We start from the raw sequence: 144,179 nt of genomic DNA, 5'->3' as shown, positions 1-144,179 counted from the left end.
GGGCCCTAAAATGCTAAAGTTCAAACAAAGGTTTGTATTCACCCCATCTCTGAATTTGTAAATGCAAGACTGAAACTCTTGTTTTTGTAAAACAGCACAGCAAAAAATTGTAAACTATCACATGTCCCCTAGGCAAAGCCCTTGTCTGAGTTCCACAGGACCTTTCCCATGGTGACCCAGGAATGACAGCAGAGGGGAGGCTGGCTTTATTTCCATCTTGTGGGGACCTCAGGAAAAAAACCACAAACATATCACTTGACACAGCAAGAGCCTCTTGCCTTTTCGTCACTGGCACCTTTTTAGACAAACCGGTCCCAAATATGGCACTCAATGTGAACTTGTTTTCACTAGTTTTTTTTAATTAAGCAGCACTCCAAAAACTAATTAACACATCATTTTAAAAATAACTTGTCAGAACATTTCACACTTATGCATTGAAAAAAAATTGGGTCAGAAGAAGCTTGGACTTCAGTACAGCATAGCAGACACCCTTAACTCTTGTGTCCGACAAGGCCTTCAGCAGGGATGCTTGAAAGGTCTTGTACCAGAGTCAGAAGCCTTAGGCACTGCCACTCCTGTGGAACCCTGTGATGGGGGCAGGGTCTTCTTTGTGAGGAGGCCAAGATGCCTGTGACAGGCAAAGAAGATTACGGTTTCAGGTTGCTGCAGACCACAGGCCATAAAGGCAAGAGGTAATAAAACAATAGCTATGCTCCCTCAAGTCTCTAATCTCTCCCTTAAACAAGAAAACTCAAGTCTTTTTTCCAAAGGAAGAGTAGTAGAAATTGCATGGAAGCTATGTGAACCCATGGCTTTCCCACAGTTTCTGCTGCCAGTTATGCTTCCAGTTCTGTTTCCTTCAGCTTCTCTCTGTCCCATCAGGAGGCCTTGGTCAAGGCTGAACCATTTCTCTGCTTGCATACATGGCACATGCTGAATGCTCATTATAGCAGAGTAGCCTTTTGGTTGGTCCAGGACCCATTGCCTTGTTTATGCCAACACGATATAGTTTCATGGCCTACCTTCTGTTCCTTTGAAAACAGCTGGTTCCCCTCTATTTCTCAGGTTCAGTCTGCCTGGCTCATTCACACAACTTGTGTATTCATATAGAACAGGGGTGGCCTAACTTGCTTAGCATAAGAGCTACATAGAAGACACACCAGATGTTTGCGAGCCATAAGACATGAACATCAGATATTTGAGAGCTGAAAGGGAGGGAGGGAGGGAGGAAGGAAAACAAATAAATGGGAGGTAGAGAGATGGAAAGAAAGCAACTTTAAATGTCTTCTCCAAGCCAGCTGACAGGGGTGGTGGGGGCTTTAAGAGCCGCATGTTATGTGTGAAAGAGCCACAAGTGGCTCCTGAGCCACAGTTTGGCCACCCTGATATATAGGAAACATTAATGGACACTGGGTTAAGGTAGTTAACAGTTTCTGTGATTGTGGTTGCGATTTGTTCAGTTACCATAATTAAAGTGATATTACCATCATGCCAGTGCATGTCAAAGCTAGCATAGTTTAGTAGCTGGAATATTGAACTAGTATCTGGGAGAACCATGTTCAGACCCACAGTTTGGCATAGGAGCTTGGTAACCTTAGGCCAGCTACATTCATGCTCAGTCTAATCTATCACAGAGGACAATGTAAGCATGAATGTGTTTAGGATGGGGAAACAGGGATGTAAATATCTAAATAAATATATTCTAGTTCTCTTTAGATCTTGTTTACCTGTGTGCAGGTAAATGGCAGAGTGAGCCAACTCTGATGTTCATTTTAGTGGTTATGCATTGCTTGCTCCATCATTTTTGTTGATTTTAGGTCTTCTGGCTGAAGCAGCCATTATAGAAAGAGGACTTTGTGAAGCCAACTAAAACCAGAGCTTAACATTCTATCTGGTAACCATCATCCATTCTGGCAAAGGCCATCTGACCTTGGTCTCACCTCCTAACTGACCCTGTGGAAGTTTCAAGAATAGCATGGGTATAATGTATAGAACAGGGAAAAAACCCCGCCAATCGTCCAAAGAGGTCATTTTTCATCCAAGCAAGAAGAGAAAATCATCCAGCCAATAAAGAAGCCAATGACTTTTGGCATCCAGGTGTTTTATGGTGACACTTTTAATAAAGACACAGTGGCAGAGTCTGGCTCTAAAATAAGCCAGGAGGAGGCTGCGAGTAGCAGAAACCAGTGGCCACTTTTGAATAAACTCCTAGTGAGTGAGAAGGACTTTCTATGGCCAGGAAAGCAAAAAGAGTTTGTTCCAAAACCATGTCCCATTCTTTTCTCTCAGCACATCCATCAGGGGTCATGGAGCTTTTAAGGAAGATCCACAAGAAACAAAAATGAGGGAAGAGGGTGGGACTTTGGGTAGAAAGGTGGGATGGACGGAGGGTGGGGGAGGTTTCCAGCATGAACTTGCTGACACCTGTCCTGGTTCTCCCTTTTAGACTTTCTCTTTTGATCTCAAGTCTTCCTGTGCTTGCTGTTAAGGCCCTGGAGGACTTTATCTCTCTGTGGCTGTTGACATATCAAGGGAGATCTCTAGTTCATGGGCAACTGTGTTCCCCGCCTCAAATCTACCTCAGCTCAGACCTTGTGCCCCCCTTCCACCTTCACACATACACACTGTGCTGTGATTCTGTTTTGCTTCCGTATCAGGGGATGCATTGTCAAAGCCAGCTGCTGCCTAGGGCTTCATTAGCCAGTCTCCATGGCAACATATCTACGGCTTAACTCTGAGAGACCCTCGTCTCTCTGTGGCTAGGAGTCAGCTGCCTGACTCTGGCCCATTCAGAATGACTGGGAGACTCCATGTCCTTTAAGGTCTAAGCTTAGTTACAAAGCATGTGCTCAAGGTTAATGAATCTGTTAAAGTTAGCACATCTGTTACCATACAATCCAGACTGGGGAGTAGAAACCTGGCTTTGCCTGTCTACATACACCAAAGAGCAGGGGGAAAGGCAATTCTCCCTGGTATGCCTCCAAACTCCCCCAGTTGTAACTTTGGCGGGGTGATCAAAGGACATTAGGTGATCTCACGCCAGCGTCTTTGAGAACCACACTTCTCAAGAGCCCTTTCAAAGGCTCTGTGATGTGCCGGCCTGCAATGGAAGAACCATTTCATGCCTCCCCATCATATCTTGGTTTTGTAGTTCTTAACAGCATATAATCGTATGTTCAGCTCCTCTCCTCTAGGACTGCTTTATAAACAAATAGTGAAATATTTAATGTTCAGTTTTGCAGTTAGCACTGCTACTGTAGATTTAAGTAGCTGCCAGACAGTAAATGGCCCATGGGGTGGTCTGTAGAGAAGGAGGGGGCCTTCCTGCTCACACTTTTTACCTCCTGCAGTCTCTCCTTCTTTCAACTCTTGTTGGGCACTATCCCGCTGCTGGTCTCACTGACTTCAATTGGATTGGATTGATAGGAATCCATTTTGAACAGTAAATGGATTTAATTTATTCTAAATTTACTGCCAAACAAGTTCATACCAAGCTACTACAGGAACAATCCATCTTAATACTGGGTAGAACAGTGATCTTCAGTCACGTTCTGTCTTCACCTGTGGTAAAACCTCTTTTGCAGGGGGGGGGGGTTGGTGACAGAGTGACCAACAATGCAGTGCCTCCACCTGAGCTGCCTCTCCTGGAGACCTCCTCTCTTTCCCTGTCGCTGAGGTGCCTCCAGCCTATCCTTGAAAGTGAGGAGGGCCAATTGAGTTGTCTGCTTTTACAATCTTACAGTTATGGGCTTTGAAAGCATCAATTTTAAAATAGTTTCATGTGCACTCGAAGAATATCAAGCAAAGGTTCAAAGGAGCTGTCTTCTGTTTGGAATGAAACACATTCAAATGGCTGGATATTCAGAATTCAGTCCAAACCCTCTGTCTTGTCTCCAGAAGTCAGTGGTAACTGACGCAGAATGTTTAAGAAGATATCTATACTTTGAGTGATGTTGAATGATATGTGATAAATGTTTCTTTCAGTAGAGTTCCCTGGAAATCTCATGTTGTCATTTAGGAAATGTATACTGATATTCACCATGCATTAGCTGAATGCACTGAACGCATAAAGCTGCCTTATACTGAGTCAGCCCACTGCTCTATCGAGGTCAGTATTGTCTATTCTGATTGACATATACTGTCCAGGATACCAGAGGTCTTTCACTTCATCTACTACTTGACTGCTTTAACTGGAGGTGCCCAGGACTGAAACTGCAAAGCACTGAGCAGAATAGGATCCTCTCTGCATTCCCAGCCAGACTCTGTCTTCACCAGGAGGAAAATGTTCTTGGAGATTCTATAGCACAGTGTGCAACAGTGTCATGGTTGTCCCTGAGTACTAGAGATTGGAAGTTGGACTGAATTCTGAATATTTTGTCTTGAGAAGGATTTTCAGATCAGCCACTGCCCCTCCCCATATTGCTTCAGGCAATCCTTCAAAAGCTTTCTGGATCTTGAAAAAGGGCCAAGGTCCTCTTTTTGTTTCCTTTTTCTCTAAGTCAAACATACCAAGTAACACCTTTTCACATGTTGCCTGTGTGATGCATTCCAAATGCTTTATCATCTGTTGTCCTCTCTGGTTTTTTTCTTGAAATCTCAAGATGAATCTCTCTCATTTGGGACTCTGGTGTCTGTTTGAAGTCAAGGTCTGCTCTCCCCCCACCCCCACCCCCGAAATGACCCCCCCCCCGTGAAATGGCTAATCAGAAAGTACATTAAAGAGTGGCATGGAGAAAGAAGGAGAGCCCCCAAGAACAGGTGCTCATCAGACACCCAGGGAATCCTCTGATAACATATCACTGCATAATGGTATTTAGCATCCTGGAGAGGCAAAAGATGCAAGAAATCAGAGGAAGCTACAGCTGCCGTGGAGGGTCCCTCTGGGGTTTTCAGGATATGTCTGACTGAAGTGAAAATCAATGTGAGATTGGCATTAACACTTTCAGAGGCAGATAGACAGAACAGAGCCCTTTCTGCTCAAACCAGCTTTTCTCTGCCCAGCAGGCAGCATCATGGGATTGCCAAGTAAGGGTTTATTAGAACAGAGGTTAAACACATGCATAAGTGTTAACAAGAAGCATTTTTTAACTAAGGGTATGTGCAGCTCCCTCCATTTTCATATGAAAATTGGTATTGTGCATAACATGAATGAGCATCTTATGCTTATATTGTAAAAAGGAAAAAGTTGGAGGAAGGAATTATACAACCAGCTCTAATGTTCTGTCTTGCCTACAAGTCCAGCAGTAGCTTTGGATGCTCTTTCCTTATAGGACCCAGTGGATCTTGCAAAGGGACAATTTAAAATAGTAAAGAAAGAAGAAAGAAGCTGAATCAGCATTCCATTCCTGGAGGTTTTAGTGATCTCGCCACCTGTCAAAAGAACCCTGAGGACAGACTGTGGATCAATGCTTACTGCATTTATCTATATCTATGTATGCATGTGAGAGATAAAGAGTGGAGCAATGTTAGACAACTCCAGGATAGCTAACAGTGCCAAGCTAAAAAGTAAATAGATTCTGCTTCTGCACTATTCAGCACCTCCAAGAATGAGGCTAATGGTATTTCCCTAAAACGAAGAGTGGTTTGGTTGGTGAAAATTCCCACTCAGAACAGAGATACACCTTGGCTCCTCTTTCAGGCATCTTTCCATAGCACTGGACAAACAAACGTAGAGGGAGGAATTCAGAACATGCATTGCTGTCCATTTTGCATGGCATGCAGAAACTCTCCTAGGCTGTCCTGAACTTTCATGTGTGGGAAGGAGGATTTGGCTTTAAGTATATGGATCTCTTTCAGATCCAGTATAATGGAAGCAATTGTTCCCCAAGGGTGCGAAGGAACTCTCTGACTACTGGCTTGCCTTCTTTAGATCCAAACTATCAATGGTGCTCCATTAGTTGTTCTCCTTTTGCTTTCAGCCCTGAGGGCAGCTGGGCAAATGGCTTCAGAAGGACGCAAAAGCAGTGCTTTTCTCTCCACTGCAGGAGGAGAATAGGCTGTGGTTCTCTGGATTCTGCTGCTCTCTGCTGGCTAAGGTGGATCCTGCAAAGACACAATTAATAATTGCAAAGAGAGGAAATGAGTTGTTACTTGGGGGAATCATTTATCCCAGTGGGGAAGAGATTGTAGCCAAACTATCCGGACATAGCCTTAAATGCAAGAAGCCTCAGCCCAGCCTTACAAGCTAGCATCTTGGCAAATTTGGGTTTACACTTCTGTGCAAATATGGTGTAATGACAGTGTGGTGCTGTGATTAGACTAAAATCTGGAAGATCCGAGTGCAAATCCCTGGTCGGCCAAGGAAGCTTACTGGGTGATCTTGGGCCAGCCACATACTTTCAGCCACACCTATCTCACAGGGTTGCTGTAAGGATTAAAATGGGGAGAAAAGCAGTGTGTAAATGAAGTGAAGAGATAAATAAGCATGTGCACAAAGTGAGGGTTGTATGAAACCATAGCGCTGTGCAATCCATATCATGATTTCCACAAAGAGAGAAAGACAGCAAGAATACTTATCAGCAAAACACAGAGAACTGGTGAATCAGTCTGACTTTAGTACGTGAACTTGTGCCCGCGCCCCCGCCCAATCCAACTGCATTCTATGCCAGGTAAGAAGCCTCAGATAGCAGAGTTCTCCCTTTTGTGCACATCCAAATATCCCAAGAGATAGACCTGGCAACACTTTTCACTCTTGGCTTCAAAGCTCACAACCCTCAAGCCATTCCTCAGTTCCTGGGTCCTCCACTGCTTATACTGCTCCTTTCCTTCAGCTTTCCTGTCTCTGGACTTTCACTTTCCTGCCTTCTGTTCATGGCCAAGCTTTTCCGGCTCTGAACCTTGCTCATGCAGCTCCTCTTTCCACAGGGAACTGTGCAAGGCTTGAACTCCAGCCTAGCTGGCAACAGTTCCTTCTACCAGAAGCAGGACAGAGAACATCTGTCTGCTACTAAACAGTAGAAATGTTCAGGACATTAACTCAGCCATTCAGTGTTGGAGACTTAATTGTCACAAATGCAAGAAAATATAGAGAAACTGAATGAACAAGCCAAGCCACACACAACAAGGAAAGACCCCCCATAAAATCCCTGCCTGGGGCCCTTCCCCAGCTAGATGTAGGAGAAGAACAACCCTCTCACCAAGGCCTTGGTGTGTGGATTGGATGACCGAGATGGGTTATGGAACTAGCAGCTAGAGAGAAGAAGAAAGATATTGAATTTATATCCCACCCTATACTCTGAATCTCAGTCTCTTTTACCTCCCCCCCCCCAAAAGATAGCTTGTGAGGTAGGTGGGGCTAAGAGAGCTTTTACAGCAGCTGCCCTTTCAAGGACAACTTCTATGAGAGCTATGGCTGACCCAAGGCCATTCCAGCAGCTGCAAGTGGAGGAATGGGGAATCAAACCCAGTTCTCCCATATAAGAGTCTGTGCACTTAACCACTACACCAAACTGGCTCTCAGAAAGTTCAGGAGAGGCTAAAAGAGAATGAGAGAAAGAGACAGATAAGATAAGATAAGATAACCTTCATGGTTGCCTGAATGGCCAGTCTGCTGTGGAGATAATGGTGTGAGAAAATGCTACTCCCAGAGACCAGAGAGATGAAGAAGGAAGTGGTGGGTGGCATGGGGAGCACAAGTACTTCTCTAGGGTTTCCCAATTGCCAGGGCAACTTGGACCTCCATCCTTTCCCTTTCATTCTCCTTCTTAGCAATGACAGTGATGAGGGTGGCTGAGACCGAATTCACTGGGCGTGTCTCCCGCATGACATGGCTTTGTTCTTTCCTCCCCTCTCACAATGTAGCTGTGTCCATGAGCAATTGAGCGCTCAGTAAAAAGTGAACACTTTTCCCACAGGGGTTCAGGGATATTGCTCCTGATTTGAAATTATATTCCAATTAGAGCAATGGAGAATTTGCCTATATTTTAAAAAGTAGCATCCAATAATAAATCTAGAGATCCCTTTTACAACTCAATAATAGCAACATGACCCTCTCACTTCCCAAGTTCTGTTGTCTGTTTTTTGTCCCCAACAGTCTGGGTTCAGCATTTGCAATGTATAGAATTCAGTTCATGGGACTGAGTACTCATGATAAAATTCAGTTCCCAAACTAAGCCTGACTTGTAAGAGTTGCCTCCAAAATGAATAAATTGCCTTGGAAGTTTTACTCTGAAGAAAAGATAAAGAGTCCAAATGGCATGCGTTTTTTCAAAGTCAAGATTCATTCGTTTAGTGTAATGATTGTATTTTTAGTGCTGGTCAAATGCTGCAGGGAATGTGGTCAGCTTCAATGGTGAACGGATGTATCAATACAAACAAATCAATTTGGTTCTACTTGCAAGCCCTGCGGGTTTTGCTCTAAGTCAAGACAGCCAGCTTGATACTCTTGATACAGTTGAATCAGTCAATTCTAGTGATGGCCAAATTTCCCCATCTCAGTTCTCAAGATGCTTGATTATTGCAGGCATTAATGAAGCACCCTCAGAAAAACTTCCCATCCGATCCTAAAATAGTTTTTTTGGGGGGGTAGAGGGAGGTTTGCACATTTGCAGTTCTTTTCCAGCAAGTGGAAGGGGGAGTCAATTGTGCTGTTTCTCCAAAAGAGTGTAACAGTAAACAAAGTCTGAGATTTTAAAATTCTCCAGGGAGTGCTTGATTTATGTTTTGTGCAGTTCATCACACATGATTGGCTGTGATCTGGTTGGTATGCATTTTTTAAAAAATCATTTGCTTTGTTTAGCTCTTTGTAAGAAAAGTTTGGGGGATCCCCCTGCAATAGTTCTACTAACAATCACCCCCTTCCTGAAGTCTGAAGACATTGCATTAACACATTGGCAAGTTCTGCCATTAGGGAGTAGGTGAGCATTTCTGACTTGGAAACTGCTGGGCCAGAGACCTCTAGGGCTGAGAGATTGTTCTGTATATTACACACATTGTTCCCGTTCAATTCCCAAGTTAATTTCATCAATCAGCAAACATGCACCAATTTGCCAACACAGCAGCTGCCTTTTTGAGTGCAGTCTCGTCTGAGGAATTCATACCATGCAGGCACAAAAAGGGAGCATATGCTCTAGGGATGCACAAATGTGCCCTTTTGCGGTTCTTTTTATTTATGTATGCTGTCATCATGAGCCTTTTTGTTTCAGTCATTTCTGCTGCTGGTGTTTCCAATTAATTTGTTTTGTTTTGTGGAATTTTTACTCCATTTAAAAACTAGATGCCATTTTCTCACCAATTATGCACCACTACTAAGGAAGGAAGGAAGGAAGGAAGGAAGGAAGGAAGGAAGGAAGGAAGGAAGGAAAAGCAACCATTTCATTTTATGTATTTAAAACTTTTCTATCCTGCATTATTGCCTTGGACTCAAGGAAATAATTTTAATAGTAATTGTACAATCAAATCTTGTTAGTGTATTAAACAAGACAATTGCAGTTTCATCCATAATGGGGACAAACCATTTCAGAAGATAAGATATTTCTAACTGAAACAGAATGTTCTTAAAATCTGGTAACATCTGTAATATGCTCAATTGAAAAACTCTCATCGGAAGAAATTTTGAGTTCTCCCCAAAACACTGCAGGGCATCGGGAGCTTGGTAAGTTTGAGTTCAGTTCTGCAATTATCAAACAACATTGCTAATCAATTGCAATTTGTGCAAGTCATGGAATCATGCCCATCAGAGAGCCTAACCTTACCTTTCTGCATCTTTCACATCAGGTTGCTTGAGTGATGCATGAGTAAGTCTACCATCTACCTTCTAAGCTCTGCCTCTGTTGTCAGACTACCCCTTTTCTGTCTCAGCTTGGTGTTGGCATGGCTACAGCAGGCCTACTGTGATGCAGCTTTGGTCAGTAAACTTAGATATCCACCATTACAGCAAGCCAGTTTCCCAACTGAGGTTGCTGAGGAGTTCTTTCACAGGGTCTTGTGACATCCTGGTCCCTAATTTTTGCAGTGAATGGATTTAACAAGGTAGGAAGTCAGTGCTCTTGTTCATTGGCTACTATGTGACTCCTGGCATCCTTGCCCCAGTTGCCCCCCACACCTAGCAAGATGTTAATAGCTCAGCTGTTTGCTTTACACTATTTTTGCAATTTGACACTTAGCTTTACTGTTAGGCGGCAATGCAGGGTGCACACATGAATACTTGCACAAGCTGCCTTCTACCTAGTCAGACCATTGTTCTATCCAGGTCAGTGCTGTTTGCTCCAGCTGGCAGTGGTTCTCCAGCATCCCAGGTGGAGATCTTTCACATCATTTACAACTCAGTCCTTTCTTTTAATTGGAGATGCCTGGGGCCTTCTGCATGCAAAGCAGATAGTTTGTTCTTGAGCCATGACTCACCTCTGCAAGAACACAAATGGAACAAGGGCAACCTTATAGGCCAGGATAAGGGATTGCTCCATATACAGTTGCTCTGCCAATATCCATCCCTTACAGCAGTGAGATTTGTCCTCAGGCAAGCAGCTCTTCTCTCTTACAATGTGGCATAGCCATGGTAAGGTGGTCAGGGGTTCCTTATTCCCAGTCCCTTATTCATTCCTTATTCGTGACTTATTCATGAATTCGACCAAATGCACTGAGGACAATTATAAAGCTCTGAACCCCAAAATAGGGTCTGGACAAGCATGTAGCATACACCCTAACAGTCAAGGGATTCTCTCCTTCTAGGGGACATGTGCTGGTTTCTGGTCCAAAGAGCGGTTCTCATGCCAGTTGCTCCAAAGCAGGGTGCCCCCAGGACACTCACACAGGCAAACACTGAGGCCAGGCTGTACCCCTCCGAAATATGTGGACCACCCCAAATGACACATCCCCATGCTCTGGAGACTGTCCTCTGCAAGAGGACATGCAGTGGTGCCTGGTCCAAACACTGGTTCTGGTGTAGGGTTGCCAGGTCCAATTCAAGAAATATCTGAGGACTTGGGGGTGAAGTCAGAAGACTTTGGGGGGTGGAGCCAGGAGACATTGGGGAGGAGCCAGGAGCAAAGCTGTGACAAGCATAATTGAACTCCAAAGGGAGTTCTGGCCATCACATTAAAGGCACCACACACCTTTTAAATGCCTTCCCCCCATTGGAAATAATGAAGGATAGTGGCACCTTCTTTTAGGGTTCATAGAATTGGATCCCCTGGTCCAATCTTTTTGAAACTTAGAGGGTGTTTTGAGGAGATGCACTGGATGCTGTGTTGCAACTTTGATACCTCTGCCTCAAAAATCAGCCCCTCCCAGATACTCTTGGATCAATTCTCCATTATACCTATTGGAATCAGTCTCCATAGGGAATAATGGACTGCCCAGCAGATATCCCCCCCACCCTGTTTTCTGATGACCCTGAAGTGGGGGGAGGGCCTCCAAACTGGGGGATCCCCTGCCCCTACCTGTGGATTGGCAACCCTATTCTGGTGCCACAGGCTTCCATTTTGAGTACCGCCAAGAGGCCTGTATTCCAAAGGAGATTTGAATAAAGAGCTGGTTTGACTTTTTGCCCTCTGTACCCCAAAATAAGATCGGGACCACAATATATAATATAGCCCTACATTCAGGGGACTCTCTCATTCTAGCGGACATGTGTTGGTTCCCGGTCCAGAGCACCACTGCATGTCTTCTTGCAGGGGACAGTCTCCAGAGGATAGGAATGTGTCATTTGGGGTGGTCCACATATTTTGGGGGGTACAGCCTGGCCCCAGTGTCTGCCTGTGTGAGTGTTCTAGGAGCACCCATCTTTGGAACTGTTGGCACAAGAACCAAACTTTGGGCTAGGAACCAGCACATGCCCTTTAGAAGGGGAGAGTCCCTGAAATTGGGGGTGTATGATATATGGTGATCCAGACCTTATTTTGGGGTTCAGAACCTTATAACTCTCCTCAGTATTTTTGGTTGAATTCATAAATGTCACAAATAAGGAATGAATAAGGAACCAACTTCAGCCTCCTGGGGGTCAGCCAGAGAAGCACCATCCTCACCCTCCCCCCGCCCCCACCGCTCTGCCACATTAAAAGTTACTGCTGATATTATAAATTGTGTTCTCTCTCAATTGTGCAGCTAAGAGCCACTCATATAATAAATTTTTTTAAAATGCTGGGGAGGGAATTGTGAGTGTTTTGCTCATGGGGCAGATGGCCTGTCTGGTAAACCCTTCTGGGGATCCTGCCATGCAGGGCTTTTTTGGTATAAAAAGCCCAACAGGAACTCATTTGCATATTAGGACCCCCTGGTATGCCAAGCCAGCCAGAACAGCGTTCCTGCTCAAAAAAGCCCTGCTGTCATGTATCTTGCTTAGGCCCCCAAACGCAGGTAAGACCTTTGCTACAAACATTTTCATCACAGGTATGACCTGTAGAGCACTCATTTGGGAATCAGCAGTGCTGCAGTAGAGGAGGGGGGAGATGTAGGAGCTGAGATCTCTCCCCATTGATTTCATTCTGTCTTGGGAGAACCAGACCCAACCATCTTCTCCTACAGACTGGCATCCCAGCCTAGGATTTGCTGCAAAGGCTAGTCGGTGAGTGTGCCAACTTTGAGCTGGTAGCTGAAGATCCCCCCACTATTTCAACTGATCTCCAGGTGACAGAGATCGGTTCACCTGGAGAAAATGGCCATTTTGGAAGGTGGATTCTATGGCATTATGCCCCAAACCAGCCCTCCTCAGGCTCCACCCTGCAAAATCTCCAGGTATTTCCCAACCTGGAGCTGGCAACCCTAGCAGAACTACAAAGCAGTACTTCAGCAAGCTATAGAGAATTGTAGGCATTGCTGGGAAAGGGATCCTGTGGAATGCTAAGGTCCTTTTAGAAATCTGGCCCTGGCCACTCCTTCTCCTTCATGGTAATATAATTATGGCTCACTCAGGGTTTTGTTTTCCTTTGGCCCTCTAAGCAGCAGGAGGGACAGGCAGGGCAAATGCTATGCATGGCTACCACATGCTGATGTGTCAGGCTTCTGCTCACAACCTGGAAGACAAGAGGGAGGCATTTGACTGTTGGGCAAATGCCCAGGTCTCTGTCCTTCCACATGGTCATCTTGGTACTTTTGGAGCCACAGTTTCCAGATGTCTTTCCACTTTCTGCTCATAGCAATGCCATCCTCCAGATGGGACTTGGGCATCCCCAGAATTAAAGCTCATATCCAGACTACAGTGGTCCATTCTCCTGGATAAAATGGATTTTTTGGAGGGTGGTGTCTTATGTCATTGTACATCACTGAGGTCCCTGTCCTTCCCAAGTGCCATCTCCCAACCCCCTAGGACAGGGGTGGTCAAACTACAGCTCAGGAGCCACATGTATGGCTCTCAAAGCCCCCACCACCTCATCGGCTGGCTTAGAGAAGGCATTTGTCTCTTTAAATCACTTCTCCAAGTCAAGCCAGCCAGTGGCTTGGAGGATGCATTTAAAGTTGCTTTCTTTCCACTTCTCCTCCCAAAATCTATCTTCCTTCCTTCCTTCCTTCCTTCCTTCCTTCCTTCCTTCCTTCCTTCCTTCCTTCCTTCCTTCCTTCCTTCCTTCCTTCCTTCCTTCCTTCCCTTGCAGCTCTCAAACATCTGACATTCATGTTTTGTGGCTCTCAAACATCTGACTTTTCTCTATGTGGCTCTTATATTAAGCAAGATTGGCCACCCTTGCTCTAGGACTTTCCCAACCTGGGCTGTGGGAGCTGCATTGGCTGCCAGTTATTTACCGAGTTCGTTACAAGGTGCTGGTTATTACCTTTAAAGCCCTATATGGCCGAGGACCTGTTTACCTTAGGGACCGCCTCTCTCCATATGTTCCCCAGAGAGCACTGCGATCCAGCTCACAAAACCTTCTGGAAGTACCTGGGCCAAAGGAGGCCAAACTAAAAATAACCAGAGAACAGGCCTTCTCTATAAAAGCACCCCAATGGTGGAACCAGCTGCCGGAAGAGGTGCGGGCCCTACGGGACATTAGCCAATTCCGTAGGGCGTGCAAAACCGCCCTCTTCTGGCTAGCCTTCCAAGATGGAACCTGAAATAAACACCATGCCATCACTAACATCAATAATTGAGATAGCAATAAGATGAGATTATTTTAGATTGATTTTAGACTTTTATATTATGTAAACTTAATGGTAAATTTTAAATGGTATAGAAATGTATAATTGTTTTATTGTTCAACATGGCTTTTGCCACACCCTGTAAGCCGCCCTGAGCCTGCCCCGGCGGGGAGGGCGGGGTATAAATAAAATTTTATTATTATTATTATTATTATTAACCTGGAGCTGTTGGTGGCCAGGGGATACTGGCAGCCCTACCTGCTCATCAGCTCACTAGTCCCTTGCCTCTCTCACCTTTCACCTCTCCCTCATATCCTGCCATTGGCTGCCATTCCATGAAGCCAGTTGAGAAGGAGACCTATTCCTCTGTGCTTGGCGGACAATTACCTCTTAGTTCAGCTCAGCAAAGTGGTGCACAAGCACATTGCTGAAGGCTGGTCTGCTCTCTCTGGGTGTAATTTAGAAAAGCCGAGGAAGCTGAAACCTCAGTAAAAGTGCTCCTGTCAGCAGAAATGGCTGTCAGGTGAACATGAGCTGGTTCTGTACCTCATCAGTCATGAGAGGAGGGTGCAGGAGACCAGGCTACATCTCTCACTGCTTAATTGCGACAGTTAATCATAATTTCATTAACATGGAGCGTTACTACCCACACTCCCTCTCCTCTTTCTTGCTCCCTGGAGTTGATTCTTATGCTGTACACGAGAAGGGCTTTTTTTCTGGCATCATTCATCAGGATGGCGTCATCTTGAACCCCTGCCAAGAGCACCACCCTGGCCCTTCCCTTTGCCCACATGAAAGAAAAAAACTCTGGCATCAGAATAAAATTCTTCTGTCCTATGAAAACTCTGGCATCAGAATAAAATTCTTCTGTCCTATGAATTTTTCCTTGACATGTGCACAGCATAGAATCATGCCTGGGACACAGAGCCAGTTTGGTATAGTGGTTAAGTGCGAGAACTCTTAACTGGGAGAACCAGTTTTGATTCCCTACTCCTCTTGCAGCTGCTGGAATGGTCGGGTCAGCCATAGCTCTCACAGAGCTGTCCTCACTCAGCCCCACCTACCTCACAGGGTGTCTGTTGTTGGGGTGGGAGGAGGAAGGTAAAGGAGACTGTGACCCCTCTGAGACTCTGAGATTCAGAATACAGGGTGGGTATAAATCCAGTATCATCATCATCTTCTTCTTCTTCTTCATCATCATCTCCTCCTCCTCCTCTCTGTATCCAGAGGTCCTTCCTAATTCTTAATCCTAAATATAAAGCAGGAAATAAAACTGTATCTCTCCATCTAGGTTGGTTTGTCTGCCCAAGCCCAATGGGCACACTCTTTCACACAGTTCTCATCTCCTTTGGCTCTAGTTAAGGGTTGCCCTGATATCTGCAGGCTCTGTGTGTCTCTTCCTTCCTGGTGCTCCACTTTCTTTTCAGTTAACTTTTTCTGCCTGGAAGTAAGCACAGTTGCTCAGGGTATGATGCAATTCCAAGAAAATATGCTCAGGACTGCATTCGTCTTCTGGAAGGGGGGTGGGAACAGCATCATATCCTCCAGCTCTCCAGATCTCAGATCGCTTATCTGTGGTGTTCATTTTTAATGTATCTTGGCAAGTTTGCTGTAAAGTTGGAGCCTGAAATTGTGGGCTAGCAAAGACTCCTTAGTGAACATAGCTCAGCGTAGGTGAGCTGCAGGAGTTCTGAAGAGCTGCTGCTTGAAAAACACATGGCATGCAGCTTCAAAGCAACACCCAGCGGCTTCAAAGAAGGACCACAGACTGTCAGTGCGACTAAAATTGAGAAGGTCTCAGGAGAGGTGGTGTATAAATTTTCTCAATAAATAAAGAAATAAATGTCATGCTAGCAATGCTCTGTGTGATGTCCGGAAGATTAAAAACAGTGATGTCTCTGCCTCACTAGTTTCAAGTGTGTTTAAGGAATAAAGCAGGGAAGCACCTATATTAGCAATGAGCAGTGTGGCTGCATTGGGCATTATACAGGAATACAGCAAGCTGCCTTATACTGAATATAAGGTCCATCAAGGTCTGACTGGCAGCATTTTCTCAAGGTCTCAACTAAAAGTTGTTCACATCAACTGATCCTTTTAAGTGGAGATGCCAGGGACTGAACCCAGGACTTTCTGCATGCCAAGCGGATGCTCTACCACTGAGCCATGCTTGGCATTGGGCAAGGTCAAGAGGCCCAAGGGATACAGCTTACTCTGGCTCAAGGTCAGGTTTCTCCATTCTCATTGAACTTCTGGGCATAACTTTAGGATTTTTGAGAAAGGGGAGTGCTATGGGAGGTTGAGGCTGATTACAAAATGGTTGTCCTAGAAGCCAATGCCATTCACAAGATGTTGAGAGGCTGCAAGCAATGGATCCTCCTATAATAAAGGCAACTGTTTCTGAATGGGCGCTCTATGCAGGCACAAAAAGTGATGCCTCCTGGGCTCTTCTGAAGTACCCCCAGTGGAGTAACAGAAAGGCGGGGCTGGCCATTTGCTTTGGGGGAGAAGGAAGTATGAGAAGGTGGGTGCCATGGTGCTCACAAGTGCCATTTTGGGGAGCACTAGTCTAGGTGGTGGTGGCAAGCTTCTTCTTGACGCCCATCTACTATTATGCCACCAGGAAGGATAAGGGAGCCCCCTATATCAGTTCCCTAATTTAAAACTGCTTCAGCTCTCCACCTGCAACAATGGTCCATCTAACAGAGACCCAAGCCCAGGCAACAGACAATGCAACAAACACAGATGCCAGCTCTGTCCATTCATGAAGTTCTTTTATGGTGGTAGAAAGTTCCATCAAGCTGACTTATGGCAACCCTATAGGGTTCTGAAGGCAAGAGATGTTCAGAGGTAGTTTGCCATTGCCTGCCTCCACATCATGACGCTTCCAAGATATGACAAGATTAGGCTAGCATGGGCTATCTGGGTCAGGGAGTCCTCTTATAGATCCCACAAATGTTAGCCAAACTCATTTGCTCATCCCCCAGCATGACCTACACAATAATTTTCCAACAATTGTCTTCTGCTGTCTACACAAGACAAACCGTTCAGTTTTTATGCAAAAGACAGAGCGGATAAACATAAAAAACAGCAACATTCAGAAAACAGCAGGAGAACATTTCAGTCTTCTGGGACACTCTGCTCTTCAACAAAGCACCACTCTCCAACAAAAGCACTTCAAAGGGAGACTCCAGCATGAAATTGCCAAAATAGAATTTATCAGGGAGTTTGTATTGGTCTAGGTTTAACCTGAGATGAAAGTTCTCTCTCCCCCATAATTATCAATTACTACTCTATTGTTATGCTTATCTTGTATACTTTCACATTCTGCATAGGAATGTCACAGTGGGCATTTTGATCATCATGGGCATTTCACCCTGATACTCCCTCCCATATTACCCATGTTATAGGCCCACACATCTGCCACCCGACAAAACAAGATTCTGGTCCAAGAAAGCTTTTTCCACAATCAATCCATTAGTCTATAAAGCACCAGAAACTTTGCTCTGGGATGATCAAGATGCATTTAAAAAACCTGGCAACTTCTGCTGCTCACTTAGGTGGGCCTGCAATGTGTGTGGTGCTTGTATGGTCCAACCGCTCCCAGTTTTAAGTTTGTTAAACTACAATCTGTACAATGCCTACTTTTTAAACTGGTTTAATTGTTTTTAATTATGTTGATATTTATTTCTAATAGTCTTAGTTTTTATAAATTATTGCTGTGACCCACTCTGAGCCCGCCTGAGGGAATCTAAGGAAATCAATCTATAAATCTAAGGAAATCAATCAATCAATCAATATTTGGGCAGTACCACCATCCTTCCCTCCCATCTCCTGTGACCACCAGAGGAGCTTCACAGTCATAGGGAATGCAGGGAGGGAGAGGAGGGCTAGCTCCAACCTTCCCATGTCCTCTTTGCTTAGGGGGTTGATTTGCACTAATAGAAGGTCTCAGGGGTTGTTTTGTAGCAAAATAGGTGGTGGATAACTCATTAGCATATGCCCTCCCAGCCAAAAGCAACCCGATGCAAGAGAGCAGAGCCCTGGGCAAGCGAGGCCAGCTAGAGATCCAACCAGCCCAAGCAGGCCAGCAAGCCACCTGCCACCCAAAATCACATAAGAAGTGGAGAAAGGGTGGTATGGGCTTCTGCAGGGGTTAATGAGGGCTGCTGGGAGTGTGGCAAAGCCCCTGATGGCTGGCTGGCTACCCGCTCTCCTAATCCAGGGGTTGTTATGCAGCTGCACCTACTATTCAGTGGACAAAGTCGGTGGGGAGGAAGAGGGGAACCGTCAGAAAGGTTCAGGAGTCGCGCTCCTGTGAGCTCCTACTGAATCTGAGGCCTGGAAGGTCTACTGATTTAGGTGCTTGCACACGTGTATTTGTTTAAAACAGTTGTATCTTGCCTTATCTCTTTTGACTCAAGGAGCAATAGCTGCAAGGATGTAAGAACAACTAAAGTGTCTAGAAATTTTTTTAAAAAAAATGCAAATACACAGTTAAAAATGCAGCCAAATCTGCCAGAACAGTCTACTCACCATCAAATACTGTCTGCTTATAGAACTATCTTACAAACCTTCCCGAAGGTAGAGAGTGGAGGCACTCTTATGGTAGACCTGTCAGTCTAGGGTTGCCAGATCTGGGTTGGAAAATTCCTGGAGATCTGGGGATGGAAAGTGGTGGAGTGGAGTTTGGAGAGCTCAGGAAGGATATGGTGCCATTGAGTGCACTCTCTGAAGCTGACATTTTCTCCATGGAAACTGGTCTCTGTAGTATAGAACTCCAAGTACCACCTGGATTCTGGCAACCCTTTCTCAACAGAAAAGTCTGTGACCTCATTGTTGCCATAAAGGCAATCATAGAAGAGAGCACCCAAGGAGAAGGCTATCAAGAATGTAACTGCCATATAGGAGTATACTGGTACATATGGTCTGAAAATTATGATTAGGGCCATTATTGGTGCACTATTATTTTTGATGTCTATCATCTGGATATCTTTAGCAATAGACCTTCACTAAAGGCATTTGGTCCACCCCTGCCACCTGAAAATACCCCCAAGAGATACCTGTTCAGAGAAATCTGATGCCTTGAACTTTTTGACAAGGATACATTGACTTACAGAGTAAGATCACAAAGATTTTTTTTGTCCTGGTTGTTACTAATTTGCGGTTTTCAAAGAAAACTTGCCTCACAACATTAGGCTACGACTATATATTTTTTCCCATTGGGTAGTTAACCGATTTGCTTCTCATTCATTTTCCTGATCCTGAGTGGTTAATTTCTAAAAGATGCTGGGCCTCAGACAGTCTGCTGAAACACACACCAATACATGCTCTGCTCTATTATAACAGATTTTTTTAAAATGATATAAAACTGAAAATGATATAAAGCTTTCCAGATCAAAAAGGGCTGGCTGTGGCTATTAAATGTGAGGCACTCTGCACAGACTCAGGGGCATTTTCATCTTCCTTATTAGTTTACTCATCTGTGTGTGAGTCTCTAAGCCTGAGCTCTCACAATTATCTTCCTTCTCCGTTTAAAAAAAATTGCAGAAGTTCATTTACATTGGAAAAAAGCATTATTTGACAAATAGACCTTTTCCAGATCAGACACCAGTTCTGTTGCCCTGCTTGGGTTGCCAAAAAGAATCCCTATATATTCCTGTAAGCCTACTGTCTACTTTAGAACAGGAGCAAGCAAAGGGTGGAAAGTCCTGGGAGGTGCAGTGAAGGAAGCAGATGGCCCAGCCTTTAGAGCCTCTCTCATTCTGTACCTGCTTGCATCTTGGGGAGTGTGCAGTGATTCTCGGGACCAAAGCAGAGGTGGAGTTGTGTAAGTTAAGTAACCTCAGTTTGCTAAAGTCCCAGGGTTTGGGGCAATGATAAAGGGGCCTCTGAAACTTGATACAGTTTAGGGCCTCAGCATGTCTTAATCTGCCCCCACCTCAAGGGAAGGCTCTTTACTCCCTGACTTTAGTTCTCAAGGCTTAAATGAGGCCATAAAGCCCACAGTTTTAGAAGGAATAGCATCTCTGTCACTCACAAAGGCCCAGTCTTTGCTCAACGTGCCATCACCTCTCTCCACAGAGTTCACATGTTTTCACTAAGCAAAGCGCAAATGTGCTAATGGAAATGCATTGCTCCTGGGCAGAGGGATGGTGTGATATGGCACTCAGTGTGGGACTGAGACCCAAAGAATATATTTATGTCCACATCAAGAAAAAGTGCTGGGTTAAATATAGGCAAGGCTTTGGCTGGCTCTGGTGAGCAGAGCTAATAGCCCTTCTTTTTTTCTCAGATATTTATATTTTATTATTAACTGACAAGTAACCAACAATAATGAATACAGACAAACAGATAAACAGATATGGTAAAACTCTCTGTAAACCTTTTTATATACAATCTCACAATCTTAAGTAAATATAAACCTCGATATCAGAAAATAAATTGCTACCTCTCAGCGTATATATATCATCTCCTATTTCGGCAACCTTCATTTATCTCTCTCAGTTTTAACAACTCAACCCTTTGTTAACCACTCATAAAATAAATTCCAATTTTCATCAACATACTTCTTAGGTTTAGTTCTTAACATATTAGAAAGTTTATCCATTTCAGCAGTATCTATTATTTTTACAATTAATTCATCCATTGTTGGCATTTCATTTCTTTTCCAATACTGCACTAACAAAATCCTCGCAGCTGTATTGACATGGACTATCAGGTGCTGCTCAACTTTCCCCATTTTATCCAGCAACAAATTTAAAAGGAATAATTCTGGCTTGAAAGAAATAACAGTTTTTAACATTTTTTGGAGTGTTTCATGGACTTTCGTCCAAAATTCCTTGACTCTTTTACAAGACCACCATACATGGAAAAACATTCCCACATTATTCTTGCACTTCCAACATTTATTAGATAGGCCTGGAAACATCTTTACTAATTTTGCTGGAGTCATATACCATCTATATATCATTTTGTAAATATTTTCTTTAAAAAATATTGATTTAATAATCTTTATATTTGTTTGCCAAATCTGAGACCACTGATCCAGTTGTATTGCATGCTCTATATTTCTGGCCCATTTGATCATTACATCTTTAACTACCTCATCCTGCATTTCTATCTGGAGGAGAAAACTGTACAGTTTACTGATCTGTTTTACATCAGTCTTTAGAAAGAACTTATCAAACACAGTTTTTTTCAGATGAAAGCCCTTCTCCTTATCTTTATTATGTCTAGACTTTAGTTAGGCCATTCGCCACCAATCTAGAATAATGTTCTGGTCTGCTAATTGAGTACGTGTTCTGATATTTCCATCTTTGTCCAACAGGGCTTCATATGTTATCTCATGTATTGACAGATGGGGCTGTATGGATGCCTCTAATGGGGCGACCCAGTTCGGAGTCTTATCATACAAAGATCTTATTTTTTCCACATAACAATTAATGACTTTCTTATTAAATGATTCTTAAAGTATTTGTGGCCATCTGTTCCATACCATATAAATGCATGCCAACCGATTCTTAGATCATGACCTTCAATCGTTAATATTCTTTTATTGTCTAATTTAGCCCACTCTTTCAACTACACAAGTATATTCGCTTTATAGTAAAGTTCCCAATTAGGTAATGATAGTCCTCCTCTATCTCTAGAGTCTTGCATGAGTTTACATTTTATTCTTGCTTGCTTTCCTTGCCACACAAAAGCACTAGTTATTTTATTCAATGACTGAAAGAAGGTCTTATTCAACTGTATTGGGATAGTTTGGAATAAAAACATTATTTTAGGGCGAATAGTCATTTTCAGGGCTGCAATTCTACCCATGAAAGACAAGTGACAATTTGCTCATATCTTGCCCTATTTCTTTTAATAACTTTGAATAATTATCCTCAAATATTGTACTACATCTGTTAGTGAGGTATATTCCCAAATATCTCTTTTTTAACAACTTGAAAAACAGATATTCATTGCAATTATTTTATTTTAGGGAGAATAGTCATTTTTCAGGGCTGCAATTCTACCCATGAAAGACAATTGACGATTTGCTCATATCTTGCCCTATTTCTTTTAATAACTTTGAATAATTATCCTCAAATATTGTACTACATCTGTTAGTGAGATATATTCCCAAATATCTCTTTTTTAACAACTTGAAAAACCGATATTCGTTGCAATTCTATAGACTCAGTTTTTTGAATATTTTTGACCAATATCTTTGTCTTTTCAAAGTTTACTTTCACGCTACCAAATTTCTCTAGTTCCTCTTTTAAGATAATAATAAACTTCGTGGGGTCCTCTAAAATAAATACTTGGTCATCTGCAAATGCTTGCAACTTATATTCCTCCCCCTTTATTCTTAGGCTCCTAATTTCTTTATTATTCCGAATTGCTATATTTAATACTTCCAAATACAGAATAAAAAGCAAAGGAGACAACAGACAGCCTTGTCTAGTACCTTTCCAAAGATCGATATTCTCTGTCAATACACCATTCACTATTATCTTGGCCTTCTGCTTGGAATATATAGTCTCCATTATTTTTTCAAACTTATCTCTGAATTTCATCCGCTTCACCAGCTCTAAGAGAAACTGCCAATTTACATTGTCAAATGTTTTTTCAGCATTGAGAAAAACTAGGGCCATCTTAACTTCGATATGTTGTTCATAATATTCCAATATATTCATGACCATCCTTATGTTATTTCTAATCTGCCTCTTTGGCAAAAAAACACCTTGATCCTGATGTATAATTTGAGCTAAAATTTTCTTTAGTCTTGCAGATAATATCATTGCAAAGATCTTATAGTCAGTATTCAATAATGAGATCGGACAATAACTTTTAGCTTCCTTTGGGTCGGCATCTGTTTTTGGTATCAAGGTTATGTTTGCTTTTTTCCTTGTCTCAGGTATTTTGGTGTTGTCCCATATATATTCTCTCAATCTTTTGAAAGGCAATAATATACAATCTTCAAATGTGATGTAAAATTCTAACGGAATACCATCAGGATCAGGTGTTTTCCCTTTCTTCATGGTGGAAAGAGCTTCTTTAATCTCAAACATTGTTTTTGGATTATTCATCGTCTCTCTCTGCTCTGCACTTATAAATGGAAGCTCTTGAGCTTGTAAGTATTCAGTTTGATCCGCCACTTGTATCTCCATCTTCCCATATAATTCCTTATAGAAGTCTTTGATTATTTCAGTAATCTCCCCATTTTTAAATTTCTCTTCACCCTTCTTGTCTCTTAATGAGAATATTTGATTTTTCCCTCTCTCTTTCCTCAGTTTATATGCTAACCATCGTCCAGGCTTGTTTGCATGTTCAAAAAAGTTTTGTCTTGCATATTTAGTTTTTCTTGCCATCTCATCTAAATATAAAAGATTCATCTGGTGTTGTAGTAACTGTATCTCCTTCTTCAATGACTTGATATTAGGGTTCTTCTTAAGAGTATCCTCTTTAACTTTAAGATTTGCCAGTAATTCTTCATGTCTTTTCCTCTTAAGTTTCTTCTGCCAAGCATTGAATTGAATCACCAAACCTCTAAAATAAGCTTTACTGGTGTCTCAAATAATGCTTGGTGATGACTCTTCTATGGTATTAACTTTGAAGAAGAATGCCATTTCTTTTTCTACTTCAGAGACAAATTGTTCATTGTGCAATAATGAAGTATTTAGCCTCCATCTTGAGTTTCTTGGTTCATCTTTCCAGGTCAATAACATAAGGCTATCGTCCGCAAAAGTTCTTGCCAATATTTTAACATCTAATAAATCTCTCATCACCCCAAGGTTGTCCAGGCCATATCAATTTGGTACCAGGATTCATGCCTTTCTGAGAAAAAGGTAAAATCTTTCGCAGAGGGGTTGCGGGTTCTCCAGGTATCTATCATCTTATATTCGTCCACCATTCTCATAAAACCTTTTGGTAATAATTGGCCTTTTGTCTTCATTTGTCTACTAGATTTCCTGTCTTTCTGGTTATCAAATACTGCATTAAGGTCCCCAATTACACAGATGTTTTCGTAATCATACAGCTGCAGAGTTTGTTGTAATTTATTGTAAAAAGGTTCCTGATTTTCATTTGGTGCATATACATTTACAATTAGTATTTTTTGCTCATTTCTTTGTATTTCAAATAAAGACCTCGCATCTTCTGCCACATGAACACATCTTGATTTATATCTTTCACTTATATACATAGCCACCCCCTTTTTTTCTTTTTAGAATCCAGGGCCATGTATAGCTTTCCAAGCTTTTTAATTTTCTAAAAGATGTTTATCTTTTTCTCTAATATGGACTTCCTAGAAACATACAATATCAGCTTTCATCTTTGATATTTGCAAGAACGTTTTCCTTCTTTTCTGCGGTATATTGAGCCCATTAATGTTCACCGAAAGTAATTTCAACTGGCTACTATCCATTATGTTTGGTGTTCTTTACTACTCTCTTTATACTGCTTCTTCTTTTGCAATCTTGTCTCCATAGGACTCTCTGCAGAAAGGAAGAGCTAACAGCCCTTCAATTCCCAGTGAAGCCAGTGTTTTCTCCACCATGCTCAATGTTTGCATGTGTTCCTGGGTTCAATTAAAGTGAACCAAATGCCTTTGTTGTCTATATTCCCATGGTAAATGTCACTCACAACATGATGTCTCACATTTGTGCTTTTCCAGTTTCCACTCTGGATTTTTTAAACTAGAAGCTGACTAGCCCATTTTCTGCACAGCGATGACTGTTAGAGAAAACAAGGATCCTGCAGAAGGCAGAGAAGCAATTGTGTGATGGAAACATCTGAGAGAGAAATCCACATGGGTGTCATCCAACAATATAGTCCTCAAGCTGAATCCTGCACATATGGAGCCAAATCATGGTCATCTTATATCCACAGAGCATGAGTCCTGCAGAGAAAGGACCAGTAAGTGACTCATGCAAGAACTTGGAGGCCCAGGGATGAAAACAATCCATTTGCAGCAGGAAACTAGCCATTAAGAATAAAAACCATAGAACAGCCCACCCCCAGCACACAGACATTGCAAGGAGCACCTGGTTTTAAACCACTTTTAAACCAGTAAAAGATTCTAACAATTGGGACACTGCTAAAGTTCTCAAAATGTGTATTTTAGATTGAGCAAGATGAAAGCTGTGAACAATCTGGAAATCTTAGCCCTACCCCAAAGTCCACCCATGGATTGTCTAAATTCTCAGGCAATTGTGCAGATTGATTTTTCCCACCTGCCTTATGAAGCTGCCTAAGATTACATCAGACTCTTAGTTTATCGAGATCGAACACTGTCTGCTTGGGCTGGCAGAAGCCCTCCAGAGTTTCAGGTAGATGTCTTTCATGTCATCTACTACATGGTTCTTTTAACTGTGTAGATCCTTGGGATTGAACTTGGGACCTTATGCATGTAAGTCAGATACTTTACCACTGAGCTTTGGTTGTGCATTTTCACAGGGCTTTTTTTGTAGAAAAAGCCCAGCAGGAACTCATTTGTATATTAGGCCACACCCCCTGATGTCACCATTGTTTTGCAGGAACTCATTTTCATATTAGGCCAAACCCCCTGACTCCAAGCCAGCTGGAACTGTGTTCCTGTGCGTTCCTGCTCAAAAAAACCCCCTGCATGTTCATTTCACTGACACTCAGCTGCTTGCAACCTTCTTCAGAATCATTTTTGATTCTTTAGGCTGTTTTTAAACCCCCCTCCCATTCTTTTGGTCAATATAAAATGTCATGTTTTTCTGTCCACATGAAGTCCAACCACTTTAGATAGTGTGATGAGATTTGTCATTGGTAATACCGCTATAGCCAAATTTTACACTTAAGTTCTGTCAGCCACAACCACATTGTTCCTTCCCTTGGCGAATTTACTGGAGGATGGAAGAAATCTCTTTTGGATCATTTTATTCATTTTATTTCCATTTTTAAAAAATTCTTATGTAGCTGTTTTCCCCAATCTAACTGGGCTGACATTCTAAAAGATTCCAAACAGATTAGAGAATGGGTCCCATTTTATTGGCCAATACATTTTTTTCTTGGCTGAGCAGGCACAAGGAGGCATAAGAACATTGGTCCATGAGTTTCTCTACTTTTGAAGGTTCTTCAAGTCATGTGTGTGTGTAATATAATTTATTTTTAAACAAAAATGAATCGTGCTGGTGACCCATTGCACCCTACTTACTTCTTTGTTCTTTTCAGTATTTTGCCCCATACCCTTCCAGGATGGAAACATATATGAAGCTGCCTTATACTGAATCATATCCTTGGCCCATCAAAGTCAGTATTGTCTACTCAGACAATGCTCCTTCCAACAATAGAATTTAATGTACAGGCTCATCCATATGAGGTCACCATATTAGATCACTCAATCGTCAGTTTTTAAAAATAAAAGATGCTGAGTTATCTTCTAAATGTTTATGTTTATCGTCAATGGGACAGTGTTCAAGGGGTTCCTACTTATTTATTTGTTTGTTTGTTTATTTAGTTTTATATCCCACCTCCTCCTCCACGAGCAGGCTCAGAGTGGGTCACAACAAAGAAGTAAAACAATAAAACAGTCCAACATAATCCCAATACAGTCACTGAATTTAAGCTCTTTGCATTGTTCTTCAATAAATTTTCAATCCTTTAGACCAGGAATGGCCAAACTTGCTTAATGTAAGAGCCACACAGAATAAACATCAGATGTTTGAGAGCTGCAGGACATTAGATGTTTGAGAGCTGCAGGATGTCAGATGTTTGAGAGCCACAGGATGTGAATGTCAGATGTTTGAGGGCAGGCGGGTGGGCGGGAGGGAAGGAAGGAAGGAAGGAAGGAAGGAAGGAAGGAAGGAAAGAAGGAAAGAAGGAAAGAAGGAAAGAAGGAAGGAAAGAAAATGGGGGAGAGATTGGAGGTGGAAATAAAGCAACTTTAGTTTTAAATGCATTCTCCAAGCCTCTGGCTTGCTTGGCTTGGAGAAGTGATTTAAAGAGAGAAATGCCTTCTTTGAGCTGGCTGCCAGGGTGGCGGAGCTTCAAGAGCCACATAATATGTGTAAAAAAGCCACATGTTTGGCCACCCCTGCTTTAGATCAATTAATTTGTTAATGATGGCTGTCACAAAAAATCCCTGACACTGGGTTTATATTGCCTGAGGGTTCAAGGCTGGCATATTGACAGATGGAACCAGGTTACCACTTATGGTGCGAGGTGATAGCATAGATGATGTAATATGCCACTACAGGCAGACTGGAGCAGGGGAGGCCAACAGAAGTTAGACACCCACCACCTCAACCAAAGGCCTGGCAGAACACCTCCATTTTATAGGCCCTGTGGATAAGTCCCGCAGAGCCCTGATCTCGAGAGGGAGCATGTTCTACAAGGCTGGAGCCAGTGCTGAGAAGGCTCTGACCCTGGTTGAGGCTAAACTGGTGTTTTTGTGGCTGGGAATTACCAGGAGATGTTGCTGAGATTAGCACAGAGCTCTGCACATGCAGGGGACATATTGAGAGAGGTGATCCTGCAGATATGTTGGCTGGTTTTCTGCTACAACTGTCCTGGGCCTCCAGGCTCTTGCATGAGTCACTTAGTGATCTTCTGCTTCTGCCTGCACACTGTTTCGCAAAGCAGACATGCTATCTGCTACTGCAGAGGGGAGGAGCCTGAACTTCTTCTCTGTCCCTCCTCCAGTCTGTAGTCCTGCCAGCCTGCCTGCCAGTAGGTACAAGCAGTGGATTTCTCTTTTTCTTTCCTTGCCTAATGTAATAAGGTACCTCCTCAAAGGAAACCATTGTTAGTTCTTTTGAGACTTAAAGAACAAAACAGATGAGCAAATGAAGAAGCTGTATGGTGAGCTTACCCTGAAAAATGAACAGACATTCATATAAAAGGGGCAGTTAATTAAAATGTGGCAAAGCAGAAATGGAAAAGATTTCATGAATGGAACAGGCTCTGAAAAGACACATCTGTTTTTACTTAGCTTAGCATTTAGGACATGATTATCCTGCTCTTGTTCACATTATTATTTACTTTGTAATTTTATTTCCTTCATTGCTTGACATATCATCTCTGGTACTAGGGTTGCTAGGTCTGGGTTGGAAAATACCTGGAGACTTTGGGTGTGGTGTGGAGCCAGGAGAGAGAGGAGTTTGGGGAGGCAAGGGACCTCAGCATGGTACAATGCCATAGAGTCCACCCTTCAAGGCAGCCATTTTCTCCAGGGGAGCTGATCTCTGCTAGCTGGGGATCAGTTGTAAAAGAGGGAGATCTCCAGGCCCCACCTGGAGGCTGGCACTTTTTATCTGGTACTTTTTTTGCACAATCTTTCATTTTATAATCCTAGTCCTATTGCATTGTTTATTAGAGGTCTTGTGTTATATAATTGAATTGGTTTATGCCATGTAATCTACCTTGAGTCTCAGTGAGAAATTCAGGCTGAAAATGATGTAAGTAAACAAATAAAAATCCTGCCTTTCCTCCCAGAAGCTCAAGTTGGGATGCGTGTTTCTCCTCCCCTTTTCCTCCATTTCACCATTGCAACAGCTCTGTTGGGTGCAGGACTTTTCATGTAGATAAAGCCCAGAAGGAACTCATTTGCATATTAGGCCACACTTCATAAGGCCAAGCCAGTTGGAACTGTGTTTCTACTAAAAAAAAAAAAGCCCTGGTTGGGTGGATCAGGCTGAGGGAATGACTGGCCTAGGGTTACTCAGTGAGCTTTCAGGCAAGCAGGGAGTTTGAAGCTGGCTCTGCCTGGGCCCAATCGTCCATCTCCAGTGAGCGCCCCACTTGTTTGAAGGGAATTAGTTAAAAATTGTGAATTACTGAAAATACAAATAAGAATGAATATATTTTGCTGACGTTAATATTCTAGAATGTCCAATAATCAGGACACATTTTTTCTCCCTCCCCACTTTGTAGTAACAAAGGGTGCATTTTGATATTTACATATAGAAAAGCTAAATGAATTTTTTTTAAAAAACTTTGCCAGTCATTGCAACAATAGAATCTGAAGATGATCAGAGTCACTATCGCAGCAGGGGAAATACTGAGAAACACACCCAGAAGAGCTGGAGGCAGGGAAATATCTTGCCATCCTGTGGAGGGTCAGAGGAACCCCACTGCATTACTTTCAAGAAGCTTATGCGATGCCTTGTGAAACTCTCTGTGCAATTCTATGCAGAATTACTTCAGTCTAAACCCACTGAAATCAGAGGCTAAGACCAGCACAATTCTGCATCAGATTGCTCTGTCGGTGCAGCAGAGCTTTAAAACAAGAGCCACCCTTAGGTGATTCTTGGTGGTAGAGATGGAAACATTCTCTGGGATTCTGCGGCTGCACCTGGGAAGACTGGAAATCACAGTGATGCTGCAGCCTTATTTTGGCCTTACTGCAGGTTTCTGTCAGCAGCAAGTCTCTCTTTAACTGTCAGCTTTCCCAGTTCACCACTATCACGACTTGTTGCCCTTCTTTCAAGATCATCACACAGAAATACTCCATGATTATGAAAGAGAGGTGAGAGAAGGATACCACCAGAAAGGCCAGTCTTCAGCCTCATCCCACCCCCACCAGTGAATGTTTGAAGTAATTCTTTCTCTCACTGCAGGCTGTGATACTCAAGGTATTTCCATATGAGGGTAGGGACTCTCTCTGAGCCAAGCATTTTCTTTTCACTGTATCGTTGGTCTTTGCAATGGGACTTTAAGGCTAGTTGCAGAATGGTGGGTAAAAAGACCGCTTTGACTTAAGGTTAATAGAAGAGCTTGTGTACTGAGGTTTTAAACTGAATTTTTAAACTGGATTTGAATCCAGTTGCAGCCTTATGAAAAGAATTCCATACTAGCAGCATCCTTATAAACCATTTCACATCTTCTGGAGAACTTTTCTTGCTGGGTACAACTGGAGGCAACAGAAAAGTTCCCACTCACTATTGTCTACCCTAAACTACAAAGTGGGAAGGTAATTTACAGGCCTGATGAGGCAGGCATGTATGAAAGTCCCAGGAAAGTCTCTTTCCCCGTATGATTGTGTCAGGCAGTGGCTTGTCAGAACCCTTGTGTGACTTCAAGTTCTGAAATTAACTGCGTGTTCTGGTGGGGAAGATAATCTCCCTCTCATGGCTGTCTGCCTCTTCTTTACCCTACAACATTCACATTGCTCTCTCGATTGCCTTCCCAAAACTCTCCCTTTTCCTCACACATTACACACACGCACACCCCATCACATAGACATGACATCTTCAGATGATTTTCTGTCTTCACAGAGTAGGGAAGGAGCTGCCTGTACTGCATCAGTAGCCCCAGTCAGTTGCTAAGCAACACAGCATCAAATGGAGTTCACCCAAATATAAGGAGGAAATCTCCCTGTTTCTTTTTCAGACTGGACACTCCCACATTCTGAGCGTGACACTCCGCCTCTCTCCAGCAAGGTGGTAGGTTGTAGACAAGCCCTGTGCTGGGTGCTGCTTTTGACCTCAGTGCTGTGGCAGGGCAGCTTTGTACAGAGCCCCAAAACTTGAGCTACCCTACCCCCTGAGGTGGAAAGGACCGACAGGACACCAAGAACTGCTGCTCCCTCCCTTTGAATTCTGGCTACAAGAAAACCAAAAGTCTGGTGTTCAGCTTGACATCTTTGAGGGTTATCTGGCAGATATTATGCTTAGATTTTAACATGACCCCCACCTCCCCACCAAGCCTGTAAACAGAGGAAATGGCTGGTTTCAACTCTGCACCACTATTAGGATGGCCAAAAAGGGAACTGCAGCTTCCTGCCCAAAAGGATCAGGCTACTGGAGGATCCCATGAGGTCCACTTGAGCTTCTTGCAAGTCCTTACTCTGGTCCTTCATCACTCAGTTGTAGGCTGAACTGCTCACGGTTTCTTGGAAGCCCTGCCTGAATCATGGTCGTTCTTTTGCCAGTTTGCATACTTGCTTGTTTCCATGGCCACCAGTCCTCACAGTGCAGCCACTGGCCAGTTTAAAAGCAGCAGTTTGTCCTGCAGTCCTGCCTGCATCCATTTATTTAGGGAAAAAGTGTATGTTGCTATGTCCAAAATTCCAAGTGGCTTACAATCAAGGGTATCCGCAAAGAAGTATAATGCATATAATGAGCTTTTAAAAATTCAGATGTTCAGATGTTCAGTAAGGGGCAATCAAGCCTAATAAATTAGTCTTAGAAAGGACAGTTTTACAGACAGAAAGCTAGCAACAAAAATGCCCCTTTCACATTGTTTGGAATCCCAGTTCTGAACTGGGATTGCCACCAGGAAGTCCTGTGTCCTTGCATTGGATATCCTGACTTCACAGAGACTTGAAGACTTGATCTAAGTTGGCCTGTGGGTTCCTACTGGGAAAGGCAGTCTGTTAGAATCATTATCTGACCAATGGAAAGAGCTTCAACAAAAACTGTATCTAGTCCATAAGGACTGAGAAATGCAGTTTCTTAGGGTTGCCAGCTCTGGGTGGGGAAATACCTGGAGATTTGGGGGGGAGGGGTACAGCTTGGGGAAGGCAGGGTTTGAGGAGAGGAGGGACTTCAGCAGAGTACAATGCCATAGAGTCTACCTTCCAAAGCAGCCATTTTCTCCAGGTGAACTGATCTCTGTTGTCTGGAGTTCAGTTGTAATAACAGGAGATCTCCAGGCCCCACCTGCAGGCTGGCAACTAAATCAGAGGTCATATTAGGGCAGGAGTTATGCCTGTTGCCAGTTTATTTCACAGTTGCTTGTAAAAAAACCTGAGTTAATGAAGCTAAGCCTTTGTTGTCTTTGTATAGCCTTTTAAAGGAAAGGAAAAGAAGGAAAGGTCCCCTGTGCAAGCACCAGTTGTTTCCGACTCTGGGGTGATGTTGCTTTCACAACATTTTCATGGCAGACTTTTTACGGGGTGGTTTGCCATTGCCTTCCCCAGTCATCTACATTTCCCCCCCAGCAAGCTATTAAAACATGGTGTCAAAAGTGCAGGAATGGGATGAGAGCCAGGAACCACCATTTCCACAAAGAGGGTGTGATCACATGAGAGATTGGGTCTGACCTAGCCACAATGTTTACAAAAGTCCAGCAACTCAGTTAAGTCCTTAAATCTTTTTTGAAATAGGTGCAAGTTCCAACTTCCAAGCTCCCAAACAGGAAGCAGTAGTTAAGACTGCCTTCAGCATGCTAGGAGGAGCAGACCTCAGCCGGTCAAGGACAATTTTTAGATGTGCAGAGTATTTCCAGTGAAATTTCATAAGAGCTAAATGAGGTATCCAGAAAATTCAGAACCTGTTTTTGCTCATCAGGCTTTCTCTAAGCTCCAATTATGACAAGGCACTTCAAAAATGATCCACAACTTCAGCTTTCTACAGTTCCAGACAGATTGCCAACTTTCAGACTTTCAAACAGGTTACCATCTGGGGCTTGGGCAGCTGGCTTCAGGTGGGATCACACTGGGATTCTGGCACAGCAGTATCCTGGCTTTGAATAAGCTGGTGCTCTTTGATGAGTGCCATGGCAATCACACAACCCCCACCCTGCTGCTGAGAGAGGCAGGGGCCACACACTTGCAAGAGGAGCATCCAGATTGTTCCTGCATGTGTGGGGCACATGCATCATATGCCCCAGCCATTTAGACAGCCAGGAAACATGCCTTGCATGCGCTTTAGAGATTTAATCTGGTCCCAGCCTGTCCTAAAATGAGATAAGGATGGGCGAGACTCTGGGGGCAGATGTGCATGTGCGATCACACATATTAAACCCAGAAGGGAGGTGTGGCTAGGTCAGGCCAAATCTCTCGTGTGTGATCACACCCTCTTAGTGGAAATGGTGGTTCCCGCTCACCTCACTTCTGCATTTTTGACACCATGTTTTAATAGGCCATACAAAGACCACCACAGGTGTTATCCTCCTAACAATAGGTATATTAGGAAAAGAGAGTGACTGGCAGAGGATTGCCTAACGAGAGATGATTTGAACCCAGGTCTTCTCTGTCTAACTTTCTAGCCATTAAAACACACATCCTTTCCCTTTCTCCATTTCTGTGAACCAATGTGCAGCTGCCACCTTCAATTTCAGATGGGAAAACCTGCTGACTTGGTGACAATGCAATCAGCTTCCTGTATCAGTTGCAGTCCCTGGAGTAGATGAGATCCAATCTGCATTCCTTTGGTTTCTACAAGGGGTGGGAAGGCACCATTCCAGGCAAGGCAATTACTTTCATTAATGACAAAAAAAATCCCTTTCCTTCCTTCCATTCTTGCTGGAAAATGCATTTAATGGGTAAATCTTTTTCACTTGAGTAGAAACAGGCAGGTTCTTAAACCACACAGGCATTCCGACACAAAGGGCTTCTAGAGGTTCTAGACCCCAAACTATGTATCAGTAACAAAAGAAGGGTTATGCAAAGGGACTTGCTGTGCTCCTTCACTTCTGCCTCTGTTCATGCCATGTACTTTGAATAGGGAGACATCTTTGACTTCTTGCAGATCACGGGATGAGACATAATTTTGAGAATGAGCTGTGAACTCCTACCAAATAGTGATCAAATTATTTGTTTGTTTGTTTATTGCATTTTGTTCTTTCATTCTTACAATTTTAGAAAGGGCAGAATAATCAGGAACTGGAGCAACAACTTGACTGTCATGGTCAGGAATGTTTAACTGCTCAGGGAACTAAATAATTTTCATTGTGGAAATAAACAATTGTCCGTTGGTAGCAGGGCTTTTTTTTTGGTAGAAAAAGTCCAGCAGGAACCTATTTGTGTATTAGGCCACATTCCCTGACATCACCATTGTTCCACACAGGGCTTTTTGTAATCTTGGGCCAGTCATACATTCTCAGCCTAACCTACCTCACAGGATTGTTGTAAGCATAAAATGGAAGAGAAAGGGATGGTGTAAGCTGCATTGTGTCCCCATCAGGTAGAAAGTCAGGGTACAAGTGAAGTAAGTAAAGAAATAAACCATTTAATCCAAAAGATTTGTGTGGGTATAACTGGCAGCTATCCAGTTATGCTATGTTCCACTCAGCCTTAAAAAAAAAAAATCAAAACCCTCTTCAGGTTTTTCTTAGTGTGATGGGGAAAAATCCACTCTGAATACAATCAAAAGAGACTAGCCAGCAGCATCCCTATCCCTTTCTGTAGCTTTTAGAAACAATCAGTTTCCTCTTACTCACTATATTTGTATACCATAAGAAAAGTTTTAAATCATGACCCTCTGCAACCACTCTAGGACTTCCGTTTCTCCTAGACTCTATGTTATACCATACCGCCCACTCACCCTGGTTATCATGTCTTCCAGGAGAACAGACCTCTGTAGTCTGGAGATCAGTTGTAATTCTGGGGGGACTCCAGGCCTCCCCTTGAGATTAGTAACCCCTATATGCAATTGAAAGGATGTGGCGGCTGCTTTTGTCAAGTTGTACACAATATTGTGAATGTTGCTGCTCTGTCTGCTTTCAAGTGGGAAAGGTGGGTAGGGGTATATTTGTGGTGCATTCACAGTGCCTGTAATATGTGGTTGGGACCAACAACAGGCTCAGGAAATGTCCTTTAAAAGGGAGACATTTTTCAAAAATAAAGTATTTAGATGTGTACAGGAACCCTGTCTTATAACCTTCACCAGGTCTTCTGGGCTGGTGGAGTTTGTAGGCTGAAGTCCAGTTATGCATAGACTGCATGTGCTGCTTGGTGACTCATGGTCAGGCACATGGAAATGGCCTTAGAAAACTTAGGACTCATTGGCTTGATTTGCAAAGAAAGTTGGAGGTAGTTAGTATTTGTTTATGCCTTGTATACTATTGGTTCTAAATAAAAGATCCTCCTCTGAATTGCTGTTAGGTTTTATATTTTCAAAGGGAAAAATAGCCAATGCCTGTTTGCAGGGAACATTTTGTAGAAAAATAGGTGGTGGAGCTCATCCAGGGATTGTTATGCAGCTGCACATACTATTCAATGGACAAAGAAGTGGAACTCTCAGAAGGTGGAGGTGGAACTCTCAGAAAGGTTCAGGAGGTGCACTCCTATGAGCTCCCACTGAATCTGAGGCCTGCCTGTTTGTTTATTTCAATGACCCTCAGTGCAACCTGAAATCTGTTTTGCACTTAGAATGGCCCAACATAATTAAGTCTGAATGACTCCTCTGGTGCACCATCTTCAGACTAATACAAGCTGCAATCTGTGGGGCTTCTCCATCGTGCCTGAAACATTTTTCTTCTGTTCCTTGTTAACAGAACATAGGGTCTGAAAAAGCATTCTGGAGAACTCAAACATTTTCTTGCAACTTTGTGACATTTTAATTAGTCTAAAGAAAAGTTATTTGGGTTTTTTTCTCTCCAAGTGGACCAACATGGCTGCTTGCCATTTTGTGTTGTTGTGGTTTATGTTACTGCTACACTGAAGCTGATACTACTACTACTTACTGCATTTTTATTTTAAAGAGTTCATATTGATATGCAAGCCAACCCCATCTTTATTTCCCTCCACCTCACCTCCCAGTATTGTCTGGAATCTGGAATATAGTTATAGTCAAATATTGTGGGGTAGGGTGCATTTTCAACCAAAACTGGGGAGACAGGAGCCCCAGTGGCTACCATAAATGTAAGATGACTCCTTTCAAGATAACCATAAATGTAAGATGACTCCTTTCAAAATGTTGCACACATTATTATTGGACACAACAGTTTTATGCGAATATAAGACAACCCTTTGTTTTTTGGGATGTTGTATCTGTGAAAAGACTGTCTTGTATTTGAGTAATACTGTACTTTTTCAGATGACTAAGAGAAGCACCCTCTTGCTGAGACCACCATATCCATGTAAGAAATCAGAAACTGGGGGTCATTGATAGAAGGTGTGCTAGATTGGATACTTATATCTCAGACTCAGTTTGTGCTGCCACTAAACTATGACTTCTTGCATACTCTTTCCTTGACTGATTTTGCTAGGGTGGGGCAGAATGAGCTCTCACATCACAATCGCTGCACCAGCCACTCAGGCCTGCTGATGTGTTGCTGGTGTCAGGTTCGCCTCCTGCCTGCTGGGTCCTGGCAGAAGACATGGGTCACATGAACACACAATACAAACTGGAGGGCACCCACCAATGGCCACCCAAACTTTGGCTTTGTCCCGACAAAAGTCCACCTGAGAGGGGCCAGATTCAGAAACACTGTGGATGACTGATTCATCGAGCAAGGATTCGTACAAATCAGGTTTAGCCACTTGCGGTGTGTGTGCACGTGCGTGTGTGTTACGTTTTTAAAAATGGACCTCAAGATGAGCTCTTCTGAAAGGGGGAATTCTTCTTCCAGCCAGAAGCTCAGTGATGATGTCTGATCTTTGCACAAAGAACTTCCGCCCAGCTGTTTCAGGTGTGGGCTTTGCAACAAATGTAAAGATGACCATGGAGTAGTGCTGTTTTTGCCTACCATTCTCCAAAAATCCATGCAGCCCTAGCCCCCTCTTCCATTTAGTCTCATGGCAGATCTGTGAGGGAGGCCAGGCCGTGACTAGCCCATGGTCACCAAGTGAGCTCATGACTATAGATTTGAATGCAGGTCTCCCAGTCCAAAACTATTTTCCCTACTTGGGACTGTCTCCACTCCCGGTTCAGCAGATGAGCTGCAGGCTGTTTGGGGCAACTTGGCACCAAAGAGGCCAGACTAACTAGCAAGAAAGCAACATTCCCCTGGCCTCAAGCCCTGATTGTCCCCAGGAACCACACAGCACAGTTAGCCACGGCCTGGCAGAGCAGCCCACATTTCGACTCCTAGGTGCCTTATCTTCTTTCCGGGGGGGGGGGGGTGGATTCTGTTTTTCCAGGCCTTGTGCTCTCCCACCCCCCCAGCCACAGACACGCCAGGAGCTGCCCCCTCTGCTGCGCCCCTGGATGGAAGCGCAGCAGCTTCTCTTTCCGGCTCCCGCTGGGCTCGCCATGGCCAAGCTGCTGACCAAGGATGCTCCGCTTTCGAATCCCGCAAACGGTGGGCATCGCCTTTGCTGCTCGCCCCGTCAGACCCCGGAGCACACCAGCAAGGGTTAATGTTCTCAGATGTGACGTCAGAATGTCATTGATTTGCCCTGAGATTTTTTTTTGGGGGGGGGGGGTGTTACATTTGCCCCATCTCCTCTCAAACTCCTCCCTCCCTCTTGAGACTTTTTGGGGAGTGGGGGGGGGGTGAATGGTCCCAAGCCGTCTCCCTGCATGCTCGGAGTGGGGGTGGTGGGGTGGGGGGGGTGCCGCTGCTCCTGCGAGTCAGGAGTCTCTCCGCCGCTCGCCCCTGGCCGGCTCTTTCCCCCAGCGCCCCCCCTCCACCACACCACCACACACACACTCTCCCACCTCCCCGATCCCCTCCCAAAGCCGAAGCAAACAGGTCTCCGAGCATCCCAGACCCAGGGCTAAAAATAGGGCAGGGGGACCCAAGCAGCAGGCAGAGGGGGGCGGGTGGAGGCCGGGAGTCCACCTCGCATCGCTGGAGAACTCTTCGCCCGGCCTCCCTCGCCGCCTCCTCCTCCTCCTCCTCCTCCTCTCCCACCACACACATCGACTCTCCTCCTCCTCCTCTCGGAAGGTGGCTGCTGGCAGGCGCGAGGCGGCACCACATCTGCAGGGCTGGATGGCAGACTAGCCGGGGGGGGGGCAGCGCCAGCGAGCCAAGTGGCGGGTCGAGGGGGGGGACGCCGGCCGGGGGTCCTTTCCCCTTCCTTTTCTTTTCTCCTTCCCTCCCCCTCCTCGCCCCCCACCACCAGAGCGGCTCGCACGTTTGACTGAGTCCATTTGCGGGCGTTTGTTCCTCCCCCCTCCCCCCCCCCCGCCGCCCGGGATTTTCTCCATTGGCAGAGGATGCCTCGCTGAGGAGGAGATGCTGGACGCCAGAAGAAGGCGGCTCTGCCAGAAGCACTGAGCAGCGCGGGGACCAAACGCCAACACCCCCCCCCCCCCATTTTTATATATCCAAAAGGCGTTTCGTGTGATTTTTTCTTCAGCCCAGCCAACCAAGGACATTGTTCATTGCTCCTTTCTCCCTCCGGAGCGGGGGATTTCCAGAAGCACCAGCCTCCCCTCCTCCCCTCCCCACCAGACCTTCCTTCTCCCCTTCATGGTGTTGGTGGAAATGTGGAGATTTCAGGCAGACAGACTGAGTGGATTCATCTCTGCTTTAGCAGCCCTTTGTCTCGCCTGCTGTGCCCAAAGGTAAGCTGGATCCGTTTCCAGGGTACTATCGGGGTGGCCGAGGTGGTGTTGGCGCCCGGGCATTGCTGTTTGTAGGGGGAGTGAGGCTAGCTTTAGGGGTAGTCGGTGTGTGGAGGGGGGGGGGTGTTGAATGTGCCTCTCTCAGGGCATCTGCCATGGATTAAGTGGCCAATGAGATCTGTTTGTACAAGGAGGTGGTGGGGACAGGAGCCCTGCTTCCCCAGGTGACCACCACATGGATCCCACCACACACCATTGCCTATCCAGCCAGGCGGTGCATGTATGGTCACATCACAAACACCACACAGTCCATGTTTCTGGGTTGGGGTAGTGAATATGTGCATGTAAATGGCATCACGGAGGCACCCGGGACATTTGCATAGCCAGACACAGATAGTGTCTCCATACTCGTGTGACCTGCGCATGCTGAGGAAGAGGTGCAGAACCTCCATCTCAGCATCCATCTACTGCCAGCACACACATTTTTGTGGACAGGGTGCAGAGCTTGCCTTGCCACGAGCCCCCCTTGTGCTTCCGTAGGCAGTGCTCACTGGCCCAAGAAGGTTTGCCTCTCTCTGTGATTCAGACATTCAGTGAGGTTGTGTTATTCCTACCGGTGTGTCCCTGATCAAATGTACAGAAGTGCCTGGCACAGATCCATAGACAGGAGGATAGCCCGGGGACAAGGGGTCCAGGTCCTGTGAACAGACCATTTCTGCACCCTGCAAGCAACTTAAACCCTTCGGGTGCTTTGGTCTTGCCAAGGATATCGTTCTTCTGCCCCAGGTGGGGTGTGGCGGTGAGCCAGGTATAGTTTGGTTGTACAAACAGATCCTATTTGTGACCTCTGGCTTAGCAGTTATGACTCCCTCCTATAAAATGAAGGCAGTCATTCCTCCAGGCTATCCTGAAATCCAATAAGCATAAAGCAGAGTTCTTGCAAAGAGTTCTTGCCCTATATAAGATCCCAGGCAAACTCATCAAAATATAGACATTTTGCCATTTGAGGGGAGTGTTCATCAAATCCGTTTTAGACCAGACTCGAGACCATTCAGTCTGTCTCAAATATGAATCAGGCCCTTCAAGTCTTGCAGGCCCTGGTGCATGCTAATGCCATCATCTCACAGCTGGGCCTGGGGCCTGATCTCAGCCCAGCTTACTTTCCTGCATATCCAGCTGATATCTGGAAATTAATCTTCTCCAGATTAACTGAGGACTAGATTTTGCAGGAGAGGATAATCATCCAAAGCTACCTACTGTGGTTTTAGGGTAGAATAATATGCCTACCTATATGAAAAAGAGATCTCTGCAACATGAGAGCTTGCTATAGACATAGTTGTCTCTCTGAGATAACCATCTAAATCAGTGTTATAGCCTTCATGCAAGAATTAGTTGTACTGGCTCAAGGCAAAGAGGGGTATAAATCTACCTGTACCTTGATAAACTCTGTTAAGACAAGCATGGATTGTGAGAAGATGGAAGGAAGGAAGGAGACCTGCTCCATGGAGACACATCAGCAGCAGGCACTTTAAGCTGCTTTTCAATGTACCTAGAACAGGTGCCAACACTCTCCCCCCCACACACACCTCTTGGCTTACTCTGATGTATCAGATAAAAGATGCCCGCATCAACAATCTATGTGCTTATTCTCTGAGATTCTAACTTATGTCCTTCAGTTTGCATCCTCACACACCTGCAGCACAGAGACTCAGCCTGAAGAGTAGCAATCACCTGCTCCCACTGGTGCTGCACAGGATGCTTGGTTTGAGCTTTCCGCAAATGGGACTGCTCTGCAGTTCCCAGATCTTAGCCAGGGCATTGTGGCCCATGAAGCCAAGTTTTGGCCAGGGAGCGGCTGGTCATGGTGGGGAGACGGAATTCTTGGGCCAGTTGGCTGAGAGGTCAGGCACTCAGATGGCCCCCAATCCCACTGACTCCCCAAAAAGATCAGGCTGAGTTGTACCCGTGCCAAGCGAAGCCTCCTCTGAATCTCATCTAGCTTATTTGCACCCACAGTCACAGAGGTGCATGGTGCCATTCCCACAGTATTAGCTCCGTCGGTATGAGTCAGAGAGTTAGGTGAGAGGACTGAATTGCCTTTTCTCTGTCCATTAATGATCAGCATAGGCCCTGGTGCTGCCTGGATGGACAAAGACTAGGCAGCACCAAAAGGTGCCCGGAGAAAAAGCAAACACCTGTAGGCTACCAAAGATGTCTTAGCCGTTGGGCTTAGCAAGAACTTTGCTCAGTGGCGTGGCATCCCTATGCAACCTCCTTTCACAGAGCAAGGCTAGAGAAGCCATGTACAGTCCATTTGCCTTTCTGAGCTCCCTCCTCCTCTTTCACTACCATGTTTCGCTTGCTTGCCTTCCCCCATCCCCTGCAAGGAGTGCTTATACAGTCATACACCCCCTCCATGCACACAAACACTGACACACACTTCGTGGTGGAAAGCAAAACCATCAGCTTCTAGGTGGAAATGAGCAGGCTTAGGCAGAGATGGCATCCTCTGCCACATGGATGCAAAGATGGAGTCTTGCCTCTCAAGTCTGCAGGGGCAGTTGCTCTCCAGAGCAAAGAACATCCATGTTCAAGGGTTTGAGAACCCTCTTCTGTGACTTGAAGTGGGAGGGGGAGAGAGATAGAAAATGTATCTGTTTGCAGAGAGGCGCAAGCAACCTGGGAATGTTTGGAGTGTAAAAGGGAGGGGGGTGTGGACTGGCAGAGGAAGGAGACTTGTGAACTGAATGCGGACGCTGTGCGTGTGATAGATCAGGCAGAGGCTGTTAACAGGGTGGCGGGTGTGTGCAAGAGGAGAAAGGATAGCGATGAGGGTTTGATTTGGGAGAAGACACAGGCACAACATTGGGCATCAAGTGTGTGTAACAAAGGCATACTAGGGACCGCTCACAATGTGCAGAAGAAGGATAAGGTTTGCAGAAGCCAAACAATGCCAACAGGCCCTTTGAGCTAGCAGTGGGGCTAGAGAAACTGGCCCTGCATGGGGAAGATGATGGAAACCATGGGTCAAGGAAGGCTTCCTTGAGCTCTTCCTTCCAACTGTGCTAGGGTGCTACCCGTGCTGCTCAACATGTTTCCAAGTGGAAGGAATATTAGGAGAAAAACTCAGGGTTGCCAAAAGAATCTGTGTGTGAGTGAGTTCATTTGTATGCATAGTAGGAGGAGAGACCTGTGTTTGTGGGAGAGACAGCAGGAGTGGACGTGGATCCGAGGTTGCCTCCCCCAGTTCCCAGCCTCCTTGCAGCAGCCCCCGGCATTCTTTCACTTCACTTCTGAGAAGGACCCAAAGCACCTTACAACACCAGGCTTCTTCATTTCTATCCTTAGAACATTTTTTCCTCACAACAATCCTGTGAGGTAGGTTAGGCTGGGAGAGAGCAATTGGCCCAAGGTCACCCAGCAAACTTCCATGGTGGAGTAGAGATTGGAAACTGGGCCTTCTAGATCCTGGCCCGACTCAAAGCACTACACCACCTCGGTTCCACAGACACTATGCCATACTGACCATGGCAGATCAGGCTCCCTCCGGGCCAAATCCAATACAGACAGAAGCACTTTGGCTTGTTGTCATGCATCAGATCCTGTCCTTTCTGAGGTGCCCAGCAGGAAATGTACTCGCGGTGGGCTGATGGGCACCATGCCACATGCTGCTTCTGTTGGGGGCAGTGATGGTAATGAGGCCTTGTTACTCTTCTGTCTTTCAGCCCATCCACTGGGAATATTTCGGTGGTGAAAGGGATTGTGGACAAACTGCTGAAAGGGTACGATGTCCGCCTCCGGCCTGACTTTGGAGGTAGGCTTGTTGCTTTTTTTTGTCATTGGCAGGGGAACCACTGAGGATTGTTTGCCTTCCATTTTTCAAATCAGCCTGCAACTCTGCATTCACTTTCCTGCTTTTTCTTTCCTTTGTCCTTCTCTCTCTCTCTCCTTTACTGCGCCTTCTGGTTGGGAAACCTTGCCTTGTCTTTTCCTGTACTCTCCCCCTCATCTCTCTCTCCCCATTTCCTCTGCTTGGCTCTGACATACAATCCAGCAGCCAGATGAACGATGCCAGGTCAAATTCAGCATCCTTCCTAGTCTACTCAGGGCTGAGATGTTGGGGGGGAGGGGAGCAGCCATTGTCTGTCTGTGGCTGGCGTTTCTGGAGCCGTTGCAATGGTCACGTTTCTTGGAGACACATCTGAGCTCTGTTCTCCTCCTTTCAAAATGCTGGACCCCACCTGGCCCACAAGCATCTCTCCCCCTCTGTTGCGGTTGGCATGTCAGTTTGCTTGGCAGTGTGTTGGGCCCATCCATGTCTCCTGGCCGAGCAACGAGTATACATGGAGCTCTCACTTGCATTGTTGCTCTCAAGTGCTACTAATACAGGATGAAATATTCATTCAGGAGAAGTCAAGAGCTTGCCTGAGATGGTGGAGTCTGCTCAGCTCAAAAAGGGGGAACCCACAAGCACCAGAAACAGTCCCAGTAGGATGTTAGTTAATGCTGGTTTTGGCTTTTGATGGCAAAACGGGTTGTTGTTGCTGCTTGATACTGTTGCCCTTTAGCACACATGTTTCAATGGTGAGCGTATATTCATAAATCTGTAATCTGTCTTGTATGTATCTTGTGCTTCCTCTTACGTTTTTACTTTGTGGGATAGCCACGATACCCCACTTTTTGGAAGGGGATGTTCTCATTGGCAATCTGAGGATTCCCGACTGCCTCTTCCTGCCTTTGAACTCAGTTTAGCGTATTCATTTATGGAGCAGCAAAGCATTACAAGCCCCCAGAAAGACTTTGGCAGGGCCCTCCTTTGCCAAGTCCTCAAGAGCTCAGAAGCCAGAGGTCAACAGCATGGCAGTAATTGGAAGTTCTGCCATTTAACACATTGCTCCTGCCCTGTGCAACCTTATCAACAGTGCTTTGGAGAAGTCAATGTAGAAGTAGACAGCTCTGGGGTTGTGAGAAGGCTGCATAATGTGTGTGTGTGTGGGGGGGGGTGTTGAGTAGAGACTGGTGTGGGGAAAAGTCAAGGTAGACAATTCAGAGTGGTGCAATTTTTGAATGAAATCCAGTAGGAGCCAGCGATAAAGCTTCTTTGAGCACAGTGTTGCCAGGTCTATTCGTTTGATTTAAATATTTATATCCTGCCTTTCCACTGTAACCCCCAGGGCATTTGCCAATCATTAAATAAAATACAACCAACACAACATTAGATTAAAACACAGCAAATCAACAGAAACCAGTGTTGTTAAACCCCAGCAGCAGTAAAACATATGAAACTAGAAAGATAATGATCCCCCAAACCAAAGAACAAGAGTCTTTTCCCTGGCATTCACTGGTGCCATACATATCTCTAAGGAGGCTGTTCCATAAATGGGCCCAATCCCTGATTGCTGTTTACCTGACCACTGAAGGCAGGATGGTCTTAAACAAAATGATAAAGAAGGAAGTCTTTCCAATACTTTGTCTCCCAGACCACTGAGAGCCTAGGAAGTCAAAACCAGCACTGTCAATTGTGCCTAAAAAGAAAATGCTAGCCAATGAACATGTTTTAACACCAGGGAGGTATGAGATTGTTAATCAAGATTTGCCAATCAAGTGGGTGTGTTCTGCAACAACTGAAATTTTCCCGTTGTCTTCAAAAGCATACCCACATAGACTGCACTGAAGTAATCTAGCCTGCATGTTGTTAGACCATGGATAACTGCCTATCAAGGGAGGAGGGCGGGTCAGCTGGTACATCAGCCTGCCCTGGTGGAAAGTGCTTAATGCCAGATATCACCTGGGTATTGAATATAAGGGCCAGATCTAGTAGCACCCCCCAGATGAAAAATTTGATCTTTGCGTGGGAGAAATGCAACCACATACAAAATAAATAACTATGGTTAGGGGGTTTTGGGGTGTGTGTGTTAGTTTGGATTGAGCTTTCTTTCATGAGCCTTCAGACAGTGCATTAGTGATTCCAGACATCAGCATTCTGAGGATGCTTCACTCCCAATCACTCCTAGCAGTTTCATGTATAGCTGGCAAGGGGGAGTGGCCATCATTATTCAAAAGCATCAGTCCCAAAGAAGAGAGCGAAAATCCCTAGCCCTCCTTCTGCAACCTATCTGATAGAGGAGGAAGGACCACCAGAGTACAGCATCTCCCACCTCTAGCCAAGAAAGAAGGATCCCTCAATTAATGGTACTGAATGGTTCTATTTCTGGGAATGCACAGTTTGCACATGTGGCCCAGTACCTATTGAGTCATTGCCACCCCTCCATTTTGCAGGTGAAGTTGTAATGGCAAGCTATGTGGGTGAAGTGGCTTCCTATGCATTGATGTTGAAATGCAAGAGGGACTGTTTGCCTTGGGGGGGGGGGGGGGCTAAAATGCTGCATCTTGCACGGGGTGTCACAGTGCTTGCCAGGGTGTATGAACTGAGCCAAACAGACCATCCCAAGTCACACACATGGATCCAGTCACACTTTACAAATTTAAAACTGCTGAGGTGAGGCTGAACCAGCAGAGCACAACACACCAAGGATCTTTGGGCAAGAGCCTTAGGAAAGTTCCATAGTGATGCCTACTGTCCCTGTGACCAATGGCCCTTGATAGGGACTTGATCTGCCAACAGCTGCAAAACCTCCCCTGTGCCTTTCCTTTATGCCAAGTTGGACCACAGTTTAGGGAACACTGCAAAGAACTGGTCTATCGAACCTGCAAGGTCTTGGTCCCCTTTACAAGACTGTGTGAGGCAGCTCAAAATGTGACAAAAGTGTATTGCCTAGTAAGAGCAAAGGAACAGAGGACAGGGTTAGGTAAAGGCTGAGTGTATGAAGCCTGGGATGTCCATAGGAGCCTGGAGCGAATGGGGCAAAAGAGGAGCATCTGTAGCAGATCAATGAATGGCTTCCCCAAGCACAGCTCAGTGTTGCAGCCTTAAGGACAACAAAAGGAAGGAATGACTTGCTCATGATATTTGGCAGGCCTCTGTAACCTCACCTCCTTCCTCTTCCAACACATCCTCGGCTCTTTTAGGTTCCCTAAATTTGCTATCCTGCCCATCTAGGTTTGTGGGGGGAAGGGAGGAGAAGAGGAAAGAGAGAACTCCAGCTAATTCCAAAAGGAGGGCAGGCCTGTTGGGGATTGCAGTTCACTTTTTAATTTGGAGATGCTTTGTTAGCTTCGGGCAGAGCTAAGTGGCAGAGAAGCACCAGCCATTTCCCTGGAAGCCCTTAAGATGATGAGTGGGCTGGATCTCAGGGTCACCTGGCAGACCCCAAGTAGCATCCTCCCCACCCACAATTTGTCCAGGATTAAAAAGCCCTATTCCTTCCTTCCATCTCCTCACATGATCCCTCTTCCTTTGTAAATAAGAACAGTTAAACAATGAGATAAGGGAGAAGTCTCCAAAGCATCTTCTGAACAGAAAGCAGAGCTGTTCATCCGATGGGCCTCTATGTGAAAAGTATGAATAGGGCAGAGAGAGAAATGCCCTGTGCCATGTCCTCTTCCTCTCTGGCAGCTGATTCAGATATTCTGTGGGAGTGAGTTCCCCTGCTGTATGCAGCAGCACATCAGATAAGGTCTTGCTCCCTCAGGTTTTCAGTGCAGACTTGCCAACATCAAGGTGGGGCCTGGAGATCGCCTGGGATTACAGCTAATCTCCAGATGACAGAGATTGGTTGCCCTGGAGAAAAAGGCTGCTTTGGAGGGTGGACCTGCTGAGGTCCCGCCCCTCTCAAACTCCAACCTCCCAGGCTCCCTCCCCAAATCTCCAGGGATTTCCCAATTCAGAATTGGCAACCCTATGCTGATGTAACTGCTGCAGGGTTGTCCAGGTAATCCAAGCATGCAAGGGGGATCCTGTTGAATTTAGAGCATGTTCTCCATAAGGAGGAATTGTGGACTTTGAAAATAACAATGCTTTTTAAAGCTGCCTGCGATTTGCTCTGTTTGCCGGCATGTTATAGCGGCAGGAGATCTAGTTTAGAATCCCCCCCTCCACCATAGATGCTCACTGGGTGGCTTTGGGCCAGTCACTCCTTCTCAGCATAATTGACCTCATAAGGTTGTTGTTGTGACTAGCAAAAACAAAAGGAAGGGAGAGCCATGTTGTAAGCCCTCTTGGGTTTCCACTGGGATGAAAAGTACGGTATAGAGAAATACAGTGAGGAAAGATACAGGTGCTGATGAAGGTATCTTTATGTTTGCCCCAAGAGGGAATGGGACAGGGAGTCTTAAACTCACTGTCTTCTTGTGCCATGATCCCTGTTCAACTTCGGACAATGGGCACCTGATTTTTAGAGAAAAAAAATTACTGGGAATGCCATTTATGAACTCCTAGCATATTGTCTGTTTGAGCTCCCATGAAATGAATACCTCTCTATGTATCAAGCCCTTGCATTCATCACAAGTAGGGAAGAGTCCCTCTCTGACACGAACCTCTTATCTGTCTCTCAATGGCAAAGCAGTAATCATGTCATGATTATGTGGCATAAGCCAAAGGCTGTGTGTGTGTCTCAAGAGCTCTGTGTGTGTGTGTGTGTGTGTGTGTGAGAGAGAGAGAGAGAGAGAGAGAGAGAGTTTGGGAGGATGTCTTTAGGGTTGTTAACTCTGGGTTGGGAAATTCCTGGAGATTTGGGTGGGGGCTGGGGAGAGATGGGCTTGGGGAGAGATGGGACCATACCATAGAGGGACAAAGCCATAGAGTCCGCCCTCCAAAGCAGCCAGGGGATCCAGTTGTAGAACTCCAGGCCTCACCTGGAAGTTGGCAACCCTAGTTCTCAAACATTATATATTGCTTTTCCAAGCATGGCTCTTTCATTTACCCAGTAGTAACTAGGGAAGATGGAGTATTAGAAAAAGATGACACTGTAAATGGAAGGTGGTACCCATTCTGCCTTCCTTTTCATTCTCACATTGACAGCAGGTGTTTCTGAGCCAACTGACTCTCTATAGCAGGGGTGGCCAAACTGTGGCTTGGGAGCCACATGTGCCTCTTTCACATACATTGTGTGGCTCTCGAAGCCCCCCCCCCCCATCGACTGGCTTGAAGACGGCATTTGTCTCCTGAAATCACTTCTCCAAGCCAAGCCAGCTGGCAGCTTGGAGAACACATTTAAAGTTAAAGTTGCTTTCTTTCTACCTCTCTCTCCCCCAATCTATTTTCCTTCCTTCCTTTCTTTGATGTTCATGTCTTACAGCTCTCAAAAATCCAGCATCTATTCTGTGTGGCTCTTGTGTTAAGCAAGTTTGGCCACCCCTGCTCTATAGCATCTATATAAGCACTCCTGAGGGTGCGGGGAATCTAGAGGCAAGCCAGGCTCTAACCCAAGAAGGGAACTGGACAGATATACTTGGCCTGAAGCTCTTTTGCCCATTCTGACCCAGCTTCTGTTTTTCCTCGACTAAACAGGCAGATAGTCTTGCAAAAGAAGAAGGGACAGAGAAGCCCCAATCCCTGGAGCTTTCAGATATCAGGCCAGAAAGATAGGAATAGGCTCAGCATCTGGACTTTGTATGAGGTAGAGATGCCAGCCTCTAGGTTGGACCTGGGGAGCCCCTGGAATTACAGCTCATCTCCAGACTACAGAGATCCCTTCCTCTGAATAAGACTGACACTTTGGAGGGTGGCCTCTATGGCATTGTACCCCACTAAGGTCCTTGTCCTCTCCAGTCTCCATTCCCAAATTTCCAGGAATTTCCCAACCTGGATCTGGCAACCCTCCCCTATCCCCCCCCTCCGCCAGTAGCCAGGGGGACCCAGCAACCCTAGCATGAGGATCTGGTTGATATAGCACCTTCCTCCACCATGTAAATAATGGAGAGCATACCTACATCATGTATGAAACAGGCTTTATGTGAATAGAAGAGTAGTAAATGCATTTGCAAAGCTGAATGATCCCTACAGAGGGGAACTTGGTATTTTCATATTCATGTACATATTCATTTAGCCAGGGTATATGCCGCCTCTCCAGAGAACCTGCCTGAGGCAGCTGACAGGATACAATGATAAAACAGCATAAAATTCATTAAAATTAACAAACTATTAAAGCCTTAGCAGCTAAAATCCCCAACCAGAGCATAAAACCACCATAAAAAATTATCAATCTAAAATGGTTCTCATAAAATAGACCTTATGCTACAAGCAGACTATAAAAACATTTTTAAATTTTAAAAAAACAGGGTACAAAGTAACATTTTGGCCTGGCATCTGAAAGAGAGAGTGTGTGTGTGCGTTGGTGCCAAGCAAGCCTCAAGGGGAGGGCATTCCACAAGCAAGGTGCCATCACTGACAAAGCCCTGGATCTGGTAGTCTCATTTCTACTGGTGGCAGAAGGATCTTAATTTCCAGGTGTGCAATGAGGCAGCATGGGAATCAACATCTTTTTAAAAATATTAGAAAGAAGAGGCACAACAGCTTTTGTTGAATGCAAAGGCAAGACCAGAGGTTGTGAAATCTCCTTCCTTAGAGGCTGCCAAGAAAAAAACCCAGAGATTTCAGACAGGCATGTTGGAAGAAGAAATGTTCTTCCCTCAGGGCAGGGGGAGTTTGGCCCCCAGCACTAGGATTGCTAACTGGGAAATTCCTGGAGATTTAAGTGTTGAACCTTGGAGGGGAGGTATCTGAGGGGGGTATAATGCCATAGAGCCCACCCTTCAAAGTGGTCATTTTATCTAAAGGAAATTATTGTTGTCTGGAGATCAGTCATAATTCTGGGAGTTCTCTAGGCCCCACCTGGATGTTGGCAACCCTGCATGATGGCTTTAGTTTATTTTTGTTCTTGGGGAAAGTAGGGGAATCATTACTGAAATAGAAACTGGCTTATCCCACAGCCACAGGGTGGGTGTGGAGAACAGATGCTAACTGAGAAGGCTCCCAGTGATGCCACCACTCCAGTCAACAAGCATTTGGGAAATCTTGAGACCTTTTGGTGTGAGTTAAAGACTGGAATAGGGAGAGGCATAGAGGGAAAGCAAAAGATTTCCTCAGCGACATACTGAACCTGCCATACATTGCCTCAAGTATCTTCCACCCCTGCTTAAAATTCACTGTTTTTTGTAACAATTCCAGCCCTTCTAAGCAAATTAATCATGGGACAAAACATAACAGGAGCTGCAGTTAACTCTTTGAAAAGTCAGAGAGCTCCTTTCAAATACTTTTCTCTCACAGAATCCTCCAGCTTCTGGGCAACCTGAGAATATATTGCTGTCCTGGACTTCATCAAATTTGTCTGGTACCCTACCCTTTAAAACATATACCTCCTTAGGCTACTGGGCATCCTGCAACCATTCAGAATTAAGAATTTCATGGCAGCTCCATAGGCTGTGAGCTTTGGATAGCAACCCTGTAATTCTGTCAGCAAGGAGATTGCTCTTTGGAATAGAACTGCTTATATATAAATGGATGACCTGATCCTGCCTTCTTGCAGAAATTTGGCTAAATGGCTGAGGTTCTAGATTCTAAATCTTTTTACTTGGAAGTAAAATGAGGGGTGTGATAATTCGACAGAATCCTCCTCTGTCTGAACTGGTGATCATCTGCTCCTATATTTACCAGTTTTACTTCTTCCTGATTTTGTATCCTGTGATGGAGAGAGGTAGGAGCTCACAGGAGTGGAACTCCAGAACCTCTAAATTTTATTGTACTCTTTCTTTCTTAACCCCACTCCCCAATACTTGCTTCTGAGCTCCATTGTTCAAATCCCCTGTGAGAATTTTGCTGAACTCTAAGATTTGACAAACTTTCTAATATTTTCCCCCCACAAAAAATTGGGAAATAACCAAAACATAAAGCAGACAGATGTAAATCATCATGCCACTGTGACCACATAGGAGAAAGTAATTTAAAAAGTATAATGGGAGTAAGGTTTTATTATGACAATTATAATTCAAGAAGCATTTTAAGGTAAATGCTGAGCTGATATAATTTAGTACACCTTCTGGTGGTGTCAGGGTCTGTGGCATATGCAAATGAGTTGTGCTAATGAGCTCTGGCACCTCTTTTTCTACAGAATGACCCCTGGAGAGAGCTGTGGCACTGGTGATGTCAGGCCTTTTTGAGTGGTGGAAGGGGGGCTCTGAGAATCTCCTCTACCATTCTATGGAACGAGGGGCTTGACAGGATAGTTTTCTCTAGCTGGGGGTCAATGAGAGGAGTACGTTGGTTCTAAATTTACAAAGAATAGTGCATTATGAAGCCCCTCCAACTTCCCAGCTTAATGACTGAAAATAAATCTGAAACCCAGCCATGACAACACGTGCTAACGCAGAACTATAAACAAATGCCAACTGCAACGTGTGATTTCTTCATTAAAATTTCAAAAAGGAGAGGAAATACCTCCTTGTGGTTCCTCTGATAAATATGATGTGTCAACAATTTTTGTTTTGTTTTGGTTTTGGTGGATGTGTTTACAAATGCTTCCATGATTTTTTTGATGCTGCCTCGAAGTGGAAATGAAAAGAAGCACATGCATCAGCCCATTAAATGAATTGGACTCAGTATATTTTATTGAGCTCAACCAGGTGACTTCAGAAATCACAAATTTGGATGGGATAGCCAAGGATGCTGCAGTGCAGGCCTCTTTTTAAAAAAGATACTGTGCAGATCCTCTGCTTTGTTGGCCACAAAATCCTGCTGGCATAACACTTTGGGAGCCTGTTCCATCAACTGGCTGGCTAAGGTAGGGTCTGGGGTCTCAGAAATGAAGTCATTGGATCCACTGTAAATACAAAGAAGGGTACAGAGATAATGATAAGGAGAGAGGAGGTAGTCATAACAACCTTCAGAACATTTCTGTTGCACCAAACGGGTATCTCTCATGACTGAGTTGGACTTTTCTTTTCATTGGGTAAGGAAGGAAACAATGTTCCCCTCTGCCACATCCAGCATTCAACACAGTGCAAAGGTTGTTTATTTTTTAATTTTTATTTTCTTCAAATAATTTTTATTTCCCCCAAGGGGGCCCAAAGCAGCTGACGTAATTTTTCTCTTATACATTGTATTGTCTCCGTGAGGTAGGTTAGACAATGGGTGCATTCATACTACACTAAATAATGCCTTTTGCAACTGGATTTTTACTGTGTAAGAATAGCAAAAATGCAGTTGCAAAAGGCATTGTTTACTGTAGTGTGACTGGACCAAGACTTCTATGGCACAGCAGAATTTTCAGCTTGGGTCTCGCAGATTCTAGCTTGACATTTGTACTATGACACACAATGGCTCTGTCTAAGTCCTGAAGAAAAGCAAGTGAAGATTCAAATCAGGGAGTTATGCCCCCCCCATCAAAATTAGACAGAACCAAACCTGAACAGAAGGATAGCAAAAACCTCATGGTTGCCTTGAACCTGAACTGGAACTGAGCCCTTAAACACAAATCCATACCAATAGTTGGTACAAAATAAGAACCTCATGAGGTTCTTTTGATTAGACAAGCCCCATCTTTTCAACCTGACAGAGACCGGTGAAAAATATTACGTTTTCCAGAGGAAAAGAGGAGACAATCCAGGAGTGTGGGGAGGGTTTAGTTCTTGGATTGGTAAATTATTTTGTTTCCTTCATTACTTTGACCTCAAGTGCAAACAGCTTTTCTCAGCTAAAGACGAAATAAAATCTAATTTAATTAAACTGTCGGCTAGTGGGACATTTCCATAAACTTGGATTTGAACTTATGTCTGGAATGGTTTTCAGTCAGAACCATATGACTAGTTCAGATTATATGTCAAATCTTCTTTGAGTGTTCAGAGTTCCAGGAAGTGAGTTATTTGTTCGGAGAAAGGGCCACAAAAGTGTTGGCCCCTAACTGAATCCTTTGATCAATGCATCTCTTCTTGAAAGTGAAAATAAAAAGTCTTGCCTCACTAGAGAAAACCAAAGTGTGCAAAGTTCAGCCATTTGTTTCCACCAACAACTGTAAACCAAGGCTGGAGGCACTTACATGGAGGCACCATTGAACTATCATTGCTAACAACTATTGTTAAAACTAAACTCCTTGAACTTGTCTAATCCTCTTAAAAAGCAACTCTGCTAATGGCTATCGCCCCATATCTTAGGGTTCCATAAGCAAATGTATGAAGAAGCATTATCTTTTATCCACCCGGAGCCCCCCCACTAATCAGCTTCAGGGGGATCTCAGCTCCTAGTACTGGGAGAAAGGAATGCCTTTATCTGTGCTGCAGAGATGCATAGTTTTTAGAAATTTCTATTTCTTTCTCCCTCTCTAGCCATCTTTTCTTCTAAACTAAAAAAACCTGAAACATATTAGACTTTTCTTGTAGGAAAGTGCTCTAAGCCTTTGATCCCATTAAACAAAGTGGGACTTACTTCTGAGTAAATACTCTTAGGTTCCATCTATATGATGCCCTTCTGTCATTTTTTAGCAGCAGTATATCCTTCTGGAAATGGGATAGCTAGAATTGTATTTGATATTTTAAGTGTGGCTGTATTTATGTAATGGCATTCATGCTGGATTTTTTTTCCAGTGCTAGGAGAGATGAAAAAGAAAAATACCTGAAACGAGCTCAAATTATATTTTCTATTCCTGCAATGCCAGTTGATGTAGAATGAATTTCTGTCCCTACATATTATCTCCGTCCACTCAGTTGTCAGATATGATTGACATCATTCTGGATGATTTGGCATGAGTGCATTCAAATGGCATGTTTTTTTTAAAAAGTCTTAAATATTCATTTTATAGGAGCTACACTGCAGCTGTAATGAGTTTCGTATTAATAATTCCATATAAAATGCATCGGAACCAGTTCAAAGCTGTTGAATCAGCGACCAAACCATTATTTCAAAGTTAATGTCTGAACCAGAACTGAACTGGAGAATGTTTTAAAAATGCTAATGAAGAAGCAGGAAAGCGGCTGAAATTTGTAATAATTTGACTCTGCTTCAAAGGCTGTCAGGCAGGTGACTCCAGCCTGATCAATTTGCTGTAAAGACCACAGACCCACCTACTTGGATTGTGGTTTGTCAGGAAGAAGGGAAAATGCTCTTGCTCAGTCAGGTTTATTTCCCCGGCTAACTCAAGGGTCAGAGAGGGTAATGACACCACAAACCACATTCAGATCTCCAACCTAAGATTCTGACTTGCTGTCATGAACTTACTGGGTGGTCTTAGGCAAGGTTCTTACTCCCAGCTCCCTTTCCCCACTACCAAATGGGGTTTAATAATGTACACTTGTCTTCCAGGAATGGGAGGGAAAGTAGAATGATACAGCCTGATCTTCTTAGATCTCAGAAGCAAAGCATGATCGGTACTTGGAAGGGAGGCCACCAAAGAGGACTCTGCAGAGCAAGGCAATGGCAAACCACTTCTTCTTTTCAACTGCCTTGAAAGCCCCTTGCTGGGGTTGCCATAAGTTAGCTGCAACTTGATGACATTCCACACACACACACACCTGCACGCATGCACACACACATGTTCCAGGGTTATTGTAAAGACTGTAACAAGACAATATTTGCTCAGCACTTTGAACATGGGCAAGTGCTATACAAATGCTAACAATGAATATTAGTATTTAATGGCATATCATAGCCTGAATTACTTTTGCAGACATGTCTTAATCTGGTGCGGTTTGAAGGGTTTTTGTAGTTGTTTTAATTTGATGGTTTGCGTTTGATTGCATGAATTTGGGCTGTTTGTGTGATTTGTTTACATATGGATGAAATTAAATATATTTTTTTAAAAATGTTGTTGCTTTGAGTATTTGCTCAGAATAAAAGCTAATGCCTGTACATGAATAAATAAGTGAATGCAATTTTACATGATGCTCAGCAACAGGGTATATTTTGGACAATAGTGGGGCTTTTTTACCTCCAGGTGTTTTTTGCATTTCATTACAGGATGGATTTTTGCTTCTGCTCTGATTGCTATATGTGGGGATTGAGAAAGGATTTCCTCAGAAAGCCATAGCTTGGGTTGCCAGGTAACCTTGGCCACTGGTTTGTGTGTATGGTTGCCAATTCCAGGTTGGAAAATTCCTGGAAATTTGGGAATGAAGCTTGGGGAGGACAGGGATCTCAGCAGGGTAGATGCCAAAGGGTTCACCCTCCACATCCATTTCCTCCAAAGGAACTGATCTCTGTAGTTTGGATATAAACTGTGACCAGTTTCACACTAGGGCTTGTTCTGAGTGGAGAGCCCTTTTGATCCTGGTGCTTTGCTCCATTTTTGCACAGGTTGCCCCAGAGCTGCGAGTTGGTGCACCATTCTCTCGTGGCAAGCAGAAACCGCTTGGAAGAGGATCCTGCTTGCTGCTGAAGAGCACTGCACCAACTTGCAGCTCCAAGGCAACTTGTGTGAAAACGGAGAGAAACCCTGGGAGCAAAAGGGCTCTCCACCCGGAACAAACCTCATGCAAAATTGGTCTGTAATTTTGGGGAATCCCCAGTACCCACCTGGAGGCTGGCATCCCTGATAAGCTAGAAGCTCTCTTGCCTTCCCTTGCAGTGCATAGTTTGGATGCCTGAACTGGCCCTAACTAGGTTGTTAGGAGGTATACTAGTAGGAGGGCAGAAGACTCATGGCTTGAGTGCTGGTGAATTTGTAAGCCCCTAAACTGAGTATTTGGTTGTAGCGATTGTTGTTGTTGTTGTTTCCAGATTCAATCAGTAAATAGATTAAAATCATGCAATGTTTTAAGATAGGTTGACAGTGGTTGCATGAATAAATACATTACTTGTGACAAGAGTTCATGAGAGTAGTCCAGGAAGTTTGCCAGCATGGTAGCCCTTGGCTACACTAGACCCTTTCCCTGCCTCCTCTATCCTAGCTGACAGCACCTCCATATTAGCAAGGCTTGCTTTCTCATAATGAGGACTAGAAACATGTCTCTTTTAAAAACATGTTTTCTGCTTATTAATACATTCAAGGTTGTTATATCTATTGCTAGAGTCCTTCACACTCGTTATCTCAGTAATCTCTACAACTGCCTGCAAAGTTGTCCATTATTATAATCCCTTCATGACTTGCCTAAAGCCCTTGACTGAGACTTTGTGGCTGGATAAGACTTAAAACTGGGATTCCTAATTGCAGCAAGTCTCATTCTTAAACTCTGTGGCTCATTTGTGAATTAAGTTTCTACATGGTAGCAATTGCAGATTGAATCTTGACTTCTGAAATCTGGGACTGAGTTATAGATCTAGGACCACCTTTCCCCATTCTGTGATAGAAAGAGCAACTTTCTGCCCACCAGCTACCACCATGAGAGAGCAGAGGCCCTCTTCCTCCAGGTGGTGATAATAATAACAATGACATTTATACAATTATGCCTAGCCCTTCATTTCTTTTTCATTAATTCCTTTTTCATTGGTTTCGTATGAAACACATTTCTGGCTGTATCTTCCTTGTTTTCAGTCCAATTCTGATTTTTATAAAAGTGGTTGTAATCCTCACACAGGCAGTCAGGCTTTCCATGTCTCTGACATACAGAAGAGAGAATATCAGTTGTATGTATTACTTGTAGTGTGGGTAAAAAGCAGACATTTGGAAACCTATAGAAGGCAGGCAGCCTTGAAAGTGGATACTTTGGTAACCCAAAAAAGGCAGGCAGGTATTGATGGGGAAGAGAGTGTGATCTGCCACTCAAAAAGGGAAGTGGCATAGCAGAGCGCCAGCAGTGTGAGAGCAACCCCATTGAATAGAGTGGGAGCAGGGTCTTGAGTTTACTTCATTAGGATTGCTTTCTAAATCCTATTTTGGTGTCAGGCAGAACTTTTAATCATTGTTCAGACATTAGGCATGAGTGCTGAGTGGGAAACACTAATTGGAATAGTAGTGTCTGGTAGAAATCACTTAAAACGCGTGTGTGGCCCAATGAGTGACACACGCAGAAGCAGGCAAACTGACTATTCATGTTTGTACACTCAGTATGAGTAACACACAAGAATTCCGTATTTGTATGTGCTGCAAATAATCACTGGAATGCACAACACTAATAGGAATGTGTACTCAGACATGAACGGAAAATCTGAACGGAAGTCTTTAATATATTTAATGTATCTAATGAGACTGATGCAATTAACAACAATCAGCAATTTACCCTGAGAAATATCTGTTATTCTAGAGATCCTCTCCTTTACACAGAAGCAAAGGCAACAAGAGGGATAGCAGCAGATGACCTAAGTGTCAGGAGCATCTTCAAACAGGTGTTCCTACCACAGATGATCTTCCCAACTGATGTTTCTGTATGCCTCATTTCCACTCCAATCATTGAATTGGCTTTCTGACTTTTGGAGGGCCCTGCTCCTTTCCCAGCATGCACATATTGAGTACTGTGATGGCTTGTAAACCATTTGGGCTAGAACCATTTTTTTCTGATTCTACTGTGGCCTTGGATGAATACAATTCCTGCTTGTAAGTTCCAAATGTCTTTGCATTTGAATTGTTGTCACGGAAGACAGTGTAGCATTGTTTTTCAGCAAATATATTAAGAGCGCTTTGCATACTTTGGGGGGCAGGAAGTTAAAAGCCACATAGAAGCCGTTGGAAACATTTTACTGACTAACAATACTATATAAGCAGAAATGGGCCTCATTTGTTTTCTGTTCCTTTAATCCCTATCAAAGAGTTTGAATGAAATTTCATCCAGCCTAGGTTATTATAAATGTGAAACCAGAGAGCTCACGGGTATGAGTAAGGTATATAGGAGAACACTCCATGAGATCTTTAACTAATATATATTGAAAACATTATTTTAAACAATATTTTAAATCACAATATTTCCACATTAATTTGAAATTATTTCACAGTCCATTTTACAACATAAAATGTTTTTCTTCATTTGTAAGACTTCCTGAAGTCCAATTCTAAATGGCAGCTCTCTCCCCTCACCAAACTCAAATTTCCCCAGTTTCTGCCCCAAAATCTCCAAGAGTTTCCCAACTGAGAATTAGCAACCCTATTCCATAGGCAAGTAACTGGGGGGACCATTGCTTATAAAAGAACAAAAAAGCTTCCTTCCCCACCACCACCTAATGATAACTAGTGGAGAAACTGAGGAAAGAAAGCCTTATTAGGAAAAACCTCTTCTGTTGCAAGATCTGCTTTAGTCTGCTGATTGGAATGGTTCCCTGTCAGTTTCACTATCTCCTGACTCTCCCCCCACCCATCTCTTTGAGTCTGAATATCTGAACTCTCTACAAAACTAATATCCCTGTCAGTTACCTTGCATTTTTTTTTTGTTATAATGTCAATAACAAATAGGATTTTGGTTCCCCCCCCATTCATTAATACATATCCTTAATTTGAAATGCCTTGCAATTGTCCCTGCACCCCTCCCTCCAATGAAGCTTGAGGAATTGCAGACCCTCTTTGGCCAGGCATCCCAAAAGTTAGGGAGCTGCTGTGGGAAAGGTCCCTCCTATTCCTGCAGGTTTACACACTAGTCTAAGTAGAAAGGAATTTAATGGGTCTTTGCTGGTCAGCTGTTGCAAGGAAAATTGGAAGGAAGCTCTTTTGATTTTTTTACTGGGAGGGAGAAGGAATGATTAGGGGACAGTACTGAGCCCACTGGCTGTGATGAAGCTTACTCAGCACTCTCTCTTTGGCTTTAGAAAAGAAATTAGCCCCCCAGTAATGTCCTTGCTATCTAAAATACCTGCCCATTTTGCTTATTTCTTACTTAGTGCTTACAGCAGAGGCATGACTAGATCACAGGCCTGATCAGGCCTCAGATTCAGCGGGAGCTCACAGGAGCACAGTTCCTGAACCTTTCTGAGAGTTCCACCTCCTCCTTCCCACCATGTCCATTGAATAGTAGGTGCAGCTGCATAACAGTCCTGGATGAGCTCCACCACCTATTTTTCTACAAAATGACCCCTGGGCCTGATACTTTGCTTGCTATGAATATTTGGACAGGTTCTAGAACATTGATTGCCAGTAAACTCAGCCATATGCAGGGACTAACCCTGTGTCTTGTGTATTTCAGGTAACCCTGTTACAGTGGGAATGAGCATCCGTATTTCAAGCATTGATCAAATTTCAGAAGTCAATATGGTAAGTATATAAAAGGCAATAGAATACACATATTGCTGGAATCTGAGTTATGGTTAGGGATCGTGTTAGGGGCATACAGCTGAATGTGTGCAGAACTCCCTCTTCCTGTGATCAGGAACTCTGGTTTCCCAAGGTTATGAACTGCAGAGAGAGAGAGAGCCCTAGTTGTATCTAATAGTAGGTGTCTAGGCTCTGTACAGAAGTTCACCTGGTTGTATGCATCTCAAGAATGGTTTCATGGCTCCCCCCCACCCACAGCCTCCCCAATGACTTCACATACCTTGGACATGTCTTCTGAAATAGGCTTTTAAAGTTTATTTTACTTTCTGTCCAAGAATTGCTTATTCCAATATGGAATTTGTACACAACCCATGCAGTTTGCAATAACCACATAAATATCTCTTTGTATTTTCAATTACATTTTTCCCCTCCAGTTGGAAACAAATGTTCCAGTTGAGAGTGGGTTCTGTAGAATGTGTCCCAAGGCCTAGGTGGCCCTACACAGCCTCTGTGCTCCTCACCTCCTGGCCAAACCAGGTTATCTCCCATCTGGAAAATGGTGTAGTGGGAGGGAGGGAGGGAGGGAGGGAAGGGGAGCTGGCTTGGAGAGAGCAGAATGAAGGCCAGAGGCTCAGTTCATTTTGGTTTGGGGATTTTCTGCTATTAAGTGTTAAATCACTGAGGGACCGGAATTAATCCTCTTGGATTTGTGTGTTTGACATTGTATTGATCACCTTTCCTCAGCCTGGATATCTGCACAAAGCTAGATAAAACTTGCCATGTTCTTTGTGATCTCTCTAGCTTGCTTTTTCTGCTACATGGGGAAAGGTGGGGTGGCATCTTTCCTATCTTTGCAGGCTTTAGGGGTAAACGTTTCCGAATGTACTTCTGGCTTACATAAAATGTTCCTCCTCCATTTTTCAGTAGTGGATTCCTGATTAATGGACTTTAGTGGTTGGTTATCACTCTAAGCCCCTAGAATTTGAGTCATACTCCACTTGTCTTCTCAGAAGGAGGCTGAAAGAGTGATTTTTGCAGACTTAAATGTGAATTGAGAAAGACAGGGTGTTTTTGAGGCTGGACCTGTATGGAAAAATTAGCTACCAGAAGGTGTTTGTCTAGCAAAAGCAGTTTCTAGAACTGATGTTATTATAGTATTATGTGGCTTTGGGACTGGTACTCCATTTCCACAGACTCCAGCTTCACAAAGAGCATCTCCAACCCTCTCAAAGTGGACCAGAGCACTGCAGTTCCTTACCCATTAAATGTGCAGGCCCAATTATAATGGCTCAAAAGAGAGTTTATTTTGAAAATACAGTTATAGAAATGAAGATGGATCTAGCTGCACAGTAGGAAGACAAGGCAGTTGCTGGGCCTTTGGGTTGTTTTTTTCAACATAAGAACCTGTGGGGGAGGGGACAGGGTCCATCACGTGCAGTGGCACCCATAGAACACTTACATTCAAGGCTGAAAGACCAAGATTTCCTCTAGCATTAGCTTTTAATTGCAGGCACAGAACCCCAGGAAACCACATGAGCCTGAAGCCAAATGTCTTAACTGCTATGGGCTACAGCAGAGGCCACTTCCAGGCTGTTGCTGGAGCCTGAGCCCCTTCATTCTTGCATACTTTCCAGCCCATTGAATGGGTAGAATCTTCTCAATGGGGTACTCCTCTCAGTTTGGCCTCTTGCATTCTCCCCATACTTATTCTGCCATTTAGAATAGCCTAGGCTAGATAGTTCTAAGGGAAATCAACCCTGACTGTTCCCTGGAAGGTGAGATGCAGAAGCTAAAGCTTTGGGTGACTTTGGTCACCAAATGAGAAGGGAGCACTCATTGAAGAAGACCCTAATGTTGGGTAAGACAGAAGGCAAAACAAGAAGGAGATAGCAAAAGATGAGATGGCTGAACAGTGTTACTGATGTAACAAACATGAATTTGAGTGGACTTCGGAGGATGGTGGAAGACCATCCTGGTGAGACTTGGTCCATGGGGTCACAAAGAGTCGGACTTGACTGTGCGACTGAACAACAAAAAGGCTAGATAGAGTGGGTCATGCTAGGGTTGCCGGTTCTAGAATTGGAAATACATGAAGATTTGGGGGGTGGAGCCTGAGGTGGGCAGGGTTTGGGGACGGGAGGGATTTCAACGGGGTATAATGTCATAGAGTTCACCTTCCAAAGTGGCCATTTTCTCCAGGTGAACTGATCTTTGTTGGCTGGAGGTTGGCAACCCTGGTCATGCTAGAGGAGATGTGGCACACCTGTCAGCTGTTCTTAGACATACAATGCAATCCTAAGCAAGAACACACAAAAACAAATCCTATTGTGCTCAATGGTACTTACCCTCTAGTAAGCATGCTTAGAACCATGCAGAGCCATTATAAGTAAAACTACACCATTCTAATTTAGTAGGTGGTATCCTGAGTGTGTCTGTATTTTCCTTTTGGTCTTTGTGTCTTACATACCAACCACAACATTCACTTATTCCCTCGCTTGGCATCTGCAGGCAGAGACAGAGCAAGAGCATCAGAGAATGAGCAGTGCTGTTGGAGCACATGGGTGTTTGGTGTGGCCCACAGGCCAGCTGGGAACAGCCAAGATGGTCCCCCTGACAAAGATGTTCTATTAATGCCAGACTAAAAATTCTGTGAAATTAACTCAAGGTGAATATATTCTACTTCATGAAGGACCAGGAAAGAAGGATTGTCTTCCCTTCCCTTCCCTTTCCTGCCCCAAGGCTTCCAGGAGAAGTAAAGGTTTAAAAAGGTAAAGGTAGTCTCCTGTGCAAGCACCAGTTGTTTCTGATTCTGGGGTGATCTTTCATCATGACGTTTTCATGGCAGACTTTTTATGGAGTGGTTTGCCATTGCCTTCCCCAGTCATTTACACTTTACCCCCAAGCAAGCTGGGTGCTCATTTTATTGACCTTGGAAGGATGGTAGGCTGAGTCAACCTTGAGCCAGCTTCCACTGGGATTGAACTCAGGTCATGAGCAGAGCTTGGACTACAGTACTGTAGCTTACCACACTGCACCATGTGGCTTTTTCCAGGAGAAGTACCAGTTCAAAATAGCAGGGTCCTCAACCAGGGGATGGGAGCTGCTCTTCCGATCAGCATGCAAAATGTTCTCATTTCTTAGGGGTCTTAAAGAAACCAGCACTACCTTCATCTCTCTAGTTCTGAAGGGCAGAAGTATCTTGATTTGTTTTCACCTTTGTAGGGTTGCTGGCAATGTTTCCTCTAAGCTGCAGAGTCTTGTGAGCAAAAATTCTACTTTGTGAGCTACTGGCATTAAAGTTGTGAGCTACTGCATAAATTAGTGTGCTCTGGGACCATTTTTCCTGAGCTAAGACAAAAATGTGTGAGCTGGAAACTAAAAATCTGTGAGCTAGCTCACACTAACTCAGCTTAGAGGGAACACTGCTGCAACCCCCAACTGACATGCAACATTGTGATAGAACCTTTCAAATGGGATCATGCTGTGAGGTGGGACACGCTTGTTCTTTGTCGGTGGGAAAGGAGACAAAAGAGCCAAGCTCTTCTGCCCACTGACTAGATAACAGAGCAAGTTCTGTTCAAAGGAGTGCTTTAAATTGTGTGCAATCTCTTAATCAGTTGTAGGAAAGTAGACCTCTGGGACCCTCAGCTTGTTCTAGCTATCATGGTAATGAAAGGAAGGTTTAAAGAATGGAGCTTCCTTGCCCAGCTTGGCTACTGGTCTCTCCCACACAGCCTCTTCTCTGGAGACGCATTACTGTCCCACTCCTTGCTAAAAAGTTTCAAATCCAGCAAACTCCACCATAGCACAGAAATGCAGCAATTCCATCTTAAATAATTGTCTGTGGCCAATTGTGGAAACCTTAAAGGGGAAGAAAAGACAGCAAACTGTGCTAAGTCCTCTTGGTTTGGTTTCCAAATTTAAGAACATAAGAGAAGCCATGTTGGATCAGGTCAATGGCCCATCCAGTTCAACACTCTGTGTCACACAGTGGCCAAAAAACTTATTTCAGTAGAGATGGGTTGGGAACTCCAGTTCAGTCAGGGATACAGTCTTGCCTCATCCCCTGGTCTGCATCAAGGCACAGAGATAAAGCTTGGGTCATGTTGCTTGAGTATGGTTTTTTGAGATTGGGTAGCCAAATATGGCATCACCTCCATCACTAGCCAGTGCAGCTACCAGCAGGGTTGAAAAGTGGCGCTAGGTTAAAGTATCCAATGGGGTTGCTAACTCAGGGTTTAGAAATACCTGGAGATGTGAAGGTGAGGTCTAGGAAGAGGTCTAGGGTGAGGTCTGGTAGGGTGAAATCTAGGGAGGTTTAGGGAGGGGAAGAACCTCAGTAGGGTATAATGCCATACAGCCCACCTTCCAAAACAGCCATTTTCTCCAGGATAAGTGAGGTAAGCATTTTAAATAAATAAATAATAAATAAATGATCTATGCAGTCTGGAGATCAGTTGTAATTCCAGGAAATCTCCAGCTCCCACCTGGAAGATTGCAACCATATGAGCAGATGTGTTCCTTCCTACCTGTGGGGGCTAGGACTTTTATTGTAGCAGGAACTCCTTTGCATATTAGGCCACAGACCCCTGATGTAGCCAATCCTCCAAGAGCTTACAGGGCTCTTAGTACAGGGCCTACTGTAAGATCCAGGACTGGCTACATCAGGGGTGTCTGGCCTAATATGCAAAGGAGTTCCTGCTGCAAAAAAAAAGCCCTGGTGATGGGTAATGGTGGTTTGCATTGAACAGCTGTCTGTTTTATACTTCCAGCATTATGCAGGGTACCCCCGTATCCAGGCACAGAAGACAGCCTTTCTCCATACTGTGGGCAAAGAGGCAATAAATTAAGGGTGCACAAGCCAGAGAGTTGCCATGGAGACAGACTAGCTTCTTTTGTTGCACAGTTCCTTGTAGTGCTGTTAATTCACCTCCAAGTATCCATTCCTGCATCAGAGGCATTCCCCCTTCAGGTCTCGAGCACTACCAGGCAGTACACTGTTTAGCTCCCCCAAGGCGAGGGGCTCCTTCCAGTTGGCTATGAAGGAAGCTATTTCCTGTCCTCTGAATCTGACGCTTGCGATGTGCATGTGGTCAGCAAAGGAGGACCTGTTTCTTTACAACTTTTTGCCTATAAAAGATGCCCTACTGATATCCAGGGGGCAGGGCCTGGCTCTTTTCAATCTTGCCATAACAGGTGTCTTACAAAGGATAAATATTAAAATATAATTGTTAACAAGGCTTTTTTTGAAGAAAAAGCCCAGCAGGAACTCATTTGCATAGTAGGTCACACCCCCTATGCCAAGTTAGCCGGAACTGCATTCCTGCTCAAAATCAGCCCTGATTGTTAATATTAATATCTCAGCATCATCAACAAGCAGGACCAGGAGAGTTTTGTGAATTTGGGTCACTGGTCAGATTGCTGAGCATCTCATCTTCCATGAATCCAAGGAGTGAGTCTCTGCATCATGGAGATGAAGACCCTACATTTCAGGGATTGTTACAACCCTCTATTCTGATCCATATAGCCCAGTTACCAAGAAGATAGTTTGTCCCTTTACACACTCTCCTAGAAATCCCATCCTACCTTCTCATTCCCAGTGGTCCTGATCAGAATTCCATAATCTACATTTTCTTTCTTTTAAAGAAAAAGAACATTTTTAGAATGACAAAACTGCAACAAGGTTGGCAGCTGTATCTCAATTAGATGCTTATTATATATGTGCATATTTATACCCTGCTTTTCTCCCCAATAGGGGCCCAAAGGACCCAAAAGCATTGTTCTCCCCTCTGCTATTTTATCCTAACACAACAACCCTATGAGGTAGGTTAGACTGAAAGAGAGTGACTGGCCCAAAGTCAACCAGTAAATTTCCATGGCAAAGCAGGGATATGAACCTGCACCTCCCAGGTGTAATCAGCTGCTCTAGCCACTATGCAATTTAGACTGCAGAATTTTGAGCTGACCCAAACACATGTGGGTTTTAAGGCTCCTGGAAATTTTGGAGCATCTTCCAAGTTCTTCAAAGCCAAGGCAGCTCCTGCTTGGTGCTGTGCATACTGCAATGCTTGACCCCACTCTGAATTGTAGATACCCTGCCTCAGACAGAATTGCCAACCTCCAGTAAAGGTTTCATTGAATGAGGGTAGTGTGTTGGCACTACCCTCATTCAATGAAATCTTTACTGGAGGTTGACAATTCTTGTGGAGTTGAAGTTCTCCATAACTTCCTCCCAGAAAGGTGCTCATTATTATCTCTGAGTCGTCCTGCACCACTATAACACCTCCAAATTGACAATAACCTGTGCTGTCTCAATAGCCTCTTACCCCCATGTCGAATGAAGGCCATATGAATTCTTAGGCTGGCTTTCAAAAGGGTATGGACATGAGCACTTACTCTGGAAGGAAAAAAATCAAGGGCTTATGTTAGTACCAGCTTCTATCTATATGAGACCAGCTGCACCGTATTTATCTCAGAGCAATTTTTATTCCACGTGTCAGGACATTGACTGGAGCTTTTGGGGTGAAGTGGGGGAAGGAGCTATGTGCAGGCAATACTGGGACAAAGCAGATTTAGGGAGCATTTCAGATGCAGTAGCTGCAATGGTTATCCTGGGAGAAGCAGCAGCCACTTGTGCTGCCAACAGGTCTACTTGGAATGTACTGAAGCAGAGCAAATGTCCCTGCTGCAAAAGAGCACAATCAAAAACAAATCTTGTCCTTCTGCTGTGCATGGGCAGAGCTGCCACTTGCTTTTGCCATTTGCCTCTTAGATTTATAGGCTGTTTTGGTTTTTTTTTTTTACAATGTTCTTAACACAGTTAACAGTTAAAGCAATAAACCATCAGAGAGGCTAGGCTCATGTTATAAAACATACAAGAAATGCAACATTAAAATCCAGGGCAAGAGGGACAGAGCATTGCTTCACCAGAGCTGCCTTATCCTTATGCTCTGGTGTGTCAAACACTTTCTGGAGTGGAACCACTGTCCTTGCCCATCCCACCCAGCCCCAGCTGACAACTGGCTCCTCCCACTTTTCACTTAGTTGGCTGAGGCAGGTGTAGGTTGCTGGTGGTTTGTACATCGGTTTGCAGCATGGCTTTACTGGAACCAGGTAAGGATAGGTAGGAGAATAGAACCATGCCATGCATCCCCTTTATTTTATGCATGTTTAGTCTGGGATAAGCCTAACGGAACTCAGTGAGGCTCACATCTGTGCAAAGGTGTTCTGTGCCTTAGTGTTCTGTGAATATAAACCAATTCACACATTACTAAATCTCTACATCACAGTGGAGCACATTGCAGGTTGCTTGGGGAATCTTAGGATATGAAAATAGCATGGGGAAGGGAAACTGAAGCCCCTTCTCCTCGTGCACCACAAGAACAATCAGAGTTGGGCTTGAGCACATCTGGGAAGAACAGCCAATGTACCTGTGATACAAAATCCTCATGGTGGATAGGGGAATTTTGTAACATGAACTGCCCCCAAAAGTTTCCAAAGAGACTTTTTAAATGTTTTAGGAAGGAAATAGATTAGCAAACCTACAATCTTTGCACATTTCAAGACATGGAGACTCCTGAGACAAGGGAATGGTGCTTCCGATTAATGTGCACCAAGGGTACTTTGACACTCCATAGCAAGTTACATCTGCGCTGGTGTCTCACCCATGCTCCATTTTTCAGGGAATGCGCCACACTCCATCCAGTGAGTTCTGCATTAGCTGAATCTCAAGCAATTACCCTTTAAGTTAAATCCTTGCCATCAAAAATTTCGCTGCAAAAAGGGTTCCCATGCCTGATTCAAATTTATCTCTTCCCAGTAGTGTATAAAGGTTCCCATGCCTGATTCAAATATATCTCCTCCCAGTAGTGTATAAAGGCTTTTGTGCCATTTTCTTCTTTCTGCACTGAATGATTCCATCCAATCATCATATAGTGAACATAAAAACATTCCATCACTACTTAGTCTAGTGACCCCCATTGGGCTGCCTGTAGGTGCCACAGTGCCTGCCAATGTCTTTCCTGATGCCCACTTTCTGCTGTGCTTTCTGACCTCATCCATGTTCCTTCCTTATCCCTTTTCAAGTTCCCTTCTTCTGTATCCTCCTTGGTGGTGTTCACACACTCTTCTTTCCTTTCCTGTACATTCTTTCTGTTTTCTTTCTCTGCTCCTTCCTTTTGAATCTCTCTGTCCTTAAGCCTTTTAGCCACCTTTGAGGTGTACTACAAATGATGGAAGAATGGAGAGGCTGTGGTGGCAGCAACAGGACTGACAGGAGATGACAGCTCTTTCCCCCAAAGTCCAGGCAATAGCTGAGCCTTCAAGGCCAAGGGGTGCCCAAATGTGCAATTCAGCTTACCTTTTGTTTTGTAAGGGGCAGGGCTTTTTTGTAGCAGGAACTCCTTTGCATATTAGGCCATACACCCCTGATGCAGCCTGTTATGTCTTGAAACATAAGAGAATGTACCACATGGCAATCGCTACAGAGGCGACCCAGGGAAACCCACGGGTCCCCGGATGTAGCTCGCTAGACGCCCCGCCCATCAAGATCTGTGGCGGGAAGTTTGACTGGCCAGGATTGGACTGGTCAGACTGGGGAGCAGTTCCGGGGAATGTATATAAGCGGGATCTGGCCCGCGTGTTCTCTCTCTTGTAATGTACCACCGAATAAAGCATGTGGCCTTCAAACCGTCTCGTGACTCAGTGCATTACAGTGGCGATGAGGATGGGATTCTAGCCAGGTAACTCCCGAAGAGAGACTTCGCTGAGCTGGTCGGAGACGAAGAAGGCACACTGTCGAGGGAGACAGAAGCACCTGCTGCCGCAGCCACCATGGCTAACCTGGGTGGAGCGATGGGTCATCTCAAAGAATTCAACCCCGCTAAACCGGAGAGGTGGGAGACCTACACGGAGCGAGTCGATTGCTACCTTCGAGCAAACATGATAACGGACGATAGCCATAAGAGAGACGTGCTCCTGAGCATCTGCAGTGAGGCCACATTCGAGATCGCCAAGGGTTTCTTGGCCCCCGCGAGGGTCACTGAGAAGATGTACGAGGAGATAGTCCGACTCCTCACTGGGCACTTCTTGCCCCAGCCCTCAATCATCGCCCGCCGATTCCTCTTCCACAAGAGGGTCCAAGAGGCGGGAGAGACGGCAGCTGAATACCTGGCCACTCTCCATCAAATCGCGGGAAACTGTAGCTTCGACAAGCTAGAGGAGGCCCTGAGGGACCGTTTTGCCTGAGGCCTGAGGGACGAAAGACTACAGCAAAAGCTCTTCACAAAGGAAGAGCTCACCCTCCAGGGCGCCTTCAACAAGGCCACCATGTTCGAGAGAGCCACTAAAGCTTTCCGTGGGCAGAAGCCGTCCACCAGGAGGAGATGGCGCCGAGCCACCCAGAGGAGGAGATGCACCAGCTACGCCGCCAACCAGGGATGGGACCAAGAGCGACCCAGCGGCCACGAGCGACGGAGAAACCAACCATCACCAAGTGTGCAAGCTGCAGGGATCCTCACGAGTGTCGGGACTGCCCCTATCGCAACGTGGACTGCAGGAACTGCGGGAAAATGGGCCACATTGTGTGGGCTTGCCGGGCCAAGGCCGCCCGCAGACGCCAGTCCACCAATCAAGACTCAACCGAGGACTACTTGACTGCCTCGACCAGCCTGCAGGTAATGAACTTGCCCAGCAATACCCCCGACAAGGTCAAGGCATCGATCAGGATCGAGGGCAGCCCCTGCCTGATGGAACTGGACTCGGGCTCCTCCATCTCCATAATTTCGGAGGAGTCCCTGTGCCCATGTGGCCGACCCAGGCTGCGACCGGCTGGTTTCATACTACGGGACTTCTAAAAGAACCCCGTACAGATCCTGGGATGGGCCACGGTGAGGGTGGAGTTTAGGAGCTTTAGGGGGAAAATGGATATACTTGTGGTCAAACGCCAGCTCACCACACTGCTGGGCCTGGCCTGGTTTCGACCGTTGGGAATTCAGATCGTGGGGGTGCAGCAGCTGGGGATGCAGGGGTTCGAGCATGTGTGCAGGGAATTTCCGGAGGTGTTTGATGGGGCCCTAGGGTGCTACAAGGGTCCTCCCATATCCTTACCCCTCGACCCCCACATGTGGCCAATACGGCTAAAGGCCAGGTGGGTTTTGTTCGCTCTGAAGCCCAAAATTGAAGCAGAGCTGGACCGCCTCACAGCCCAGGGAGTGCTAGAACCGGTTTCCTATGCCACATGGGAAACCCCAATAGTAACCCCGGTGAAGCCCAATGGGGACGTGCGCATATGCGCCGATTACAAGTGCACCATAAACAAGGCACTACAAGATAACCCCTACCCCGTCCCAGTAGTCAGTCATGTTTTGGCAGCACTAGCGGGGTCAAAAAAATTTGGGAAGCTGGACTTGGCTCAGGCGTACCAGCAGCTCCCAGTGGACGCTGAGACGGCAGAAGCCCAGACCATAGTGACCCACAGGGGAGCTTTTAGGGTGCGGCGGTTGCAATTTGGGGTGAGTGTGGCTCCGAGGGTCTTTCAGAGCCTGATGGATTCTCTCCTCAAAGGGATCCCCGGGGTGCAACCGTTTTTCGACGACGTTCTGATCGCGCACCAGACGCGGAGGAGTTCAGCAACTGTCTGCAAGAGGTACTCCGCAGATTCCAGGCAGCCGGACTGAAAGTCATGCGGGAAATGTGTTCCCTCGGGGTGCCGAGGGTGAAGTTCTTGGGGTTTGCGGTGGACGCTGCAGGGATCCACCCGATGGCTGATAAAACCAAGGCCATAGTGGAGGCCCCACCCCACATGCAAGGCGGAGCTACAGTTTCTTGGGGTTATTAAATTTTTATCATTCATTTTTGCTCCACAAAGCGGCCATAGCAGAACCCCTCCACAGGCTCTTAGATAAAAATGCCCTGTGGGTCTGGGGAAAGAAGCAGGCAGCCGCTTTTCAGGCGGTCAAGGAGCTCCTCATATCCAATAACGTGCTCCACCATTTTGATGAAGCCCTGCCGATGATCTTAGCGTGTGATGCGTCACCATACGGGGTGGGCGCCGTCCTGGGTCACCAACTCCCGGACGGGAGGGGGGTCCCAATAGCATATTACTCCAGGACCCTGACCCCCGCAGAGCGCAACTATGCCCAGATTGATAAGGAGGCCTTGGCAATCATGGCGGGGGTGCATAAATTTAATGACTACCTGTACAGTAGATGTTTTACGATCGCCACGGACCACAAGCCGCTCCTGGGACTCCTCGCCCCAGACCGCCAGATGCCACAGATTCTGTCGCAGCACGTCCTGCGGTGGAATCAGTTCCTAAACTCTTATTCGTATGCCCTGGTCCACCGCCTGGGCAAGGCGATGGGTCACGCGGACGCCCTCAGTTGCCTGCCACTGCCCTCCATGGATCCAGCCCCAGCCCACCATGTGATGCTCATTGAAATGCTACCAGAGAGACCCCTCCACGCCGCCGAGGTAGCAAAGGCCACGGGGCGGGACAAAATACTCTCACGGGTTCTCGACTGGGTGGGGAGGGGATGGCCCGAGGGAAAACAGGCCGAAGAATTCAGGGCATTCAGAACACGCAGGGAAGAACTGTCCACGCACAAGGGGTGTCTTCTCTGGGGAAGCAGGGTGGTGGTTCCCCCCCATTGCGGAAACAAGTGCTGGGGGCCCTACATGAAACTCATCCTGGGATTGTATGGATGAAGGCCCTAGCACGCAGTTATGTATGGTGGCCAGGGATGGATGAAGAGATCGAGGGATGGGTTCAAAGGTGCCAAGCCTGCCAGGAGTCCTGGCCTGAACCGCCCAGTGCCCCAGTCCACCACTGGGAAGCCCATAGGAGGCCGTGGTCTAGGTTACATATTGACTTTGTGGGGCCATTTCAGAGCCAAACATTCTTCGTTCTGGTGGACGCTTACACCAAGTGGTTGGAAGTTATCCCCGTAGCCTCCACCTCAACGGCGGCAGCGGTCCAAGCGTTGCGCAGGGTCCTTTACACACACGGGATTCCTGACACCATCGTCTTGGATAATGGGACCGCGTTCACCTCCCGGAAATTCTGGGAATTCTTGCAGAGATACCGAATAAGACATATACAGTCAGCACCCTTCCATCCGGCCACCAACGGCCAAGCCGAGCGGATGGTACGCACCACAAAAGAGGCCCTGGGACGCATAGTACAGGGGGACTGGGACCACCGCCTGGCCTCCTTCTTATTTGACAATAGAATCACCCCCAACCCAGTCACAGGGGTGAGCCCAACCGAGTTGTTAATGGGAAGTGTCGTGACTCGAGCCTGGGGTAGGAAACGGCGGCTGCTAGCGTCCCGGCAGTCAGCCAGAACTTTTGCAGCCGGCTGAGGTTTTCAAGTAGCAGCACAGAAGTTATCTCAAACAGTCCAATTAGTCAAAACCATAAATCAGTCCGAGCCGAGGGATAAAGCAGGAAGCGTAAACACAGGAATGCTGAGGGTCTGGTAACCGGGAGAATAGATACGAACGAAGCCGAAATACCAAAACAAGTCCACAGAGCAGAGTCACAGTCCAGAGTTCCGAAGTCCAAGGTCCAAGCCGGGTCAGAAATACGCGGGTTCTCACAGAAGTCACGAGGGTGCAGAGCGCGGTCACGTTCCAGGAGGATCGTTCGTTGCCAGCACAGTTTGCCAAAAGGCCAGGGTTGCAGATATACTGTGCTGGCTTGTTAACCCATTAGTATGCCGGGCTTAGATCTCTCCTCCCCCTCATGCGTGCTTCACTTCTCCTGTTTCTTATCTCCTGCCGTCTCCTTTCATGGAGCCGGCTAACAGGTGGTGGAGATTCAGGAGGGGATGAGCTGGGGCCCGGCGTGGCCTGATCAATTCCAGGTGGCTCCCGCTGCCGACTTGCCTCCTCAGGACTTACGTCCAGAGCTGTTAAAGGCGCCTGCTCTAAGCTAGCAGGGGCTGGGTCAGGAGCGGGCATGACAGGAAGGAAGCTGATCACAAGGTTAGAACGGTTGCACCCTGACCGGGCCACTGACAGCCGCAGCTCTCCCGAGATCAGGGAAGTGGCTAGGGGGTTCTTTCTGGGGGATCCGGTGTACGCAAGGAACTACGCAAGCGGCCCCGAGAGGGTAGTGGGTTGGGTGCTGCGCGTGACCGGGTCCCGCCACTATGATGTCTCAACGGAGGGGGGCCAAATCCTGCAGAGGCATATAGATCAGATGCGCCGCTGCACCTTGCCAGAAGAGCCGGCTGTAGTATGGAACGAGGATGAACCAACAGCCGTGCCCACACTGAGGGCTACCTCACCCCTGCTGACCGCTCCAACCGATCGGGCAGAAGAGCAGCACCGGGGTCGGGGCAACCCCCCAGGAGTAGGGGCACCAGAAGGGCAACAGATGGCGGACAGCCATAGGCCGGCGCTACCCCATGCAGGGAAACCACCGCCCCGTCCGCTGCAGCAGCCGCGGCCCCAGCAGCCCCGGTGACCGCTCCAACTCCACAAGTAACTCCAAGGAGGTCGACCAGGGAACACAAGGCCCCCGCTTACTTGCAAGACTATGTGTCCTGAACTAGGGGGGGGAGGAGTGTTACGTCTTGAAACATAAGCGAATGTACCACATGGCGATCGCTACAGAGGCGACCCAGGGAAACCCACAGGTCTCTGGATGTAGCTCACTAGACGCCCCGCCCATCAAGATCTGTGGCGGGAAGTTTGGCTGGCCAGGATTGGACTGGTCAGACTGGGGGGGGAAGTTCTGGGGAATGTATATAAGCGGGACCCAGCCTGCGTGTTCTCTCTCTTGTAATGTACCACCGAATAAAGCATGTGGCCTTCAAACCGTCTCGTGACTCAGTACATTATACATCCAGTCCTCCAAGAGCTTACAGTGGGCCCTGTAAGAAGAGCCCTGTAAGATCTTGGAGGATTGGCTACATTGGTGGAGGGAGGTGGCCTAATATGCAAAGGATAAAAAAAAAACCCTGATAAGGGGTGTGTGTTTGCTTGAAACATCTTTGCTACTGTGACAGCTTCCCCACCAGCAGAAAGGAAGCAAAGGACAGGAGCCTTGGCTATGAGAAAAGAAAGTAAATATGAGAAGAGTTGCTAGATATTAGGAAAGAGGAGGAGGAGGAGAAGGGAGGACTGACTCTACCCGTCTTAGCCAGGGAAACATATCCTGCCTTCTGATGCCTGTCATATCCAGAATATCCTCCTCAGCATACCAAAAAGAATCCATTGTACACATGCTTATGGATTCCCCAGTATTGTCTTCAGCTGGATTCCTGTCTCAGTCCCCACCCCACAAACACTTGCAGCTGAGATCTAAAGCCACCATCCATGACATATTTCAGTTGGGCAAATATTAGTAAGGCTGCATAAGTATGCCTGTGTGTATGTGTTTTGTCCAGGGGGTGGGAGGAGGTTGGCTCTCAACAAAAATGTTTACCTTACCTGAATGTTTACCTTAATTGAAACTTTACTTTAAACATGTATGGAAGAAGGTTAGGGTTTAGGGCCCCCATGGCAGTCATCTGGTGGTTGTGCTCTCTACTCTTTTCTCAGAACTCCAGAAGTGTCTGCAGCCTCTAATGTAGCCAATCAGATCTGATTATATAGTGATATTATTGCAGGAAAATGAAGCTGCACTGGTCTTACTTGAAAGGGAGGCAATGTGTCTCCATTGCCAAGGTAACTGGGCTGATGTTCCTCTTTTTCCAGTGGAGTGATGAAACTGCTGCAGTGAAGCAAAACAAGACAAGAGAATCAGCCCAGTTGCCCGGCAAGGAGAATGCTGCCTAATTTGGGTGCATTTGGCACTAGGCATGCACACCCTTGCAAACATGGCAAGAGGAGTCATGTAGATGTCCATGCAAATCTTCAGCCCACATCAGCTCAAAACAGCTGATGGTAGTAATACTTTGGTGTTAGCGAAAACCTGTATTCGGTTTGCCTGCCAGATCTCAGCTGAATTTGTAAACCTGATAGACGTCATCAGGGCTTTTCTTTTTGTAGCAGGAACTTCTTTGCATTTTAGGCCATACACCCCTGATGTAGCCAATCCTCCAGGAGCTTACAGGGTTCTTAGTACAGGGCCTACTGTAAGCTCCTGGAGGATTGGCTACGTCAGAGGGGTGTGACTTAATATGCAAAGCAGTTCTGCTACAAAAAAAGCCCTGGATGTCATCTAGAGAGTATGAGCTGGCAAAATAGTTGGAACACTGCTTTTACATATATGGTATTTATTTTCCAAAACAACAACATGAAATCTGCCATGTACATTATTCTTTAGAAAAAAAATTTCCAGTCGAACTGAAAAGAATGGATATGTGCGGTCCCCTTATTTTGGAGGCTGTTGTTTTATTACCAGACTAACTGCCAGAAGGTGTACTGAGTTCCTAATGGGCCAGTCCCCAAGTTAGTTTTACAGATGTGGGCTGTGTTTCCCAGCACCTAGTTTGAATAAAAAACATGGCCTGCTTTAAAAGGGAGCTTAAGTCTCTCCACTTCCATTTTCCTGACCTGAAATGGCTGTGAGAAGCCACTATTTGCCCTATGGAGGATATGTAACATGTACTCATGGACTCAGTATTAGATTTCTCCAGTCACTATCTCAGTAGGGAAAACAGCACAAGGAAGCATGAAACTCCCAGACCGCATCCGCCAGTCTGAACTAGGGATGGAACTGGGAAAAGTGTTGCTAGGCCCTGAGAATTATGCGGAAAAGTTGAGGCTATGAGTTTGGAAAGTACTAGATGACCCTGGCGGTCCCTTCAAACTCTATGATTCTATGACTTGCGTCAGCCTAACAAAGCCCCAGCTTCTGATTTTTAGGACACCAACAGAGAATAATCCTCTGCAACTTTCCAAGCACTTCTGTGTCCTGTGGACTGCTCATGTTCAGCTGCCCTCAGAAATATGCTGTAGACAGGAATCTAAGCACCTTGTTTTCATGTGATTTTTTGTGGGTACAGCTCTTGCATCTTCTTCTGTATTTATGCATTAATGAATATGTTCAGATAACATCGGTATCATTGCTTAAGGACCATTAACCTTACAAACTTGTAAGGCTTGGAGCAGGAGACCAGTTTAAGAGTTCTGGAGAAGCAGGGAGCTGTCCTGCACTATGAATGCATCTGCGGTGCTCACAGTCTGAAATGCAAGAGCAAGTCAGAGCTTCTTGCTTAAGGTCACCCTCTCTTCCTTGTAGTAGCAAAAGCCAGGCTGTTTGTATGTGCTTGCTTAAGGAAGATGGGGGAAAGCAGCAGACTCTCTTTGGCATGCCTGCCTGAATTAAAGAAGGTAGCATATTGTGCCTGCTATTCTGAACCCCCTAAAAACATATTTTGGGAAAAAAGAAAACAATTTTTGTCCAAGGTAAAAGCAGCAGTTCCCTTGCAGGCAAGAGAATGCACATGAGCAATGGGAAAGAGTAAACAAAGCTGCTCCTCAGGTTAGCTGAGTACACAAAATGCAACTGCCTTTCCAAGCAGAGTACAATAGGGGCTTTGGAGGTAGGAGGGATTTGCTGCTGCTGCTGCTTCCTTGCAGGTGGCAGGCCATCCATCAGAGAGCCTAAAGACTGCCAAGCTGGGTCAGGCTCAGTGGCCCCTTCTGCTCAACTTCTGAGAGCTGCCAGACAAACAGCAAGAGAAGACCACCAGAAAGGCGAATGTGTGTGGGGGGAATGATCCGTGGTGTTTGTTCATCCCCGTCCAGTGGCTGCCTTATATTAAAGGAGCCCTTTTGTAGCTACCAGTTGGCTTCTCTCCCATTATTTGAGCCAGTTGCTATTTTAAAAAAGAGAGGGACACAGTAGTAGCTATCACTATGCAAAAAATTCTGTATGCTTGTAGAGATATACTGACTGAAGGCACAGGATGGACCCTGAGATGCTTTTCCACCTGTGGTGGGCACTCCCACACAGAGTAGAGGGAAAGAGCAATTTTGGCCAATCCTCTCTCTCAGTGCAGCCCCCCCCCCCCATGTTCCTGGCAGGGGGGTTCACTGACCCAGGGAGAATAATTTTGAAGTCCACAGATGACAGCGGCAGGAAAGTTACCACTTATGCCATGCAGCTCCACTCACTCAGCATGGGATCCAAGCCAGTGTGTTGTAGGGCTTAGAGTGACTAGGATCTGGGAGATCCAAGTTCAAATCCCTGCTCTGCCAAGGAAACTTGCTGGGCAACCCTGGGCCCATCACGCACTCTCAGCCTAATCTACCTCAGGGTTGTGAGTATGAAAGGGAGAAAAGGAGAATGGTGTATTCTACCTTAGATCCCACCCCCCCCCCCCGGCATGAAAGGCAGAGTCTAAATAAGGAAATGAAAATAAAGTAAGCGCTATTGTTCAATTTGTTTGTTTGAAAACATTAAAGGAGCATTGCCCACCCTCTTGGTCATGTATCCAACTTCCTAGATTTGGGTGGTAGTGATTGTTATTATTTTTGTAAAATCACTCAGAATGGTGGGTAGTCTTCAGAGTGAGATCAAGGAAGAACAAAAGGCCACAATTCAAATATTGGATTTTATTTGACTAGAACGGTACATAGTGCTTTATATTCTAGGTTGCTAGCATCCTCGTGGGGCCTGGAGATCTTCCACTTTTACAACTGATCTCCAGCAGGCAGAAATCAGTTCCCCTGGAGGAAATGGCTGCTTTAAAGGGAGGACTCCATAGCATTGTACCAAGCTAAGCCCCCTCCCCTCCCCTCCCCAAACCCCACCCTCTCCCAGATCCACCCCCAAAGTCTCCAGGTATTTTCCAACACAGACTTGGCAACCCTATTAGGTTCACATTCTTCTCCAGAAAATCTACTACATTTTTTAAAATATAAAACCCATGATTTAGGATTGTTGGCATTAGTCATTTGTAACTGGGATAGTAGTTTGTGTTTTTACTATTTGGAATAATGGTTTCTGTTATGAGCTATGGAATATGAGTAATAATTATTAGAGAATATAATTTTTTATGTTTTCCATTGCACTATAAATTGATCTGGCTGAAGAAATGGCTACTTAGAGCAATTCAGGGCTGGCAAGAGTAAAAGAATCATAGATTATGAAGGGATCACACCTCCATATATATCTGTGTTCAAGAGCAAACAGGAGGGAGGGGCTTATCCCTGTCCCCAAGAAGCTCACTGGCAATTTTTCACCAAAACTTCTAGCTGAACTGTGCACCAAACACTCTCTTCCAGGATTAAGTCTAATATCTTCAAGGCTGGAGTTCTCCCAGGATTATAATGGAACTCAGTCCCCCTAGAAGAAATGGCAGCTTTGGAGGGCAATTCAATGGCATCACATCCCTGCTTGAGCTCCCATCCCAGATTTGCCCTTTCCCAAGCAACACCCCCAGATCACCAGGAATTTCTTGCGCTGGAGATGACAGCTCTATCCAGGATTGTCTCTGCCATGTGCCCATGTAATCCCTTCATTCTTTCCAAATGAGTTTTCTGGTTGTCCTCTCTTATCAGGATGTGTGAATTGTTAACCAACTGGTTGCAGGCTTTTTTGTGACTGCCCCATCTTTCAGGAACAGTTTGCCATTAAAGAAGCTCCTATACTCAGGGCTTAAAAAATAATTTTTCAAGGCTGAACTTTTTAAGAGAGCCTTTGAGGGCACCGGATGTTGTAAATGCATTTTAATTGTTCTAGCGAGCTGGTGCTGTTGTGTGTTATATGCACAGGGCATTTGTGCTACTTTTGAAAGGTCTGGTGTTTAGCTGATACTATGCAGACTGGTGTTGTGTGTTTTTTTTATATAATATGGTTTAGGATTTGGTTTTTTGTAAGCTACTCTGAATCCCTGTTGGGAAAAAGACAGTTTAAAAGTTTTATAAAGGAAGGAGAGAAATCATTAGTGAATCATCTATTAGAAATTGTTCCTGAAGACTTATAAATTAAGGGCTGTCACACAATTAAAGAAACATAAGTCAAATGATTATTCAAGCAATTTTGAAATGATGAATTAAATCTATATAAATTTTGCATATGAACAGAACAATAAGAGAAAAAATAATTTATTTGATTATATATGGTTTCTGCATGTATTTCTGTAAAGATTGTCTGAGAAGCATACCCTCTTCTGGTTTTTTTCAAGATAAAACCTGCTATCTGTATGTTTTATATGCAACATTAGAAACAACATTTTAAAAAAGAAGTGTTACCCAGTTAATTGAGAGTATCTTTTATGATGATCAAAAGGTTTGTAGTTGATTAAACATTCCTTTTATTTATTTTTGTATTTTTATGTGTGTGCATGTGTGCACCTGGAAGTCATGGTGACGTCTGGTGACTGGAGGATATTCAGGGAGGTGACTGAATAAAGCCAGTCCCTGCCCTCACTGCTCTGGTATTCCAAGAAGGTCTTCCATTCAAGTTCTTTCCAGAGTCAGCCCTGCTTAGCTTCTGAGATCTGATGAGATCAGGCTAGTTGATTAAACATTCTTGAATATTATATCATTACTATAATGACAAAAAAAACATTATATGTAATAGCTTTCTGTGTTTTGGGTACCTAATTGCATTGTAGTTCCACCAATACATATGGTTAGACTATGGCTAGTCTAAACCCACTGGATTTTATTTGAGGAAAAGAGGCAGCATGCAAAAATGATAATATGTAGAAAGAAAAATAAATTTGCTTCACTGATGAGTAACCTCAAAAACTCTCTACAGTCAAATTTGACCCTGTCTGAACCTTTATTTTTATTTTCAGGTTAAGGACCCATCATTATCTATCCCTCAGCCAATATCCCTCTTCTCACAAATCCACATAATTAGCTATCTAGTTAGGGTTGCCAGCCTCCAGGTGGTGGCTGGAAAACTGCTGTTACAACTGATCTCCAGGCAACAGAGATCAGTTCACCTGGAGAAAATGGCCGCTTTGGAAGGTGAACTCTATGACATTATACTCCATTGAAGTCCCCCCCCCTCATCCCCGAACTCTGCCTTCCTCAGGCTCCGCTTCCAGAATCTTCAGTTATTTCCCAACCCAGAGCTGGCAACCCTATGTCTAGTGCAACTCCCATATAACTGCTCTCCAAGCTCTTTTTTTGTGTGCCGCTACATGCCTCCCAAAGTCTATCCTCTCACCTGACAGGCCAGCTGCCCCATCTTGTAAGCCCAAACATCCTGTGGCCTACTGGATGCCTCCACCGTACTTCCTCCACCTTCCTCATCCCTTCCTTGGGTAAAAATGTTGGCACTTCTAATTAAGAAGTAGGAAGGAAGAAGGGTACCTTCTTCTTTTTCTTTGTGATGGCTCAGAACTTCTGTTGAACATGGCAGGAGATTATACTGATTGTGTTGCCAGTCTTTAAAAGGCCCAAGAAAGCCCTCGAGCTTAGGTTAAGGAAGTCAGTTGGCACACAGAGAAAAGCCCCTTTCTTGAAAAGATGACGTGAAAGAATTCGAGGGTGGTGAGTCAAAGGGCACCATAATTCTCACATTTGGGCATTTTTTGTTTCTCTACCCCACCCCACCCTCATTGCATAAAAAAAGCCTGTTGGTTCAGACCGAAGGTCAATCCAGTCCAGTACCCTGTTTCTCACAGGACCAGCCAGATGCTTCTGGGAAATCCAGACTCAAGACCAAGGCTGGTGCTAGGGTTTTTGGAGCCCTAGGTGAGCTGCCCACTAGCGCCCCCCCCAACAAAAATTTAAAAAACAGAGAATTGTAGGAGAAATGAAGAAACTTGAAACTATTTACATTTTTAATTTACTGTTTTTTTATTTTAAATTTTAATTTTTAAAAAATTGTGAGATTAAGCAATAAAAATTGTGAGAATACTACTTGATCCTTTTAGCTGGAGGTGCCAGGGACAAGACCTTCACATGACTATGTCTACTTGATCCTTTTGGTTGGAGGTGCCAGTGACAAGACCATGTGCATGCAAGAAAGGTGCTCTACCACTGAGCTATGGCTCCCACCCCATGGCTCTGTTGAAGTAGAGTAGGAAGGATGAGTGGCAGCATACAACTTCAACAGAGCCAATTTTTAGAAACTGTAATTGGCTCTTCTTCAGCTTTTACAATTGGTTAATTTATCCCTGCCAGGCTCCGAGGAGCATACTGAGCAGGCACCATCCGCTTTCACTGTTACAGACCTGGGGAATGCAAAACTGGCTGGGCAGCATCTGTGTTCCATGGAGCCTGCTTTCCATTGGGGAAGGCAGACTCCAAGGAGCACACACGCTGTGCATGGAGAGAGGGGGCACCTGGTGGCACTCCCTAGGCCAGGTGGTGCCCCAGGCAGCCACCTACTTGGCCTACTCCGACGCACTGGCTATGCTCGGGATATGAAAACATGAAGAGTGTGGACTACCACTCAATTTATTTCAATATATGTACCCTATCTTCCCTTCTGGTTCAAGTCTGAAGCCTTCCTCCAATTGAAAGAGCCTTTCTCCAGCTCAAGTGGTTATTCCACTAGAGAAACAATCACTTTATTGGCTGGAGGAAGGCTCCATGGAGATTGACTGGATGCCTCCCCCCCCCCTGCAGTCTCTTGCTTTGTCTTCCCCTCAGCAATCAGGACCATATGGTCACAATATAGGGAGGGGCTGTGGCTCAGTGGTAGAGCATCTGCTTTGCATGCAGAAGGTCCCAGGTTCAGTCCCTGGCATCTCCAGCTAAAAGGATCAGGTAGGAGGTGATGTGAGGACTTTCGGGTTGGAAAATGCCAAGCTGAACTGCTTCTCAGAAGGGGAGCAGGCTGGAACTTCTGTTCAGGGTAGTGAAAGGCAATTTAATGCCTACTGCCTACTTTTCTCAGTCAGAGATCAGTCCAAGATATGCACAGGAAACTTTGAGGAGATTTACCTTGGCTAAAAGGGAGTCCTGGGGGGGGGCGGTCCTTTGAGGCTTTGAGGGGTCTCCGGACACAAGTTGCATTTTCATCATCTGCAGAAGTTTCCAGAGTCATTTATTTGACATAAGCTCGAGAGGATCCTAATCTTCTGATACTACTAAACATCTAAAGCTACACAAGACCGATGTTGATCTGGACAACTACAGAAAAGGTACAGATCGCTATCTTTCATTCCGGGACTAATTAAAGTGAAACAAAATAAAATCTACCTGAAGGACCGTCTTTCCCCGCACGTTCCCCAGAGAGTACTGTCTACCTGTCTACCTGAAGGACCGTCTTTCCCCGCACGTTCCCCAGAGAGTACTGAGGTCGGGAACACAAAATCTCCTTACCATCCCTGGGCCGAAGGAAGTCCGCTTGAAGTCCACCAGAGAAAGGGCTTTCTCTGTTATGGCCCCTACATGGTGGAATCAGCTGCCGGAAGAGGTGAGGGCCCTGCGGGACCTTGTTCAGTTCCGCAGGGCCTGTAAGACGACCCTCTTCCGGCTAGCCTATAACTAGCTTGAGAATTTTAATGTAACTTGCTGGATTTCTTTTATATACAGTTGCAATATTTATTAATGTGTATTAATAACTAAGGTTTTATCTGTTTTATCTGTTTTAAATACGGATCCCTTTATATGTTTAACTATTGTAATTTTGTTGGATCTACTATTGGAAGCCGCCCTGAGCCACTTGTGGGAAGGGCGGGATACAAATCTTAAATAAATAAAAAAAAAATAAAAAAATCAGAAGCTGGGAAATTGAAATCTAGAAAGCTTAGAAGAAGAAGGGGAGAAGGGGCGAAATTTGGACTTTGCAAATTTAAAAGATAGTGCTAAAAAGTGGAAAGGAATTTATTGTTTGGTCTATTTGTGGTTTTTGAGAAAAAGCCCCATCGTCATAGAATTGCAGCTCCCACAGTCAACACAGGAAATACATCAAGCATCGTGAGATCTTTCTACCAGCGAAAATGGGATTTGGTGGCAAGTAAAGCAGGAAGCATTGGATGGAAAAGGGAAATCATCAAAGCAGCCAGCCTACTCTAGGACTATAATATCATAGAAAAACATCGGCGGCCATTGCAAGGAGGCTAAAGTTTAAATAATTTTTTTTAAGTGTTCAGGACATTAAAAATTTGGGAGCCAACAGAGGTGACATTTATATGCTATTCGACATTATTGTTAATAACTATTTTAGAAGCCTCTAGAGAAAAAAGATTTTTTTTTTAAAGTGAGGCAGAAAGTCGTGACCACCATTTTGGAGAAAATAAAAACTTTAAAAATTAATATCTGAGCCCAGGAGGCTCTGAGGACAGCGAAATTAGGCTTATTGAAGAAAGCAAGCTTCACTCTTTTAAACCTGATAGTTGAAATTTAATTTGGTGTGGTCAAAATATTCGGTGTTTTTACATGTCAGACCACAAGCAAACCCGAGCAAGGACTGCTTCATTGGAGAAAATGCATGACCAATTAGATGCAATGAAAGCCAGGATAATGAAAGGGATGAAGGAGATGATAACTGCTTCCAAAAAATAAATTAGAAAAGATATAGAAGATCTCAGAAATGAGACTGTGGTAACATCAAAGAAAGTGCAAGAGGTGGAAGGGAGAGTGAAAGTACATGATTCCACCTTGTTAAAAATACAAGAGAAAGTGGCAATTCATGACTGCAAATTGATGGAGACCCAGATACGTCTGAGAGGAGTACCTGAGGATGAAGAAACTGATTTGAAAGTATAATAAAAACAATTGCGGAATTTTTGGAGGAAGATCCTGAAGGGACTAGAAATATGTATGACTATATGTATAGAGTGAATTCACTTTATGCAAAAAAAAAATAATCTACCAAGAGATGTGGTTATAAGATATATGACAAAAGAAATGGTGGGAAAGATCATGAATAAAAATTTTGAAAAGACATTGTTAGTGGGAGGCAGCAGAGTAAGAATTTTGAAGGAGTTGCCAAGACAAGTGATAAGTGACAGAAGAGCATACAAGAAATTGACAGAAAAATTACGGGACAATTAAATGAGGTATAGATGGATAATACCTGAAGGTTTGAGCTTTGAACTTCAAGGAAAAAGAATTACAAATACAAATACACAGGAACTGCGTAGATTTTGTGAAGAACATAAAGCATTTGCACCATGATGGATTACAAATTATTATCTTGGAATGTAAATGGACTAAATTCACCACAAAAAAGAAAGGCAACGTTTCATTGGATTAAAAAGCAAAATTGTAATATAATTTGTTTACAAGAAGTACATATCAAACAAAAGGGTTATAAATTCGTATGGAATAAGCAATTGGGACTAGAATTTCATTCATTGGCTGAACAGAAGAAAAGGGGAGTGATTTTTTATATTAAACAAGAATTGGAGCCGAAATTAGTGTTTAAAGATAAAAATGGAAGATTTGTAGCAGTAGAAATAATATTAAATGCAAAAAAACGTTGTTATTGGGACTGTATGCACCAAATGGAGCAAAGGATGTTTTTTTTAAAGACATTATACAACAATTTGATGAAGTGACATATGATCAAGTTTTGATAATGGGGATTTTAATGGAACAATCCAAATACACTGGATAGGTTGGGGAAAAAAATAATAAGAAAGGAAAATTGCCAAAATCTTTTTTTGAATTGGTCAAACAAGAAAACCTGGAAGATATATGGAGAAAATTCAACCCTGAAGTACGGGACTATACCTTTTTTCAGCAAGACATAATACTTTTTCCAGAATTGACATGTTGTGGGGCACTAAGGATTTAGGCTTTATAACAAAGAAAATAGAGATTTTACCTAAAATAGGGGCTGATCATAACCCAATAATGTGGATTACAAAATTGTCCAAAAAGTCGAGAAGATGGAGATTAAATGAAGATTTACTACAGAATAAAGAAATAATGACATCTCTAGAAAATGAAACTAAAGTTTTCTTCCAAATAAACGACAAAGAAGATAAAGAATTTCAGACGGTGTGGGATGCTTATAAAGCAGTAATGAGAGGAACATTGATTACATTGAATAATAAAGACAAGAGAGCAAAAGAAAAACAGATGTTGGACATTCAAAATGAAATAAGGGGAAAAAAAGAGGGAACTGAGAAAAAGACCAGGGAAAAAGAAAATTATGAGGGAGATTACAATATTACAAACACAAATGAGACATTTGTTAAATAAAGAACTGAAATGGAATCTGAAAAGATTACAGCAGAAATCTTTTGAGGGTGCAAATAAACCTGGAAAGTATTTGGCCTGGCAACTGAAAAAAAAGAGAGAAAGTAAAATTATTAATAAAATTGTGGTTGATGGAAGAGAGTCAGTGGATCAGGAAGTAATAAAAAGAGAATTCTTAAAGTACTATGCCAAATTATTTAAGGGTGTTAAAATAAAGAAAGAAAAAAATGGAAACGTATTTACAAAATATTAAAATAGCACCCTTAACAGAAAACATATACAAAATTTTGAATGATCCAATTGAAAAAATAGAAATTGAAGCAACGATTAATGCAATGAAAAATGGAAAGGCACCTGGGCCAGATGGATATACAGCTAAATTTTATAAAATCTTCAAAGAGGAATTAATACCGAAACTTCAGAAATTGATGAACATTATAAGAATAAAAGGGAAAATACCAAATACATGGAAGGAAGCTGTTATTTCGTTGATTCCAAAAGAAGATAGAGATGTCACGAATGTAAAAAATTATAGACCAATTTCACTATTAAACAATGATTATAAAATATATACAAGAATATTGGCAGAACGTCTTAAACATCATTTGATAAATTTTATAAAGGAGGATCAAGCGGGGTTTCTTCCCAAAAGGCAAATAAGAGACAATATTAGAACTGTTGTAAATATCGTGGAATATTATAAAAGGCATTCAGAAAAGGAAGTTTCATTATTCTTTGCGGATGCAGAGAAAGCATTTGATAATTTAAACTGAGACTTTATGTTTGCAGTAATGGAGAAAATGGAGTTGGGGGAAAACTTTATATGGATGATAAAAGCAATATATACTGAACAACGTGCAAGGCTATGTATAAATGCATATCTTACTGAAGATATGACAATTAGCAAAGGTACAAGACAAGGCTGTCCGCTTTCCCCACTGTTGTTTATAATGACTCTTGAAATCTTACTGATGCAAATCCAAGAAGACAAAGAAATAGAAGGATTAAATTAAAAGGATTTACTTACAAATATAGGGCATTTGCAGATGATATAATGTTTATAAATGAAAATCCCATACAAATAACATCTTTGTTGTTAGTTAAAATACAAGAATATGTAGAACTGGCGGGACTTTATATTAATAAAGAAAAATCAAAACTTCTATGTAAAAATATGCAAGTAAGCAAACAAAAGGAACTGCAGAAGATAACGGGAAGTGAAGTTACCCTTAAGGTAAAATATTTGGGTGTGGAGATAACAATGAAGAATATTGATTTGTTTAAAAACAATTATGAGAAGCTATGGCATAAAATGGATAAAGATATGATAAAATGGAATAAACTTAATTTGTCATTGCTTGGCAGAATACCTGCAATTAAGATGAATATTCTGCCAAGAATAATGTATTTGTTTCAAACTATTCTGATTGTGAAAGACAGTAAACAATTTAATAAATGGCAAAGGAAAATTTTGGAGTTTGTGTGGGCTGGGAAGAAACCAAGGATCAAAATGAAAATTTTAACAGATGCAAAAGAGAGAGGAGGATTCCAATTACCAGATTTAAAACTATATCGTGAAGCAGTTTGTTTAGTGTGGATAAAAGAATGGGTGACGCTGTTAAACGAAAAACTCTTAGCGTTGGAAGGTCATGGAAATAAATTTGGCTGGCACGCTTATATGTACTATGGGGGGAAAAAGATGGATGGTTTTTTCTCTCACCATTATATAAGAAACAATTTGCTAAATACATGGATGAAATAAAAAAAAAATGGGGATGAGAGAAAACCGTTATGGATAGTGCAGCAGAAGTAATAATAATAGCAGCTGAGATGGGTGAAGAAAAGTGGTTGTCATATAATTAACTATTAAAAATACAAAGTGGAAAAATAAAATTGAAAACTGCTGAAGAGCTGAATAATAAATATGATTGGTTCCAAATGCAACAAATAAAGAGCTTGGTGGAAAATGATATTAAAACTGAAGGAATAAGAAAAGAGCAAACAGAAATGGAAAAAGTTGTGCTTGGAGAAAATGAAAAATTAATTTCAAAATTATATAAATTACTCTTAAAATGGTCTACGGAAGATGAAGTAGTGAAATCTCAAATGATTAAGTGGACAATTAATGTAAATAAAGAAATACAGATGGAAGCTTGGGAATATTTGTGGAAGAATTCTATAAAGCTTTCGACGAGTCATAGTATTAAAGAGAACTGTTTTTAAATGATGTACAGCTGGTATATGACTCCTAAAAAGTTGGCAAAGATGAACAATAAGATGCCAGATAGATGTTGGAAATGTAAAAAACATGAAGGTTCTTTCTACCATATGTGGTGGACTTGTGAAAGAGCAAAAAAGTATTGGCAGATGATTCAACAAGAAATTTCTAGGATCTTGGGATACGAATTTAAGAAAGTTGCAGAGACTTTTCTGTTGGGATTACAAATGGAAAAATTTCCAAAAGAAGATAGAACTATAATTTGGTACTTGCTTTCAGCTGCTAGGACATTGTATGCGCAGTTGTGGAAGCAAGAAAAAATACCAGAAAAATGGGATTGAATTGTAAAAGTTATGACATGGAGTGAAATGGACAAATTAACAAGAATTTTAAGAGACTATGACTTAGAAGTTTTTAAGATGGAGTGGAAAAAGTTTAGAAGATATGTAGAAAAAGAGTGGAAAATAAAAGGACATTGGGTAATTTTTGATAATGATTAAGTCTTAGAAGGAAGAGGAATATTAATCTTTGTTTTTATTAGTTAAGGGTACCTTTAAATATTAGTATTTTAAGTAAATAACGCCGGCGGGGGTCAAGTAACGGCGGGAGGGGTGGTTAGAAAGTAATATATGGGATAGATAAAAAGAAGTTATTAATGATGTAAGAAATAGATATTGTTACCATATGTTACTAAATAAAATTGTTTTAAAACAGGTAGGAGGTGATGTGAAAGACCCTGCCTGAGACCTCAGACAGCTTCTGTCAGTCTAAGTAGACAGTACTGACTTCGATGGATCAAAGATCTGATTTAGTATGAGGCTGCTTTGTGTGTGTTTGTCCTATTACAGCAATTCCACAAAGTTATATTTTGTATGAATACAGTATTTTGCTTGGTATCCTGGCTGTCTGAATTCAAAACATGGTGGTTTGTTTGGTTTGTTTGTGTGTGTGTACCTGCATTGGCCAATTAGGCTAGATTAGGAATCCTGAATCTCTTGGCAACCTTTACAGACGAAGCTATGGTGGGTGGGTGGTTCTGGTGCTCTGGTTGAGATCGCACCCCTCTTTAAAGTTTAGGCTCACATTCTAGAAATGCATTCAAAGCAAACTTTGCATATGGATGCTGATCAGCCAGCTATGTCCACTTCTGTGAAGGGATGATCCAGCTCTAATTAATCACACATTGGCTTAGGGTTGCCAAGTCCAAATCAAGAAATATCTGGGGACTTCGGGGGTAGAGCCAGGAAATTTTGGGGGTGGAGCCAGGAGACATCAGGGCGGAGCCAGGAACAAGGGTGTGACAAGCATAATTGAACTCCAAGGGAGTTCTGGCCATCACATTTAAAGGAACCGCACACCTTTTTAAATGTCTTCCTTCCATAGGAAATAATGAAGGATAGGGGCACCTTTTTGGAGGGCTCATAGAATGGGACCCCCTGGTCCAATCGTTTTGAAACTTGGGAGATGCTTTGGGGAGAGTCTCTAGATGCTATACTGAAAATTTGGTGCCTCTACCTCAAAAAACAGCTCCCCCAGAGCCCCTGAAACCTCCAGATCAATTCCCCATTATACCCTATGAGAATCAATCTCCACATAGAGAATAATGCTCAGCAGACGTGAGAGGATGCAAGGACTACAAGTCCCAGCATGCACCTCGCGAAGGGAGGCCGGACTGGAGCGAATAGCAGGCCGGCGGTGGGCGGGTCTTTGTGACCCGGAGGAAGGCAGAAGCCTGAAGCAAGGCAGGGAAAGAGACACGATGCCGTTCCACCCCCGCTATCAGATTTTTAGATAGCAGGGGATTAGGCTGCTAATCCAGGGGTCCCCCGGCAGGGCGGGGGGCGGGGTTGGGAAGCCTACATTGCCTATATGCAGACTGGACTACTGCAGGGCATTGTTTGTGCCTCAGAAAATGGCATTCAGAATGTTGATAGAAGCATGGCAGACTGATGGCGTCATGCTATGAGTCTGTTTCCAGGCATAATTCAAGGGGAGGTTTTGAGTTAAAAAGTTCTAGATGGTTGGAAGATTGTCTTCTCCCCTATGATCCTGCTTGGAACTGAGATCTTTGGACGTTCTTCTATGTGTGCACCTGACTTATCTTCATGGCCCTGATTTCTGAGGTTAGGCAGTTGACAATTAGACCAATTCCCCACTAGCCTTGTTCTGGTCTTGTTGCTCCTTTTCCTGCCGGCGCTTCTGCTGGATTTCGCACAAGCTGCCCCAGGGCAGCAAGTTGTCCTGCCTCTTTTCAAGTTCTCTCTGCAGCAGGCAGGATCCTCTGAAAACAGGTTTCTGCCTGCTGGGGAGGGAACTTGAAAAGAGGCAGGGCAACTTGTCTCCCCAGGGCAGCTTGTGAGAAATTCAGCAGAAGCATTATGGGAAAAGGAGCAACAAGACTGGAACAAGGCTAGTGGGGAATCAGTCTTAGTGACGACACCTTCTTAATGGTAGCACCCTGACTTGTAAGTCCTTTCCCAGAGTGATCTGCTTGGTGCAAAACATTATCCTCGTTTAAGGGGTAGGTTAATCCATTTAAGAATTACAACTGATGGTTCAATCAGTACTTAGTTTAACTTTTACTGTTGGAATTGGATTTATCTGCCTGTCTTATACTGTTTGGGTTTCTGGTGTTAGCAATATTTTATTAGAGTTCGTGATTTTAACACTTTAATTAATATGTAATATATGTAAGCTGCCTTGTGAACTTTTTTAAAAGAAGAAAGGTGTAATATAAATGTGTTCAATAAATTTTACCTGTTAAATCTACTCCTCCACCATATTCTTTGATGAATAGTTAAGTTTCTGTCCTCTCCAGCAGCAAGCAAATGTCATTAGAGAAAGATATCATTCCCAAGTGGCCTGCTGCCTTATGGAATCCTGTGACAAGAAAAAAGGCTGGCAAGGTTTAGCTGGCTTCAGAGGTCTGACTCAAGACGTATCTGGGGACTTTGGGGGTGGAGCCAGGAGGAAGAGAATGATGAGCATGACTGAACCCTTAAGGGAGTTCTGGCCATCACATTTAAAGGGACTGCACCCCTTTTAAATGCCTTCACTCCATTTGGAATAATAAAGGATAAGGGCACCTTCTTTTGGGGCTCATAGAATTGGACCCCCCTAGTCCAATCTTTTTGAAACTTAGGGGATGTTTTGAGGAGAGGCATCAGTTGCTATGCTGAAAAATTGGTGACTCTACCTCAAAAAACAGCCCCTCAGAGCTCCAGATACCCACGGATCAATTCTCCATTATACCCTATGGGAATTGGTCTCCATAGAGTTTAATGGAGTGTGCAGCAGACATTTCTCCCCCAGCCCACTTTCTGATGACCATGAAACGAGGAGAGGGCCTGCAAACCAGGGGATCCCCTGCCCCCTGGGGATTGGCAATCCTAAATGAAGGCATAACCAGGATGGGGCTATCAGTGTGCCACCCTACCTAGATTTTCTTTAAAGACTTGAAAATGTATGACATAGAAGAGGTGCATTTCTGGTTAAAACAAATCTGGTATTCCCCTAGGGTTGTCAACTGCAGCTTAAGAAATTCTTGGAGATTTGGCTGCAGTGTATGAGTGGCATGGAGTTTGATGAAGGCAGGGAGCTCAGTAGGGCATGATTCTGTAGAGTTCACCCTCTGAAGATGTGATTTCCTCCTGGAGAACTGATTTTTGTAGTCTGGTAATCAGAATAATTCTTGGAGAACTCCAGGCTGGTGACAACCCTGTGCTCCAGCCCATTGAGAAGCAAAAGTGGAAGTGCTATAAAAGCTGCCCACCTGTGTCCACTCAGGGCCTGCCTGGTTTAGGATGGATTTTGGAAACTTGCCTTTATCACTTTTGTCATGCTTAAGAGCTCTTGAAACCATTTCCTTCTTTATTACTGTGTCTTTAAGCATGGTAGGACATTTGAGGGGGAATAAAGGGGAATTTAATAGGGCTGCCAAGCTCCAGGTGGTGGGTAGAGATCTCCCAGAATTACAACTGATCCCCAGGTATCAGTTTGCCTGGAGATAATGGTTGCTTTGGAAGGTGATCTCCATGGCATTATATTCCATTGAAATCCCTCCTCTCCCCCTCCTCAGGCTCCCCCCAAAAAAATCTCCAGGTATTTTCCAACCTGGAAGTGGCAACCCCAGTAATCTAAGGAAGTTATTTGCATAAGGAAGGTCTTCATTATAAGTGGGTAAAATTCATTTCTCCTTATTTGGCCTGCATGATTCTGATGCTAACAATTTCTAGGCACAGGAGATACACAGAACTAAAATACATAATAGGCACATAGAGTCAATGAGAACTATTGCGACAACCAGTATAAAGAAACAACAATAAAAAAGAAAGAACAAGAGATCTGATCCCACAAGATCCATGAAATCAAGGGAAAATCCAAAGCACAGTTAGGCATGCTGACATATCAACATGGTAATGTATTAACTAAACAGGACAAAATAAAGAAAAGATGGGTTCAATACACAAACAGCTATACAGAAGAGATGAAAGGATGACAAGTTCCTTCAAAGAAGAAACTTTTGAAGAAGAACCTGCAATTTTGGAAAGTGAAGTGAAAGCTGCACTTGAAACAATTGGGAAAAACAAATCACTGGAGATGGGATATCAATAGAGCTATTCTAAGCCACAGAAACAGAGTTCATCAAAATCTTAACAAGGATATGCCAACAAATATGGGGAACAAAGCAATGGCCCTCAGACTGGAAAAACTCAATCAACATTCAAATTCAGAGAGAGAGAGAGATGTTGAGGACTGCAGCAACTATCTCGGACCATCACGTTAATTTCTCACTCAAGTAAAGTGAGGCTCAAAATCATACAACCAAGACTGTTACCTTATATGGAATGAGAAAGACCAGATGTTCAAGCTAGATTCAGAAAAGGAAGAAGCACTAGAGATCATACTGCAAATTTATATTGGTTACTGGAGCATATGAGAGAATTTCAGGGGGGAAATCAGCTTGTGTTTCATAGATTACAGCAAAGCTTTTGACTGTGCTGATCATGAAAAACTATGGTTGGTTTTAAAATAAATGAGTATGCCACAATATCTAATGGTTTTGACACGTGACCTATACTCTGGACCAGGGGCTACTGTTAGGACAGAAAATAGAGAATCAGAATGGATTCAAATTGGCAAAGTGTCAGATGAAGATGTATTTTTCTCCCTGTCTGTTCAATCTGTATGCAGAACATATCAAGAAAAACTAGATTAGATTTAGATGAAGGTGTCATGAAAACTGGGGGAAAGAACATTAACAATTTCAGATATGCAAATGACACTACATTACTGGCAGAAAATAGTGAAAAGTTGTAATGACTACTACTGAAGGTTAAAGCAGAAAGTACCAAAACAGGATCACAACTGAACATTAATGACTACTGAGAAATTACACAAGTTTAAGGTTGACAGTGAAGAAACTGAAATTGTTAAAGATTTTCTGTTTCTTGGCTCCATCACTGACCAAGAAGAAGACTTCATCCAAGAAATCAAAAGAAGATTGAGACTTATGGGAATTGCCTTATTTTGTATTTGAGCATAAAAGTCCAGGGGGGGTGGGAGGGACCATGATTTCACATTTCTGAAAATCTGTATTGAAATTGTGTACAATCTTGTTTCATCCCAGATTTAATTAAATTACTTTCCAAAGGCAGTGATAAAAGTTCAAATTATGATGATCCTTTCCAATGATGATAATGCTGAATGGGGCATGAATTTGAGTTCAAATGCTTTACTTGCAATATCTTTCACATAAACTGACGTAGGTGGGTGTGAATGCCCATCACCTGAAAATTGAGCACATTTGGCAAAACAGACACACACTCTGGGAAGCTGATGTTGTCTGCTTCCCAGACAAACCAGAATAGCTCTGTTTGCAGAATCTGATGTGCATGGAGGCCATTGTCAGAATACATGCCAGACACAATTGCCAGCATGCATAGTGATGTAGTCACACACATATACACATGCTTGCTTCTCTGTGATGGATAGGAGAGCGGATGCAAAATAACTGAATGGCTGTATTGGAATGAGGCATTCTGTGAATTCCTCTTTCACTCTGCCCCCCCCCCCACACCTGTTTTTACATTTCCAGGCCCCTGGAGAAGCAAGTGCATGGAAGGGGAGGCAGGGGGAGTACTTAGTATTCTGCAAGATGCAGAGTTGCTAAGCAACTGGAAAGGCAAACCAGCTAATGAGATCATGGAGGGCCAGAGCAGATCGGTCCTTTGGTCAGATAAAAAGGGGGTGGCAACAAAATGTAACATGGGACATCAGGTATGAAAGGAGATTGGGAAAGCTGTATCTGCACCTTTGAAGCCGTGCCTGCCCCCCTGTGACAAGCTTCCCTAAGAAAAGAAGGCTGCTGCAAGGCTAGAAGCTCCTCCTAGTTTGCCCAGAGGGATATGATGAGGATTTCCCTCTTGCAAAAGGTTGCCATCATCATCTGTATGATTGTCTGCATCTAGATTCTCCAAAAGAGAGATGGGTCCTGCTTGCAGACTCACCATCTGATATGCAGCTCCCAGCAGGTCAAAACCCACCATTGCTGATTAAATTCACATCAGTTACTAGCACTGTGCATTGCTGCAGTTAAAAGACACATTTTCTAAAATGTTAGGGAAGGTGTGACAGGAACAAGTACAGTAATGGGCTTCTATAAATCTGTGGTGTGGCCCCATCTAGAATACAAAATACAGCTTTTGTTGCCTTGGCTCAAGAAGGACATCACACAGCTAGAAAAGGACCAGAAGTAGGAAAGGAAACTCATCCAAGGACTGGGACACCTTTCTAGTGAAGAAAAGCTAAAAAGATTGGTATAGTTTAGATTACAGGGAACTGGGAGAAAGGATGACTTCAGAGGGAACATGATTAAGAAATATAGAACTTGACATAGTGTTGAGAAAGTGAGAGACATTTTATCCATCAGCCCTTTTCACTTGCTTTGGGGTCATCTCACGAAACTAACTGGCAGTACATTTAGGTGCAGACAAAACGATGTAGGGAAAGAAATCCAGATGGGTAGCCATGTTAGCCTGCTGCAGTCAAAGTAAACACAAGTTCAGTGGCACTTTCAACCCTAATAACATTTATTCCATCATGAGATTTTGTGAGGCAACAGATCATCTCTTTAAATGAATGTGCCACTAAACTTGTTGTGAGCCGCCCTGAGCCCGCTTCGGTGGGGTAGGGCGGGATATAAATCAAATCAAATAAAAAAAATAAAATTGTCCTGAATGTACCTCATGGAAGTCACTGGCACATGTTGTGATGGCCACAGTTTTAGGTCTGTTAGATTTCCAGTTTCAGGGGGGCTTTTTCTGTTTGTTCTGAGCTCTGGTCCCATACTGTCCTAGAAATGTGAAAACCATGAAGGAACTGTGTGAGACTGGCCAGCATGAGGGTGTGCTTAGTTCCTGCTCACCAGGCTCTATGGAGCAGGGGTGTCAAGCATGTGGCTCGGGGGCCAAATCAGGCCCCTGGAGGGCTCCTATCAGGCCCCGCACAACTGGCTGTCATCTGCTTCCTTCTCCCTCTCTCTTGCTTCCTTTGCATCACAGCTTGCTTTACAAGGCTTGCTCAATTGCACAGGAGCTACAGAGCAAAAACTCTATTTTCTCCATGCTGAGGCTCCTCCATTTGGGAAGGAAGGGAGGGAAGCAGAGCTTGCTTTGCCAGGCTCTCTCAATTGCACACTGAGATACTGAGCCAAGCCTCTCTTCCTTCTATTGACTGAGACTCCTCCCCCTCCTAGACTCCTGGGGAAGAAAGAAAAGAGCCAGAGCTTCCTTTGCTGAGATACAAAGAAAGCACCTTTAAGACAAACAAGTTCTAATGATTAAGCATGTTTTAAGGTTTGGTTTTTTAAAATATTTAATTGTATTTGTATGTGTCCTTTATAAAGTTTATATCTCTGCTACCTAATCTTAAATAGGTACACACATGGCCGACCCAACATGGCCTGGCCCAACAAGGTCTTATTAATGTCAGATCTGGCCCTCATACGAAATGAGTTTGATACTATGGAGGGCGGAACTGAAGTAATCACTCCATTACACCTCCCCCCTTATGTTAGTAAAGTGGTAGGAGATGGGATCATACAGCAGTGGCTCTCACACTGTATAATTAATGTCTGACTTGGACTTGACACAGACTACAGAGATCTAGAGAAAATGGGTGCTTTGGAGAGGGGACTCTATAGCATTATACCCTCTGAGGTCCCTCCCCAAACTTCATCCTCTCCAGTAAGAATTGTCAATCTCCAGTGGTGGCTGGAGATCTCCTGGGATCACAACTGATCTCCAGGTGACAGAGATCAGTTCACCAAGAAAAAATGGCTGCTTTGGAAGGTGGACCCTGTGGCATTATATTCCATTCAAGTCTTTCCACTCTTCAAACCCTGTCCTTCCCAGGTATTTCCCAGCTCTCCAGGCTCCACTCACAAATATCCAGAAATTTACCAACCCAGAACTGGCACCCCAACCTTTCCAGCTTGCCAACAAACAGACCAATGAATAAGCCAGTTTTCATGCATCTGTGTGAAAGCCAGGACTTTTTTTGAGCAGAAATGCACAGGAATGCAGTTCCGGCTGGCTTTACATCAGGGGTTGTGGTCTAATATACAAATGAGTCTCTTCTGGACCTTTTCTATTAAAAAGCCCTGTGTGAAACAATAGTAGCACCAGGGGTTGTGGTCTAATATGCAAATGAGTTCCTGCTGGGCTCTTTCTACAACAAAAAGCCCTGGTGAAAGCAGTAATAGTTGCTGTATGTTGTGTGTTTGTTTATATGCTACTGCCTCTTTAAGAAATTACCAAATGGCACTCTGGGAAGAGATGGCGAAGAAGAGTGCTCCCTTACTGTGATGATTTTAGTTAAGAAAATGTTGGTTGTCTCTTTTTGGTGTATTTGACTTCATTTATGGGCTCTCCTCTCACTGGAGTAAAGGTTGCTCTACCCTTTTTCTTTTTTCTTTTTTGTAACACTTGATGAGGCATCCGTGGCAAGGAAGCCCAGTAATTCTTTCTGTGGTAGCAGAAGATTTTGGGACATCTTGTGGGCTGCTTCCCTCCATCATGACAGTGATGCTAGGGTGGGCCTATAGGAGCCCATTCCCTGTAGTGTTGCCTGGATGGAGATGAAACACAGGCATGTAACACAGTTCCTGAACTACTATTCAACTATGTACCATTCGCCTGCTAAAGGCTTGGTTTGGGAAACATGCCAGACAAAGTAGCCCCTTTGCCTTTGTAGCTTTCTTGTGGGCAGTGTGCCTGAAGCCCAGTGTAATAAGACACATCCAGGCACTGAGCCCTCTTTGGGTGTGAAAGGAGTGAAAACTGTGACAGCACTGGCCAGTAGAACCTTTGTATGAGAGTGGCTGAGCCAGAGCAGTGAGAAATTAGAGGTACTCTTAAAGTTTCATGGTAACTCCTAACTCCACTGTTGGTTCCCGGGACAAGAAAGGTTTGATAGAACACAGTTTTCCCCAAGCTCTGGCACTCCTGTTTTTCACTTCCATCAGCCATCACACAAGTAATGGTCCCTTGCATTCTCTCTACCCTTTCCAAGCCTAGCTGGGTATCTGGATTTTCCCCGAGTTCTCTCATGCAGCAGGTCTCTTCCCTGTGCAGCATCTAACACAGATTGCTTTCATGAGCTCATGTGGAAGAATGCTTGCTGATCCTGCTGAAGGTGATGCAGCAGTTGGCAGGGACTGAGTTCTGCAAAATCTGCAATAACCCAATACGATAAAAATATTAATTAAATGAATAAAATACCGCATCATATACTTAATCAACGTTCCTCATGCCCATTTATCCATGGCTATTAGATGGCAGGCAGCCCAACAAGGTGGCAGTTTGCACATTCAGGGTCCCCCACAAGGGACTGGATGATTTATCTGACCGAGACTGAAGGCTCATGTACAGCAATTAAAACCTGTGAATTAAAATAAACCTGCCGCAACAGCAAATCGATGGACGGAGAACGCCAAGAAAACAAGTCCCCTGGCACCCAGATGTTTCCATGCCCCTTGAGAGCATGGCAGCAGCAGTTTGGCGGGGAGCCTTGGAAGACAGCACTCTTTGTGCCCCTGGAGGAAATGGGAAAATGAGACCCTGAGTCCAGGTACCAGAAGAATCCTCTTCAAAACTTTATTCCAGCCTCCACGCAGAATCACAGACAGTAGGCTTGCATTGATGCATGGTGTGTTACTGGGCAGAATCATTTCACACAGCAATAAGGGGAGAGTTGTCTATTTCAGTGCTCCCCCTAAAACAAATCTTTCCTCATGCGTACCAAATTAGCATGTCATGGAGAAAGCTGTAGTCTAGCTTTATGCTAGTTTACTCATCTTGAATGGAGAGTGGCTGCTTTCTTTCTCTGTGCACGAAGAGGCGTTCAAACTTTTGATTCCATATCAGCATTCTGGAGTGATACAGACCAGCCAGAGATGCACAATTAATCATGTGTCTTGCCTCCTGGCATGTCTCGACCCCAGACAGTACTCACCTGAGGGATTTGACTGGAATCTTTACATCCAAGACAGCCCCGGCATGATTAGATTGCAGAGCTGGGTGATGCTCCAAAGCCCAAATCAGGTACCCGTTCACAGTTTGTTTTGCTCTACTGAGAGAGAACTGTAGAATCTGCAATGGAAGCCAATCAGAATAGCTGAGTTTTACCTTAGTGCTCCTGCTTCTGAGTTTTACCTTTACCAGTGCTTCTGCTTCTGAGAAGCATGCCCCAATTTTGATTCCCTTCTAAGCATATCGGACAGTTCTGTGGCTCCTTGATAATGGATGCACTGAACCCATTTCAGGGTAACTTTGCTCTCTAGTGAGTGGTTGCTATCAGAGTGGCCTGCATTGTCTTGTCACATGTTGTTGCTTTTTTTCTTACCGTCTACATCCAATGCGCACTTTCTCCCATGTTACCACAGAACTCCTGACAGGAATGACAAAAGGAAACAACCCACTTCCTCAGTGAGAGCTGAGGGAGAGGTAGGGTTGCCAGCTTTAGCTCAGGAAATTCCTGGGGATTTGGGGAGCAGAACCTGGGGTGGCAGGTTTTGGAAAGGAAAGGGACCTCATCAGAGTATAATGTCACAGTGGCCATCTTCCAAAGTGGCCATTTTTTTCAGGGGAACTTTAGTCCAGAGATCAGTTGTAATTTCAGGTGATTCCAGCCCTCACTTTTAAAAAACCTTTTTAGGGGAAGCATTGCTCTCGATATGATTTTTCCGCCTTTAAACTCTCAGATTCTGCAACTGAGCATAAGTATTCAGTCCAGGCTTGTGTTTCCCAACAACAATGCTTTCAGGCAGGATATGTGCATTATAAGCAAATGAATGCATGTTAATGCATGCTAGCCAGCACGAGCTCTTGTGTACAAGTACTGTCAGCCTCTTTTGCTCTAGTGGGGAAATAAAGAGCTTTTACTAAAGTTCTTAAATCAGGTTTTTACAATGAAAAGTATGTAAGCAAGAGCTAGGTGAGTTCTCGTATGCAATGTGAGGGCAAAGTTTTAAAGACAAAGCTTTGTGAAATAAAAGTTGTTTCTATCAAAACGGCAGCAGATACTATGAATGCAGTACAGGATGACGTGTCAGCTCAGCTGTCTGTCTTTACTGGGTGGAATTGCCTGCAGCCAGAGGGAAGGGCCACCAGAGCCAGTGAGCGGGGGTGGTGGTGGGGGGACTTCACTGGCTTGGATCAAAATATGGATGGAACTGGAGCAGCACGAGTTAGAATGCTGCAGGTTTTGTGTTGGGCATGCTCCACAGTTGAACTTTCCTTGTTTGATTGTTACTATCAGAAGTGAGCTGATCATTGGGTCTGTTCAGTTTGGTCTCAGATCACTCAAGCACTTGCCAAACAGGTGAGAATCAGGCTTTAATCAAAACTGCATATGTGCAAACATGCTGCTGATCTGCTGCTGTTAAGGTTGTTAAGGGCTACTTAGAACCGGGGGGGGGGGGGGTTGATCAGGAATGCACAGGAATACAGTTCCAGCTGTCTTGGTGACAGGGATGTGTGGCCTAATATGCAAATGAGTTCCTGCTGGACTTTTTCTATACAAAAAGCCCTGCTTAGATTAACATTGACTATAGTTTTTCTCTCACTTTTTATTTCTTTAAAAAAACAAAAAACTGAAGGGGGGAGGCTTAAAATCTAGCAGCTAAATTGAATTTTTTAAAACGAAAAAGCGAAAAAAAGGTATACATAGAGGCAAAAAATATAATAACAGTGTTAGCAGATATACACATTAAGTTTCTATTAAAAGTTTTCCAGATATCTAAAAATAGATCCATATGCAATAGTCATTTATAATCTATGCATTCAAATAGAGTTCTAAGGCCCTCCAGCCATTGATTTACCAGAGATGAGCATTTACCTTTCTAGTGTTGTAATGAGAGTCTTTTAGCTGTAGTAAGGACAGAAGGGATTCTGTTTGTTGACCATCATTTAGCCTCCAAGAGATGGACAGAAAGCTGAAAAGTACATAAACATCCTCAAAAATCAGTGATCATCCTAATACAAAATTGGTATGAGTAATAACGTCTTCCCAGAAAAACCAGATGACTGTACACACCCAAAGCATAAGTTTAAGGGATATCTTCTGTGAGTTACAATGCCAACAGTTAGATGCTTTGCTAAAGAGTGACCATGGAATCCAGTATATCATAAGCGTAATTTTTGTGTGTGTAAGTCACAGCTTAAGATGTGTGGAGAGAGCAAGCATAAACTTTAAGGCCATATCTCAGCTTTGGCAAAACAGGGCAATCTAGCTCCTTATTCCATTCATTCCTGAGACTGTGCATATCTTATTTATTCATCAGCATCAAATATTTATAGACAAGTATTGTGGGTTTCATTTTTGGCATTGATTCAATTGAGGGTTGCCAACCTCCAGGTAGTACCTGGAAATCTCTCACTGTTACAATTGATCTCTAAATTAGCAAGATCAGTTACCCTGGAGAAAATGGCTGCTTTGGAGGGTGAACTCTCTGTGGCATCACACCCAGTTGCAGACCCTCCCCAAATCTTGCTCTCCCTAGGCTGCAGCCCCAAAATCTCCAGGTATTTCCCAACCCAGAACTGGTAACCAGTGTTCCCTCTAAGCTGAGTTAATGTGAGCTAGCTCACAGTTTTTTAGCTTCCAGCTCACACATTTTTGTCTTAGCTCAGGAAGGATTGCCCCAGAGCAAGCTAATTTAAGCAGTAGCCAAATTGCTCGCTCACAGCTTTAATTGCAGTGGCTCATGAAGTAGAATTTTTTCTCACAAGCACTGTTCCCTCTAAGCTTAGTGTGAGCTAGCTCACAGTTTTTAGCCTCCAGTTCACACATTTTTGTCAGGAAAAATGGCCCCAGAGCAAGCTAATTTATGCCGTAGCTCACAACTTTAATGCAAGTAGCTCATGAAGAAGAATTTCTGCTAAGAAGACCCCACAGTTTAGAGGGAGCATTTCTGGCAACCCCAACTCAATTAGTATTTCCAAGAAGAAAGGGGTCTCTGAGACACTTAATGCTACAGGGCCATCTTTAGGTACCAACAGATGTTGCAGTTGTTTGTATTGCTGTTCAACAACAGTTGATGAATCATACTTAGACCTCAGTTGCGAAAATGGCAAAAACTCATCATAATCCATCAGTTGGTCCAATGTAAAAATCCTATTGGCCAAACCTTCTATAAAGAAGATTTCTTCCCAATTTTTGCATCTGGATTGGCCCAGATGTTAATTCAGCATGTGAAAATGTTAATTCAGCATGTGAAAATGGATCAATGCATACCTAGCATGTGAAAATGGAAAATGCAGACCTTGCAGATGAATGGGATCTGCTCTAGCATAAGTAGATTCTAATGCATTCTACTTCAAGAGGGACACCAAAAGAGCCCAAGATTTATAGTCTAGCTACAAGGAACGATCCCCCAAAATAGTCCAAGTTAACAAGCATGCCTGATGATACAAGATAAGATCAGGGAAACCAAATCCTCTTTAAAGAAACCCAAGGTGGTAAGGAACCCCACATAAATTTTCAAAATTTTATGAATATATCTGCAAAATTTTATGAATATATCTGCCACGTGCATAGAAAGAAATTGCATGCAAAATGTAAATAATCCTAGTTATAACATTGAATGAAAAGATTTTTTTAAAAGAGCATTTATTTGTGACTGATTTAGGCAGTTTGTGACTGATTGAACTGTCCCTTTCAACAACTGCTAGCCAAGTTGAGCAGAGGCACAACAGAAGGGGGGGAAGCAGAACTCAGTTGGGCTCTGCATGAGAATGTGCATGCATGAAAAGCAGGTTGCACTGTACTGCACTGTTAGGAAGGAATGCAGTGAGGCATCCTACTCACTGTCTATGAACTGGTTGACAAAGGGAGGAACTATTGGCAAAAAATAATTGGCTCCCTATTTGCCTCTGGTAAACACAGCATGTATGTGCTGAATAGGCAGGTGTCTGAGCATCAGTAATTATGAGTCGCTGAACTTGCACTGGTTAAAATTCAGTTGGAAGGGATGTTTTCAACTGCCACAGGCAATTCCCCCACCCAGGGTACAACTGTCACCATCTTTATAGGCCTTTCGGCATAATTTGAAAACTTATTTGCTCTAGAAGGGCTTTCAGAGTACCTTCTATTTTGCTGCCTCGGGTTTCTAACGTTACTTGTTTTTAATGATGTTGCATTTGATTGTACTGACTTGGATTTTTGCATTATTGCTGAGCCCTCTTGGGTGTTTTAAAACAGAAAGGTGAAATATAAATCTACTGCACTAATAAATAATTAAAATACTGACCAGTTTCAACGCAAGTGCCTGAGGCCAAGAGCAGAGATGAATTGCCTACTTGCCATACAATCTGGTTTCCCCTGTGCTAAAGAAAAGAAAAGAAAACAGCAGCCCCCTCTAATTCCAAATGGTACAACTTGAATGCACAGATTTTTTTTTCTGACAGTGAAAAATGAGTAGTGATAGAAGAGTCTTGGGGGCAACACATTGCCACAGAAAGTTAATGACTACTAGATCATCTTTTATTAGCCAGGAGGACTAAAAGGCATCTCTGTGTTCTGAGGCACCAGCACCAGTTACTGAGATGCAGCAGCCACAGAGAACTCTGGCCTCCATGCCCCACTTGGAGACTTTCTGGGGGCAATTGGTTGTCAGTTGTGGAAAACAGAGGCAGGACAAGGCTGATCTTTGGTCTACTCCAGCAAGGGTCCTGTTAGGTGCTTTCGTTCCACCCCCCCAGCACCATGCCCATGTAATTTATTAATCATGCCAACCTGAGCACTTTGTCTTGCTTGAAAATTCCTCTCCTACAGTGTGGCCTTCAAAGCCCACTTTGGAAAGCTTGTCAGAAGCACTACCACCAGCAGCTGCCCAAGTTAATCCTAGGACGGTGCCCAGGTTGACTGCTGCATTGACTCTTTAGAGAGCTACAAAGAATGCTGTTACCAAAAGTCCTGCTCTCTGGCACCTCTTGACATTCGCCAGCTCTGCTGTGATGAAGAAGTAGCCATCTCATGCATGCCTTGTGTGCACTTTCCCCTGGATGGCACTGCCAACCTTTAAAGCCCCCTCTTAACCCTGCCATAGCAGCTGACAGTCATGAGACTCTGGCGGCTCAGCTCAAAAGCTGCCCCCATTGCTTTGGTCTGTTTGGCTGCATTGGTTGGTGCTAGGCCACAAAAAGTGCTGCTTGCTACTGCTTCCTCATGTATGTGCTGATCCAGAGCTGTAGCACCTTAGGTCAGCCAGCCTCACATAGTGGTTAGAATGTCGGATGAGGATATGGAGAGGCCTGGGTTCAAATCCCAGGGCTGTCAGGTCCAACTCAGGAAATATCTGGGACTTTGGGGGTGGAGTCAGGCGCAAGATTATGACAAGCATGACTGAATTCTGAAGGGAGTTCTGGCCATCACATTTAAAAAGAATAGGCTCCTTTTAAATGCCTTCCCTTCACTGGAAATAATAGAAGATGGGGATACCTTCTTTTGGGTCCAATCTGTTTGAAACTTGGGGGAGGGGGGTTGAGAAGAGACACCAGAAAGTTATGCTGAAAATTCGGTGCCTCAAAAAAACAGCTCTCCCATCCCCAGATACCCACAGATAAATTCTCCATTATATCCTATAGGAACCAGTCTCCTTAGGATATAATGGAGTGCCCAGCAGACATTCAACCTCCCCACCCCCCGCTTTCTGAAGTGGAGGGGGGGCCTCCAAACCACGGGATCCCCTTCCGTCAACTGGGGATTGGCAACTCTATCAAATCACCACCCTGTCACAGAGGCTTTCGAGGTTACCTTGGGCCAGTCCCACACTCAGTCTGACCTGCCTCACAGGACAATGACTGCAGATTTATACCCTGCCCTTCTCTCTGAATCAGAGACTCAGAATGGCTTACAATCTCCTATATCTTCTCCCCCTGTGAGGAGGGTGGGGCTGAGAGGGCTCTCACAACAGCTGCCCTTTCAAGGATTGTTGTAAGGATAAAAGGGAGGAGAGCAGAAAGATGTAAGCTGCTTGGATTCTCATTGAAGAGGAAGACAAGGTATAAATGTAGTAAATAACATAGGTTATCTTGATTTCAGTAAGGCTTTTGATGAGGTTCCCCGTAATATTCTTTTTGACAAGTTGTTATATGTGGTTTCGATTCTATTACTGTTAGGTGGATCTGGAACTAGCTGACAAATCACATCTAAAGAGTGCTTGTGAATGGTCTCTCATCCTCTTGGAGAGGAGTGACAAGTGGAGTGCCTCAGGGATCTGTCCTGGGACCTGTTTTGTTCAACATCTTTATAAATGATTTGGATAAAGGAATAGAGGGAAAGTTTATTAAATTTGCAGATGATACTAAATTAGGAAGGGTAGCAAATACAGTAGAAGACAGAACCAGGATGCATGATCATCTTGACAAGCTGAAAAACTGAGTTAAAACAAAATGAATTTTATCAGGGATAAATGTAAAGTCTTGCATTTAGGTAGGAAAAATTAAACACATAATCATAGGATGGGGGAGATTTGTCTTGGCAGTGGTATGAGCGAAAAGGATCTGTGGGTCTTAGAGGATCATACACTGAACATGAGTCAGCAGAGTGATTTGGTATCTAAAAAGGCAAAGGTGATTTTGGGCTTTATCAACAGAAATATAGTGTGCAGTTCATGTGAAGTGATGGTATCACTTTAATCTGCTCTGGTGAGACCTCACCTAGGGTGTTTTCGCACTCACGTTTTACTGGCGCCACGACCCTCCTGACGCCGGCGAATCTGCATGGATTTCGCAACAGAAGCGCCGGCGCTTTCCGTCGCTAAGCCAGCGCAAACGTTTTCCTGCATCTTTGCGATTTCCGTTTGCGCTGGCTTAGCGACGGAAGTAGCCGGCGCTTCTGGGAGCGCCGGAGCTTCTGGTGCGAAAGCCATGCAGATTCGCCGGCGTCAGGATGGTCGTGGCGCCAGTAAAACGTGAGTGCGAAAACGGCCCTAGAGTATTGTGTTCAGTTTTGGGCACCACAATTTAAGAAGGGTACAGACAAGCCAGAACGTGTCCACAGGAGGGCAACAAAGATGATGTGGGGTATGGAGACCAAGTCATATGAGGAAAGGTTAAAGGAGCTGGTTATGTTTAGCCCCTGGAGAAGAGATGACAGAGAGGTGCTGTGATAACTTTCTTCAAGTACTTAAAGGGCTGTCATACAGAGGATGGCATGGAGTTGTTTTCTGTTGCCCCAGAAAGTCAGACAAGAACCAAACAGGTTAAAATTTAATCAGAGGAGTTTTTGACTAAACATTAGGAAGAGCTTCCTAACAGTTAGAGTGGTTCTTCAGTGGAACAGGTTTCCTCAAGAGATGATGGTCTCTCCTTCTTTGAAGGTTTTTAAACAGAGGCATCTGACAACAATGCTGATTCTGTGACTTAGGCAGATCACGAGAAGGAGGGGAGGCAGGGTTGCATCAGTGCTTAGTTCTTATGGCCCTATCTTACATATGCAGGGAAATGCTGATTGCCACTCTGGGACAGGCAGCAATGTTTTTCCAGGCCAGTTTGGCCAGGGGGTCACTGGGGGTTTGGGAGGGGAAGTACTTGTGAATTTCCTGCATTGTGCAGGCGGCTGCTCTACATGGCCCTGGAGGTCCCTTCCAACTCTATTCTATGATTCTGAATAAATAATACATTTTCTGCCACCTAGGGCTGGGAAATTTCTGGAAATTTTGGAGGTGGGGACTGAAGAGGGGAGGAGACAGACTTCAGTGGGGCATAATGCCATAGAGCACCTTCAAAAGCAGCCATTTTCTCCAAGGCAACTGATCTCTTTTACCAAGAGACCAGTTGCAGAACCAGGAGATCTTCTGCCACCCGTCAGCACCAGAGCAGGGGAAGAGACAGCTGGGTCTTTCTTCTGAGATTTAACCCTTGCAATGTTTGTGCTTCCAGGACTACACAATCACCATGTATTTCCAGCAAAGTTGGCGAGACAAGCGATTAGCATACAATGACCTGCCTCTGAACCTCACTCTGGACAACCGGGTGGCTGATCAGCTCTGGCTCCCTGACACTTACTTCCTGAATGACAAGAAGTCTTTCCTGCATGGGGTGACAGTGAAGAACCGGATGATCCGGCTGCACCCAGATGGAACTGTCCTGTATGGCTTGAGGTGAGTACCCACAGAATGGCATACTTTTATCATCCGGACCTGACTTGAATGTTTCAGGGAATGGGAAAATAAAACTGGGGAGAAGGGAGAGCAGCTTGAGAGTTTGTCACGTATATTTGATTTGATGCCATGTTGTATGCCAGATGTGGCAGCATCTGTTTTAGTTGCTATCAAGTCAGTTTACCAGCAGGCTACTGAAATACATTTGGTCTGGGTTTGAGGTTATTTCATCCAAATTCCTAGAGGTGTTATAAGATTTCATCAAAACTCAGAGTTCAGTGTCATTTCAAAATGCAATGTTTGCTCCATGGTAGTGGTAAAAAAATAAAGCTTCTGACTCAGGGGTCTGTAACCTACTGTTCCAGATGTGGCTCAGTATAGAACCAAATATGGCTCTTTACAAAAAAAGAAAGAACTCTTTAAGTTAAGATATATTAGAGAGGTAGGTGGGATGCTACATAAACTCATTTATGAAGGGAATGATAGGCACTAAAGGGCAGAACCCAACTGTGAATCAAGTGCAGATTAATTCCAGTGCACAAGAACCTTTATACAGTGTGCTGCTATTATTGGGAAACCTTGCATGTGCCACCTTCCTAATAAAGAACTCACAGCAACCAGTGTTTGGGCTGCAAAAAGTTTATGGACCATTAATCCACATGTTGATTATACGTAATGTAGTGGCATGTTTTCAGTTATGCAAAGAGTCTCTCTTATATTAGCTCTCTATTGATCTCTTGCTCTGAACTGATGTAGTTTGGCTCTTTAATTATAAAAGGTTGCTGACTCCTTTGCCTGCTAGTCCGGTAGTATGTGTGCAGAGGGACTGTGATATTGATTAATGGATTTCACAACAAATTTTGCATGGTCTGCATGCTGAGCATACAATTACCTGAATTTACAGGACCATTGCAATGTCAGGGACCTCTGAATTAGGGCAAGCCAATGCTGCAGGTTTCTTCTTGTCCATCAGCTTCTCATGTATTTGATATATTGTTTCATGTCCTGATTCCACATTAGAACATAGAACATCCTGTGTTCCTGTAGGGCTGTGTGATGCTCAGTTAATTGTATAGGATATGGATTTGCTCCTCCCTTAAAAACATACTCTAGTAAGAATGATGTCGTTATGGGGCATGATCATGATGCCCCGTGGTGCAGAGTGCTAAAGCAGCTGTACTGCAGTACTGAGGTCTGAACTCTCTGCTCACAACCTGAGTTCGATTCCAGTGGAAGCTGGATTCAGGTAGCCGGCCCAAGGTTGATTCAGCCTTCCATCCTTCCGAGGTCGGTAAAATGAGTACCCAGCTTGCTGAGGGAAAAGTGTAGGTGACTGGGGAAGGCAATGGCAAACCACTCCGTAAAAAGTCTGCCGTGAAAACGTTGTGAAAGCAACATCACCCCAGAGTCAGAAACAACTGGTGCTTGCACAGGGGACCTTTCCTTTCCATGCTTGTTTGTAATCTTTGCCCTTTTATGTATTCTGCATTATGACTGTTTAATTCATCTAATTTATATGCCCAAAGGTCATCAGAGTGGAAAGTCTGGCACCTGTGTAGAGCAGGATACTGCCCCTTTGGAAATCCACACTATTATACCCAGATGTTCAGCTACTTGTCACATCTGGCTATACCTCAGCATGTATAGGCTTCTGATTATTGTTACTAGAACTCAGTCTTTGTTGTTGTGAAAAATAGCACAGTGGAACCCGCAGTAAAAAGGGAGTGGTGGAGGCTGGAGCAGAGAACAATCTGTGGGCACCTGGTGCTGCTTCATTGCTGGAGCTATGCAAGTTTCTGACTGGGTGGTTTGAGAAAGAGCAGGATATAAATGAAATATATAAATAATAACTTGCATAAGAAGGGTATGAGAGTTTGCTAGAGTTTCAGTCTTTCCAAGTTGTTGTTTGTTTCTTATTTGTGCCATTGGATGTGCCCAGGTTCAATTTCAATGTATTTATCCAGTCTCATACTTCTTCACTAAGTGATGTGTACCAGTTACCTTTGCTAGTTATGCCTCTGCTTTATGTCCCTGCTGCCTATGCAATTTCCATAGTATTGCAGTCCCATGTAAGTGGCATCCCCCCTTTTAATCTGAAGACGGGCCGTATTGACATCTTGAGCTCCGGTTTGATTTGGAACACTTAAAGTCTTTTTTAAGGACAGTTCTGCTGGCAGCGCCAGTAACTGCAGAAATAGTGTTGCAAAGATAAATAACTCCTAGCACATTTCTGAGAGGCAGGGAGAGAGAAGTGGTTTTGGAATGAAGCACCAGAGTAAATGCCTCTACAGTCTCCCCCACAACAGCTCTCCAGAGCAGCAGGGCTGATGATTCTGAAACATTTGGTGGTTTGAGCCTGAATCCATGTAGCTTCTTCCCCCAGTGATGCTAGGAAGAAAGTAGAAGGAAATTTGCCATCCCCAGCAGTGACTTCCCCCAGAATTAGCATAGCTTCCATATGTCTTAAGGGTGAGTCCACATGCCCAGGACTGAGCCTGTACCGTGATTATGTGCAAGTGCAGAAGAAGCATGCAGTATGTCTCGGAGAATCCCAGCCCAGCACATTCACCTGCCTCACCATCATTTGATTTTATATATTTTTTAAATTTGTAAAGTGCTCATGCTTGATGGTACAGCACAGCAGCATTCCAATAATTACCTCTTTAGAAAAGAGATTCCAAAGAAGACGTGTGTGTGTGTGTGTGTGTGTGTGTGTGTGTGTGTGTGTGTGGTGATCCTCGGTGATGTCACAGGTGTGTTAGCCAATAGGTGCCGATGATGCTTAGGAGACTACATTCCTCAAAGCTCCTCAAACACAGACAGATGTATGAGTGAAGAGAGATTTTAATTTTGCTAGCAACTAGAAACTGAGCTCTGAGCTCCAGCAAGGCAAGCTTTCCCCGCAACAGCAGTTCTGCTGACCGTATCTGTGACTATTTTGCAAAGACATTAGAATCTCTGTAACAAAAACCTAATAGATCTGCATGCGTTGCAGGAAAATGCCCTCATCTGGAAAGGCTGTAATAAGTCTCCACCAAAATCTTGCTACTTCAGCCACCTCATGAAGAAGGCCTCATGTACAGAAATCCTTGCCACAATCACAGTCTTACTCTTAAATATGTCATGGCATCTTTGCCCTAAACAGAAGCCCCCTTGCCAAATAAGCAAGATGGCATTTGCTACAATATAGACAGAGATTTACATCTTCCAGTAAAAATGTAAAGCAAATCCAAGGCATTCAGAGCACCTGCAGATGTGGCCTGGGGGGTATCCAGAGTGCAGGTGGCATGGGACTTAGCCCTGCCCACAAAGCCAGAGGGTCAGTCAAATACCAGGGCTTTCCTCCTGCCAGCTTTTGCTCTGCCCTGATCTTGGGATGGTCACCGCAGGGAGGTTGAGCCCACAGGGTCCTGCAAATGAGCTGGAAAAAATGTCATTTAATACATTTTGCATCTCACACTTTAGGGGGAAAGAAAGAGGAGGACGTAGTTGTGGATGCTGTTTCCCATGGGTGCAGGATAATATATACAGCACAAGCCGTGTGCAGCATGCAGGATGAGTCACAAGCCTTTGCGGTCCCTCTGTCTTCCACTGCTGCATCTCTCTCAGAGGGCTGGGAATGCCCTGGGAGGATGCCTTCATTCTCTCTGGTCTCTAGGAAGAGGATCAGGGAGATTAAGAAGAAGAAGAAAAGGAAATGGACCTTTCATTCACCATAGAAAGGACACATTTGGAACATGGCAATGTAACACACACACCACAGATTCTTGCAAGGCCCTTGCAGACAGCGGTTTCCATCCTGAAAAGGGGTGACCCACCACTCAATTGCAATGTAGTATCTCCACCCTACATATATATATTCCCTCTGTCTCTTTGGATCTATTTATAGCATGACAGGCAGCAGCAGAGGCACTCCTCAAGGCTTCCTACAACCCTCGTCACAGACAGCAGAGAGATAAATTTAGCATGCAAGAGTTCTTAAAGAGACAGCAGCCTGGCCAGGCCATTCCCTGCCCTGCTCTCTCACTGGGAGGGGGGCTCTATCTGGCTCCCGCCCATCCCGCCTTCACCTCCCTCTTTACTCCTCTTCCCTGCCTCCCCCCTTCCATCTCCCTTATCCCCCCTCCACTCCGCATTCTCTCTCCCTCTGTCTCCAGGGCTTGGGGGGATAACAAAGCTTTTCCCTTTAACAGTTGGCTGGTTATGTCTGCATCATAGAATGTACGACTTGATTCATGCCTTATGGATGTTTAATTGCAACAAGCGAACGTGGGGCTTATCACCATCCGCCGCCATGCGTGCCAGCACACATGCATGGCTATTCAGGCTGAATTCTCACCTCTGACATACCAGTTAAAGGGCTCTTTCTCCCCTGCAGTTGCTGGGGGGCACCTGTGAAAAACAGAAAGGCTGTTCTCAGTGTGCTGGTATTGTGCTCCTGAATCACTCGCTAGCCATGCAGAATGGCTGATTTGTACATGCATTTCAACCATCCTGCCTGGGTGCTTTGGGCCCCTAGGACAGGCAAGGGCTCCTCTGGGGGACTTCAGGTGCTGAGCAGTGAGGTTTGTGATGTTTCTTCTGCTAGAAGGAACTTGATCCTTCCTGGCCCACTTGACACCCTGACCTCCAGGTTACAGAGATCAGTTCAGTTGGAGGAAATGGCGGCTCCCAAGAGCAGGCTCCATGGCATCACATTTCTGCTGAGCTCTCTCCTCTTGCAAAACTTCACCATCCCCACGCACTGCACCCCAATCTCCAATAATTTTCTAAGCTGGAGTTGGCAGCCCTAAAAATTGGACAGCAAACCCTCAGCATCCTCCCTTTAGCGAGGATCATTGTTTTAACTCAATGACATTCTGACTTGAGTCCACACAGAGACAATTCCCTGTAATTGTCTCATTGCTGCTTTATCAGCAGCTGTGGAACATCCATATTAAGGGATTCTCAGGTTTTCCCTCCCTGTTACCTTGCACCCACTATCCCCCCCCCCATGGTTTTTATGCTGGCTGGAACAAAAACCCCAGGAGTAAGCATATCACCGCAGTGTTTTAGTGATATACCTGTTACCTGCTTTTCTAAAAGCCAGCAAAAATCTTGTCATTAGCGAGGGCTGGGGGTGGATGGGAGGGTGAGCACGGGTGAATGAGGGAGAATGGAGCTGGATGCGGGCAGGAATTTTGGAAATCCACATCTTTCCATTTTTTATTTCAGTGTCTCTAGAAACATTGTATCAAAGGAAGGGAAGCTGCAGAAGGTGTTGGAAGGGGAACAAAATGAGAATGTCCTGGGTTGTATCCACACGCCGTCAGATCTTGCATTATCAGGGCTTTTTGGAGCAGGAGTGCACAGGAAAGCAGTTCCAGCTGCTTTGGTGTCAGGGTGTGTGGCCTGATATGCAAATGAGTTGCTGTTGGGCTTTTTCTACAAAAAAACCCTTTGCACTATTATTGTGTTCAAGCAGTCATTCACAAATGGATAGTCTCTTGTGAAGGAACAAACTCACAAGGATCTCTTATTCTTTCAAGTTGATCCCTGGGAGGTAATGCAGCTTGTCCCAAGGTTCTGCCTGGAGATGGCACCTGCTCCTCAGGGTTGCCAAAAGCAATTTGGGACAGGAGATCTCCTGCTTCCACCAATGACTCTGAGAATATCTCCTGCCAGACACTCTGTACCTGTGTTGCTGTTCAGAGGCTCTGCCTCAGTACTGCATCTCCTACTACTCCTACTTTACAATCAAGCATGAGAGCAATCTGTTGCAACATTGCAATGTAGAGCTATTGTGATCCAGGGATGGTGAGCTTCTCTGCTGCCTCTCCCCATTACTACACTTCATGTTTGGATCCTTTCCAGTCCAATTTTAACCCTGGTCATGGGACTGGTCATCCCTTAGTTGGCCTGGTGGATGACCTGCACTGGGAGATGGACAGAGCAAGTGTGACTCTGTTGTTGCTCCTGGATCTCTCAATGGCTTTCAGTGCCATCAATTTTGCCATTCTTCTGGACCACCTTTCCAGACTGGGACTGAGAAGCACCATTTTGTAGTGATTCCAGTCCTACCTGGAGGGCAGGTTTAAGATGGTGGTGTTGGGGCAGTGCTGCTCAGTCCCTTAGATTCTGGGGTCCCAAAAGGCTCCTTCAACTCTCTGTGCTCTTTAACATTACTGATGACACTCAGTGACTGGGTACAGATGGGCAGCTTGGGGCAGCAGCTTCAGTCTGAGGTGTCCCAGGGTGGTCAAACAGCCTGCACCCCACTGCCGGAAGAAGGAGAGGCTGTACACACTCTGGAGGAGTGGTCAGACTGCTCAAGCACATGGGAAGCAGTTCAGACGACCAGGAAAGGCAACAGGGAAGCATTTCAGAGATTTTTAAGGAGGCAGAGAGGCACCAGAGGACAATATAAGGGTAGGAGCAAGGCAGGACCCAGATATGCATGTTTGAATGCACAATTTAAATCCAGCTGTGGAGAGTTCCTGTGTCGGCCCAAATAGGCCATCAGTATTCAGCCAATCTGCCTCATACTTGCAGCCAATCCCAAACTGTAGAGGCCCTGAAATGATGTCTGGAGGTAGTTTTGTAGTGGATATGGGTTAATAAACTCAGGGGTGAATTCTAGCAGGAGCTCCTTTGCATATTAGGCCACACACCCCTGATGTAGCCAATCCTCCAAGAGCTTACAAGGCTCTTTTTTGTAAGCTCTTGAAGGATTGGCTACATCAGGGAGGTGTGGCCTAATATGCAAAGGAGCTCCTGCTAGAATTCCACCCCTGACTAAACTAATCTTGACAATATGGAAGTGCTACTGGTGAGTGGGAAAGTCTGACCCAGGATATTAAGGTATCACCTGCTCTGGATGGAATTGCACTTCCCTTGAAGGAATAGGGCTTTAATCTAGTGTTGCTCTTGGACCCAGGCCTCTGTTGGATAAGCAGGTGGCAGCTGTGGCCAGGAATGCCTTTGATCAGCTTCGGCTTGTTAGCCGACTGTGGTTTTCCTGGACAGAAAAGATCTGGCCCCTGTGGTGCATGCCCTCATTACAGCTAGATTAGATTGCAGCAATGCACTCTACAAAGGGCTGCCCCTTGAGAAGTGATCAGAAACTTCAGTTGGTGTAGAATGATGCTGCTAGGATGTTGACTGGAGTGGGTTGTAGTGACCACGTTAATCCAGTCTTAATCTGTTTGTATTGGCTCCCATCACATTTCCATTCACAATTCATGGTACTGGTGTTCAAAGCCTTTTATGGTTTGAGACTAACAGGGTTGCTGTACTTCCTTGTAAACTTGTACCATACTGGACTACTGTGGCCATGTTCTGAGGACCTGCTTTGGTTGCCTTGCCCTGCCTTTTAAAATTAGGCAGGTGGCCCAGGAGAGGGCCTTCTCAGTTGTGGCACCAAAAATCTGGAACTCTCTTTGAAGGGAGACTTGTCTTTCCTCTTCTGTTGCTATCTTTTACCAGTGGGTAAATTTTTGTTTCATTCACTTTCAATCAAGTGACCTCCTCCTTCCTGCAATGTTTTGTTCTTAAGTTTTTGTATGTGTATATGGGCTCTTGTTTTCAGTGTCTTAAATTTGTGGGTTTTAAGATGTGATTTTATTCCGTATGTTTTAATTTGTTCGCTGCTTTGGTAACCCTTATGAGGACAGTAAAGTGGGGTGTAAATATTGTGAAATTAAAATAAATAAGTAACAGATAAGCAACTGAATAGACATGTTTTTTCCAGAGATATGGATGTCAAATAAATAGGGCTGCCAATCCCCTGGTCTGGGCGGGGAAGCTTCTGCCTGGGAGGTTCTCAACCCGCTGGCCCACATGGTTTGAGACTAACAGGGTTGCCCTACTTCCTTGTAAATATATACCGTACTGGACTACTGTGGCCATGTTCTGAGGACCTGCTTTGGTTGCCTTGTCCTGCCTTTTAAAATTAGGCAGGTGGCCCAGGAGAGAACCTCCCCCTGCATCACTGACACGATGACGTCACCTGAAAGTGACATCATCAAAATGGTGACACCTGTGCGGGGCCGCTGCCATTTTGATGATGTCACTTCCAGGTGACATCATTTCAGCGTGCAGTGCACGGCACGCACATGACTGTCCCCCACTGGGGAATGAAGAGGACTTGGCAACCCTACAATAAATGAATTAAAATATTACACATGTTGTGTTCAAGCATTTCAGACTGACCAAGTAGGGTTGCCAGCCTCCAGGTGGGGCCTGAGGATCTCCCACTTTTACAACTGATCTCCAGCTGACAGAGATCAGCTCCCCTGGAGAAAATGGCTGCTTTGAAGGGTGGACTCTGTGGCATTGTACCCTGCTGAGGCCCCTCCCCTCCCCAAACCCCCCTCCCAGCTCCCCCCACCAAGTCTCCAGGTATTTTTCAACACAGACCTGGCAACCCTATAACCAAGGGAACAAATAAAAGTTGAACACTCACAGTCCTCTTTCCCTTACACTAAGTACTTTCTTAAATGATGTTTATATAAGACAAGCTAGCTTTACTTGAAGTTGCAGTAGTTTAAAGTTCACCATTACCTTAGATCTTCTGGTCGAGACTTCTCTCCATTGTTCCTTGCCACAATGACAAGATATAGCGTTGCTAACCTCCAGGTTGTGGCTGGAGATTTGAGATTACAGCTGATCTTCAGGCAACAGATATCAAGTCACCTGGGGAAAATGGCTGCCTTGGAAGGTGGACTCTATGGCATTATGACCCATTGAAGTCTCTCTCCTCTCCGAACCCCACCCTCCTCAGGCTCCATTCCCCCCCGCCCCCCAATATCCAGGTATTTCCCAATCTGGAGCTGGCAACCCTAACAAGATGAAGTCCCTAGATATAAACTTAGATTATCAAGGCTTGTGCTCCCAAGTCAAGAACAAGAGAATCAGAGAGGTTATCTAAGCTTGTGTCTTGAGTTGAAATAATCTGTCTTTCTTTCCTCCCCTCTTGGGATGACCTTCCTTCTACCCCATCCCCCGCCACAAAGGAAGAGTTTTTCTTCTATCATTTTAGTCTTCCCAGCTGTATGGTTCTATGGGTGACCTACTTGCAGGGAGTGAGGTAGTAAGCCTTTGTCCTGTCTCAGCCTGTGCCATTGGCATGACTAAGAGCTCGATTGCTCCCTGCTTCAGCCCTCTCCTCTCTGTTAGCTACTGGTCTGCAGCTGTGTGCTTGTGCATGACACTAATTGAAATATTGGGGTGAATTCTGGGTGGAGGGCATATCTCCACTCCCTGCACAAATAAGATGAGTTAGTTGCAAATTATTGTTATAGTGTAATGATAGTACAGCATTCATTGATTTGGGTGTGTAGCTGTTTTGTGAATGGTAAAAAAAATAAATCCTGCTGCACTTTGGAGGCCAAGGTGGGGCAAATCTGTGTGGAAGCAGCCTCAGACACACAACTGACATTACAAAGTTGCCAACTATTTATTTTAAAATTGTTGCACTTGGGCTGGGGTCAATATATCCTGGTGAGGTGGCAGAACAGAGTGCTGGGGCACGCTCTATGTTCACTATGGGTTTGCTATTCATACAAGGCCGCAGCTGCATGTTACTAGATCCTCACACATCAACCCACACAATTCCAACTGCATGGCTGTGTACAGACGTCAGGTTTTCAGAGGCGCTGGAGGCAGTCAGATAGCACCACTGCTGCCCAGAGGACCTGTTCCCGCTGGGAACTCTAATCAAGCTGGTTTTTCAGCAAGCATCCAACTGGAAGAACAGATTCCTGCTCCCAGAATGGCAAGAAAAGCAATTGCAACATTGTGCTGGCATAGCAATTGTACGTAGCCACAGTCACAGTCAGACTTGCAAAAGAGAGGTGTCTGTGTGAACACAAAAGTAATAGTCAGTCTAACCACTGACCAGTCAAATCCCTGCATTCCAACAATGCTGACAACTTGTTCACACATACAAACCATCCACTAGATTTCTCCAGACAAATCTCCCAGTTTTTGCCAGCCATGTATTTGCTATGCACTGAAAATATTTCTGTCTTCCCTTTCCCACTGCAACAATGTTTTAAAAACAATCCAACACTCTTAAAAGGACACAATGTCTAAACATGATACAAGCTAAATACAAAAACTACTGTTTTTGAAAAAAAACTAGTCATAAAGTTGTATTACAAACTTTATGTTTCAAAACAAAATTTCTATGACTCTTATACTCTTAACCAACAGTAATAAATATGCAGAACTTCAAAGTGACTCTCATACAATCAATATTCCCTCCAATCTGCAGTCTTGTGAGCAAAAATTCTACTTTGTGAGCTACAGACATTAAAGTTGTGAGCTACTGCATAAATTAGCTTGTTCTGGGGTCATTTTTCCTGAGCTAAGACGAAAATGTGTGAGCCAGAGGCTAAAAACCTTTGAGCTAGCTCACAGCAACTCAGCTTAGAGGGAACACTGCATACAGTCTAAGAACATGCTGAAAATCTGCGTTGCTACAGTGGATTTTGAGTATCTTCTTAGATTGTAAGACAGTCGCTTTGAAGTTTTACTTATGTATTACTGTTGGTTAAGAGTATAATGGTGAGGGGTCTAGAGACCAATTCCTATGAGGAAAGGTTGAAGAATCTAGGTACGTTTAGCATGGAGAGGTACCATCTTCAAGTACTTGAAGGGCTGTCATATAGAGGATGGTGCAGAATTACTTTCTGTTGCCCCAGAAGGTAGGACAAGAACCAATGGGTTGAAATTAAATCAAAAGAGTTTTTGGCTAAACATTAGGAAGAACTTCCTGACAGAGCAGTTCGTGGAACAGAATTCCTCAGGAGGTGGTGAACTCTCCTTCTTTGGAGGTTTTTAAACAGAGGATGGATGGCCATCTGACAGCAAAGCTGATTCTCTGAACTTAGAGGGAAGTATTTGTGAATTTCCTGCATTGTGCAGGGGGTTGGACTAGATGACTGTCAGGAAGTTTTTGGCAGAAAAAGCCCAGCAGGAACTCATTTGCATGTTAGGTCACACCCCCTGTTATTACCATTGTTTCACACAGGGCTTTTTTGTAGAAAAAGTCCAGCAGGAACTCATTTCCATGTTAGGCCACACCCCTGACACCAAGCCAGCCGGAACTGCATTCTTGTGCGTTCCTGCTAACCCCCCCCCCCTGATTCTATGATTCACAAATATTTTGTTTTGAAATCTACAGAATTTTTTGTAATACAACTGTGTGACTAGATTTTTTTTCACATGCTGCTTTTGTATTGGGTTAAAAACCAATCCAAATGTAAAATATAAAAAACTCACAATTACACCTGTATAAGATAAAACCCATCTGTAATATATAATCCAGAAGGCCCATCCAAGCAGCTCATTTTTACAAAACCTGAAGTTCAGGACAGAGGAATGTAAAAGCCAGAGAAGAAAAGACACATCAATGGAGCTCCCAGCATTCTGTAAAATGCATTTATCAGGTTGCAGTGCCCCATGGCACAAGAGGTAGAGGTTAAATGTCCCCCATACCAGACTGAGGCCGAGGTCAGACGCACATAAACTGACGAGATGGGCATGGATGAAAGCCAGATGCATGTTGGATTTTATGCGATTGTCCAAACATCAGCATCTGGCAATGGTCGTTGGCTCGTTCATGTCCCGAACTGCCATGACTGAGACGTGGGCTTTTTTGATAGTACATTAAATCCGGAATAAGAATGCTTCTGATGACTCCCGCTCATACTTTCTATGTTTGAATGCTCCATTGTAGCCAACTCGTCACAAGCGCACATCCGCTTCCCTGCGAGAGCCCACTCCAAATGATATCATTGCTCCAGCAATTGTTGACTCAGCCTTCCAACCTTCCGAGGTCGGTAAAATATGTACCCAGCTTGCTGGGGGAGAAAGTGTAATGGCCAGGGAAGGCAATGGCAAACCACCATGTAAAAGGTCTGCTATGAAAACTTTGTGAAAGTAGCGTCACCCCAGAGTTGAAAACGACTGGTGCTTGCACAGGGAACCTTTCCTAAATGGGGGAGGGGGAGGCAGATCACCCACCTTTGCTGTCTCCCTGCCAGGGGAGGAGGATGACCCACCTTTGCAGTCTCCCCGCCAGGCGGAGAGACAGCAAAGAGAGTTGCCATGCCCCCCCCCCCAATTTAAACACCACGGCGGGTTGTTTAAATGGGGGGAGGAAGATCCCCCATCTTTACTGTCTCCCCGCCAGGAGGAGAGACAGCAAACTCCTGGGCTTCCCCTTCCTTTCTGGGTGTTTAAATGGGGGGGCAGATCGCCCACCTTTTCTGGCACCTTTAAAAAAAAAAAAAGCCAAGCATGATATCCCACGGTACTGTGCTTGCGCGAGTGTGGAATGCCATTTCAAAAAATGAGGTCCAGTTGAGACCTCTGATCAACCAACAACGGGACCAACGCTGCTTAGAACTGAAGGATGGAGGGATGTCTGCTCAGGAAATTGGTTGTAAAAAATCTGCGGGGTATAATAGCGACGGGCTAGGGATGGATTTAATGGTGAGTGTGACCGCGGCCTAGTATGGTGTACTGGTTAGAGTTCCAGACTAGGATCTGGGAGACCCCAGTGCAAATCCCCATTCTGCCATGGGAAGCTCACGGGGTGACCTTGGGCTATCACTCTCTCCCAGCCTAACCTCTCTTACTAAGATATGGTTGTGAAGATACAATGGAGGAAAGGAGAATGAAGTTGTAATCCATCTCGGGTCCTAACTGGGGACAAAAACAGGATATAAAATTCTAAACAAATATACATCTTCCGAACCTCATCCCACCCATTTTTCCAGCATCTCACCTGGTTTGGTCTTGGGGTGAAGCCATAGCTCAGTGGTAGAACATCTGCTTTGCATTCAGAAGTCTCTAGCACCTCTGTTTTAAAGACCTGGTAGTAGTTGATGTGAAAGACCTCTACCTGAGAATTGCTGACAGAGTAGAAAATATTGACCTTGATATATAAAAGTCTGACTCAGAATGCAGTAGCTTTGTCTACAGATAGCTCCAGGTAGCCTGTATTTGCCTCACTGGGGAAACAGACTAGTACTCATATCAATATCCGTATGTTTGCCGCAGTGGGGTAAGTAGCCAAGAGCGGGATCAGTTCTTCTCAGGTCCTTTTAGGAATAAGTAGAGATTTCTCCACACCTTCACTTGCCACTTTATAAGTGAATTGAGGCAAGCACAAACTGCAAATACATGCCTGATAACTTCAAGCCTCATTTGAGTGTAAAGGTTTTTCCAAATTGAGGACTTACTTCTTTCTGTATAGCTACACATCAGCTGGCTGGCTCTGGGCTACTACTTGCCATCTGTAAGCACAACCTGGCTGCCATGTCAGGGAGCTAGCCTAGCTTCTAGTGTTAAAGCTAGGTATGCTGCTGGAAATGCTCTTATTTTCTGAATTCCACTAAAAATCTAATGTCTATAACGCCATATTGTCATGTTAATTTTAATAATTTATAACTGTTTTAACTATGTTTTTATAAGTATAATGGATGTAATGTGTATTTTATGTTGTGAGCCGCCCTGAGCCTGCTCCGGCGGGGAGGGCGGGATAGAAATAAAAAATTATTATTATTATTATTATTATTATTATTATTATTATTATTATTATTATTATTATTATTATTATTATTATTATTATTATTATTATATTCTGGAGAGAAAGGAAGGTTTCTTTTCCTTAAAAAAAATTGCATGTACTTGCCAGAGTAGAGGAATATGTGGCATCCAAGTGGGCCTTGGGAACAATGATTGCATTTTTCATCTTCCTTCTACTTTCTACCTGAGAATTGCTGGTGATGAGAATTGTTAGATGATGATGTTGGTTCTTTTTTTTTTTGTAAGTGGATTATGTCCATCTGTTTATAATTTATCTATGACAGCAGAATTTATTGTTGATTTATTGACATGTTGCCTGAGGCTCTGCAGTTATACAGTGGGGAAGAAAATCACAAAAATAACTAAAAGGGGGAGGTGAAAGAAAACCATTTTTGCAAATTGTCATCATTTAAAAATGGAAGGGGACAAGGAGGAACCAATGATTCTTTGGGCAGCCACGTCACTGGCATCATCCAATAGGGGCCAACAGTACTCTCTTGACCTCCGTTTGCACAGTAAAATATTGTGGGATAGTTGCTGTTGCTAAGCTATGCATCAAGTAACATGTACCAACTTTAATGAACTGTGTGCTGGGAAATCATCCATATCAGCTCTTGTAAAGTGCAAAGGTGTTTGGATTAAAGAGTGAGGGATCAGCAATGTATATGTGGCTCTTCCAGGTAAATTCAGGTCTGGAGAGGCTCTAAGGATTGCATTTGTGGCATAATTTGGCAAGTGCCACTTCTTTCACTATCATGTGTAGAAAGAGCTCTCCATCGAATCTGCAGCCATTTAAGTACAGCAGACCTATTCTGAGATTGGGATGGATATCCGAGATGCCACATTTAGACTGGATCAGGTGGTCCTGAGGGACTGAACCTGACTGATTCTATGGACCGAAATGGAAGGCCTCTTTCAGTGTGTTAATTCTGCATTTGATGATCACAGTGGCGTTTGCCATCTTGGCATTCATGAATTCGTTATTTGGTATTCATGAATTCGTAATTCGCTCTTCTCTGTTGGTGAATTGGGGATTATGTAACTTGTTTATGTAACTTATGGCTGGTGATTTGTGGGTCGCATGTACCACAGTCGCATGTGGGGAAGGAGTCGAGGCTGTACCGAATGTACAGAAACAGTATTTAGAAAGCCCGAATGCTTGGCAACGTGCAATTTCCAATTCAGATTCCAAACGGCCCATTTTGCTTCAGACCACATCATTTGAACCACCTCTTTCCTAACAAGCCTTCAAGATCCGAGTCATGTGCGTTCGCTCTTTGGTAGATCTGTTTTCTTCCAGACCTCCCTCTGCACCGTCACAAACTCAAATGCTGCTCTTCCCACTCTTTCCCATGGTCTCTCTCCTCCCCCTTTTAATAGAGATACAGGCTGGCTGCAGTGAGTCACGAATGATTTAAACCATGCAGTTGAGGTTGAGATGCGCTGCACTCCCTACACACACTCCTTCCCCACAGCCTCGTTCTCTGGTTGTCATAGCAACAGCAGCTCCTCATGCTGACTTGTCTTCCTTCTCTCTCTTGTTTCAGAATCACCACCACAGCTGCTTGTATGATGGACCTGAGGAGATACCCTCTGGACCAGCAAAACTGCACACTGGAAATCGAGAGCTGTGCGTATCTCTATACCTGGGCCCCAGGTCTCCTTGGCAACAGCGGGGGTGTGACCCTGGAGGAAGGGCCAAAAGGGTTTCCTCTGATTTCCTCCTGCATTCTGCCGCCACTGGAACACTCCTGGGCCTCTTCCTCTTGATACTCAGCCCCAGGCAGAATGCGGCAATGTCCACATCTATTTTTCTTGGCCGTTACAGACTAGAGCTACTCTAGGTAATCATGTGAAGCATCAGCTGCCATATACAATACTACCGTGACGTCTTCTTTAAAAAAGCCAACTTTCAAAGCTGACCAGTCACACATCCCCAGTGCAGAGCCAGAAAAGAACAAGCTGGCTTGCCAACCTACAAGTGATACCTGAAGATCTCCAGTAAATACAGAGATCAGGTCCCCTGGTGGAAATGACAGCTTTGGAGGGTAGACATTGTGGCATCACTTCCTGTGGAGCTTCCTACCCTTCCCAAAATCTGCTTATCCCAGACTCCACCCCTGAATCTCCAGGAATTTCCCAAGGCCCCCAGCTCTCCCTCTCCATTCTTCCATGAAGAGTGGTCAGACATCAGGGAGGCTTGCAATGGATCCAATTTGTGATAGTATCTAGACACGAGATGCCTCTGCCCTTGGTGGAAGGAAGCCAGTCCTAGCCTTCATCCAGCCCCTCTTGGATAGGGTGGGGATTCTGGGAGTGTTGCTGTGCCCAGAAGGCCTCTGCACCATACCCTGGAGGTGCTGTGGCTTCCAACCCTTTCGTCCTTCCCCTGTCAGGGAGCATAAGACATTGGGTCTGAGCAGCAGTTTTGGTCATATCTGGACACTGCCAGCTGCAGACTTTGTCTCTAGTCACTGCAGCCCTTTGTCTTAGTTCTTACTTAGTTCTTTCTCTTTCTCCATCCAGATGGCTACACAATCGATGATATTGTCTTCTTTTGGCAAGGAAACAACTCCGCTGTGACTGGGATGGAGTTGCTGGAGCTGCCCCAGTTCACCATCATTGAGCAGAGACTGGTCACAAGAGAGGTTGTCTTTACCACAGGTGGGCTCTCTTCTTAGATGCATTGTGAGTTTCTCTTGGCTAGCAGAAGCAGAGCTGCTGCCTTCAGTTTAGTTTTATTTATTTAAAACATTTTAATGCCAATTAAAATACAGTTTAAATTATAAAATTATAAAATTCAGTTAAAAGAATTAGAAGGAGGGCCAATACCTTATTGGGGGTATGCCAGATGAAACAAAAAAAGGTCTTCATGTGCTGGTGAAAGACACCGTTAGAGGGAAACGGATGATTCTCCCCAGGAAGGGAGTTCCAAAGTTTTGGTGCCATGATGGAGAAGGCCCTTTCTTGAGTCACTGCCCATCTAGCCTCAGATAGTGGGGGCAATTGAAACAGGCATCCAAAGGTGAGCAAAGTAAACTGGTAGATACATATGGGAGAAGGTGGGCCCCATGACCCACTCCAGTCAGTGCTCTGGCCACCGTATTATTACAAACCAGGGGTCCCCAACCCCTGGGGCCCGGACCGGGACCGGTCCGTGGCCTGTTAGCAACCAGGCACATTCTTGCTGCCCTGCCCCCTCATGGCACACAGCCTCTCCGCCCCTGCTTCCCTCCCCGTGGTGCCTCCTCCTCCCTCCATTCTTACAATGTTAAGGCCAGGGATAGCGCCTTCCAGGCTCATCCCCCACCCCACCAATCAGCTGGGGAAACCGTGGCAGCAGCTGCGAGCAACCTGATGAACAAATGGTGCTGCCCTTGCCTCCTTCCCACTTGCACTCCTTCCCCCCTTCGGCAGGGGGAGTGAGCCTTTAAAGAGCCTGGAAGGTGCTTTCCCTGACCTTAACATTGCAAAAACAGAAGGAGAAGGAGGCGCCGAGGGGAGTGGGGTGGAGTGAGGCTGCGAGGCACTGCAGGGGGAGGCTGGCCCTAGGGCCAGTCCCTGGTGCCAAGAAGGTTGGTGGTCCCTGTTACAAACTTTAGTTTCTGAACAGTCTTTAAGGGCGGCCCCATGTAGAGTGCCTTGTAGTAATCTAATCTATATGTTACCAGGGCATGCACCACAGCATTACATTCAAAGGCCTTGATGTGGCTGTTAAAGGATTTGTCACCCACACCCATAAAACAGCACAGGGCCTCAATAATGACAGGCAGGGGGGATCTTTCCAAACCTGTACATTTGAAGAGATGGAAAGAGATGAAGGACATCTAGCTATGTGGACTGTTTTTTAAATGTATATAGGCAAACCCCTTGGGTCTTCTCTTGCCCCTCCCAAAGACACCTTAATATCAGCAGAAATATCCTGATTTACTTGCTACTCTTTCCTCATAGTCGCAGCTTGAATGTCATGGAGCCATGCTCTTAGGAATCATTGGGACTGTCTGTTTTGCTTCTGTTTTCCTTTGTCAAATGGTTTGCATATACCCTGGAAAACCCTTGCCTATATCTTTCTCCATCTGGAAATTAATAGTTCCATTGATGCTTTGGATTACCACATTGTCTCCACTGTGCCTCTTTGCTCAGCTCCCTCTGTCCCAAAATGTTGCCAGCCTGCCAGTCTATGTCCCTTGTTTAGGGACTTCTCCTTCTCCACCCATGGTGTTCCAGATCGCTTGTCTGATCATTAGTGATACGATCAGGATTGCAGCTAGAGCTGCATCTTGCCACATCTCTATATACTTTACAATGTCCAAAACCTTGCAACAGAATGCAAGGAACAAAGAAACACGAGACCCTCAGGGAAGTGTTTATTGGATGTCAGTATTAATTGATTAATATGCTAATGTTACAGCCCTGATTTAAAAAAAAATCCCTTGTATTATCTAACTTCAGTGTTACAAAAAGTTCTGCATGGTGGTATTGTCCATTGGTAGGGACCTCATTTTACCATTGCCAGACTCAAGTAGGGTTGCCAGCCCCCAGGTCGCAATGGGGGATCCCCTGTTTTGGGGGGTCCTCTCTGCCATAGAAACCCTTCATCTAAAAAGGGATGTCAGCATGTGATGTCCCCAGGGTGATGATGTCATTGCACAGGGATGTTCTGGTATTTGGGCAAACTCTGTAATTTGAGGGTGAAAAATTCATAGAGTTTTGCCCAAATACCAGAGCATCTTCCACATGACATCCCCATGCACCCCTGGAATGCCCCCCCAATACCCCCGGACAGGCAAGAAGACCTGGCAACCCAACCAGGCTGTAGTTTGCGAACCTGTTGAGTGTGAACCAGAGACTCCATTACCTTCGGGTTCTTCAGCAGAAAACAGGGCTAGGGCTGGAGGCACTTAAAATACTAACAGTTTTATTCCAACAGAAGTATTTGCAACTAGAGCCAGCTTTGTCAGCATTTAACAAAGGGGCTATAGTCCATATAATTTTATGCCAGAATAAAATCTTACTCTATAATGTGCAACAGAAATCCTGTTTACTGTTCCTGCAGCAAACTAACATGGCTAGCCCTCTGTAAGAACATAAGAACATAAGAGAAGCCATGTTAGATCAGGCCAATGGCCCATCCAGTCCAACACTCTGTGTCACACAGTGGCAAAATTTTTTTTTATATATATATATATATATATATATATATATATATATATATATATATATATATATATATATATATATATATACACACACACACACACACACATATACACACTGTGGCTAATAGCCACTGATGGACCTCTGCTCCATATTTTTATCTAACCCCCTCTTGAAGGTGGCTATGCTTGTGGCCACCACCACCTCCTGTGGCAGTGAATTTCACATGTTAATCACCCTTTGAGTGAAGAAGTACTCCTTTTATCTGTTTTAACCTGTCTGCTCAGCAATTTCATCGAATGCCCACGAGTTCTTGTATTGTGAGAAAGGGAGAAAAGTACTTATTTCTCTACTTTCTCCATCCCATGCATTATCTTGTAAACCTCTATCATGTCACCCCGCAGTCGACGTTTCTCCAAGCTAAAGAGCACCAAGCGTTTCAACCTTTCTTCATAGGGAAAGTGTTCCAGCCCTTTAATCATTCATGCTTTTCTGGACTTTCTCCAATGCTATAATATCCTTTTTGAGGTGCAGCGACCAGAACTGCACACAGTACTCCAAATGAGGCCGCACCATTGATTTATACAAGGGCATTATGATACTGGCTGATTTGTTTTCAATTCCCTTCCTAATAATTCCCAGCATGGCATTGGCCTTTTTTATTGCAAACGCACACTGTCTTGACATTTTCAGTGAGATATCTACCATGACCCCAAGATCTCTCTCTTGGTCAGTCTCTGCCAGTTCACAACCCATCAACTTGTATTTGTAGTTGGGATTCTTGGCCCCAATGTGCATTACTTTGCACTTGGCCACATTGAACCGCATCTGCCATGTTGATGCCTACTCACCCAGCCTCAATAGATCCCTTTGGAGTTCCTCACAATCCTCTCTGGTTCTCACCACCCTGAACAATTGAGTGTCATCCGCAAACGTGGCCACTTCACTGCTCACTCCCAACTCTAAATCATTTATGAACAAGTTAAAGAGCATGGGACCCAGTACAGAGCCCTGCGGCACCCCACTGCTTACGGGCCTCCACTGCGAAGACTGCCCATTTATATTCACTCTCTGCTTCCTATTACTCAGCCAGTTTTTGATCCACAAGAGGACCTGTCCTTTTACTCCATGACTCTCAAGCTTTCTAAGGAGCCTTTGATGAGGAACTTTATCAAAAGTAGAGAAAGTACAGAAAGAGACAGGGAATAGAATTGGAACAATGGCAAAGAAAACAATTGTACAGGCATTCAGCTGCCCTCTAATGTCCTCTAAATATGGTTCTTTGGCACTGGTAATACTAGGATTAGCAACCATGACTAAGTTTCCCTCAGTTTTATTTTGCCTTTTCAAACTGCTTTGCAAAATGAAGAACTTTCAGATTGGTATTTTCATAGTAGTATTCAGTTTAGCAAACTATTCTTGTATCTGTTTTCCTGAAAACATCTATAAGGCCACTTTCATCCCAGATAACTGGGACCAAGGGGGTAGGAACAATATAAACAATACCTCAGAATATAATTTTAAAAACAACAGGATTCAAACAGAAAATGCTTTAAAAACAAAATCCAGCTGAGATTACTGTCTTTCGAAATACCTACAGAGCAATCATTTTGAGGAGCCAAGGCTCTTCTAAAGGGGTTCTGTTCAACAAACCTTCCAAAACTGCAGGAGAGTCCTAGATGGTTCTAAGTTCCTTCAGAGGGGTATTCTACAGAGGATAAAGATGAAAGAGGGGAGAATGATGAACCACTTTGGGTCCCCATTGGAGAGAAACAAATTAAAAAAGCACATAAGGAAATTGCGCAGGAGCAGCCACAGAAAAACCCTGTGACAGAATTGACCCTTGATGGGGTCAGAAAGTCCAAAAGGCATTGCTGCCCCTTTGATTTCAAAGACAGAGCCCTGTTATGGGGAAATGATTTTCTCTTTCCCTGTGTGCTTTTGCTTTGATTTTAACCATTTGGTCAAGCACTTGTCCCTTATGCAGAGGAAGCCTGATGCTGCCATACCAGTGCCTCATGGTAGCAGCAACACTGGGAATGTTATTTCTTTCTCCCTCTAGACCCTACAGTCACCAGCTGTCCGTCATGCCCAGCTCCCTTTCCAATACATTCAGCCTGCAAAGAGCTCCAGCAAACTCAACAGCTTACTCATTGCATTGCAATATTTTATGGACTGATGTTGCTCTGGCTCTTGGATTCCCTTTCTATGTCATTCTTAAAAGATTCTGTCATTTTATTTTTTAATATCTGTATTCTTTCCCCCTTTTTTGTTATGCCCTTGCATTTTCTTATGCAAACTTATATCACATTTACTTGTACCATTTACTTCCTGTTCTTTGTCTCACATTGAATTATTTGGGACTCCCTTGCTTATCCTGTTTTAACAGCTTACATTTTTCATACTCTGTACCCCTATGCTATAAATTCCACAGTGTTTGCCAGTTCAGTAAGGCCTTTCTAAGTTGTATTTTTACACCAGTCATTATTTGGTGGATACTCAGCAGTGTTCCCTCTAAGCTGAGTTAGTGTGAGCTAGCTCACAGTTTTTTAGCCTCTGGCTCACACATTTTTGTCTTAGCTTAAGAAAAATGGCCCCAGAGCAAACTAATTGATGGAGTAGCTCACAACTTTAATGTCAGCAGCTCACCAAGTAGAATTTTTGCTCATAAGACTCCACAGCTTAGAGGAGCATTGACGTCCAGTATAGGACCAGAAATTTAACATTAACTATGGGCAATCGGCTGGAATCTGGGGCCAAGGCAGCTTCTTAATTAATCTTATTTCCTAGCTACTCCCATTAATGAATGGTTTGCAGGGAAATACCCTGGGTTGGGGGCAGGGGTTATATCTCTTCTCTAAGATGAATAGCTGGTCCCCCCAGTGCTGGGCCTTGTGCAATCAGAAACGAAAAGTAAACTATTCTTCCCACCACAAGGAGGGGGGATCAATTTTTGCCCATTTCCTAGACTTGTCCTATCATCTTTCTGCCAGGCTCCTACCTTCGACTGTCCCTGAGTTTCCGGATCAAGAGAAACATCGGCTACTTCATCCTGCAGACTTACATGCCTTCTATCCTCATCACCATCCTCTCCTGGGTCTCCTTTTGGATCAACTATGATGCTTCCGCTGCCCGGGTTGCCCTTGGTAAGTCTTTTGTCCTCAGACTGTTTCCTAGGCTTTCTTGGCTTGAGAGGAGGGAGAAAAGGAATCATGTGACTCTTTGAAATGTTGCTCATTCATCATTGCTGTAGCACCTCAAACACCCCTTTTCATAAGAAGAGCTTTGCTGGATTGGACTAGCAAAGTCCCCAGGATCCCCTTTCCTACAGTAGCCATAAAGTTACCTTCAGCAAGCCACAAACAGAGTGTGAAGACCTTTCCCCACTGTTGACCCTTCCATCAATGAGTATTCAAAGGTAGACTGCCTCTGAACATGGAAGTTGGAGTCTGAATAATAAAGAAATGTAGAATCAATCAAATTCTTTAGTGGAAAGGCATATGGGACAGTACATTCTTTGCATGCTGATGGCTTCTTGGTTCAATCCCTGTTACTTCCATTTTAAAGGATCTCAAATAGCCAGTGTTGGGATAGATCCTTCTTTGCCCAAGACACTAGAAAGCAGCTACCAGCCAGAGGAGGTGGACCAGTGGTCTGACTCAGTAGAAAGCAGTTTCATCAGTTCGCATTTTGCCATGGTAGCCTTCGATAGGCCTCTTTCCCTCTATGTATTTGTCTTGTTCCTTTGTAATAAGAACACATTACAAATTTGTTGCAAATGTCATGTATGCTGGAGATGGGCCAACAGACCTTTTTGGTGCAGAGCAGAGTTGAGCTGTTAAGAAAGACTGGAGGGTGCTCCTTGAACCAGGAGGCAGCTATCAAGAGACTGCTTTTTTCAGTTTTGAAGACTGACAAAAGGATTTCACATCTAGAAGGAAAAAAATTCAAACAAGAGTATTGCAGATGAGCAGCTCACCCACTACCAAATGGCCCAGGTTCATGTAAATGCTATGCAAAATGTGCTAATATACAAAGCAGCCAAGTTAAAAACTTGTGCCTTGTGTGGTATGTTTGCTATAGCCATCAGTGCAAGCTCTCTACCCAAAACAGACAAGGAAGGGTGGTGGTTTCACACAAAACACCAAGATGCTTAGAGTTTAAAACAGGATGCAGATGGCCCCATTTTGTGCTCAGCTATCTACTGTACCAGGTTTCTGAAGTGTTTCTTCTGGGAAGGGTAGCCGAGCCTAGCCCAGTCTCATCAGAGCTTGGGAGCTAAACTGGGCTGCCTATAGGGTGGGAGGCTACCAGGGAAGACTGGGGTTGCTGTGCAGAGAGGGCAATGGCAAACCACTTCTGCTCATCTCTTGCCATGAAAACCCCATGGTCCTGGGGTCACCATGAGTCAGTTGAAAATGAATAGCATGCAACTGTTATCATTACTATTACATAAGAAGAGCCTTGCTGGATTAGACCAGTGGCCCATCTAGCCCAGCATCCTGTTTCACATAGTGCTCTGGAGGGCCATTAAACAAGACATAGAGGCCTTATGCCTCCAAATATGGAGGTTTCCTATAGTCACCATTGGTGGGCCTTTCTGCCTAACTCCCTTTTAAAGCCATCTGTGTTGATGGACATCTATATATCCACTGACACAGGTGAAGCAAGGGTGGCATTTAGAAACATTATTGCCCATTTCCTTTTCTTTATGGGTTTAAAATAGAAAGCCAAGCAAGTTTGCAACTTGCACAATGGGCAAGCTGTGCAGAAGAGGGAAGGGAAAGCATTGTCTAGTAGCCTGAAACTTCAGAATCCTGTCTCCTTGCTTGTGCTGGAATTCGAAGCCAGGGCTTGGATCCTTCCAAAGATTTCCACATGTTACATGCAAAGGTGCACATGTGCAAGAGTATCCTGAGCCCAGACATTGTGCAAGCAATTCTCATGAACTATAAACTGTAGGAGAGAAAGCACTAGGTGCTGTGCAAGATCTTCTCTGCTTATGCACTCCTGGATCTAGGCCCAGGTCTCTTGTGACAGTTGCCCAGACTCTGAGCCTTGGTGCCAAATACTGGGAATGCAGCTTGAGCAAAGCTTACCAGCCAGGTCAAGGCAGAGAATGGTTTGCCTCCTTAAGAAGTACGTAGCCTATTTAATTGCTGTCTCCACATTCACAAGACCGTCAAACCAGCCTGTGCTCTCTACTCTGACCTGCAGCAAGCAGTTGCTCCACCTGCTTCCTCTTGTGGGACCTTACCCATCTGATCATCAAATGCAGACTATGACGACAAGGTGTTTTGTGGCATGCTGAAGATGAATGAATTACCTGTGACACAGAGCTTTCGTAAACCAAAGTCCACTTTGTCAGATGCATCAAGGTCTTCTGAGGAAGTAGACTGTAGTCCACAAAAGCTTCTGCCGCAATGAACTAATCAGTCTTTAAAATGCTATAAGATTCCTTGTTATTTTGGCAGCCAGAGATTCACACAGCACCCCTCAGGAATTCTACAGTAAAAGGAAGGTGCTTCTGCCTGTTTTCAAGTTGCCACTGAATTTTGCCTACAGGAATTTTGTCAGCATTCATGACATTTCTCTCAGGTGGATTTTGACTATCTCTCCATTGCCTCTTGAGTTTTGCCTGAAGGGCAATTTTGAGCTATCTAGATAATCCTGCATATGACAGATCATTTCTAGGACTTTTCAGGGAAGTTTTTAAAAAATTAATAGGATTAACAGCCATTCTTGGTAAAGGGGTTTACATCTCTCTGATTTTGAAACTATTGAGATCAGTCATTTTGATGACATATAATAATAAGTCTTTTAAAAAATGAGACCCAGAATTTTTTTTTATTTGGACTTTGAAATGTCCAGGTTTTTAAAAAATCAGTTAAATTCATGCCAAGCATCAGCTAAACTCTGCTGCAAACAGGGCCAATTTATCCATCACGCACAGTGCCTAGGGCCCATGTTACTTTTAGCGGCCCACAAAAATGTTTTAATTTCTTTTAAAATCGGGGGAGGGCGAACTTTTAGGCTCAGAGAAAATGCTTAAACTCTTTTCCTCACATCAGGAAAAAAAGACATTTCAGGCCCTTTAAAAATCTATTAAATTTTGCCTAAAGCAGAAAATAAAATGTCAAAGTATTTAAAGCTATATCAAAAATAATTTTTGGTATTGATATTATTATGGCAGGAGGGGCCCATGCTTAGAGCCCACAAAAGTCATAATGAGACCCTGGCTGCAAACTGTGTCTATCCATTTTCACTGCTCTTCCACACCCACTATATAGACAGGTGCTTGGCAGGGGCCACTGTTGAAGGCTCATGCAAAGTGACAGCAACCAGACTTTGCTTAGCAGCTAGTTGCATGGCGTTACCCCTCGATGCAGAGTCCTTGCAGAGGAACAGTGCCTGTGCTTCTGTCTTTTTAGGGGTCACCACGGTGCTGACCATGACCACCATCAACACCCACTTGCGAGAGACCCTCCCTAAGATCCCCTACGTCAAAGCCATTGATGTCTATCTCATGGGCTGCTTCGTGTTTGTGTTCCTGGCACTCTTGGAGTATGCCTTCGTCAACTACATTTTCTTTGGCCGAGGCCCTCAACAGCAGAAGAAACAGAGCGAGCGCATCAACAAAGCAAATAATGAGAGGCACCGATACGAGGAGAAGCGGGTGAGAGAGCAGGTTTGTCTCCCTCTTTCACTCTTGCTGCAGCAGCAGGTGGGGGGTGGGGTCAAACAACATACTGGACATGCAAGAAAGCTCCAGCGTGTTCAAATTTCTGATTGCAAAGCAGTTTCTCATGGTTCAAAGTGGAGGAGTGTGGAGGCGGAGGGTTTTAATTTTTCCGTGATGACCATTTCTATTCAGAACCTTCTCCAGTTCCAAATGCATGCTTTGGGTCGAAATAGAGGGCCCAAAAAGAAATTTAACTATGGGAGTTTGTTATCGCCCACCAAATCAAAAGATAGAGGATGATTATAATATGATGGAAGGATTAAAGATAGCGGCTAAAAACCGTGTCGTAATAGGTGATTTTAACTACCCGCAGATTGATTGGGTCAATATGCGTTCAGGTCGAGAGAAAGAGATTGTGTTTCTAGATGCTCTCAATGACTGTGCTATGGAGCAGATGGTCACAGAACCCACCAGGGGAGGGGCGATCCTGGATTTGGTCCTGAGTAATGCCCAAGACTTGGTGAGAGATGTAAAAGTGATCGCACCACTTGGGAGCAGTGACCATAACATTATTGATTTCACCATTTGTATAAATAGGGAGTTGCCCCAAAAGACCAGCACAACCACGTTTAACTTTAAAAGGGGTAAATTCTCTGAGATGAGGAGGCATGTGAAGAGGAAACTGAAAGGAAAGGTAAATACAGTCAAAACCCTTAGGGAAGCTTGGAGGCTATTTAAAACTACAATCCTAGAAGCTCAGATAAAATATATACCACAAGTTAGGAAAGGCACGAACAGGTATAAGAGAAGGCCTGCATGGTTAACAAACAAAGTAATGGAAGCTATAAAAGGTAAGAAGGACTCCTTTAAGCGGTGGAAAGCTAGTCCAAGTGAGATTAATAAAAGGGAACACAGGCTGTGGCAAATCAAATGCAAGACTGCCTGTTCAGGCAGGCAAAAAGGAACTATGAGGAGCATATTGCAAAAAACATAAAGACCAACAATAAAAATTTCTTCAAATATATTAGAAGCAGGAAACCAGCCAGGGAGGCAGTGGGGCCCTTGGATGACCAAGAGGTCAAAGGATTACTGAAGGAGGATAGGGAAATGGCTGAGAAGCTGAATGCATTTTTTGCTTCCGTCTTCACTGTGGAAGACGAGAAGTGTTTGCCCGCTCCAGAACCACTAATTTTGGAAGGGGTGTTTAAAGACCTGAGTCAGATTGAGATGACAAGAGAGGAGGTCCTACAACTGATTGACGAATTAAAAACTAATAAGTCACCAGGTCCGGATGGCATACATCCAAGAGTTCTGAAAGAACTCAAAGTTGAACTTGTGGATCTCCTGACAAAAATATGTAATCTTTCATTGAAATCTGCCTCCGTTCCTGAGGACTGGAAGGTAGCAAATGTCACCCCCATCTTTGAAAAGGGTTCCAGAGGAGATCCGGGAAATTACAGGCCAGTTAGTCTGACTTCAATACCGGGAAAGTTGGTAGAAACCATTATCAAGGACAGAATGAGTAGGCACATTGATGAACGCGTTGTTATTGAGGAAGACTCAGCATGGGTTCTATAAGGGAAGATCTTGCCTCACTAACCTGTTACAGTTCTTTGAGAGGGTGAACAAGCATGTGGACAAAGGGGACCCAATAGATGTTGTTTACCTTGACTTCCAGAAAGCTTTTGATAAAGTTCCTCATCAAAGGCTCCTTAGTAAGCTCGAGAGTCATTGAGTAAAAGGCAGGTCCTCTTGTGGATCAAAAACTGGCTAATTAATAGGAAACAGAGAGTATAAATGGGCAGTCTTCGCAGTTGAAGACGGTAAGCAGTGGGGTGCCGCAGGGCTCAGTACTGGGTCCCATACTCTTGAACTTGTTCATTAATGATCTGGGAATAAGCAGTGAAGTGGCCAAGTTTGCAGATGACACTAAATTGTTCAGGGTGGTGAGAACCAGAGAGGATTGTGAGGTACTCCAAAGGGATCTGCTGAGGTTGGGTGAGTGGGCATCAATGTGGCAGATGAGGTTCAATGTGGCCAAGTGCAAAGTAATGTACATTGGGGCCAAGAATCCCAGCTACAAATACAAGTTGATGGGTTGTGAACTGGCAGAGACTGACCAAGAGAGAGATCTTGGGGTCATTGTAGATAACTCACTGAAAATGTCAAGACAGTGTGTGACTGCAATAAAAAAAGCCAACGCCATGCTGGGAATTATTAGGAAGGGAATTGAAAACAAATCAGACAGTATCATAATGCACCTGTATAAATCAATGGTGCGGTCTCATTTGGAGTACTGTGTGCAATTCTGGTCACCGCACCTCAAAAAGGATATTATAGCATTGGAAAAAGTGCAGAAAAGGGCAACTAGAATGATTAGAGGTTTGGAACACTTTCCCTATAAAGAAAGGTTAAAACGCTTGGGGCTCTTTAGCTTGGAGAAACATCGGCTGTGGGGTGACCTGATAGAGGTTTACAAGATTATGCATGGGATGGAGAAAGTAGAGAAAGAAGTCCTTTTCTCCCTTTCTCACAATACAAGAACTCGTGGGCATTCAATGAAATTGCTGAGCAGTCAGGTTAAAACGGATAAAAGGAAGTACTTCTTCATCCAAAGGGTGATTAACATGTGGAATTCACTGCCACAGGAGGTGGTGGCAGCTACAAGCATAGCCAACTTCAAGAGGGGATTGGATAAAAATATGGAGCAGAGGTCCATCAGTGGCTATTAGCCACAGTGTGTGTGTATGTGTATGTGTGTGTGTGTGTGTGTGTGTTTTGGCCAGTGTGTGATACTGAGTGTTGGACTGGATGGGCCGTTGGCGTGATCCAACATGGCTTCTCTTATGTTCTTATGTTTCATGTTCACATAAGTTGAACAAGGACTGGGACTTGCAACTAAGGGGCCCCTCCAGCCACAAATTTCCCTCTGTTTGCATCTTACTGAGTGGTGTACAAGGCACTGCTTGCACAGACCACAGTTGGCCTAAGCACACATTACACCATTTCTGGGGACGTCCTATACCCTATATCAGGCACATGGGTACCCAGTTTGAATCAGGACTAAAGCATGCAGGGAGAGAGGGCATAAACTTTCCCTCACAATGTTGTTTTCCTGATCTGAAACCTTTTCTGGGGAGCAGCTATTTGTCTCCTTGGGAAAGCGTATGTAGAGTACACGCATTGCTTATCACATAGGTAGGCTTCCCTGTCAGGCAAACAGGTGTGCCGCAGGGCCAGGACCAGTTGGGAGAAGAGTATGTGTGGATGGAAGGCTTAAGCCTCCCTCTCCCCATGTGCTGTGGTTCCAATCCAAACTGTGCCATCCCCATGTGCCTGAAAACTGAGTTTCAGCAGGGAATTTCTAGCACACGTTTGGTTGACAAGACTTGTGATGGACCCAGAAACAGCATAAACATGTTGTTATGCTCTGTGTCATTGTGTTTGCGATGAAACAGGGAGCTGAACCATCTCCTGGATGCAAATCCAGTCACTGCTTGAGGTCCATACTTAAGTACACAGTTGTATCAAGATTTCAGATCTTTTATGGCAAATTGGACATGTCAGAGTTCCTGTTTTAAATGCCAAGCTGTGCACTCAGGGCATTAACAGGTACATTGGACGGGTCCCATCCCATGGGATGGAGAGTAGGGACCAAAAGGGATTCTTAATAAGCAGACACCTTGGCCGTTTTCGCACTAGCGTTTACTCCGGCGTAGCACCCCATTTACCTCCGGATCTTTTCCTGGTTTTCGCACCTGTTGCTCCAGCACTGTGGTTTGCTCCGGTGCTGCAGGGGTTTCACGCCGGAGTATCTTGATCCACCTGCTTCCGGAGTTTTTGAAAACCTCCGGATCCACTCCGCGGAGTTTGCTGTGGGAAATCCATCCACGCCGGATCGACTGCTTTGTGGGCGTCACCCTCTCCCTTTCCGTCCTCCCACCCCATCCACCCCCTTGGCCAATCATCAGCCCTTCGCGGCGCTTCCCAAAAGTGCCCGCACGGCCATTTTTTTTTAACTTCATATTTCATGCATAATAGCGATATTATTGCTTTTCCGCTGTTGCGTTATTTCGTTAGTTCGTTAGGTCCCCATTGCAGCTGCAAGCGCCAGCCGGGGAGGGGGAAGAGCGCGGAGGAAATCCCAGCTTCGCCACCCGGGAGGGAGCGAGGCTGGGAAGGGAAGAACCTGCCACACACACACACACTAGTGCTGGGAGGCTTAAATGTAAAAGCTTTCTCCAGTTTGAACAACGTGTAGTGTATCGCCATAACCATTTCGTTATAACGCAACCATTTCATTATGGCGCAACCATTTCGTTAGTTCGTTAGGTCGCCGTTGCAGCTGCAAGCGCCAGCCGGGGAAAGGGCAGAGCGCGGAGGAAATCCCAGCTTCGCCACCCGGGAGGGAGCGAGGCTGGGAAGGGAAGAACCTGCCAAACACACACACACTAGTGCTGGGAGGCTTAAATGTAAAAGCTTTCTCCAGTTTGAACAACGTGTAGTGTGTCGCCATAACCATTTCGTTATAATGCAGCCATTTCATTGTGGCGCAACCATTTCGTTAGTTCGTTAGGTCACCGTTGCAGCTGCAAGCGCCAGCCGGGGAAAGGGCAGAGCGCGGAGGAAATCCCAGCTTCGCCACCCGGGAGGGAGCGAGGCTGGGAAGGGAAGAACCTGCCACCACACACACACACACACTAGTGCTGGGAGGCTTAAATGTAAAAGCTTTCTCCAGTTTGAACAACGTGTAGTGTGTCGCCATAACCATTTCATTATGGCGCAACCATTTCGTTATAACGAAATAGCGTTAGTCCACGCAGCCAGCGGAGGCGACTGGGGACACCCAGACGACTCCGCGGAGCGCGCTGAGCACCCGCCAATCACCATCAGTGGCGGGAAGTTGACATCCAGATTCTCCACTGTGAATGCTTCTGTTAACACATAAAGGGCTGTGGAGGATGCTACAGCTGCAGCCAATCCATAAGCAGAAGCGGCACACGTGACGCTCTTGTTACGTTGTTACGTAGTTACGCAACCAGACTTGAGCTTAAAAAAAAAATGATTGACAGGGCATCGAACTCAAGTCGATGCTAGTGCGAAAACGATTTGAGCCGGGGCTTCATGGAAAGCGGCTCCACTAAAGAGGCAATGTGCGAAAACGAGAAAAATGATCCGGACATAATTGCGCCGCGGAATAAGGGGAGCAAACGCTAAGTGCGAAAACGACCCTTGTTTCTTACCTCTGTGGAAGAATTGGCCAAATGTAAGGCTGTCAATCTTCAGGTGCAGCCTGGAATTCTCCTGGAATTAAAACTGATTTCCAAACTACAGAGATCAGTACCCCTAGAGGAAATGGCTGCTTTGGAAGATGGGCTGTATGACATCACATCCCAGCTGAATTGCCTTTCTCAGGGTTTCCCCCCAAATGTTCAGGAATTTCCCAAGTTGGAGTGGGGAACCCTAGCCAAATGATGCCATGGAAACAGGGAGGGGGTTGGTTTGGAAAAGCTAAATAACCAGCATTTAATTTGAAGTGCTAACATATCATTGCAATGAAGGTTTCCATTTCCTCTACTGTTTACTGTTTTGCTAAATTATTTTACCAATTTCATAAAAAAATAAGAGAAAGGAACCTTATATATATACACATATATATATATTAAAGTTTTAAAAAACCGAATAGGGAAAGAACCCACCCACCATTCGGAATGAATTTTCTCTCTTTTTTTGCTAAATATTTGGTGAAAAAAAATTATGTGTTTCTGAATTTAGTGTAATTTTGGATTTTTCACAATAGGCGTTTGAATATTATTGCATTTTTATGAAATCTTAAAATTTAGAACTGAACAGATCTTGTTGAAAGCAGCAGGGATGTCTTAGTGTAGTCTGTGACACACACACACATCACAAACCCCACTGACCAAGTAAAAATGCTACAGAATTGTCTCCTTGCAGTCCTACCAACGAGCTGTTGAGCAGAAGCTGCCAAAACAAGGCATCAATGGCAATAACGGGGCAGTTTCCAACAGCACTTTGAATAGTCACTCTGTACAATGTCTCTTATCTTTTCCAGGTCGACCCATACGGTAACATCCTTCTCAGCACTCTTGAAATGAACAATGAGTTACTGGCGACGGACATGATGAACACCGTGGGAGACTCCCGAAACTCTGTCATGTCCTTTGAAGGATCAGGAATCCAGTTTCGCAAGCAGCTGGCCTCCCGAGATGGCTTTGGACATCACCCTACCTTAGATCGGCACGTCCCACTGTCCCACCACACCGCTGCCCGCAATCGTGCTAACTGCCGACTTCGCCGGCGGTCTTCGAAGCTGAAGCTCAAAATTCCGGACCTGGCAGATGTCAGCACCATTGACAAGTGGTCACGGATCATTTTCCCAATCACCTTTGGATTCTTCAACCTGGTTTACTGGTTGTACTATGTCAATTGATGCCTGCAAGCTCCTCAAGAAATAGGGAAAGACACTCAAACTATGACAACACCACAGGAGTGCTGCAGTCTTTGGGGTTTGGGTTTTTCTCTTACTTATGACCAATGCTTAATTCTTCACCCTACCCTACCCACCTTTGGTTTAAGTTTCTCCTAGATATATCTTCTCTTTTTCAGCACATTCGACACACACAGCCTATGTGTGGTGGAAACAGGGGCATGTGGAGGGGGGAGGGGATGGTTTCAGGGATGAACAGGGTCATCTTTCTCTTGGTTGGTTTTGAGTTTCTTGCTTGATGAACTTCACTTTGGGGGGGAAACATCTTTCTCCTTAAAAAGTAAGCAACCCCCTCCCCCCCCCATGTTGCAGCTGACTCAGTCAATAGGGTGGCGTTGAGCGTGTTAATGTTGGAAGGTGCCAACAGATGCACAGCCATTAAGCTCCGCAGGCTTGCAAAACTCTCACTATCTTGTGGGGGGTCATTTTCTCTCTCTCTTTTCTCCTTCTCTCTCTCTCTCTCTCTCTCTCGGTTTCTCTCATTTATTTCATTTGAAGAAGAAACTGCATTTTCACACCGCATGAACTGCCTTTCTTCTTCTCTCTCTGTCTCCAAAGCCTGTGAAAATCTTTCTCAAAAGGAAATATTTATGTGGTAGCCCCATTTGGGCAGAAACAGAAAATTACCCAAGGGGAGGGGCAGGGAGGGAAGGCCCACATCAGAATCAAAGGCACGTGTCTAAGCTGCCTTTCCCCTTTGTCAGGAGTCTGGGAGCTGGTGTTTTGTTTCTGGTGCAAATGTGTGAGCATCTGTGTGTGCGTGCATGCGCACGCGGGCAAACACATTTCCTGGCCCGGGGAGGGGTGAATTGTAATGTCTTTTTTAGAAAGAAGGTAAAACTGGAATGTGGGAAGTCTTGTGGGTGAGCTGCAAGTCCCAGGAATATAGGGATGAATCCCAGCCTCAGGTCAGTTCAGGCAATTTAAATGCAGCAGAATTTATGCAGCACTTTCATCATGCAGTGTCCACAGATGGGAGAGAAATGGTGGCAGCTGTAGAGATCAAGGTTGGGGCAGCATGAAGGTTTGGGTACTGAAAGAGAAGCTCTTTCCATTTCATCTTTTTCCAGACAATTGGCTCATTTTGTTTCTAGCCAGAGAAGGCTATGGAAGATCCTTCCCTGTGGTGAGAAACAGACAGGTTTGTTTGTTTGTTTTTTGCGAGGGAAGGTTCTAATGCCCAATCCTTCAGGCAAACCATCATTTCCTCTCATGATCTGAACTGACATGCCACAGAAGAGGTATGCCCAAAGCACTGTCCCCCACCACCTCAACATTCCTTGGGAAGACCAGGGAACACCTGAAGTTTGGTGAAGCGTGCTAGAAACTGCACAGGTCTGCAAGGACACAGAAGTGGCCCATGCAGCTTGACAGTGCTTGGGAGAATCCTCATTTGTTTGTCCCAAGCTTCAGAACTAAAAGCTGCCAAAACATGATGAGGAACTTCATAAAGCACTTTGGAAATGTTGGCTTCAGTGTTTCCCCTCATCACTGCATGAGGCCAATGCCATGTGAGGAGCAAACTCAGACATGCACAAGGCTCATCTGTTCTTTTGTAGGCATCACTGAGGACTCCTGTTGCTATTCTCTACCACTGTCTCCTCACACACTTTGCCTTGATCCAGAATTGCCCTTTTCCATCTCCAGCATCTTCCACATTCCTTGTTCCATTCTTGGTGCCAGATGACTTGAACTGGGAGCATCTCAAAAAGCCAAGGGACATTCCACCTCAACAGATGCAAATGCCATGCTTGAGATAAATGCAAACTTTTCTTTATTTAAAAAATCCCCTATGCTTGTACTGGGTTACAAGGTTTTGAAGGATCCTCCAACTTGATGTGCACTATCTACTGAGTGTGCTTTTTTTTTTTAATTCTACCCTTCTTCTCAGGGTGGCATACATAATCCTCCCTTCCCCATTGTATTCTCACAATAACCCTGTGAGGTAGATTAGGTTGAGAGACAAAGGCTGGTCCAAGGTCACCCAGAGCACTTCATGGCAGGATGGGAATTTGAACCTGGGTCTCCCAGGTCCTATTTAGGCACTTCAGCTACTAATCCAATTTGGCCAGTGAAAATCTCTCAGAGGCCACCCTTCTCCATAGGCAGCTTTCCATGCTCTGCCTAATGTTCACTGATCAGCTCCAGCTTTGAGGATGTGCTTATCACTGGAAGTTGTGACATTACATCAATGCTGCAAGTTACAGCTATATTCTGTGTTGTGCATCTGTGTCTTTAGCTGAGTGTGAGCACATGAAAAACTGATGCTTTTTGGTGAACATCTTGTGGAGAAAACCAAACTAGTCCTCTGCATGGTGGGTTGCTGGATCCTGTTTTGTAGCAGGAAATCCTAAATTGATCCATGACAGCAAAACCCATTTGGGGTCAGTAATGTGCGAGAGTCTCTCTGTCACTCCCCCATGCATATTTCCTTCAGATGTACAAATCTAGCAACTCCACCTCATTTGCTCCATTCAGGTCTCATCTGCTGCAACCTGGGAGCCTTTGTACATTTGACTAAGGAAAGGAGGACACCAGCCAAGCTGTGGAGGGAGAGGTCATCGTCATTTAGTAGCTGCCCCACAGTAGCCACAAACTTCTCACTGTTTGGTCAAAGGGTTTGGCTGCAGGACCAGGGTTGTCCCATGCAACTCCTGCTTTCTGTGCATCTGTCACCATCATTAATGTCTTTCATTGACTGTGGTTCCACCTAGTCACCTCCTGTACCAAAAATAGCCCTATTTCTACAATTCTTTCCTTCCATCAAGAACTTGCTCAAAAATCATCCTGACAATTCAGAAGCAGCCGGGGCTTCCCGCACGAGGCTTTGTCTCCTCAGCAAGGGTTTCACCAGCATCTTCTCCATCGGCTGGAGGCTTATGAGCTGCAATTGCTGCTCGGCCTTCTTCCTAGCCACCCTGAACTTCAGGATGCCAAGACCATTTGGGCCGATCCCCTGCTCTGCAACCTGTTAGAAAGCATCGGCCGCTTCTATATGTGATGCTGCAGCAGCCACAAGGGAGAAGAGAGTAACCTTGCACAAGTGAAAATTTGGTGACAGCCAGGATCGCTCAACCGGCTGCTCATTTGGGTCACTGTGGACTAGCTGGAGGAGCAATGTGAAGTTTCATAGTCATCAAAATTCATTTTTGTGAGATGGAGGGGAAGGAGGACAATCTCAGGACAGCGCAACCAACCCGTGTGCTTCATTTCCCACTGCTGGCATAGGCCTGTCACTCAGGGACTTTTCTGAACTGGGGACTGTCATCCTACCAACCCCCTTCCCCCTCCACACTCCACCCCTTCCTCTGTGGAGGAAGAACAAAGGGAACATACTGATCAAATGCAATGCGGATGGAGAAAAGGACAGCCTTGGAGGTGAAAGACATTCTATGCTTTTGATTCAAAGCTTTAGTCAGAAGCCAGCCTGTCCCTGATACAGGAGAAGTTCACATTCCTTGGAACTAAGAGGAATGTCATCATGGATGTCCATCTTGTGGGCTCCTAATGTTGGCAAATCTGGCACTTTTAAGTGGGGCCATGGCTCAGCATTTTTCTGCCCAGCCATGATGATCCCCAAGATCCCAAAAGTTGAACTGTTTGGGATATGGGTTGGTACTCTGGCAAGAGAAGTAAGATTTTGAGCTTTGGCCAGTTTAGCAGAGAAGTTTAGCAGAGGGAATAAATCATATGGTACCAGCTGGTTAGGGGAGGGAGAGAATATCTGAAACCAGTCTCTTGGACTGGAGAGGAGCAAGCAGTCTGGGATGCAATTCAAGGGGGTGGGGAATGATGGGATTGTGGGAGGGTCTAGGCTAGGGAGTCTTCAAGCTACCCCTTGGTCTGTATAGATTCTGATTGAGGGTGGGTGGGGGAGGGAAGTGACCAGGGCTCTGTGGTAGCTCAGAAAGGGATAATAAGGTGCATATTAATTGCCAGTAAGAGCCCCAAAGCAGACAGTCACACTCTGCACCGAAAGGCCATGCCACCCAGGCAAAGGGTGAGCGATGGTTGAGGGTATGTGGTTGACCGGGGAGTCAGTTTGTGGGGACAAAGAATGGGAGGCTGTGGGGTGGGCAAAGGAGGGTGGGCAGAAGGGGCTGTATATAGCATTTGCTTGGGTTTTGTTTTTCAGTTTAACAGCATCTTATTTTAAACCAAATAAGTGTGATTCTATAAATTCAGGAGAACGGTGGAATGAACAGCAAACAAAGTCCAGTTGTCATGTTGTAGGAGAGTTTGACTGCATGGTGTCTCAGCTGCAGTTGGGGAAAACAAATGAGAGAAGCAGGGACCGGGGTGTGTATGTGTGTGTGCAATATCCCTCCTTTCTTTGGTTGCTACTCCTCCCCAGTCAACCCCAGAGGAGAATTTTGTGGCCAAAGAATAAGCCCTGGACTGAAGCCTGGTTAGACAGACATTCTCCTGTCCCCCTCCCTTGTGAAAGGCATATGAGACAGAAGGACTAGCAAGTTCAAAAAGGAAAGGAGAAAGCTGTAATCTTCCAAAGCAGTGGGTTATAGAGATGTCCAATCCTGCATAAGTAAGTCGTAAATAGGTGTGTCAGCACTGCATGTAAAGGAGGAGTGAGATTTGGCCCTCTCCTTCCCAGACTCAAGGGAGCATGAGGTGGGAAAGATGCGGCTGGCTTCTGTCTCTAGCTGCAGAGAAGGCAAATCTCTAGACACCTGGCCAGAGGGGAGGGGTCACTGAAAAGCAGCACCTGCCCTGCTGCTGCAGCATGTCATTGGTGTGCCCTGCCTGACCTAAGCCCTTTTTGTAATCCCAAGGAGCCTCCAAAGATCCTGTTTAGAGGAAAGTCCCTCTGGATCCTTTCCTCCCTTTCAACTCAGGAGCAATTCATTCAGGCCATTTTTGTCGGAGGCATCATGCTGCAAGCAAGCCTTTTGTCTTGCGTGCTAGTGTGCAGGGAGCATTGGAGGCACACGTCTCATGCCAAGGCTGTGCTCACACCAGCAATGTCATATTTCATTTCATACCTTTGCCCACAATTTGGTACCTTGGCTCTGTTTGTGTGTGTGTGTGTTTTCTGGACATGCCCATGGCTCCTCCCGCAGCTGTAGGATTCTTTTTTTAAAAGTTGATTACCTAAGTTACAACTACAGTTGTGCACTTCTCATATCGAATATGCAATGTGCCAAAAACAAACCCCCCACTAAGTGGGGGGAGAGGCTTGACTTGAGAATGGCATCGTGTAGTGGCTTAAAGGGACACTAGTAGGGTCTCAACGTCACATGGGTGCAAATTCATTACTGAAAAGTTTTTAGAGGACAATGGCTGTGTCAAGGGGCAGTGCAAAGCCTGAGAGATGGGCCTGTTGTGTGGAAAATTTGGCCTTTGGCCAGATTTTTTAAGTAAGGAAACCCAAGAAATGGTACAAAACCAAGATGGGTCATGGAATTGGAGTTGATGTGCTTATGCATGTGTATATGCAAAAAGTCAGTCTGAGATTGCTGTGGGGGTGTGGCTTTGAACATGCCCTCATTCAAAATCAAACTTTCCCAAAATTCCACTCTGAATGCCTTGCAGTCATGGTATAATCAGGTTCAACAAGCAGACCTATCTAAATCCAATTCTAGTGTCTGGGGAAGCTAGAAGCTCCTTTCTGCACTTAAAACCCCATGCACTTATTTTTTTTTTAAATGAAAATATTTGACAATCTCTTTATATATATATCTAATTCTAACCCCTCTACCACCACTGTAAATTAATAGAATATTTCAATTATGCATTGCCTGTGACCAGGGCTTTTTTTTCTTTTTTGTAGCAGGAAGTTCTTTGCATATTAGGCCACACGCCCCTGATGTAGCCAATCCCCCAAGAGTTTACGGGGCTTTTAGTACAGGGCCTACTGTAAACTCCAGGAGGATTGGCTATATCAGGGCTGTGTGGCCTAATATGCAAAGGAGTTCCTCCACAAAAAAAACCCCTGCCTATGACTGCTCTGTAGCACCAGGGGTCAAATGCCATTGGCCTTCCATTGATTGGGTTCTTAATCCATCCCGTGCTCTTGATGGCCTAGCTGGTGGAGGTGCCCAGATGGCACAGGTCCTTCAAGCCTCTTTTTAAAGCATGAGGGAGATCTCCTTCTCCTGTCTGATTCCTCAATGGTGAGCTGGGCTTTCTGTCATGAACATGGGAGATTATGGTCTGTTTCAATAATAAAATCAATGATAAGACCTTTGGGAGAAAGTCACTTTTTCAACCTAGGGATAATGCTTCTGTGACAGTAAGGATGATCAGCCCAAGTTGGCCATCCTCACATGTCAGATTTAAACTAAGTATATGTTGCTTAGTTCCTCAGTTAGCCTATCAATAGGGCCCAGCTGCTCAAGGTCCAACTAGGTGACTAAGCTCTTTTGGACTTCAGTGGGGATACGAATTTAAGGGAAATCATACTGTGAATCAGGTAGGGATGCCATCCTGCAGGTGGGACCTGGGCATCCCCTGGAATCACAGCTCATCTCCAGACTACAGAGTTCAGTTCCCCTGGAGAAAATGGATGCTTTGGAGAATGGATATATGGCATTGGACAAAATTAAAGTCTCTGTCCTTGCCAGGCTCCATCCCCAAATCTCAAGGAATTTCCCAACCTGGATCTGGCAACCCAACCCCCTCATCCCATGTTGGTGGGTGGGAGGAACCCTAGAACCAGGGATGGGGCAAAGGACAGGCAAGAGACTTTCAAGGAGAGGGCTGTTCCATTCCTTCTTTAGGAGATGGACCTTTGCACAATACCTTCTTTCTTTCTTTTCACTCTGCCTGTCAGGCACCCTGACACCAAGGATACATTTTGCGTTCCTGACTTATGACTGCTGGGAAGCACTCAGACAGTAGCTGGGAGACAGTTCCAGGATCTTTAGGCCTGTTCCTAGATCATTGTTACTTGTGGGGCACCCAGTAACTCTTTTGCCACATGGTTGATAGATTTCACTGAGTTGATCTCTGTTTTATTCCATTGATTACAGTACAGCATAATGCAGGAGAAGTTTGCAGGTAGAAATAGTATGCGATTCTAGTCACAATGAGTAAGTTTCCCATCCTCTGATGTGCAAATGTTATGGGCAAGAGAGGTAGTTGAAAATGATTGGAAGTGGCACACTGGGCAAGCAGACTCTGCCTCAAACTTGGGGCCAGAGTCATTGGACCCAGGATTCCAGCCTGCAAAGATGCTGCTGCGAGTGTTGCCACTGAGCTTTAGCCATAGCAGCAAGAAGTAAGAGTAGAAAGGAAGAATAGGCATGGACCTACTTGCTATGTTGCAAGAAGGATGAGGGCTGAATGGTTAGGGAAAAGGCCAGAGATATGGCACACAGCAATGCCTCATGTCTTTCCAATGGCTCTTCCTTACAATAGGATGGAACAGCCTCCTCCATCTCTCCCTCCTATATGCTTCACTAATAGGCTTGCCAAACACCACGTGGAGCCTGGAGTTCACTCAGAAGTACAGCTGATCTCCGGACTACAGAGGTCAGTTTCCCTGGAGAAACTGGCAGCTTCAGAAGGTGGACTCTAGAGCATTCCTCCCTTTCTCAAACTCTACCCTCTGTGGACTCTATCACAATAATCCTCCAGCCTGGAGTTGGCAAGCCTATTCACTAAGGCTTTAGATCACTGAGAGGCACAGTGTCTATATCCTGTTCCAGATTGAAAAGCATGCTCTCTATTTCTCTCCAGGCCATAAGTACCTACTATTCCTAAAATACTTGTCAAAAAGGTCATTGGACTTGTGATGTTTATGGGATGTGTGTCCATAGAAACTGGAGGCTCTAATGTGCACTGTGCTATAATGAGGGGATCAACAGTGTCTGAATGAATCTGCGGTTGTTGGATGGTGAAATCAGGACCCACCAGTCAAAAGCAACTCAAGAAGGCCTTGCAAGGATGGGAATAGATTCACTCCTGATGTTGTTACCCCAAGATAGTCCCAAAGTTCACATGAAGTTGGGTTTCCCACACTAATGTTCTTCATCCCTATGTTGTATTGGGATAAGGGCCAGCCCCTTTCAGATCAAGCCCTAAGCAAGCCAAAATGTTCAGCCTTATTGTTTTGAAGGCAAGTCAATGACATGTTTGTGGAGGGGGGAGGTAGGAGACTGAAAGTGTGTGTGTATTTGAAATTTTAAAGAAAACCTGACAATGACTTACCTTTCATGCGCCAAGTGTAAGAATATACAAGCTTCTG

The 144,179-nt window shown here is 44.5% G+C and overlaps 1 protein-coding gene and 1 non-coding gene across 3 annotated transcripts; both read left to right on the top strand.

The window, feature by feature from the left end:
- Window positions 1–37,948: 37,948 nt before the first annotated feature.
- On the top strand, window positions 37,949–136,216 carry LOC132579560 (gamma-aminobutyric acid receptor subunit beta-4). Of its 2 annotated transcripts, none has more exons than XM_060250014.1 (9): window positions 37,949–38,144; window positions 41,870–41,958; window positions 58,074–58,141; window positions 103,825–104,045; window positions 119,171–119,253; window positions 120,150–120,287; window positions 125,774–125,926; window positions 129,212–129,456; window positions 135,539–136,216. In XM_060250014.1, the coding sequence occupies exons 1-9, from the start codon at window positions 38,050–38,052 to the stop codon at window positions 135,914–135,916; spliced, it is 1,470 nt and encodes a 489-aa protein (XP_060105997.1). In that variant the 5' UTR covers window positions 37,949–38,049; the 3' UTR covers window positions 135,917–136,216. The 2 variants fall into 2 exon arrangements, with proteins under 2 accessions (XP_060105997.1, XP_060105996.1); XM_060250013.1 differs by having other exon boundaries at window positions 129,212–129,468.
- Window positions 79,688–79,759, top strand: TRNAA-UGC (transfer RNA alanine (anticodon UGC)). The gene has a single exon. It is a non-coding gene; the product is annotated as a tRNA-Ala (tRNA).
- Window positions 136,217–144,179: the final 7,963 nt, after the last annotated feature.

Source organism: Heteronotia binoei, chromosome 11, assembly GCF_032191835.1.
Source record: "Heteronotia binoei isolate CCM8104 ecotype False Entrance Well chromosome 11, APGP_CSIRO_Hbin_v1, whole genome shotgun sequence".
In the NCBI taxonomy this organism is placed as follows: Eukaryota; Metazoa; Chordata; class Lepidosauria; order Squamata; family Gekkonidae; genus Heteronotia; species Heteronotia binoei.
The sequence above is the reverse complement of the archived record's forward strand: the minus strand, read 5'-3'. Positions and strand labels throughout refer to the sequence as shown.

Coding starts and splice junctions, on each gene's coding strand:
- LOC132579560 (XM_060250013.1), top strand. CDS start 38,050: ATGGTGTTGGTGGAAATGTGGAGATTTCAGGCAGACAGACTGAGTGGA. Junction 58,142..103,824: donor AAATTTCAGAAGTCAATATG/GTAAGTATATAA, acceptor TTGTGCTTCCAG/GACTACACAATCACCATGTA. Junction 119,254..120,149: donor CACACTGGAAATCGAGAGCT/GTGCGTATCTCT, acceptor TTCTCCATCCAG/ATGGCTACACAATCGATGAT.